Source organism: Leucopleurus acutus (assembly GCF_964270905.1).
Source record: "Leucopleurus acutus genome assembly, chromosome: 8".
In the NCBI taxonomy this organism is placed as follows: domain Eukaryota; kingdom Metazoa; phylum Chordata; class Mammalia; order Artiodactyla; family Delphinidae; genus Leucopleurus; species Leucopleurus acutus.
In genome coordinates, this window is record NC_139151.1 from 9876915 (window position 1) to 10021093 (window position 144179).

The 144179-nt window shown below is 42.1% G+C and overlaps 4 protein-coding genes and 1 pseudogene across 7 annotated transcripts; 2 read left to right on the forward strand and 3 right to left on the reverse strand.

The window, feature by feature from the left end:
- Positions 1 to 28413: 28413 nt before the first annotated feature.
- SPA17 (sperm autoantigenic protein 17) lies at positions 28414 to 39131 on the reverse strand. Its single transcript, XM_082844341.1, has 5 exons — positions 39065 to 39131; positions 37818 to 37998; positions 33920 to 33990; positions 32070 to 32144; positions 28414 to 28736 (listed from the first exon to the last, which is right to left on the reverse strand). Exons 2-5 carry the CDS (start codon positions 37969 to 37971, stop codon positions 28593 to 28595), a joined length of 444 nt encoding a protein of 147 aa, XP_082700467.1. The 5' UTR covers positions 37972 to 37998; positions 39065 to 39131; the 3' UTR covers positions 28414 to 28592.
- A 180-nt stretch (positions 39132 to 39311) lies between these two features.
- SIAE (sialic acid acetylesterase) lies at positions 39312 to 75008 on the forward strand. Of its 3 annotated transcripts, XM_082845616.1 has the most exons (10): positions 39312 to 39401; positions 42976 to 43137; positions 51214 to 51389; positions 60425 to 60563; positions 64446 to 64623; positions 66035 to 66144; positions 66723 to 66856; positions 70809 to 70966; positions 72196 to 72385; positions 73794 to 75008. In XM_082845616.1, the coding sequence occupies exons 1-10, from the start codon at positions 39335 to 39337 to the stop codon at positions 74043 to 74045; spliced, it is 1566 nt and encodes a 521-aa protein (XP_082701742.1). In that variant the 5' UTR covers positions 39312 to 39334; the 3' UTR covers positions 74046 to 75008. The 3 variants fall into 3 exon arrangements, with proteins under 3 accessions (XP_082701742.1, XP_082701743.1, XP_082701744.1); XM_082845617.1 differs by lacking the exon at positions 42976 to 43137; XM_082845618.1 differs by lacking the exons at positions 39312 to 39401; positions 42976 to 43137 and adding an exon at positions 45428 to 45493.
- A 961-nt stretch (positions 75009 to 75969) lies between these two features.
- TBRG1 (transforming growth factor beta regulator 1) lies at positions 75970 to 88136 on the reverse strand. Its single transcript, XM_082844281.1, has 9 exons — positions 87787 to 88136; positions 86028 to 86098; positions 85181 to 85413; positions 84461 to 84597; positions 84019 to 84165; positions 80908 to 81005; positions 80554 to 80664; positions 80001 to 80143; positions 75970 to 78035 (listed from the first exon to the last, which is right to left on the reverse strand). Exons 1-9 carry the CDS (start codon positions 87934 to 87936, stop codon positions 77890 to 77892), a joined length of 1236 nt encoding a protein of 411 aa, XP_082700407.1. The 5' UTR covers positions 87937 to 88136; the 3' UTR covers positions 75970 to 77889.
- Positions 88137 to 92686: 4550 nt separating this feature from the next.
- On the reverse strand, positions 92687 to 98516 carry PANX3 (pannexin 3; the record flags this gene model as incomplete). Its single annotated transcript, XM_082843903.1, has 4 exons — positions 92687 to 93326; positions 94841 to 95055; positions 97387 to 97529; positions 98336 to 98516. 4 exons carry the CDS (start codon positions 98514 to 98516, stop codon positions 92687 to 92689), a joined length of 1179 nt encoding a protein of 392 aa, XP_082700029.1.
- A 35533-nt stretch (positions 98517 to 134049) lies between these two features.
- LOC309965752 (olfactory receptor 8B8-like) lies at positions 134050 to 134991 on the forward strand (annotated as a pseudogene). Its single transcript has one exon. The product of its transcript is annotated as an olfactory receptor 8B8-like (transcript).
- The last annotated feature ends 9188 nt before the right edge of the window (positions 134992 to 144179 follow it).

Here is a 144179-nt window from a genome sequence, read left to right on the forward strand (position 1 = left end):
TTAGAGTGTGGGAAGAGCAGTTCCCCAAAAGAAAGGGGGTTGTTCCGGACCGGGCTGACTGAGTGATGCATGTGCGTTCTCAGTACACTATGTCCTATAATGCTCACAGTACTCCAATGACGCAAATACTATTATCCATGTTTTGCCAGCTAGGGACATGTGGGGAAAAAGAGAGGTTAGGTAACTTGAACAAAGTCACACAGCTGGTAGGCAGCAGAGTTGGGATTCCACTCAAGTCTGTTTAACCCCAAAGCTCCTCCGTTACCTTGCCACTTCTGCTGCCTAGACAAATTTCTCCTCAATCCATGTATCTTAGTAGAGACAAATTACACTAAATTTGCACGTTAGGTAGCCACCTTCTGCTCCACTCTAGGAAAAGGGTCTTGGTATTGAGGGCTCTTGTCAGGCTTCTGCTTCCTTCTGGAATTCCTAGTTTAAACAAAACCAAGAATTTCTTGGGCCACTTAACTGGGTTGGCATGGCTGGACCCAGGGGCTTAGAATCGTGTTGTCAGGTCTCTGTCTCCCTTGCCATTTTCAGCAGTGCTTCCCTCAGAGTCTCTCTGTATTAGATTTACCCTCGCATTGGTGAGAAGGCTGCAGCTAGGCCCAAACTGAAAAAAAAAAAAAAAAAAGACCATCTCTCTGTATGTATCCACATACCACATTTTTTTTTTTTTTTTTTTTTTTTTTTTGCGGTATGTGGGCCTCTCACTGCTGTGGCCTCTCCCGTGGCGGATCACAGGCTCCAGACGCACAGGCTCAACGGCCATGGCTCACGGGCCCAGCCGCTCCGCGGCATGTGGGATCTTCCCGGCCCGGGGCACGAACCCGTGTCCCCTGCATCCGCAGGTGGACTCTCAACCACTGCGCCACCAGGGAAGCCCCATACACCACATTTTTGAAAGTGTTCTGCCCTTCATGGGTATTTGTCCACATTACTGACAAACACTCCAGGATGACACAGACCGGTCCAAGCCTAGGACGGGATGCTGGCAGCCCTAAACGCATCCAACCAACCCCTACCAAGGCAGAATCATAGAGTGAAGAGCTGTGGTCAGCCTCCTCCTTCTCAATATTCTGCTAGCGCTTTATTAGCAGTTACAACCCTGCCTAGTAATTGTTGACATCTTATCTTCCTCACTAGGCTGTGTATGCCTGTGGAGCCAGGATCTGGTCTTTCATTTTGACATCTCAGCATCTAGCATAGTGCCTGACATATAGGAACTCAGTAAATATTGATCAAATGAATGAATATAATACAGGATAATGCTATGGTTTGCAATGCTATGGTTAAGAAAACAAACATTCTCCGGAGGTCTGGCGGGCACCACAATTATAAAAGCTACCACTTAGATGCCATTGTATAATTTACAGAGTAAATGATAACTACTTTGCTGAAAAATTTTATATCTGCATCTCATTTAAACCTAAACACAATGAAAATGCGTGTACCACTACTTAGAAGCCTTGCACTTAGCTTGTGTAGAGGAGGGTGAGGGAGGATGCACAGGGAGAGGATGTGATCTGTAAGGAGAGTTTGGTCCTGCAGAAGCAGGACAACTAAGACAATTAGAAAACCTCTCCAAGGCGGTGCGGGATAAGTTCCGCCATTCAGATGGGTGCTCAGGTGCTCCCTGGCGAAGGCCCAGCATCTGCTGAGGTTCCAAGGAGGAACTTGGGGATATATTCAGAGCAGAGTTAGAAGAGTGACAAGGAGATGAGCTAAAAAACATGACATGTGTGGAAAGGTTAAAAGAACCAGAATGACTCAGGTTGGAGAAGAGAAGGCCGAGAGGAAACTGAATCATCTTCTTCAAGACAAAGAAGGGCTCTCTTGCTGGGGGGTGGTGACCAGCTGTCCTCCTTTGCCTCTGCATGCGGAGCAAGGGGAAATGGGCTTAGACCGAAGGCAGGGCTAAGATTAGAGAGAGGGAAGAATTTGGCAGGAGCGATGTTGTATAACCTACTTTACAGACACTTGGGGGACGGAGGAGACTCCCACACTCCTGGTCCCCGCCCAGTGGACTGGATTTGGGGACGGTCTGGCAGGCTGGCGGGGAACGGAGGAGGGGGTCCTGCGGACCTTCTGTCCGTGGCCTGATCTTTCTCGGTGTCCTCAATTTCCCGTTGGAAAAAGTAAGTTCCCCAGTTTTGGAGCCGGCAAGGCAGCACCTCCCCCACCCATCACGCACTGCACCAGTGTTCTGGGCTGGGTAATAATGCCTGTCATTTCCTCTCCCGGGGGAGTGGGGCTGCATGCGCCCTGACAGCCCCGAGGGATTGAAGGCAACTAAAAATAGTGCATTAAATATAATCTGTGGAGGGGCACATTTGCATTGCTTTTCTTTCCCCCTCCTGTCTCTTTATCCTCTGGGCAGGCCAGGCCTGGGTCTAGGTCTGGGCCCTGGGGATTGGGTTCTGAGCTCTAGCTGCTCTCATCTCGTTGCAAAAGTGTTCTCTAGACAAGAGAGTTGAACGAGCAAAACCAAAAAGTACAACCGAGGGCCCTCAGGGGCTTCCTCTGCCACCCCTCCTCACTTCCCGTTGGGCCCTCTGCGCCCTTCAGGGCCTGAAGGTACAGGGAGAGAAGCTGGAAGTGGGAGAGGCAGTGTTGAAAAGGAGAGCCAGCTCCAACTTTGTTCTCCCATCAGCCACTTCCGTCTGCTGCACAATCTCTCTGAGGTTAAATATTAATTAAGAGCAGAATGACAGTGAGAGCTGAGCAGTGTCACTTTCCGTCCCAACACAAATGCTAATTTCCTTCCCGGTATAAAGTGACTTTGGAGTGGGATTGGCAGCCCAGGGAGAATAGCTGGGGAGAGGGAAGGAGAGGAGGTGAGGAGAGGAGAGATGGGCAGCCCAGCTTCAGAACTTTTGAGAGGAATGAGGCGAGGGAGCGGGGAGAAGAGGGCCGTCAGGTTACAGAGGATGTGGTCACAAGACAAGCCTAGACTCTCCCCACTTTAACATGGTGATTTAAGAAGCTGGGGTAGAGCTGGCTCTCCCCACATCTCTAAGGCAGGGTTCTTAACCTGGGGTCCATGCATTGGTTTCAGGGCTCAGGAAACTGGAAGTTGTCTGCAAAACGATGTGTGTGCACATAGACAGCTTTTGGGGGAGAGTCATGAATTTCCCTCAGAGCTGGTGTGGTGTGCCACAGGGTCATCCTCAGCTTGTGGTACCCAACTCATGGTTCAAGATGGCTGCTAGAGCCTTAGCTGAACATCTGTCTTCCAGGAAGGAAGCAGAACGGTGCGATGGGGAGGGGAGGGCAAAAAAGGCTCCACTCCAGTTTTCTGTCCCCCTATTAATGTCCCCAGAAATCCACTTCCATCTTCCTGTCCACACGCACCCTCAAGACAGGCTTGAGGGAAATACGGTCTCTGGGCTGAGCGTGTTGCAACTCCATATAAAATGCGTTTCTATTAATAAGAAAAAAGAGAGAATGACAGATAATCAAGAATTTCTGCTGCAGTCTCTGTCTCACCGAAGGCCAAGAATCTCAGATTCGAGGGAGGACACGTTACACCTCTCTGCGATTTCCATGCCCACTGCCCAGGCAGAGCTGACTCAAGGCAAAGGCCGAGCATCAAAGTGCCTACTTCGTCTTGGGAGCCCATCAGCCACTCCTGAGTTCACACTAGGTCTTCAGAGGCTGGTCCTCCCGAGTGAGGTTGGCAGGTTTAGCCTCTGACAAAGGTCGTTATTTGAAAGGAGGCTAAATAAATGGGTGCTTGTTCCATTGAGGAATGAGGGGACTTTGTGATGTGTGTCGAGGAGTGGCTTTGTTGTGTCTGTCTTCGTCGTCTTCTTCCTGGCAGCACAGCCTGGAATAGGTGACCAAGGAGAGAGGAGACATTTTTACTTCTTAAGAAAGACACAAATGGGGACAGGTTTGGGGTGTGGGTGTCAGAGAGGTGAACTGGACCAGAGTAAGATTTCACTTGTGAAGGACCTGGGTGGTAGATTCGATTCCATTTCTCTCAGGTCTTTGTGCCTTTGCACGGGCTCTTCCATCTGATCAGTGTGGTCATCCCATGGTGGACTTTCAATCCCTCTTCAAAAGTCAGTTCCATGACACCGTTCCTGGTGTCTCTGGCTCTACTTCACCACCACAGCTGTCTCAGGAAACTGGTTGCAATTTTGAGCGACCTTTTTTTTTTTGCTGTACGCGGGCCTCTCACTGTTGTGGCCTCTTCCGTTGCGGAGCACAGGCTCCGGACGCGCAGGCTCAGCGCCCATGGCTCACGGGCCCAATTTTAAAAGGTGTTAATGGGCCTCTATGGTGAGCAAAATATTCCAGAGGTAATAAGGGGATTAAAAAATAAAAATTGCATGGACACTGGCTTCTAGGAGTCCATAGTCTAGTGGGGGAGACGGAAGAACAGATTACCGATCAAAAGCAAAGGTAATGGCGATACTATGCAGGTATTTTTAGAACAGGGAGGGAGAGATTAGTAGAAGGGAGAGGGATCTGGGAAGGTAACACTGATTTGTGTGAAGCCTTAAGGAAAAATCAAGCCCCCATCTTTAGGGCAGTGGCTGGGAGAGAAGGGGCAAGAAAGAGGAGAAAACATAATCTTTGGAGATCGGGTGTCTTGGCAGGGTTGGAGAATTCCTTTGAGAATCTAGAAGTGTTTCTATTTGTTTGTTTGTTCTAACATGGGGAAACTATGCTCTCTGTATGTTAGGTTGAGTACAAGGCTCGAATTTTTTTCTGGAAGGAAACTGTGTTTTGTTCTTGTAGAGCTTGAAAGTGCTTGTGAAGGTGTTGGGACTGGGAGATGGTGCTGTTCAGGGAGAGGAGGCGAGGGGCCAGGGTGGGGCTGGGGGCTGGGATGGGTGTCATCTTGGTCTGAGTGTTTTGCAGGCCTTTGGGAAGGAGATCCCATGCTAGGTCCTTCCCTCGCCCTTCCTTTTTCTGTCTTTCTTAAAATACCTTGTGTTTCTGCAGCAGTGCGGCTGCTAATCTAAAATAAAAACAGCAGGAAATGCAAATGGTCAGGTTCTCCTAGCAACAGGAGCCAGCCCACGCAGGGCGTGTGGAGCAGAGAAAACTGTCCCGAGGCTGAGAGGCGTGTGGCTGGGGTGAGGAACAAATCTCCTCTTAAAGCCTCGCCCCTCTAACTGCAGAGAGGGGCTGTCTGGTGGGCAGCCACCCGCTGTGCAAAGAAACCCTCCATGAACTGGACTGAGGTAAAGGATCGTGTACTGGGGAGATGGTGCGAGGGTAGGGAGACAGCAGGAGCCGTGGTTTATTTAAGATATTGCCTGACGGCAGTGGCTGAAATGGCATCTCAGAACCTGGCTTTAGGGGGTCTAACTAGGTGCGTGATTGGGAAAGGTCTTGATCTGTGGGCATGTTTCCATGTGTCCATTTGAATCAACCCACAAGCCTTGCCATTCCTAAGGTTATGAAATAAAAGGAAGTAGAAGATGCCTCAGATGTGTAGGTAAGGGGACCAAAATCAGGAAACTGCAAAGACTCTTAGAGATACCTGGTTTAATCCCCTCCTGTCACAAATGCAGAGACTGAGGTCCAGAGAGGTAAATGACTTTCCTGGGACATGGATCTAATTAGTGGCAGAGGTAGAACTAGAAAACAGGTAACCAGGCCGAGACTCATTCTACTTTAAGTTGAAGCTGCTGTTGGTCCTCCTCTGCACACAGCTAGACAATTAGAAGCCATGATAACCTTGCTGGGCACTTGGATAAGAAATCCAGTCCTCTTAGGCACATCAAATAACTCTAGAGACATTTGAGAGACAAATGAGCACCACAACCCCCATGGAGTGCCACGGAAAAGTGAGCCCCTGAAGATGAGGGAGGCATCGGCTGGGTGCCACCCAGTGCCTGGTGGCCACCATGCACAGGCATTCCGTGGGGGTCTCACAGTGGGAAAGGGGAGGAAGAGCACCGCCTCAAGGTGACATGGGAGGAAACTGGAGAAGTTGGGGGTGACTTGCTCAAGGGGTCAGATCCAAGAGTGGTAGAACTTGGAACAGAACGCTGGACTCCTGGCTCCCGGGCTCCTGGAGAGGCCCATGTGTCCTAGACAGTGTAGCTTCCTTTTACATAGCAACTCCTTTATTACTCACGCCCTGGCTTCCTCCTGCAAGTCTCCTGTAGCCTCTCCCCCAGAAAACGCAGTGCAAGAAAAGTGTTCTTTGTTCTAGCCGAGTCTTGGCTACTTGAGTACATGGTCAGTCATGAGGGTTCCAGGATAGGTAACAGGGTGGACAAGAGCAACAAGCCCTGTGGGGGAAATGGCTGGTGTACTCAGAACTTGGATTCAGAACCATCATCTAGGAATGACCTATGCATCTGCATGCTTCACTTCTCCGTGACCCTGGGGCACCCCTTTCAAAAGCTCAGTCCTCACCTTTCCAAGCTGCCCCACTCTTCTGGGCCAAAGCCCAAACTGAGGCAGTCAGTTGATGAACAGAAGAAAGAATATGGGCTTTGGTGTCCGCATCCTGAGCTCAAATTCTAGCTTAGTCACTAACTGTATGACCTTAAGCAACTTACTTAGCGTCTGAGAATTGGATTCTTTATCTGTCAAATGAGAGCAACTGTGTCTGTCTCATAGGGTCATATCTCATAGAGGTATGGGAAGCACTAACACAGCCAGACATAACAGTAGGCACTCAACAGACATTGGTTTCTGCACCTCTTACTCGTGGTTGCAGTTGCTCAGGGACCAGGTGGGAGTTTCGACTGCTATTGCCAATGCAGGGAATGTTATTTTCCAGGTGGCCCGAGATGGAGCTCAGAACGGAATTCTCCCACACACACAAAGTAACTTGCCTTTGTTATTGATGAAATGGGTTTTTACCGATAGATCTGGGAACATAACATCTATGTCGGTTTTTCACCACTATTTCCCCGGCACCTGGTACTCAATAAACAATTGTTGACTGAATGAACCAATGTGTTGTTTATGTGAGAAAAGGCATTTTAAATTCAAGATAGACAGCTTACAAAAGCATATTTGAAGCATAAAGAGTTCATAGATTTGGTCTGCTTACAGAATCTCTTTGAGGCCAGGCCCAGAGAAGACAGGTCGGGGTCCAGGCGGGGGGACCTGATCTGCTAGTGGGTTTACCAAGCCATGACCTGTAGCCCAGTTCCGGACAATTTCCTGGCTCAGACAAGACAGCAAACTGCAGTGATTCATATAAATGGTTTATGAGGGGGCGGGTCTTCCCAGGAGATCTCTGATGGGCAGTTGGGGTCAGTAATGTGGATCGTCAGCCCTGGCCTTGGCAACTCCATCCTCCATCCTACTCTTCCAGCACATGAGGGGCATATGCAGCTGAGGTCTCCTCCAAGGAGGGGTTTGCTCTTCCCTCTTAGTTGTAAACATCTCTCACACCCCACACCACTGTCTCAGTCCCTCTGTGTCTCTCTCTCTTTGTTTTTTTCCTCTCTTTTCTCTCTCTGACTCTCTCTCTCTCTCTCTCTCTCTCTCTCTCTCTCTCTCTCTCTCTCTCTCTCTCTCTCTCTCTCTCACACACAAAGTTTGGATATTGATTCTACCATTTTAACTCCAACTTCTGTTTTTCAAATGTGGATAGTGCCAGCTTATTCATTATTCTCTTGTTGCTGGAGTTGTCATAAAAATCAATTTCCCATTGCTGAGATAGTAGCTCCCTGTGTCTCTTAGAGGATCAGCAGGAACAAAGACCCTCCCATTGGACCTCTGGGAAATCACAGAGGCTGTTATAGCTGTGGGCTCAGCATGTGAGGTCCTGAGGGGATTATCACCCACTCTTCCTGGGAAGTGTGGACCCGCTGAGCTTATCTGCAATCGCCTTGAACCGCAGACTCATAGGAGTGTTCAGATTCTCTTCTTTTTTGCTTCTTCTACTGAACACATTATAGACCTGCAAGAGGACAGAATCCCTAAGTGAGACACAAGTCTTTAGCCTCAGCTTTTTTCTTTCTAAAATAAGGGTCTTTGCTCCCTAGAACCAGGCCGCCTGATATCATTATCCATGAAACTGGTAGAAAGTAAGAAAATCGTCTTTCTCTTCATGAGTAGGAAATCAGGTCATCCTCTCCAAAGGTACAGAATACTCCCCCAGGCTGTTAAGAGCAGGTTCTGGTTTCTACCCAGAAAAGCTATAGACGAAAACTGTGGCTGCCTACTACTGAGTATCAGGGGAAAAGCAGAGATATTTTTAACATACGGAATATCAGTGAACAGAATGCTAAGGAACTAGAAAACTTATTCCAATAAATACGAAGCATATGCTGTGCCGAAAGCAAACCCAGCTTCTGCTATATACAAATTTCATGGAGGAAAAAAAAAAAGTTGGAAATTGCAGAAATGTCTGGCCCAGAGTGGGCTACAACCACTTGCTGCAGGAGACCTGGAAGGCTGCATAGGTGACCTGGGAACAGTGACTGGGCAGCTGGGGGTTCGTGGGGTCCTTGGCCATCTTGTCATGCGGGTTGGGGATTGTCCAGAGCCCCCTGGAGTCCCGGGAGCCCAGCTCCAGATGGACAGTCCTACACACACAACCTCAGTTTGTAATGTCAGGGTGTGCGTCACCAAAGATCGGAACATCAGCTCTGCTACCCTGAATCCTCAAACAAGGAAAATGCCTGTGTCGGTGGCAGAGATTCCTGAGATAAAAGGACCTTTTGGATTTTATGCGACCGGTTCTTCCTCTTGCAACCAGGAAAGGCAATCTGCATTCATCTCATTAGCGAGGTTCTGGTAACTGGGGATATTAATTTCATTGCTAAACCTGACAAATATTTTACTCTCTCCTTAGTAGGTAATTGCATCCCAACAGTCTCTTCTTTTGTGCTGCCAGATGGAAAGGACGTGTGTTTGCCATTCTCATTTATACAGCTAGTACCTTAGCATCGCTCCTGTCCCCTCCCTAGCCGCACACTTCCCGGGCTGGGGATGCGGAGGGGAGACCGAGCAGCAGGCCCGGGTCCTGGGTGGGCTGTGGAAGGGGATGGCGGGAGAGCCCTGGGCACGGTGGAGGGAGGCGAGGCGCTGCCGAGGGCTAAACCACGACAATAAAAACACCGCCGCTAAAACAGTGTGGTGGAGGAGAGACAAATCATTTTGCCGCCTGAAATTCCCCCTGCAGCCTCTCAGCCCCAGAACAGCTCCCCGCACCGAGGGCGCCGCTTCCCGCCCCCCGCGGCCCGACTGCTGACACGCTGCAGCCACTCTCGCCCCGGTCGTCCCCACGCCCGGCTCTTTGGCTCCTGCAGGGCGGCGGCCCCACTGCGAGATGCTGGGAGCGCCGTCAGGGAACGGGGAGAGATGACTCTCTGCAGGCAGGTAGCTGAAAGCCTGTTTCTTTTCCTCGGGAGGAAGAGCAAGAATCGTGCTCAGCTCGCCTGGGCCTTCATGTCACTCCCTCCATCCCCCCTTCCCAAGGTTGCTAACTTTGCCAAATCCTCACTACGCTCTCGGCCCCGCCTCCTCAGTCCCCGCTGGACCCTGACTGGCAGACGTTGGCTTCTGATATAATTTCTCTCATGGAGAGATGGGGGCCAGGGCAGGCGCGGTGGCGTGGGAGGTACTCCAGCCTGTAGCTCAGGATTCCTTTCTGCTGGTCTCACAAATGAGACCCATGACACACTGACCGTTCGCTGGTCTCCTCTGGCTCCTGCCTTTGCCCAGCTGTCGGGGAGATGGGTGCAGGGTGCCACTAATTTCCAACCTCGCCTAAGTCAAAGGGAAGGCAAAACTAGGCAGGGTACCCTTCCCACTCTCCCCCTCCCTCTGGCCTCTGAGTGTGGATTTGGGGACCCTTAGGCAAGAGTCCCAGAGGGACACCACCTCAAGGACAGCCATGCCCCTAAGAAGGAGCCTGTCCTTCAAGGGACTGTGTTTGTTATAGAATGAAAACAATTTAAAAAAAATCATCCTTGGATATAGCAGATAAGGGTGGCCATAGCACAACACCGTGCAGATTTGCCCGGGGGTACCACATTCTTTTACCCCATCTTGGATCACCTCCCAATATCATTTTAGCCAGCTGTGGCATCGGTGGCAAAGACTATTACATTGGGGTTTGGAGTTGAAGGACCTGGGTAGAAGCAAGCCCATGGTCCCTAATCCCGGTTGTGTCACCATAGGACCTGAAGCTCTGAGCTTCATGTGATCTCTCTAATAAGACTGATACTTCTTCCTGAGCCTGGGGTTTTTGAAACAAAGCTGAATGGAAACTCATGAGTCTTTTAGCGGCTTTCCCTGACTGGAAGGGACTCATCTTTCCTTTCCAACATATGATCCCATACCCCTTCTTCCAAGAAGCCTTCCTTGCCCTGTTATTTTCCTGTGTGAAGTAATTCTTATGGAGAATGCACTACCTGACCCACTCACCGTTGATCTGACAGCCTTATTATGAGTTTCCTGATGCACGGGTAGGAGCAACACAGTCATACGTGGTATATGTTGCCTCTAAAATCCAAAGAGTCTTGCCAAGCCTTGTGCCTCTTTTTTGTTGATAGATGGAACCAACAGTCTTTTACTTTAGAGAGTATATCCTGACCTGAACTAGACCACTAGATCCTTAGGAATGTCACTGATGTGGCAAGTCCTTGAGCTTTCTATCATGATACCAATGTAATGGACTAGTATGATGTTCTTAGGGTATCAAGACAATCAAGGTCTCTCCAGACCATGTTATGACAAAGAGCAGGAGATTTAACAGTGAAGGATACTGTTGTCCCTGCCACCTGAAGTCAAATTGCTTCTGATTATCTTTGGTGATAGGAATGGGGAGTGGGGGGAGAATTTGTTAGGCTAATATCCACATACCAGCTTCCAAGGGCTCTGTTGTTTTGCTCCAGCAAAGTTATCACATCCAGAATCAGCTGCAAATGGCATCACTGATTAAGTGTGTGACAATCTACAGCCATTCTCCAAGACCATCTGTTTTTTGAAAGAGCCAGAAAAGGAAGTTAAATGGGGATGTGTTTGGAATCACACCTCTGCCTCTTTCAAGTCTTTAATGGTGACACTAACTGTGATTCTTCTGGGATGGTTTCTAGCTTGCTTTTGGGTTACTAGCTCAGCAGGGGGGACTGGGCTGGGGTAGGGCAGTTCTAGGGCCTTCTACTTGGCCCTCCTTTCTGTCCATAATAGACCTCACTCTGTGGGTCAGGGAATCAATACAAAGATTTTTCCTGTTACTAACTGTATCTGTTCCAAATATATTTTTCTGAGACTGGGAACCATGAAATAGATCCATGGTCCCACTGAGTTTGTATGGAAGCTTCATCTGTTACCTGACTTTCATAAGCACACTCTGACTAGTGAACCAAGGTGGGATTTCAGGTTTTAGGATTAGGGTCAGTTCAATTCATTTCTTAATGCCCTGAAGAATGGAGCATATCCTCTGGGAACTCTTGAGGGAATATGCCTGCTGGGAGGTTGAGCAGGCTGCATATGATAGATCCTTTTTGGCATCTTCATGTTCTTTAGCATTTAGACAGATTCCTCTATATCCATAGAATGCCAGGGAGGTCCTGACACTTCAATCTTACTGGCTAGAGCCTACTGTCGAGATTGGCCAGCCTAGTTGACCCTTAATGCCTCTTCCCAAGTGCTCAAACCATGACATGAAATCCCAGTTCCCAGTTGCGCACCCATTTCAGAAGATTTTAGCTAATCAAGCCTTAGGTTATGTTCTCCTTTATCGAACAACCTTAGAATCTAGTTAAATACATGTTCCCCAGACTCCTGTTGGTGTAAGTTAATGAAGTCCTGCAATTGTTTTGGCAAACAGTCTATTTCCTCCAGGCCCAGGTCTTGTACTTTACAATCAGAACTATGCTGCCATTTAACCCTCCTTGAGGATCTGGAAGCAGTGAGCATAACGGATGTGGATCCTGGAGAAAATCAAATTTTCTTAGCGTGGTCCTTGAAATGTTTTAATTCAACCTTTGGGAAATGGGGTAGCAGGATACTCCTGGAGGTTTAGGAGGGTTTGAGCATTCAAGGTCTCAGTCTCATCTGTGTCTGCACAAATGTCTCCATCCCATATCTTAGGGTCTCACTTCTTTCCCATCAGTACCCTCAGCTTACTGTAAGACACTTAAACTGAAGGGTTTGAATATTTAATTGGGTTTGCAACTCTGCAACATTAAAATCATTTTCTAGGCTTATATCCTCATCCATATGGTCCAGAGACTACAGGAGGAGGAGTCTTTAGGACAATTCCCAATTTTCCACCTGGCTCTGAGTTGGATATTCAAGGCTCTCAATAGGTCCTTTTCCCTGTTAACTCTCTTTGGAGCCATCAGAAGCAGCCAGCTGACTCTACGGTCTTTATAATAACTATTGTCACCATGGTGACTAAGTACCACAGTCACTTTGTTTCTATTGCCCACCACCTGAACTTCATTCCTTGCAACCACTGATGATAAATTGTCACTGCGGTGCCACTGAATGCCATGCATTACTAGTATCCCATTTTCTCTTGGGCAGGAGGTTAGCTGTGTGCTTCTTAAATATGAAAGCAATAGAATATTAGAATCCCATTTTAGGGGACTGTTTTCTTGGGACCTTTCTGATAGCTATTCTTACTTTAGTCTAGAGCCTGGAAGCCAACACATAGCACACTCAAATAATGTAATAAAAGGGCTATTTATAAAACTGAAGATAGTGCTGGTAGATTGAATAACTGACTTCAGTTCTTCAACCCTGCCTTTATCCATATCCTTACATGTTCTTATTATGGGTGGAGTGTACTTCCTTGTTTCACTTCTTTGGGCTTAGTCATATGACTTTTTGGCCAATGGCATGTGGGTAGAAGTGAGACCACACCAGTTCCAAGCTTAGGCCTTAAGAGTAATCACATGTGTTTGTTTGCTCTTTTGAGGCTCTGCCACGACCATGAGAGAAACATACCTACTGGTCCAAAGAGGGTGAGAGGCATGTGGAACAGAGTTTCTCCTTCTACCCCATAGACCTCCAGTGAGAAGCATAGCTGCTCTAGCTACCAAAGCATGAAGTAAAGATGTCCAGCTGAGCCCAGCCTACGTCACCCAAGTTCTAGCTGACCTGCAGATCTATCAGAACAAATGGTTGCTTTCAGACATTGGACTTTGGAGTGGTGGAAATGCAGCACTGGTGTAGCAATAGCTAGCGGATACATGAGAAGAAATAAAAACAGTAAGAGATGGGGCAGAAGCCCAGAGATGCTGATGGTAGGCTTAAAGATCAAGGGGAGGAAGAAGTTACTAGAACCTAACGAGAGTAGCTGAAGGAGAAAATGTTTGACGAGAGCTGTGGCCCTTGATATAGGGATGAAGATAACCCATAGAAGCCAAGCAAGGGGAGTAAATTTTATCCCTTCACTTTCCTCCTGTCTTCTGACCTCCTGCTGGTATCTCTTATTACCAAAACTAGAAGGTAAGGGAGCCCACTGGTGCAGGCCATTAAAAATTTTTTCTTAGTGCATAAAGCAGGATGAAGGCCTGCAAGGGACAATGGAAAATATCCAACATACTTTGTATGCCTGAAAATGGCTTTGTTTACCCTCATACTCGTATGATAGTTTGGTGGGTGGAGTATAGGATTCTAGGTTTGAAATGATTTCCTCTAGAAGTTTGAAGAAATTTCCAATGTAGTGTAGCTATTGAGAGGTTTGAAATTCTTCTGATCTCTTATCCTATAAATGTGACCTGTTGCTTCTCTCTCTCTTGAAATGAGCAGAATCTTCTTGTTGTCCCAAATACTTGCAAATTGTCTCCATGTGCCTTGCAGTGGATTTACCTTCAGTCATTGTTCTAGACACCCATAGGGTCCTTTCAATCTGGAAACCTATGTCCGTCAGTTCTGGAAGTGTTTCTAGAATTATTTCACTGATAATTTGCCCTATTCTGTTTTCTTGCTCTCTCTACATTTCTAATTTTCTCTCTCCTATTTTCCATCTTTTTCTTTTTACTCTCCTTTCTGAGAGATATCCTCAACTTTTCCCTTCAATTCTATTGAGGTTTATTTTAATAACATTTTTAAATTGAGATATGCCTCATATAACATACAACTTTAAAGTGTACACTTTAGTGGTTTTGTTTATTCACTATGTTGTGTAACCATCATCACTATTAAATTCCAAAACATTTCTAACATCCCCATAAGAAGCTCTGTACCTATTAGCATTTAATCCCAATTCCCTCCACTCCCATCCCTAGAAAACACTAATCTATTTTCTGTCTCTATGGATTCACGTATTCTGGACATTTCATAAAAATGGAATCATACAATATGTGGACTTTTGTGTCTGGCTTCTTTCACTTGGCATAGTGTTGTGTTTTTTTAATTAATTAATTAATTAATTTTTGGCTGCGTTGGGTCTTCGTTGTTGCATGTGGGCTTTCTCTAGTTGTGGCGAGCGGGGGCTACTCTTTGTTGCGGTGTGCGGGCTTCTCATTGCCGTGGCTTCTCTTGTTGCGGAGCACGGGCTCTAGGAGCACGGGCTTCAGTAGTTGTGGCACGTGGGCTCAGCAGTTGTGGCTCACAGGCTTAGTTGCTCCGCGGCATGTGGGATCTTCCCGGACCAGGGATCGAACCCGTGTCCCCTGCATTGGCAGGCGGAGTCTTAACCACTGCACCAGCAGGGAAGTCCTGGCATAGTGTTTTAAAGGTTCACCATGTTCTAGCATTTAACAATATTTCATTCCTTTTTACGGCAGAATAATATTCTGTTGTACACTTGTCCCTCGCCATCTGTGGGGGATTGGTTCCAGAAGTCCCCGTGTACACCAAAATCCACAAATGTTCAAGTCCCGTATATAAAATGGTGTCGAATACAGTCGACCCTCCATATCTGAAGATGCAAACCCCACAAATACGAAGGGCTGACTGTATATTTATTGAAAAAGAATCCAGGTGTAAGTGAACCCCTGCAATTCAGTCCTCTGCTGTTCAAAGGTCAACTGTATAGATATACCACATCTTTTTTACCCATTCATCAGTTGATGAACATTTGGGTTATTTCCACATTTTGGCTATTATGAATAATGCTGCTATGAACATTCATGTACCAATTTTGTATGAACATATGTTTTCGATTCTCTTGGGTGTACACCTAGAAGTGGAATCGCTGGGTCATATGGCAATTCTATGTTTAACTTTTTGAGGAACTGCCAAACTCCATTGAGTTTTAAAATTCTGTTACCAATTTTGACATTTCTCAGAGCTCTTCTTTTCATTTCCTGAGTGTTTATCCTTTTAAAAAATTGAATGTAATATCTCTCCTCTCTGAGGATATCAATGAAATTTTTAAAAAAGATTTCTTCTCTCTGTATAGTCTGTCTCATGAAGCTAATTTAATTCACTCTTTAAAAATCTCTGTTGGGCTTCCCTGGTGGCGCAGTGGTTAAGAATCCACCTGCTAATGCAGGGGACATGGGTTTGAGCCCTGGTCCAGGAAGATCCCTCATGCTTCGAGCAACTAAGCTCGTGAGCCACAGCTGCTGAACCTGCGCTCTAGAGCCCGCGAGCCACAGCTACTGAGCCTGCATGCCACAACTACTGAAGCCCGTGTGCTTAGAGTCCCTGCTCTGCAACAAGAGAAGCCACTGCAATGAGAAGCCCGTGCACCACAACGAAGAGTGGCCCCCGATCACCGCAACTAGAGAAAGCCGCGCACAGCAACAAAGAAACAAAGCAGCCAAAAGTAAATAAATGAAATAAATAAATTTATTTTTAAGAAAAGCTGATAAAAATCTCATTTTCATGCAAACATTCATGACACTAAATAAATATCCAGTGTTTTAGATAGCTTCCTTTTGCCCTTACAACTTCATTCCTCTCCTGGCTCAGTGCTCCCAGAGGATGATGTGTATGGTCTCCATCATAGGTTTCCTTGCCTTCTGCCTTCCACTTGGGTTCTACCATTTGGCTAGAGATGAGAGATAGAACAAAGTCTGGGTGTTTATTCTCCCAGCAACCTCTCTGTGAATGTGACCTTATTTGGAAATAGGGTCTTAGCAGATGTAATCAAGCAAAGATGAGGTCATACTGGATGAGGGTGGACCCTTATCTAATGACTGGTGTCCTTATAAGAAGAGGGAGGTTTGGACACAGACACAGGGAAAAGGCCATGTGATGATGGAGTAATGTGTCTACAAGCCAAAGGATGCCAGGGATTGCCAGCAACCACCAGAAGGAGAGCCGTATGGAACAGATTCTCCCTCAGAGCCTCCAGAAGGAACCAACCCTGCCAACACCTTGATTTTGGACTTCTAGCCTCCAGAGCTGTGAGAGAAGAAATTTCTGTTGTTTTAAACTAAAAAAAAAAAAAAAAAAAATCTCTGTTTTCTATGTTAGAGGCTTTGCCCAAATGTTCATGTCTCAAAATCCTTGGCCTATCAAGAGCGATCTCATTCACGAGTAAAGAACCAGAGAACTGATTGGATCATGCTCACTCTCATGCGGGTAGTCTTGTTGACTTTGAGTTTCAAAGTGAGTTGATGGGCTGTTTGTTGAGCACCCCTAATGTCAGATATTTAGGTCAGATTCTTCAGAGAAGGGCCTTCCAGTCTGTCATCTGGAAGGTTAGGATCCTTCTACCTGTGCCCTGGGGGATGAATGGGAAAGAGGGCTGGATGTCTCTGGACTCACGATTCCATGGCACATGGTCACGCCACATTCTTCTTTGGGCATGGTGGTTCTGTCCTCAAGTGGGCCTGTATCTCTCAGTCTAGGGGCTATTCTATTCTCTCCGGAATGTAAACCTCCAGATTTCTGCTAGGGTGTGGGGCACAGGTTCCCAGTGGCATGGACTGGGAAAAGGAATCTAAGGATCTAACTGCTGTTCAAGCAGCTTTTACCCCATTTTCTTTTATGTCGCCTCCCCCTTTTCACTAACTGGTACTGCCTATTCCTGCCAATGCTGCGGTGCAAATTCTGTTGATTCTCAGCCTTCCTCGCATGGGCTTGGGATTTGGCTTTCTCGGTTCAGCTGAATCTAGTTTCCAGCTTCCAAAACTTGTTGATTTTGCATCATTTCATGTTTGCATGTTAAAAAAAATCCATTTGCTGTTGTTTTCATGGGGTTTCTGGAGGATACAGAATTAGATGCATGTGTTCAGTCTTCCCTCTTCATCCAGCAGTCTGCACTCCACCCTTCTAAGTGAAAAAAAAATCTGATATTTTGATTCCCATCTGAATTAGACACCATGTAATCAGACAACAAAACCCTCTATAGTTATCTTAATAGATAGAGTATAACATAAAGAATTGTTAGGTGTAAAAATTGTTAACACAGTGACTGAAAAAGCTAACAGGGGAATCTCAGCTGTTATGGAGATAGAAATTGCAGGAAGCAGCTACCCCCCCTAGGCCTGGAGGAACAAAGAGAAGAAATTGGAGTTATTAGAACTTGGAAACACAGTGAAAGGGCCTCACACAGCTGTAACTCAGACCTCGGAGGAGCAGCATCGCTTGGCTGGGGCTGGGGTCTCCAACGGTGGCTGAGGCCGGGTGTGGCTGCTGGAAAGCTGGACTCAGCTGCTTCTGGACTGGACACTGCTCTGGGGTGAGGAAGACGCAATGTGACACCGACAGGCAGAGGAAGCCAACAGGAAGTGGAGAGAAATGCGCACGTGCCATCCTCCTCCTCCAGCCTGGGAGTGTCTCCCTAATGGCCTATTGTCAATGCCTAACGGAGGTCCAGCTCGCAAAGGAGAGGTGTGGTGTGCGGCGCCCAATCCCAGCATCACGAAGCCAACCAGAAGGCTGGCTTGAAGCTGAGGGACCTTAGCTTGGTAACGAGTATGATCTATTCTTTCAGGTACTTGGGTATGTATGCATCCCACTAAGCCTACCTGAGCATGCCTAAAACAACGAAATCCACTCTGTGCTTCCACCTTCTCACAAAAGCATTCTCACTCTCTCACTAAATGAGGAGACACGAAGTCCAAATAGCAACTGTATCCATATGTGGGAGATGGTCTATCTATTCCTGAGCTGAATTAATTACTGATCAAATTCAGTCATAGTCCCATCCAAATATTCTGTTTCTAAACACTATCTTTTTTTAAAATTTTTATTGGCATATAATTGCTTTACAATGTTGTGTTAGTTTCAACTGTACTGCAAAGTGAATCAGCTATATGTATACATATATCCCCTCTTCTTTCGGATTGCCTTCCCAGTTAGGTCACCACAGAGCATTGAGTAGAGTTCCCTGTGCTATACAGTAGGTTCTCATTAGTTATCTATTTTATACATAGTATCAATAGTGTATGTATGTCAATCCCAATCTCCCAATACATCCCACCACCACCACTTTCCCCCTTGATATCCATACATTTGTTCTCTATATCTGTGTCTCTATTTCTGCTTTGTAAATAAGATCGTCTATACCATTTTTTTCCAGATTCCACATATGTGCATTAATGTACGATATTTGTTTTTCTCTTTCTGACTTACCTCACTCTGTATAAACAAGACGAAAAGACAACCCACAGAACGGGAGAATATATTTGCAGATGAAGCAACGGAAAAAGGATTAATCTCCAAAATATACAAACAGCTCATGCAGCTCAATACTGAAAAAACAAACAACCCAATCAAAAACTGGGCGGAAGATCTAAATAGACATTTCTCCAAAGAAGACATACAGATGGCCAACAAACACATGAAAAGATGCTCAACATCTCTAATTATTAGAGAAATGCAAATCAAAACTACAATGAGGTATCACCTCACACCAGTCAGAATAACCATCATCAAAAAATAAACACTATCTGGGCTTCCCTGGTGGCGCAGTGGTTGAGAGTCCGCCTGCCGATGCAGGGGACACGGGTTCGTGCCTCGGTCCGGGAAGATCCCACGTGCCGCGGAGCGAGTGAGCTATGGCCGCTGAGCCTGCGGTCCGGAGCCTGTGCTCCGCAAGGGGAGAGGCCACAACAGTGAGAGGCCCGTGTACCGCAAAAAAAATAATAAACACTATCTTTTGATCCCAGTTTTCCTCCTTATTTTCCCTCAGTTGGTTCAGAATTTGGGGTGGGGAGAGAGAGGTATTATATACTGACCTTCTTAAACACTAACGGGTATGCTTATTGTCAACAAGGCTATCAGGTACTGTGGCAATTTACATTCATTCCCAAGAGCAGTATAAGTGAGTTCCGGCTGTTCCATATCATCCACTTAGTATTGTCAGACTTAAATTTTGCCAATTTATGAATGAGAACTTGTATCTCATTATTGTTTAATTTACATTTTCCTTACTGGGGAGGCTGAACATGTTTTTGCAGTTTGCTTATTCGACTTGGGTTTCCTCTTCTGCTCTTATTTTTTGTCTATTTGTCTAATTTTTTCCTCTTAATGATTTGCAGGCATTCATAAAACTTTTTTGGTAAAACATATTTGAAACATACAAATAAGAATAAAGTATAATATTTAAAAATTCATGTTTCCATTACCCAGCTTCATTAAATTGTCTTATTTGTTTTTATTCTTTGCCTTATTTGCTTCAGATTAAAAAAAACAGAGAAACATCCACAATGGGCACTCTGTATCCATGGGGGAGTCCTGTAACCAAGCCCCAAGGATCCCGAGGGACAACTGTATACACCTGAGATCCTTTTGGTTCCCTTCTCCAATCCTACTCCCCTCCATTCCCCCCACAGTAATCACTATCATGAATTCAGTGTTTACCATATTCTCATGCATAGTTTTTATACCGAGTAGGAGTTATATTCAGGATACTAATCTTTGTTAATTTTATGCATTTTGAACTACAAATATCTCCTCTCGTTCTGTGCTGTGTTCTTCACTTTGCTTATGTGTTTTTTGATATTTGAAAGTTTTAAATTTTAATGTGATCATGTTTATCAGATGTTTCCTTTATGGTTTGTGCTTTTTGTGTTATGCTTTAAAAATTCTTTCTCCATCTTTCCTGTATTCTTTTTGTGGATGTATGTTTTATCTCCTTGATGAATATCTATGGTCCCTTGAGGAAAGAAAGACTCATGATTTATGTACTTCTTTCATCCTCTATGTTGTTAATTCCAGTAACTCCCAACTGGTAGGTCAGAAACACCTGATTGGTGGACAGTAGCTTGTTGTCTTTCTCTGCAGATCAGGCTGTAGTTGCTGCCCTCTTTAGTCACTATCTTGGGTCCTTTCCTTTCTTTTCCTTTTTTGTTTCATATCTACATTTCTCCTTCTCATTCTTTTACACAGGACTCACAAATTTAGAAGAATATCAGTTGCAGCTGAAAACTATTAAAAATAAAGGGGATTAATTGGCTCATACAAGTGGAAAGTCCTCGGACTTCAGCTTTGATTCAGCAGGTCCTTGACATGATCACTAAAGGAACAGATACGATGTCTTTCTTTCTGCCCTACTTCCTACCGGGTCAGCTTTATTCTAAAGCTTGTTCTCCCTCGCAGCCACATGACATTTTTATGCCTAATTTTGGAGGTGGGGTCTGTCCTGAGCATTGAGGATGGTAAGATGCATCCCTGGGCTCTACCCATTAGATACAAATAGCATTCCTGCTCCCCACCCTGAGTGTGACAAGCAAATGGCTCCAGGCATTGTCAGATGTCTCCTGGGGGTGAAATCACCCCTGGTTGAGAGCTTCTATCCTAATTAGATAAGCTTAAATCGCATGTCTGGTCTTGGAATAATGAGAGCCGGCTGAGGGATGAAGGCGCTAATTGGCTTAAGCCGATCTGGATTTATTTCTAGAGCTGGCTCAACTTTTGGTCTGTGTTGATGAAGGGCAGAAATTAAAGGGAAAATCTAGGTACTAGTAGAAAGGGGGACGGTGGAAGTGATACTGGATAGTCAAGAAATGGCCACCCCAGAAAAATCTGATATGAAGTCCAAAGTGATAGCTAAGTGACCCTTGCTACTCTTTCCCATTTTAATATTCGATAGTCAATCAAAGATAAGCTCTCACCATTAGCTCTTCCATTATTATAGAAAGAGAGGGAAGGAGGGAGGGAGGGAGAGAGACAGAGAGAGAGAGAGAGACAGAGAGAGAGAGATCTGGTGTTTTTTTCCACAAGAGCACTTAATTTCATCATAAGTAACCCCCCACCATTACCTCATCTAAACATAATTATCTCCCAAAGGCCCCAAATAAATCACAGTGGGGGTTAGGGCCTCAACATATGAATTTTGGAGGGGATGCAATTCAGTACATAGTATTACTATTTGGAATTTTGGTAATTAGAATTCATTTAGAGAATAAATAGAAATGTATATTCTTCTGTTATAGATTAGCCCCTGATCGGCAGGTATGCCCATCATTGAATTTTTATGCAGATGACATTAGATGAAGAAAAGACTTTTTAGGGACTTCCCTGGCAGTCCAGTGGTTAAGACTTTGCCTTCCAATGCAGGGGGCACAGGTTCGATCCCTGGTGGGAGACCTAAGATCCCACAAGCCTCGCGGCCAAAAAACCAAAACATAAAACAGAAGCAATATTGTAGCAAATTCAGCAAAGACTTTATAAATGGTCCACATCAAAAAGAAAAAAAACCTTTAAAAACAATTAGTGTTAAAAAAATTTTTTTAAATAGAAAAAAAAAGACTTTTTAAATGTGCAGATATGTCAGAGATTTTCACCTTACCTATCATAGGTTGGGTCCCCTGGGAATGGTTTTTTGGACCAACAGTTTAGCGAGTTTGAGTAGAAGTGATTGATAGGAGAGTATATTCAGGACCAACGCCTGTAGGGATGGTAGGGAAGCAGGACTGGATAGGGAACCAAGTTGAAATGTGATAAAGTTGCAACACAGCCTCAGCCAGTCCTATGGGCTGGGCTGGCCCTTCAGGGTTGCTTCAGTTTGAGGCAAAGGGCCCAGTCCTTGTACCACTGCAGTGGCTAGTCATTAGATGCAAGCTGTCTCCAGTGAGGGTGCAATCCAGGCTGAGGCGGCTCCCAAACGCTGAAGGCAATTCTTAGAAAGGAAGTGGTCTTCAGTCCTGAAAAAGTGGGGTGGGGTGGAGGCAGGTCTGGCCAGCACACCATAGGCTCACGTTAGGCAAGCAATCTGAAAGCAAGTGACTCTAAACTCATCGTCAGGATTGCACTGTAGTGATCATGTTTCTCTACCAAGCATGTTAGGTCTCCAGCCAAGCATGCTTTCTACTGTTTCAAAAACAGGTTTTTCTGATAGCTTCCAAAATCGGTTTAATGCCTGGTTTATCAAACTGAGCCCTTCTTCGTAGTAATATAATTTCACTGGAATAAAATGCCTTGGTTCTTGGTCAGAAGCCTCTGAGACAGGTGTCTTCAGGGAGAGAATGATGGCCAATGTTCACACCTTCTCCATTATATCTGACCCCCTTGGGGTAGTGTGTTTATATAGTTCCTCTGGTGATTTCTTGGTATTGGAGTGTTAACCATCCTCTGCCATGGTGTTTGGTAATGAGTGTGGTGGCTCTTGAGATTTTAGTCACAGTGACATCATCACCTGGCAGGGGTTTGCTTTTTGCTCTACACAACAGAGACTGGTTACTCCCAAGCACATTCCATTCACGAAAATAGTTTCACATTGTGAAATATTGTATTTTGCATGTTCAGTCTCTTCTGAGAGCCTCACAGGCATAAATAACTGTCGATCCCAGTAGCTCTATGTGTCTAAAGCACTTCAGATTGGAAATGAGTTTATTAACATCATAAATTGATACAAAATGGGTCGTCATTATACGCTCCTTAGAGATAGATGGGAGAGGGAAAAGAGGACTAAAAATGAAGAGCTGAAGTGCTAGTCCTATGTTTGCAACCTGCACTTTAGAAATATCCTCAGGCCGAGAGAGCTGCATGTGGGAAATTAGTACCTGGCTCCTGTATAATCTCCCCTCCTTCCCATGAAATAAGATCATGGGAAGAATTTCATAGGAGAAAACCCGCAGTTGAAGAAAATATGGTACCTGCTGAAATGTTTTCAAATGTTAGGAAACTCAAACTCAAGTTGTTTTGAGGTACAGAGAGGAACTACTGGGTTAATTTTATTGAGAAATTAGGGAAGTCAGTGTTTCGTTTGCTTTAGAACAACAACAAAAGTGAATGATATTATTAAGTATGGAAAATTATTAAACATTGAAATAAATGTTTGCTTAATTAGAAAATTTTGACATTGACCCATGTTCTAAAATATTTTTTTAAATGCAGTACTTTAAGATGAAGATTATTTTAAAATAAAGTGTTATGGGGACTTCCTTGATGGTCCAGTGGTTAAGATTCCGTGCTTCCACCGCAGGGGTCATGGGTTCGATCCCTGGTCAGGGAACTAAGATCCGACCTGCCGCATGGCAGGGCCAAAAAAAATAATAATAATAATATTTTTTTAAATTAAAATAAAGTGTTCTGGACTAGAATAAATGTATGAAAAGGTAAACATATTTTGTTAAAGTAAATCTACTCTGATTTAAAAAAGAAGTGAATGATATATGTTTAGAGGCGGAATGACAGCAACAATCAGATTCTTATCTGGGCCTCACCTCTCACTCACAGAGACACGGATCGAGCTCCGTACACAGTGCAACAGAGAGCACGTCCCTCCAGATTATACTGGACTTATATTTATTAAAGAGGACTGATTGATGATCTTGATAGAAGGTTGCTATCCTCTAGGTACAGTGTTCATACGAACGTTTTATGAAAAATTCACGTTCACGAACTCTCACACGTGGCTGCTCACAGAGCAACATTTTGCATGTATTTTGAAAACGGTTTCCGTGTTTTCTCTCTCACACGATTTTCAGATTCTCCTAGACTCCAAAGCTCTTTCTTTTGGGAGATTCCCCTGTTTGCATTGCACAGCTCCAAGGAACACCGTTCACATTGCAATTTCTATGGCAGGCGACTTAAATCTCCACATGCCTGTGTTTGTTAACCCCTCCTTCACTGCTTTAACTATTTCCTTTTTTCTCGGTGCTTCCCTAGCCTTTGGTTTTGACAAAAAATTTAATAAATGGCGAGTGTAGTGAGAAGCCATGTGGATTAAAGTACTGTGATGGATATTTGTTGTTTGCTGCCTGGCATCCATTACCCCTTCCTCCTGACATTACTCTGTTTCCCTCAAGGAACTTCAAATTGCCTTGACTTTCACCCAGGTGACCCCTTACCCCAGGGGCGGGATCTGACGGTGATCGGTGTACTCCAATTAGCATATTCTTTTCCCCAGACCTCAATGATCCATTCAGGGATGGATGTATAACCCAATCAGAGATAGCTTGACAGAAGGGATATTTGTTAGGACTTCTCCCACTTCTGTTTAAGCCACCAGAAATAACTCACCCTTTCTGGCTGCATGTTAAAAAGGCTGTGAACAAAGTAGCAAATCCCTATCCTCCAAGAGCATACGTTCCAGCAGCAGGAAACAGGCAGTAAACAGGTTGGATGGAATGGTGTTCAGAAACAAGGAGAAAGATTAAAAAGGTAAGGAAAAGTGGTTAGAGAGGTAATGGGAGGCAAGATCTGCATAGAACTCTGTAGACCGTTATCAAGACTTTAGCTTTGACTCGGAGTGAGATGAGAAACCACTGGGGGTTTTAGGAAGAGCAGTCACATGATATGACATAAATTATAACAGGACATTCTGGCCTCTGTGTTGAAAGGGGAAAAGAATGGAGGCGGGGAGATCAGTTATGACAGCTACGAGGCTGTAGTTTATTGAAATATTGGTTCCAATTCTTCACTCCTCAATAGAATTAAATCTAGAGAGAGAGGGAAGCATATCTATAAAGAAATTGTGAGTGCAGCTTTTGACACATGGAGCTGACTGGAGTCAAACACACAGAAAACCCACAAAGTTTCTTGGAAAAGTTTATTGGCAAAGCATTGCCAACAACTAAAAGAGGCTGAGGGTGTGCAAGATGTAAACATCTTTGTACTCTCGGTTTTCTACAGACAGGAATCAGGTTGAGACACATCCACCCAAAAGGGTAATTTTCCAATGCCCTTTCCAAGGAAAGATGTATGGAAGATGACGGAAAAAGAATGATTGCCTAGATTGTAGAAATAAGAGCTATGGAGACTAGACTGGACAGTCATTCTTAGGGAGCAGAACCAGCGCTTAATCATGAAACATTATCTCCCCTCCCCAAATAGAGGAACCTGAGGACCTTTGCTCAGTGGGATTTTATAATTGGTTTGGACCAGTGACTGCTATTTGCTTCCATTATTCTCCTTTATAAATGAGAGTACTTTTTAGTGGTTATGTTATCCCTGTCCATTAGTTGTGGTATGTTGGGCGTACGAGAAGACACTTGCTTTTTTTTCTTTTTCTGGCCACGCCACACAGCTTGTAGGATCTTCGTTTCCTGACCAGGGATCGAACCCATGCCCTCGGCAGTGAAACCAGTGGACTGCCAGAGAATTCCCAACACACTTGCTCTTTTAATTCACAGGTCTCTACATCAAGAAGAGCCATATCAGCACCTGATGTGGATCCTGGACTTCAAGGATTTGATGGGTCTTTTAGGGGCCATGGGATAGGAATGAATGTATTGTGCATGTCAAAAGGACGCGAATATTTATAACCAAGAGTGCAGACTGTGGTAGATTGAGTTATTGGTTCCTCACAACTCTTCACTACCTCTTCATAGTAGTACTATGCATACACGAGGCCTTTGCCACAGTTGCATGGTAAGCAGTGTATTTCCTCACCTCTTGACTTTGGGCTCGGTCACATGACTTTGTTTGGTCAATGGGATGTTAGTGGAAGTGTTAGGAGCAAAAGCTTGAAATATTCTCCTATGTTGGCTTTTCCTGCTTGTGCTTCTGTGACCACCATGAAAAGAGCATGCCCCGGGTAGCATTTTCAGCGTGGGCTCTGAATAGGACACATGAAGCAAAGGGACTGCAATTGACTCTTGGGCTCACAGCTTGAAGCAGACCTTCCCCAGCGAACCCACAAACCCTTAGCTTAGAGCAGACCTGAATCTACTCTCAAGCTTGAAGTCCAGCGCAGCTCAGCTAAAGTCTACATGGATCTACAGGTCCATGAGAAAAAATAATTGTTTTAGATCACTGAATTTGGAATGGGTTGTGCAGCATTAGTGTGGCAATGACCAATATAGAGGTAACTGCAGTAATTCATGAGAGAGCTGATGGGAACAAGGACCAGGGTGGTAACAACAGAAGTGGTCAGATTCTGGGTATATTTTAGCGACTGAGTCCACAGGTTTTGCTGATAGATTGTAAACGGGGTGTGAGAGAAGGAGATGAGTTGGGGATGAATTCTAGGTTTTTGGCTTGAGCAAGCAGAAGACTGGAATGGCCATTTTTCAGAGATGGGAAAAACTGAGAGAACTGAAGATTTGAGGGGTATTATCAGGAGCACAAACATGCTACTGGACATGTTGTTTGAGTTGCATATAAACATCCAAATAGGGATGTGCGGTAGGCAGTTGATTATACAAGTTTGGAGCTGGAGTGGAGAAAGGTCCAATATATGCAGGTGCACATCTGGGAGTGATCGGTATGCAGGTGGCTTTTAAAGCCGAGACTGGATGAGATTCACAGGTAAGTATGATCACTTGAAAACGGGTCCAAGGACTGAGCCTCGGGGCATTTTAGTATTTGGTGGTTGAGGAGTTGAAGGATTAGCAGCAAAGGAGATTGAGAAGAAGCAGCCAGAGAGATAAGAGGAAAATCAGACACATGCAAATAAAGTATTAATTCATATGTATGGTCCTAACACACCACACCCATTCCTCTTCTACCTTCTCCTCTTTCTTTTCCTCCTCCACCAAAAATATCACCATCCCTAGATTTGTGTGTGTGTGTGTGTGTGTGTGTGTGTGTGTGTATACTGACTATATGGAAGGCACAGTTTTAATCACTTCACATGTATATTAGAATTATTGAAAAAGTTAACTGGTACCTTTTTTTGCCCCGCTATATATTCACTGGGAAAAAACTTTTTCTCTTCTGGTCTTCTCTCCAGGACAGGGAAGTCAAGTCTTTGCCTAATTTGGAGTCCCCTTGATAATCTCCCAAGCAGGATGAATTTGTTTGGGGTGGAAAGTGGTTGGATTGGAATAGGTGCTTTGAATGGAATGAGGGAATGAAGAGCTGGAATCCTGGAAGACAGTTAAATTTTTTCTCTCTAAGCCTGGGAGAAGGGGGTTAAGGATGGGTGGAAGGGGTCCATTGGGTATTAGAGACTTGTGTTTAGCTAGCACATAGCTCTCTACTGGCAGTAAGACCTTGGAAGAGGGATGGCTGCCTGGAGGTGAGTGGAGATCAGAGGATGAATGTCACAACCTGGAAATCATTGGCATAAGTCGTCTGTATTTGGGTGGAGAAGATCACTTGGGTGAACTTCTGTTGTAGAGCCTAATAAAGGCTCTGATAGGAAAGGGCAATCGGGTAACTCAAATGGGGTACCTTTCTGCTTTGCAAAAAGATAATGTCTGAGCTTAAGACAAGGATCTCAGTGTATGCAGTTGATGTGCATAACATACGGCTGGTTTTAGAAGCTCTTCAAGTCTGAGCCGCCCAAGCATGTTATTGAGCTTTGGGGAATAATGGCTGTGTGACTATGAACTAAGAGAGGTCTCACCCTAGAACCAAAGCCTGGGACATCCATTGTGGTGCAGACAGGAATATTAACCAGCCAGGACATTACCTCAGTCTGCTGCTCGTAGACAGCAACAACATTAATTACATGTTAAGACTCCACTTTCTCTCCATTTTGTTTTGGGAAGGGAACTGCATCTTTTGGTCTAAGACATGAACCCCGCAGTTTCTTGGATATTCTAGGGTGGGGAAGCCTCAAAAAGGGAAAACTGAACTTTCTAAAAATAAGGCACCAGTAGCTTGAATGGTTCATTGAAAAAAAAAAAAAGGCATAGGCTCCTGAGTTTGTGAAATAGGTATTATCTTTTACACATTAAAGAAACTTGGGAAGTTTTAGCTAAAGAAGAGAGCATTTATGATGTTATGATAACTTTTGTTTTTTGCATTAGTCTTATTCTGTGTGGTTCTGGAGAGCAAGACAATAAAAAAAAAAAGAAAACTGTCAACAGCTGCATGAGTGTAAAAGCAGATATTTACTACTAAATCCCAGCACATGAATTGTGCGCAATACATTTTTTTTCAATAAAAGATTGCATACATGACAAATGAAAACCAATGGGTGAAACTTACAGGGAGACAGATTTTTGACTCAACTTATCTTCTAATAATTTGAGTTATTCAAAAACTAAATGGACTATCTTTGAAAAGCAGTGGAATTCTCTACTACTGGGAGTGAAAGAGGAGCCAAAGGACTATTTTTCAGGGATGTGATAGAGAGGAGTTATTCATTAGATAATGGTTGAATCACACAGCCTCTGAGATCTCTGAAAACTCAGATACTCCAGCTTTGTAACTCTAAATCCAAGGGTCTCTAGACATAGACCTGGGAGAAGTATAAATAAGACTCATGATCTCAGAGAAGTCTTCAAGAGGCATGGGTTCAATGGCATGTTTATTAAACACATGCTCGCGACAGATTTCACAACAGCAACAAATGTTATTTCACTACCTCAAATCTCACTTATTAAGAAAAATAAGACAGTCACAACAAGGTTGATGGATTTGGATTTTTTCGTGTTTTCTGGGGTGTAAAGCCAGCCTCCTCACTCGTTTTCCTCTGTTTTTTCTTGAAGATCACTCGATTTCATTTTCTTTACCTTCTCTCTGGCTAAGTGTCCCCGGAAGGCTGCTTGGATTTTGATAGCAGCATTTTCCTCCATGTCCTTGTCTTTTTCAGAAGATTCATTCTCAGAGAGGAGAAAAAGTAAGAGACTTCTTAAGCATCTCATATTTTGATGCTATAAAAATAAGTGTATAAACTTAATCAACTTAGGGATGTAACAATTGAGATGGGTTGCTTCCTGAAGGAATTTTATATATCATCACGTTGTATATGTACCAAATGGTGAATGCCAAAATATCAGACATCTTGTTTTGTCACTCTTTGATATGTCTCTGCAATAAAAGATCATTGCCAACTTCTTCCCTGCAAAACAGCTCCTATTCAACATTTTTTGGGGGAAAATAAGTGAGAATCCTTGAAGCAGGGTAAAAATGCCAAGAAGGGGCTTCCCTGGTGGCGCAGTGGTTGAGAGTCCGCCTGCCGATGCAGGGGACACGGGTTCGTGCCCCGGTCCGGGCAGATCCCACATACCGCGGAGCGGCTGGGCCCATGAGCCATGGCCGCTGAGCCTGAGCGTCCGGAGCCTGTGCTCCGCAACGGGAGAGGCCACAACAGTGAGAGGCCCGCGTACCGCAAAAAAAAAAAAAAAAAAAAAAAAAAAAAAAAAAAGCCAAGAAGAATAGTAAATGTGCTGTTTCAAAATAATCATGATTACACAAAATGGATTATTTTTAATTTCTCAATGATTAGCCAAATAAAATCATACATTTAAAGTGAAATGCCAAAGAGGAATCCATTTAGTCCAATAAAATCAGTTTTAACATGGTTGGTTGAATTTTTGTACACAGCTTCCTTTTTAAAAAAAAATTATGTATAATTTACAGAGAGTGAAATGCACAGATCTTAAGTGTACAGGTCAATAGACATATAGCTTTTAATATATTTTTTAAATTAAAAAAGTGATACATATACATTTAAAAACTTAAATACCACTGGTAGTGAAAATTTCTCCAACTTCCCAAATCCTATACCTAAAAGGTAACCCATCATTATGGATTGAGTATATATATCCTTCTAAAATTTCTCTATATACAAATGTATTCATATGGGTATATATTTGCCTTTTTATTAAAAAAATGAGATCATGCTAATCACAATGTTCTGCAGCTACTTTTCCCATGTAACAATGTATCTTGGTTCCCTTTTTCCCTTTTTTTATGTTATTCAGTGTATAATTCTGCCCATTCCTATTTTTTTTTTATGATACCATTGTAGTCCATTGTACTGATATACTTTGATTTATTTACTCATTCTCCTACTAATGGACCTTTGGGTTGTTCAATCACCCCCTCCCCCCATGGCAAAGAGGCAAATCTATCTCTTAAACTTTATTTTTATTTATTTATTTATTTATTTTTTGCGGTACGCGGGCCTCTCACTGTTGGGGCCTCTCCCGTTGCAGAGCATAGGCTCCGGACGCGCAGGCTCAGCGGCCATGGCTCACGGGCCCAGCCACTCCGCGGCAATGTGGGATCTGCCCGGACCGGGGCATGAACCCGCGTCCCCTGCATCGGCAGGTGGACTCTCAACCACTGTGCCACCAGGGAAGCCCCTAGCTCTTAAACTTTAATATGCAAACAGATTGGTATAAAATCCTCTGAGATGATGCCCTAATGTGGGCAAATGAATTATGCTGAAGTTGGAAATCAATGGGCTCTCAATTCAAAGTCATAAAAACCTGTGTAAGGGCACCTATTAAAGATGTAAGGAAATGACACTACCTTCCTTCTTTCCTGACCTCCCACTGCATCTTATGCTAATGTCAGGCTGACTGAGTTGCACTGATATAATTCTGAGATGACTTACAAAGGTTACAAGGTAAACTTATGACCCACTGGGTAGGAAGTAAGGTATTCCTGGAGGGGGATTGCCCATTTTGGGTGTCAATTATTGGGTAACTAACTGGGACATTAATACATGAAAAGAAACTCAGAAGTTTGGCCTTCAACACTGTAGACTGTGAGTTCTTCTTTCTCACTAGGCTTGGTCCTCTTGAATCTGGACTATGAAGCATATAGGCAGTAACATGCTGGTAAACGTTTAACAACTAGCTCTCCAGAAAAAAAAATTGGTCCTGATTTGTAGTATTTATCATGATCTTAATACTCCCACTGTGGCTGATTTCAAGCTATCAAAGTGATATTATTGAACACGGGGCTGTGTACATATGTGCATGACTGTCTCTTAAGAGCTGGCTTTAGCACACCACTGAATACAGGCATCTTTGAGAGTGGACCGAGCCTAACCCATTGTTGCTTGAATGTAGGCTGTCAGGCAGGAAGTCATTTTTGTAGAGCGAAATGCATGGAAGATGAGTAGGACTCATTGTGTAAAGCCATTTTATTTGGCTGTATGCAATTCCCCATGAGCTTCCTTTTGTTATGTCTGAACCTTTACCACTGTGTGGTGATGACAGCATCAGTTAGTGAAAAGTTCCTGAAGTGGAAGGTGAATCTGAAGGATGAAGACTGAGGCTGTATACCCTGAGAAAACCATAATTCAAAAAGACACATGCACCCCCAATGTTCACTGCAGCACTATTTACGATAGCCAGGTCATGGAAGCAACCTAAATGTCCATCAACAGATGAATGGATAAAGAAGATGTGGTACATATATACAATGGAATATTGCTCAGTCATAAAAAGGAACAAAATTGGGTCATTTGTAGAGACGTGGACGTACCTAGAGACTGTCATACAGAGTGAAGTAAGACAGAAAGAGAAAAACCAATATTGTATATTAACACATATGTGTGGAATCAAGAAAAATGGTACAGATGAACCTATTTGCAAAGCAGAAATAGAGACACAGACGTGGAGAACAAATGTATGGACACCAGTGGGGGGAAGGGGTGGGATGAATTCGGAGATTGGGATTGACATATATATACCACTGTGTATAAAATAGATAACTAATGAGAACCTGCTGTATAGCACAGGGAACTCTACTCAGTGCTCTGTGGTGACCTAAATGGGATGGAAATCCAAAAAAGAGGGGATATATGTATACGCATAGCTGATTCACTTCGCTGTACAGCAGAAACTAACACAACATTGTAAAGCAACTATGCCTCAATAAAAAATTAAAAAAAAAAAGACTGAGGCTGTGATTTTTGTCTGTTCTTCCCCTTGGGGAGATTTTCCCATCCATAATCTCTTCCATAATCTTGGAAAATAAGATTTTATTTTTAAGGGGAACAATGAGTTTTCCTTTATAAGAGGCACGGCTAAAATTGATCCACCAGTTAGTATATCACTGGTGCTAGTTATCTAAAAAGCAAAATCATGATTTTAGCAATATGGATAACAGACTGGATTCATATTTGGAGGATAATTTTAAATTGAGGGATGTCATTCTTTGTAGGAATCCAATAGTACATGGAAAATATGACTTACTAAGGCTGTCACCTCTTCCATAGATGTCTGAGACTTTTCCTTTTCAGGCTCGCATTTCTCCAGTGGTTCTTCCTCCTAGAGGGGAGAGGGCCAAATAGACAATATTTCCAAAACAGTAAAGTCTTGGATCAAACTGCTTAAAGGTAATTAAATATTACTTTAAGTTATTGATAAGTGGTGGGAATTAAACACATATTTTTTAACAAGGAAAGTAGGTTGGGAAAAGGGATAAAAGAAAACTCTCAAGGGAATATGCATAAACAAATATTAAAGACCAAGGAATTGGTTAAAAAAAGTTTGATCTTTTGTTTTTGGAATGTGTATAATATTGTTTTATATTAAAAACAAACCATTGTCTTAAACTAAAAGTTGATATGATGCTGTAATGAACCCTGAGCAAGGAATAAAAAAGAGGCGCCAACAGTTTCTCAAACAGGAATGAAATAAATGCTATTGTATTCCATAGTATGAGGTCAAGTTGACTTTTTAATGATGTTTGTAGATTAAAAACTGAGTCAAAGAAGTAAGTTTTGCTGTAGGGAAGGATTTAAATAGAAAAAAATGGAAACCAGCTCCATTTATTTTGACATGGTTACTGAAATATTACTCCAGAATAGAAGCATGGTTAATTCAAAACCTTATGGGAAGAGCTTCTTTAATTCATAAAACATAAATTTAAGCACATATAAGCTAATCAAATAAAGCCTTTAGAATTCAAAAGAAGAAAAACCACTCTAAAATTGCTATGTGAATAAGATTTAACATTTTTCAACATTATTCCTTTGATTTCAATAAAACATGAACACAGAGAATCTACTTAAATGGAAATAAACAGAACACCCTCATATCTGGCAGGCACAGATGGATGGAACTTCACTTTTGAATTCATGGAATAAGTGACAGGGGGATTTCCTCAGGAAATCCCCCAAATCTACTGTGCAACACCATCAAAATTTGACCTTTGTTAACTCCTTTTAATTCTAATATCTGCTGCTGCTTCACGGCTAATTATTATCATACTTGCCTAGAGTACTGCTTCTCAGATTTTAATGTACCTACAAGTTACTGTGTGGATCTTGTTAAAATTTAACCTCTAGCTGGGGTAGAGCCAGAGATTGAATTTCCACCAAGTTGCCAGTTGGAGGCAATGACGCTGGATCATACACAGCCTTTCTCAACCTTCCTCATTGGGATCATAGAACACAGAATCTTGAAGTGATTATTTTTCTCAATTTCCCAAAGGATGGTACATAAATAGAATCATTCTAGATACAAAGAAGAGACATTGATTCCTTACGTGCAATGGATGCCTTTGGCTTAGGGCTTAATTATTTTGAGGCGTCTTGGTTGAGAAAGACTGGTTCTGAGAATGCTGCTAAAGAGAAGATAGACTCTCTGAACAGATTGGCTTAATACAGAAGACTCTATACCATTACCATCTTTAATTCTAATCAGTCTTTTGTAAGACGTCAATGATAATGAAATAATTGGACAAAGTGTTTTATTTTATGAAATATCATTCATTAATTCAACCAATATTTATTGGGTATCTGCTATTGATAAGCACTGTGATACTCAATAACATTGGAACAACAAATGAAAGTAATTATTCTTTCACTTTCAAGTATGTGCTTCCTGTTGATCATCTTTAAATTTAACCTAAGTACTGTACACGATGCAGAAACCTTAGAAAAGAATTTTTTGCCAGAAAGAACAGCACAATCAAAAAGGTTTCATAAGATATTTGTGATGCCTCTCACAATATTCATGATTTTGGGAGATCCCAATAATCTCTGTATCAGAGACAGGAAGAAGAATTAACCAAATCCAATAGCTTCACGGGACCATACCTTGAATGCATGGTTGTTATAGAAGCGGTCATCTACCTTAGTCGCCCATTCTGCTGGATCAAAGTTGGTTTCTAAATAACAAAAATATAATAATTTCAGACTTACTTTGAGTTCATTAAAGTAAATGTAGACTAGTAACATAAAATGTTTTCTTTTTCAAATTATAGGTCCTTTACTGCCAGTTGAAAATTTTATTGACGCTGTACACAGCCTACTGCTGTAGATATAACCAGTGATTATCAAATATATGATGATGAATTAAACATTAGATGAACGCTTGAGGATATTTAGAAAGGCAGTTAAAAAACCTAATTGCTGCTTTCAGAGTTTACAGTAAAATGGGAGAGACAGAGAACAAATGCTAATACTTAAATATAAGTATAGAAATTTATCGTTATATAACTATGGAAACATTATGTATTAGCAAACATGGGGGAAAATGTAACAAAAATAAATGTTAAATAGTAAGGAAGTTTGGAAAAGTGAAGGATGGGAGAAGTTTTTTAAAAATTAGGCATATTATGTAGTCAGTTGACATAGAAGTATTTAAACAGAATTTTTCTTTAACTTTTCATTATGAAGAATTTCAGATTTAGAAAGTAGAGAGGATAATAACAAATTTCCATGAGCACATTACTCAGATTCAACAATTATAATCTCATGATTGATCTTATTTTATTTGTAACTTCACTCACTTTCCTGCCCTTTCTTCTGATTATTTTCAAGCCAATCCCAGGCATCCTACTATCTTATCTACAAATACTTGCTTCAGTATGCATCTCTAAGATGTAAAGCCACAATACCATTATCACACCTAAAACTACTAACAATAATTCCTTAATATCATCAACTATCCAAATTTCTCCCATTGTCTAATATATTTTTGTTTATTTATTTATTTATTTATTTATTTATTTATTTTTTTCCGGTACGCGGGCCTCTCACCGCCGTGGCCTCTCCCGTTGCGGAGCGCAGGCTCCGGACGCGCAGGCTCAGCGGCCATGGCTCACGGGCCGAGCCGCTCCGCGGCATGTGGGATCCTCCCGGACCGGGGCACGAACTCGCGTCCCCCGCATCGGCAAGCGGACTCCCAACCACTGCGCCACCAGGGAAGCCCTGTTTATTTATTTTTTTACTGCTGATTTGTTCAAATCAGGACCCAAACAATGGGCACACAGAGCCTTTTGTTATGTCTTTTAAATCTCTTATAATTGAAACCTCCCTACCTCCCACCCCACATTTTTTTCCTTGCAATTTATTTGTTGAGGAAATTGAGTCATTTTTCCTTTGGAGTTTTCCACAGTTTAGATATCTGATTTCATTCCCGTTATGATTTTTTACCAAGTTCCTCTGCCTTTGAATTTCCTGTAGATTGCTAATTAGATCTATAGGTCTTATCTGATTCAGGTTTGAGTTTTTTTTTTCAAGAATACTTCATAAGTAGCGCGGTATAATTCTGACAGGAGATATATAATATCTGGTTGTTTCTCTTTATACAATTTTTATGGGCCCATTGATGATGACTGCTTAGATCATTTCTTTAGGGTTGCAAAATGGCAATATTCTAATTTGATCATTACTTCTTTATTTCTGGAGTACTCAATAAAAAATACTTTCCCTGTTTGGTTACCCTGAAATACAGTTCTTACATAAAAGGTAGGTTAAAGGTTTGATTCTTTTCCTTTATTTACCAGTTTTCAGATTAATCAGTTGGTTCCTTAGGATCCTCTCAACGAGTTTTCTTGATTTTCTTTTTTAGTAAATAATTATGAATTAATGAATATTTAACAAATTGAACGAATTTCAATCCACTGCATTTATTAATCTTATTGATGCTCTAATTGTCCAAAATTGGCCAGTAGGGGCTTATTCAGGTGCTCAGATGTTCCTGAGTCCTTTGGAAACAACTCATAATCTTTGATAGTTTTCTTATTTTCTGGAATGGCAAGGTGTTGAGGCTCATCTTGCATATTTCCTGCCCAGTTTATGGGATTGGTTAGTTCTCCAAGAAGCTCTGGTTCCTGGAAGATGGTAGTTGGAGGCCAAAGTCTAGGGACTAGGTGCTCACTGGGACTGGGTTGGTCATTGTTTTGAGGCCTTTAAAAAATATAGAGAGCTAGAAAATAATACTTTCACTTTTCAAAGAGAAAATATATCATGAAGTCTGATGATATTTTTCAATTCAAATTTAGAATTATGGGATTTTATCAACTTCTTTCATTTTTATATTTGTATGTCATTTTTCTTACACTAAAAATCCTATTCCTAATAACAGTAGGACAGTTACTTATTTGCTATGTTCTACAATATATAAAAATTACAGAATAACTGCACTATAATATTATTAAATATTATTATTTTCAGTGATAACTGAAAACAATTTAAGATTTTTTTTAAAAACTTCATTTTATTTTTAGGCTGTATCCACCAGGAATGCACAAAGTACTGTGTTATAAAGTCTCTTGAAATAATTCTTTTTTGTGTGGTTATGTTACCCATTTAATACTAGTTAGGTTCATTTGTTTCACTTTGCTTCTAAATTTAGAAATTGCTTAACAATTAAAAAATTTAATTCTATTTTATAACTATGTGAAACATATATGATTTTGAATTTAAGATGTATTCAGACAAGTCTAGCTTCTGTCCTGTTCCCTCTGCTCTCTGTTCCTTCTCCTGCTAGAGGTAAATGTTTTTTTGCTTTTTTTTTTTTTTAGAGGTAAATGTTAATTTTTTAAAGATTTATTCTTCCATTTAAAAAATATAAATGAATGGTTATGTATTCATATCAACACCTCTTTGTTAGATAATTGGTAGCATACTAAATACATTTTTTTCCACCTTACTTTTATCACTTAATATATCCTGAGGGTCACTGCATAACATCATAGAGCTCTTCCTCGTTCCATTTTTGTTTGTTTGTTTACAGCTATACATTAATCAGTAGTGTAGATGTACTCAAGTTTATTCAAAAAATCCTCTATGATGAATATTTGGGTTCTTTCCTCAAGTAACAATAAATTGTAAAATGATTAAAAATGGAATGTTTATTTGCTTGTGACTATTTCTAGTCATCTTTACTACTCTGTTGGAATACTGTAATCAAAAGTAATGATGACAGCTTAAACAAAATGGTTGTTCTAGTCAGGGTTTTTAATAGAAACTTATAGCTGTAATAATTCTCATTTTGACCAGTGGGTCAGGTCTTGATTGTCATGAACCGTCAAAGCTGGGAATTTGGAAATTTTATTTATGGAAGTGAAGAAACTCTGCTTTAGCTCTCAACCAAAGAGTCACAGTTGGCAGGAATCTTAGTCTCTGGACAGGATGGAACCTTGGAAATATAGAAAAAGAATATAAATTACCTTCCCAAGCTGGAAGTTCACTTTTCAAAGCAGTTTTTCTCTGTGCCTTTATTGAGGAACAGTTTCATATACCCCTGTGAATACCAACTTATTGAATCTAAGGAGTACAGAATTATTTTTTTACAACACTTAATAATACTTTCAAGTAAAAAGAGTCAAAATGTAAAGAAAACCATAAACTCTCCTCCCAAGAAGAATAGACAGTCAACTGCCTGGGAGGCATAGGAACAGCATGTTGGAAAACAGACAGCTAGAGTGGGTGCTCTCCTGAGCTCCTCTTCCACCCCACGTGTCCATGAGAAATACAAAGAAGAGGGTCTGAGTGATAAACAGTAATCTTCAATAATGTGAAATAATGTGATTTAAGAGAGCCTGTCAAAAAGGCACATGCTGTTTCAAATAGCAAGAACTGTTAGTTGAAGATACCTGCCCCATAAAGGCTTTCTGTGGAATAGGAATGGTCTTAAGCAGGTCTCACCATAATCAAATGCTTAGTCTCTTATTTTTTAAAAAATGCCGATTTTAAAAAAGCTTACTCTCTCTTTTCTCTAGAAGATTCTCAAAATATGCTGCTGCAAAAGCTGGTATATTGTCCGGTTGCTCCCTCAGAATCTCGCGTGTGAGCCCTTCAAGAAGATTCCCAAATCCTTGTGGAATTCGGTAGTGGGTGTTGGAGAATGGAATCGACATCTCCTTGGGAGGAACTGCCTATTGTACCTAGAGATTCATTAAAGAGTACTGTCTTTAAATTTGTCTGATTTTACTTATATAATCACAACTATGACAACAAATTACTTCTGAGACTCCAAATTTCTGGACTTCAGTCCTTTTTTTCCCCAACACAGCCCAAGTCCATCCATTTCTTCCAAAGAGTTTTGAATTTTTCCATTATTAGAATATTAAAAATATTTAATAGGTGAAATTATTTTTTAAAAATAATTTCCTCCCTCTTTGTCTTTAAAATGGTAATTTTTCCTATCCCACAGGAATTTAGAGAGAATGATTGTTAAAAATTCATCTTAAATTGCCGAAAAGACCCTGTTTAAGGTCTAAAATTATAAAAACAGAGGAAAAAAAACCTAGTCCTTGTTACAGAAATTAATTTGTCGAGTGAATTAAGTTTCACACTTAGTCGTTCCCTTAGCTTCCACTTCTGAAGCATGACGTACAATGCCTCGTTGAAGCATCTATATACTCTGGAAGGGGCAGTGGGGACAGAGCGGCTGGGGGCAAAGTCATGATTTTGCAGTTCCAGCCTGCAAAGTTTGGGGATGCTTACATTTTCTGGTTTTGTCTCGACCCGGTCTTCTCTTCCTGTCTTGGAATACAAGGGTCAGATAAGGATAGCTGCTAAGCAGCGGGATGGGCTACTGAGTCTGCAAACAACACTCAGGGACCTGGCCTGTTTGTGAGAGTATCAATGCCGAATAAGACCGGAAGCCGTGGTAGGGGTCTAGGTGGGGGACTAGTCGGTTTAATGAGGCCGAATCTATAGAGTTTTTCCTTCTTATTTTGAGGGAACAGGAAATGAGGCATTGAGTCATTCTAGGGTTGTGAAAAGGAAAAGACTCTGAACTAACGTGGGGAGTGGAGGGCGGTCGGAGGGGGAACACTGGTCTAGTCGGGGGCGGCACGGCGAGGATCTGGGATTTCGGACTCGCTGCTTGGCTCCCAGTCTGCCCTAGGCTTCCCAGAATGCGGCGGGGATCCTGAGAGAATACGAGAGGCGAAGGGAAAAGGCGAGGTCTCGATTTCGGAAAGGAAACGGGGTAAACCGCCTCACCTCTCAGGTCTCTCAGAGCTGGAGCTGATGGTTCAGGTTGTGTTTTCTCGTTGCCGGGAAACCGTGTTTTGTTTTGTTTTTTCCATTCAACTACGGCGGCCGAGGAGAGGCACGGGCCCTCCCGGAAGCCGCGGACAGCTTCGCGGACTGAACGGCCTGGGAAGGGCGGAGTCAGGCCTTTTCCGCCCTGATCAGGCCCCGCCCCACGGCCCCGCCCCCGATGGCGTCCCCGCCCTGAGACCTGCGCTGTGGTGAGGGCTTCTCACAAACATGGTCGCGCCGGGATTTGTGTTTGGGCTCGTGCTGCCGTTACTCCTGCGGGCCGACGCAAGTGCAGGTGAGGCGGCCGGGCTCGGCCCGACCCCTGCCCGTCCGTCAGCCTGCGCGGGCTCCGAGATAACCGCGTCCTCCGCAGGACCGCCCCCCGCGCCCTTCTCTCTAGCTCCGGGAAGGAACTCCGGGTAGGAGCCGGGTTCCACCACCCGGGCCTCGGTTGCGGGTGTCCGCTGGGCAGGAGCCCCGGCCTGTCCGCTTCCTCCACTCCCTTCCACCGCCCCTATGTTGCAGCATGTGGGGCAGCGGGAGAGTTGGGTTATCTAAGGAGGGGAGGCCCAAATGTGCCCAGACCGAGGCCCTCAGTGTCTGAATAATTGCAGGGGAACTCGAAGGGGAGGGGGCGAAGCTAGTTAGATAATATTTGGAAACTGGTGACTGAGTCATCCAAAACATTTCAGTGCAGCCCCCTCAGTGGTGCCCCTGGGGAGGGTTTGCTTCAGGCTGGGTTGCTTGGGGGAATTAAATTTTCCTAGTTTAAGTGGTGATTAGGGCTAAGGCATACAACCCCCTCACTAGCTCAGAGTATGTAAGACTCAGCTTTGATTCCTGCTGCAGCTCGCAGACACTGCTGGTGGGATAATATGCATGGCATTGGGGAGGAGGATGACTCACTTTGACCATTGTCCAGGTCATATCGTGTCATTTGAATACCCCAGACTGGATGCTGGGTCACAGAAAAGAAATGAAAGTTGAGGTGGGAGAACAGAGTGCAGAAAAATGACTGCACTACCTAAGAACCTGCAAAGTACCCAGATGCAGACAAACCGCAGCCCTTAAGTGGTTTTTCAGGGTTTAACAAAAGTGAAAACTAGCAGCAGTTTATATCATTTCCTGACTCATCCCCACTCAGTGACCTTTGAGTCCAGTATATGAGGTGGGGAGAAGGGAAAGAGGAGAATAGGGCCCTTATTCTATTAATTTTTCTGTTAAAGGCTGTTAACTTTAACATCACTATTTTACCTTTGCCTTTGGGTCATATTGTTACATCACCTTCATTAACAATGACTTTATTTTCTAATTTATTAATGCTCTAAATTTTCTTCCCTAATTTGGTTGCATATCCTGACTTCTTTCCTTCAAATCATTCCCCCTGTGCTCATGTTTATCACGTAGTAGTTGAAATGTGCAAACATGTATGTAGCAATGATAAAATGAACACCCCGAGGCGCTTCACCCAGCTTAAGAACTAGAACGTTCCCAGTTTTATTGAGACTCCATGGATATTCCTCCCTAGTGCATCCACCAGTTCCTCACCAGAGGTAACCACTGTCCTCATTTTGTCAGTCTACTTTTAACTTCCCAGAACACTAATTCCTGTTTTTCTACTCCAACACCCAAAGGAAACACTGAAGACCTAAAAAAAAAAAATCAAATGTTGTGTCTTTTATTTGACAAAAACAATTACCAGTCCCACCTCCTTTCTTGTTCTCCTGTTTTGTCCATTGCTCAATTCCTTGGTAATATTCCACTGTCTATTCTTATCAGCTTGGAATGTGAGCTTTATAAGAACAGGGAATATGACTTGTCTGTGATTTACCACCAGTATCTAACTGTGGCAGAGTGGAAATTGCAGTGACTTTGGAATCAGGTGGCTTGATTTCTTGTCCTGTCTTAAACTACCTATGTGATTTGAGGCCAAAGAAGTTACTCTTTGTTACACAGTTACTCTTCCCAGTAGAATGTAAGCTCCCTGCTGGCAAGGATTTTTGCCTGCTTTTTTTTTCTTTCTTTCACTGTTACATCCTCAATGCTTAAAATCGTGCCTGGCACACAGTAGGCATCTTTAAGTGTTTGTTGAATGAATTAATGCGCAAGCTATTTTAAAAAATTACCTAATCTACTTGGGTCTCAGTCTGTTGATCAGTAAATAACGTGATTATACCCCAGGGTGTAAAAAATTCTTTCCACCTCTAAAATTCTTTAACTCAGAATAGAGCCATGCACAAAGAGGTTCGGTGGATGTGTGTTGTCGAAAACAGACTGACTGGGAAAAGTATTTTCCCCAACATTTGAGAAGGTGGCTGCACACCTCCAGAGCCCCTTATTCGCCTGGGTTCATGCCTGCGGCAGCCAGTTTTCTTCAATCCCTTCCCCACCCCATCCTCTTTCTGCTCAGCTCTTAGGCCTTTGGTTTTCAGGTTTTGTTCCATATAAAACACTTACCCAAGACAAGGCCTTCCCACACATGCGCCTCTTCCCTTCCCTCCAACGTGCTTATGCAATTCTGGGCTGTTGTAGTCTCTTCTTAGAGCGTTTTGCTCCTGCTAGCTGTGCATCTCCAGCCCAGTGGGTCTTCCGGATGATCTTTGATTGTCATGTAGGTTTTATGATGGAACAAACTCCTAAGAGAGAGCTGAGGATGTCTAGGGACTGGGTTGTTATTCGAAGTGCAGGAAAAATAGGCCACCAAGTCTGTGTAGGAGACCCCATTAGCTGTGCTGCCCTGTTAAGTATAGCCTGAGGGGCTGTCATCATTGTAGCTTCCAGGGGGGAAAATGTCAACTTTGTTAGTTCTGATTCTCTTTCCTGCCAATCATTTTTGTTTAAAACCCTTTAAAAAAATCTTAATTTTGTTAATTATTTTCTTCTAGGGAGTTTTGTCCGTTTTGTTCAGACAAATTGGGATGTAACTTAAAAAAGTTTTTTTTCCCCCTTATGAAGTTTTGATGAGGAACCCACTGAGATAATTTGGATAGATGCTTGTTATTAATAAAATACTTCGATATAGGCTGGATGTTAAAAATAGGAATGATATCGTTAAAGTGAATTCTTATTCAGTCTTGTTAGTGACTGTCTAGAATAGAATCCACAGTTTAAAGTGCTCATTCTCTTTTTGTATAATTTAGCTTGTGAAATGGGTGAATTGCAACAAAAGACCTTTTGTTCACTTTGACCTTCTGTCTCTCACTGACCTTATTTTTTGCATCTTAATTTATCTGAATTTACCTTAGAAGGAAGCAGACTTGTTGCAGATATTCATAAATGTTTATTTAGAATTTTCAGTGGGTTGTCAAAAAACACGATAAGGAGAATTATTGAGGGAAATTGACACTGAGAGGATGGAAAGGGGGAGATAAAGAGGGAGGAAAAGTTTAGAAAAGGCTGTGTTGAAGAGAGGCAGCCTTCTTTATTCCCAGCTATGAGGAGTGGGAGTGGTAATGGGAAGTAGGGAAAGGAAATGGTTTATTTTTCTCATAAATACCGTCTGTGAGGTGCATAAAAAGAGCATTTTGGTGATTTTGGGGGGAGAGAGTCAAGTGTTTGGGCCAAGCCTGAGAGCAAAGGAAGATGAAGAGCTTTGAAGGGGAGGAGGCTTGTGGTAAATGGGTTGCCCTAGGCTTTTTGAGTTTTCCTTATTGGTCATCTTGTACTGTGATGCATATTGCTGGAAACTGTTCTTGTTATGTTGCTTAGCTAATTAGGAGGAATAAGCTCTCACTTTAGAAAATTAAAAGGACTGGTTATCTTCAAATTCTCATGTATTAAGACTGTATATTCCTTGCCATTTAACCAGATTCAATCTGGTGATGAATCTCTCCAACGATGCTCTCCTAAGTGTTTGCTAAATTTTTTAGATGTTGGTTTTCGCTTTGCTTCCTACATCGATAATTACATGGTGCTGCAAAAGGAGCCTGCAGGGGCAGTGATTTGGGGCTATGGAGTATCCGGAGCCACAGTGACAGTGACTCTGTGCCAAGATCAGGAAACCATCATGAAGAAAGTGACCAGTGTGAAAGGTAAGACAGGCCATCCTCCGCTCAGCTTTTGTCTTCTTCTGCCACCTGCTGGATGATCTGAAAATGAATCCTAATAGTCCAGCTCAGATTATCCATCCATCTGTCGATCCATCCATCGATCCATCCATAAAAGTTCTTTGAGTATTTACCATGTGCACTGAGGATACAAAGAAAAATAAGACCAAGTCAAAGTCCCTGTCCTCAAGGAGCTCATGGAATAATGGGAATAGACACCAAGCCATGTAGTGCAGTGTGATAGGTGCTCTGGTGGAGGTGGATATGGGGTATCACGGGATACAGAAGAGAAACATCTAACTCAGATTGGATGGTAAGGGAAGGTTTCCACTGAAGGTGACATGTGAACTGAATCATATATAAAAGAGAGGTAGTATTGAGGAGGGGTTAAGAACCTAGGCTCTGGAATTCACCATCCCCATTCAGACCCTGACTCTGTCGCTTAATGGCTATATAACCTTGAACATGTAATTTAACATCTCTGTGTCATAATTTCTTTATTTGTATAGCAGTGATAATAATAATATTTAGGATTATTGTGAGGGTTAAATGAATTAACATATCTAATGTACTTAGAACAGTGCCTGGCACACAATAAGTACCAAAGAAGTGTTAGCTATTGTTATTTTTGTTACTATTATTATTATAATATTTAGTCAGTCACTCAAATATTTACTGAGTGCCTACTAAGTGCCAGATACCATGCCAGGCACTGGTTATGCAGTGATGAGCAAAACAGATGTGGTCTCTCCCCTAATGAAGCTTATGGATTTGAGGAGAGACAGAAAAATAAGAAGCAATTACAGTTACGTGTAGTAAGTGCCGCAATTGGGAAGTATAGAGTGCTATGGGAGTGCTTAAGAGGGAAAATTAACTTAGTCTAAGGCTTATTTTGAAAGGTGAGCAGGGCGAGCCAGGTAGAGGGAATAGCCTGGGCAAAGGCATGGAGGCGTGAGTGAGCCTGGGTCACTGGAGGAATGACAGGCAGGTTGGTTTTTCTGGACCACTGGGGTGTGTGACCGGTGGTGGATGGCAGGAGATAAGGTTGGAAACGTAGGGAGGCTAGTTTGTCGTTGCTATGGAGCGTACACCGTACTTTGGATAGATGGATTTTAAGCAGCAAAATAACACAGTCCAATCTGTATTTTAGAAAGATTACTCTGGCACCACTGTGGAAGAAGGACTGGAGATGCATGAGACTAGAGGTGGTGGGACCTGTTAGCAGGCTGTTATGATATTTAGGCAATAGACATTGAAGGCTTGACCCCAAATAGTGGCTAATTCTCAAATAGGTGAGAATTAGCAGTTAGCAGGCTTCACGAGCAGAGAGAGCAGAGACGTCCTAAAAGGAGTCTGTGTCTAGAAGAGATAAAGATGTAAAAAAAAAAAAAAAGAGAGAGAGAGAGAGAGAGAAAGATGTATAAGATAACGTGGGGAGGAGCTCAGAGTTACTGGATGCAGGAAGGTGTGTTCAGGGCTGGGTGAAGTGGAGACCTGGTTGTATCTTAGTTAGAGGTAACTAGGGAGCTATGGGATGTTGAGGTGAGAGGTGAGGAGGCTTCTCTGGGGGGGGGGGTGGAGTTAAGGTGGAGGCTGGTGGTTTGATAGGGACTTGAATATATATGTGACAGCGAAGCTTGTGGAAATTTTATTGGCCCCTGAAAACAAGGATTACCTGATTCGTTTTGTCAATATACGGGACTGATATCCAATCCAGAGCGATCCAGATGCTGGTGCAGACTTTTAATAATTCATTTCCATTCAGCAAGCATTAAGAAATACTAAGTACCAGGCATAGATGCAAGGTAAGTGCTTCTAGTTCTTGGGTTTTAAGTCTTTTTAAGGTAAGAAGCTTATTGGGTGAAATTCAGAGACCTGAAGGGGAAGCTTAAGCTGATTGAGAAGTTGTTCTCTGTTAGATTTAAATGCTATTGGTGACTTGTAGGATACACCGAAAATGAAGAATTCAGGAGACTAGCAGTGCTTTCTTTTTGTGTTGTGTCCATCTCAGAAATGAGCAGTACGGAGTACGGATAGTGATACTCTCAGTAAAAAGACATTGATTTAGAGATCTAAAGAATTGATGTAATTGTTTAAAAACAATAAATAGTATTTCTTTTCCTTAGTGCTAAAAAATAGCATTACCAGTAAATATTTAGGAGACAGAGACTGTACAGCGTCGTAGAAATAGAGAAAACACATAATACATAGCATTTCAGTTTTTAAAAATATTCTTATGCATTATTTTTAGTTTTTTCCCCTTCATGGCTGTTGCAGGGCCAATATTTGGAGTGTCCAGAGACGAGACAAGAGGGTAGGTGGTGACGAGAAGGAATAAAAGGTAATAATTAGGGGATGAGCCCCTCTTCTCCTTTACGGTGATAGTGAACCTGCTCACTTATTTTGAGTTCAATTCTATAAACATCAACCGAAGGCTTATTATGTATTAAACACTGAGCTAGCAACCCTAGAAAATACAAAGAAGAATGTGCCCACCCTCCAAGAGCTCACTGTCTCATGCTGTCCTTTCACATTTAGCAATTTAGGTTCAAGTAATGCTTCAGTTGCTTCACTGCAAAGTGATGCTTCGTTTGGAGTTAAAATAATCCAGCAGCAACTTAAGGGAGCCAAGTGATTCGTGGACTCTTGAGTAATTTTACAGGAAAAGAGATTGTTATTGGTGGGGTGGCGGGTAGATCTATTTGTTAGGCTCTCCACACTGGCTTGGGAGAGAAGAAAGGTACTGTGGTTTATACAGATCCACAAACCTACTTCAGTGGACAGCGTGCTCTGTCTTGCCTATGAAGAAAAATGGATAAAATGTTATTTGGAATAAAAGAGATAGACATGTAAGAAATTTCACAGGGCAGTGAAGAAAATGTTTCTCAAAGGAGATACTATAGGGCATATTGAAGGGTTGACTTCTATTTAAATTTTGATGATGACTCTGGGATTTTCAGCCAGACTCTCTATCTCTGTTAATATTTAACTTATTACCTATAATCCCCTAGGTGCCCACAGCAAAGTGGAATTTAACAACATAAAGGTTTTTGTCCAGCAGACTGACACTTAAGCATTGGGAAAATTAAAACCTGAGGGATGACTTGGAATATGGTCAGGTTCTGGGCCTGTTCAAGCCATGTTGTCAAGTGATGCATGATGATTCTCTCAGACACAAGGAGTAAAATTGGGGCAAATAGTCTATATCCTCTCACTTTGACACACATGGGGATGCATATGTAGGTGATAAACTGAAGGCGTTTCTGCCTGAATTTGTCATGATTGAGGTAAATAGAAAATACAAAAGGCCTAAACCTCTTAGAAAATTTAAAATCTCCTGGTTGCAGTGTTAGCGTGCGTGCTAGTTTTCTGCGCCACATAATAAGTTACCACAAACATAGGCGCTTAAAACAAACACACGTTTACTACCTCACAATTTCTGTAGATCTGAAGCCTGACCATCATTTATCTGCGTTCTCTACTCAGAGTTTCAGAAGGCTGAAATCAAGGTGTTGGCTGGGCTACATTCTCATCCAGAGGCTCGACTAGGGAATGATTCGCTTCCAAGCACCCTTAGGTTGCTGGCAGATTCATTTCCTTGTGCCTGTAGAATTCATGGCAGCATTTCTGCTTCTTCAAATCTCTGACCGCTAGACCCTATTTAAAGGGCTCACCTTATTTAGGTCAGGCCCGCCCAGGATAATCTCCCTTTGGATTAATTTAAAGTCAACTGATTAGGGATTTTAATTATATCTGCAAGACCCCTTCATCTTTTCCATGTAATGTAACTTAATCATGAGAATGGCATCTTATCCCGTTTGCCATTTTCTGTTGATTGGAAGCAAATCATATATTCTGCCTGCACTTGAGCGGAGGGACTATACAAGAGTGTGACTCACTGGGGGTCCCCTTAGAGTGTGTCTGCCATAGCAAGCTACAGTTTAAGTAACTTGCATCAACAGTTTTATTGATAGAAAAATAGTTAAGCTTTTTTTTTTTACATTCCTATTTGGTGGTGGTGGAGATGAACTTTATACAGAATAATACAGGTCAGGCAGGGGCGGTTTGGGCAGTAAGGCCTTCTTTAGCTCCAGGTCACTTCCACAAACGAGTGGACCCGTTTGCAGCTGGTGAAGTACCAGGCTTCTGTGGGGGAAGAGGTGATCAGGGCTGCTTCCAGCTCTAGGTTTTCTCTCTGGGGAAGGGAAAGGTTGTGGGATAATTTTCCTTTTTCTCTTCTTGGTTTCTGAGATTTGGCACAATAACCTGAAAAACAATTAACATCTGATGTGAATAGCAGAGAAAATATAGCAAGATGTACTTCATGACTAATCATGTCTCTAGACAAATTCTTTTAATTTTTTGTCTTTGATTGTTTATTCCATTTTGAGGTGGGGTTGGTCAGGGAGACGGAGAGAACATGGAGAGAGTTCTTTACTTATGCTCTTGGCTGGAAGAGGAAGAGAAGAAGGACAGTGAGAAATAGGCCACCAGATACACTAACCATTGGGTAGGAAAACACAAAGCCCCAGTCAGTTTGCGTGGCTTTCTTGTCAGTATAACCCAGGAGGACTGGGGTTTACTCTCTGCCATTTACTTGATGGAGTGCCCGGCACCTGGTAAACGCTCTCAGTGGCTGTACAATGAAGGAAGGGCGTGAATCTTCCTAGATAGAAGAAGAAAGAACGGGAGGAAGCAGAGGTTTGAATGCAACAAAAATGAGCATTTACAGAAACCTGAGCCCGGATCGGTAAGAGATGTCACAAGATAGCAAGTGATTGGGGCCCAGAGGAAGGAACCAGAGCAAGTGTTGCTCAGAAAGCCCATCCAGCTCAGCAGAAGCCAGCTGGATGGTGAACTTTAACTCTGTGGTTTGTCACTCAATTTTTTAAAAATATTTATCTATTTATTTATCTATGTTTGGCTGCATCGGGTCTTTGTTGCTGCTCGCAGGCTTTCTCTAGTTGTGGTGAGCGGGGGCTACTCTTTGTTGCGGTACACAGGCTTCTCATTACGGTGGCTTCTCTTGTTGTGGAGCATGGGCTGTAGGCGCACGTGCTTCAGTAGTTGTAGCACGCAGGCTCAGTAGTTGTGGCTCGCGGGCTCTAGAGCGCAGGCTCAGAAGTTGTGGCGCATGGGCTTAGTTGCTCCGCGGCATGTGGGATCTTCCTGGACCAGGGCTCAAACCCATGTCCCCTGCATGGGCAGGCGGATGCTTAACCACTGTGCCACCAGGGAAGTCCCATCACTCAATTTTATTGCTTGGACTCAACCTAATGGACTTGGTGGGTGGACACAGTTTCTGAAATCTATAACTGGACGTCACTGGCCTGTGGTCAGCTCCACTTTCACCAGCCGGTCCTTACCGGACAGGCCAAGGCCTAAATAATTCTCCTTGTGAAACGTCCCACCCTTGCCCTGAGTCTAAGAAACAGTCTTCACAAGGGCTGCTCTCCTTTGTATATATTGATACTTACATGGCAGTAAATCCACATTGTTTTAAACAAATTATTTCTGAGTTACTTTGACCATTAATAACCCCTCTGTAGTGGAGCTGGTTTCCCCTGCCTTGCATGGCAGTTAACTTTACTTAACACTCATTCTCGTGTCAGAGTTTTTCTCTTATGAAGTGGGAGAGGAAAAGAGCTAGAAACTAAAGGAACTCGAGGACTAGAACAGAAGGAAGTCTTGGTGGAAGTGGAGCAGTTTCCTGCGGGGGAGCAGTCCTGGGGAACAAGGCTCAGATCTCCATGCCTAGGTCTCCTCAGACGCTTTAGGCTCTAGAGGGAGCTCATCCTCCGGGTGTAGGATGGTGTTGCCCTGTTTTGCCCCAACATCCCCCCCTTTCCTTCTTTGTCTTTTTCTTGCTGGGCAGCAAAGCTTTTCGGAAGCTCTGGTGAAGGCGCTTTTCCACACCAGCCATATTGCCTGGATGGAGACTAAATGTAAATACCTAATTAACAGCAGTGATTAGGAACAGCTTGCACAGTAGTAGAAGGCTCAAAAATAGTCCTGTCCTGGGTTTTCTAGGGATTGACCTCATCATCACAAATGAGTAATGTTGGTGGCAGGAGGACAGAGCTCCAGTAAACAACGTCAGTGCAAGAAGTCTGGAAAGACATTGGCAAGGCTGTGGTTGGGACAGATTGGAGAGTCTGCCTGCTCAGACGAGAGAGCCATACGGAGCACATCACACCTGTGCGACACAATCTGTACTAGCTGCCCACTGTTTCCAAAACAGTGATTTTTCTGCTTTAGGTGAATTCTGCATTTAATATGTTGATGTCTGTGACTATGGGTGGTGTTAAAAGCAATAGCGAACATTTAGTCCTGGGCTTAATTGACCTCGCAGGGGTGGGAGTAGCAGGCTCAGTCAGCTGTGCTTCTGAGAGGAGCGACCTGTGCCCTTTCACTGATGCGTGAGGGTTTTGGATGTTTCCCACAGGACTCTGAGCAATCCTTTATGGTTTGAGCCTTTACCAATCTCCTGCCGTGAGGCTGGACTTCTCTTCTTAGCTCTTACTGATTAAGAGGAACTTAGCACAGTGTCTGGCACAAGTAGGCACTTGGCTAGTTTTTTTATAATTAATTTTTTCTGGTTGGTGTAATAACCTTAGGATGCCTTGTTTCCAGCTCTTGCGATTCTTTCCCTTTGAATTTACATTGATCCGATGGACACAAATTATAAATCAGTCCATATTCTTCAGCATTATGCCAAGAATATTTATTTTTTTAATAAATTTCTTTTCTTAAAAATTTATTTATTTTATTTATTTATTTTTGGCTGCGTTGGGTCTTCGTTGCTGCACGTGGGCTTTCTCTAGTTGTGGCAAGCGGAGGCTACTCTTCGTTGTGGTGTGCGGGCTTCTCATTGTGGTGGCTTCTTGTTGTGGAGCACAGCCTCTAGGCACGTGGGCTTCAGTAGTTGTGGCTCATGGGCTCAGCAGTTGTGGCTCACAGGCTCTAGAGCGCAGGCTTAGTAGTTGTGGCGCACGGGCTTAGTTGCTCCGTGGCATGTGGTATCTTCCCAGACCATGGCTCGAACCTGTGTTTCCTGCATTGGCAGGCAGATTCTTAACCACTGTACCACCAGGGAAGTCCAAGAATATTTATTTTAAAACAATCATCTCTCTATTTTGTCTATTTTCTCCCTCTCGTTTCTTCAACTTTGTTCCTGTTGTTTGGTTCTCCTAGGCATAATTTTGCCACTTGGAAGATATTTTTCTTAAGTTTCCGAGTATGATGTTGGCAGCGGTGGTGGTGTGCGTGGGTGAGAGGTGGGAAGGTGGTAGGGGGGTGGTTCCTAAGGAATATGCTATGAATTTCTGAAATAGGGTCTTGGATAGCTTTTCATCTCCCAAACTGCATTCAAAAACCTTAAGTCTGGTGGATAACTCTGTGAAAATAATTAATTGGGCAAGTCTCAATATCTTCTTCAAAGAGAGATTAACCTATGCGCCTCCTACTACTTCTTTATGTGTCACCTGTTTAACTGTTGATAGGAGAGCCCAGAACCACTGGTGGTATTAATCCCTGAGAGCAACAGGGGGAGGAGTTGGGGGGTTGATGACAAGGATGATACCATCAAGTCAGTTTCAGATGATAAGTGATTTTCTCTAACCTGTGCTCACATTTGATTAGATACTTACAAGTTAGTTTGGGGCACTGGGTAAATCTGTTAGATTAGGATTAGGTTAATATTGATAGTTGGATGGTATAGGAAGAATTTCTATTTTATATTTTTGTATTAAACTCCCTTGAATTTTAATCTCTGTATTTTTGTCTGTCCTCGTTTAGGATTATAACTGGGTGATTTATTTTTCTTGTAAATGCTTTGATTAAAAGTAAGGAGGGATTGGTACAGATTAAAGATAGCTACGCTGCTGCTTTTGTTATTTCTGTTGACCTGTCTGAAATTTGGCCAATCTTCATAGCTTTGAATCCAGTTCATCACAGAAGCTGGGAATCGCCACAAATGAGTCTGATGCATGATAGGATTGGGTTTTAATTTCACTTTAGTTGACTGATTGATTAATTCTTGGAGCCTTGTTATTGTTTCAGCACACTCTAATAGCTGGATGGTGGTACTGGACCCTGTGAAGCCTGGTGGACCTTATGAAGTGACGGCACAGCAGATCCTTGGGAGGAAGAACTTCACCCTGAGAATTCATGATGTCTTATTTGGAGATGTCTGGCTTTGCAGTGGGCAAAGTAACATGCAAATGACTGTTTCACAGGTAATTTGCAGAGTCTCAGTGTTAATAATGTTGATACAAGAAGAGAAAGGAGGAAGAGGAAAGGGGCAAGGAGGAGAAGGAGGTAGAAGCCTTCTTTTTCTACCATGTGCCAAGATCTGTTCTAAGTGCTTTCTTTGCATGTGTTAATTAATTTGATTAACAACTTTATGCGATAAGTACTTATATGATATTCCCATCTCACAGATGAGGAAACTGGCCCGTCTGAGGTTAAGTTCCCTGCCTAAGGTCAGAGTGTAATTGTGGAGCCAGGATATGAATGCGACCCCAGAGCCTGCTTTCTTAGTCACGGCTAGTGTGTCAGTGTGTGGGGCACTATTTTCTCACCTTTCTGGGCTAAAGGCAGAAGCGAGAGAGTATCTGATGGTAATGGAGATTTCATATCAAATTGAAGGCAAAGTAGATTACTCTTCTTTTTGATTGGTCTTAGAAGATGAGCTTCTGGAGAGAGCCTAGGGAATCAAAACAATTAGATTTTGTTTGAATGCTGGGCAGCTAACATACTCTGTCTTTTGTTGTTATGGAGATTTAAAAATTGAGAGTGAATGTTGGCTTTGCCTCTTACTAGTTGTATGGCTTGGAGCAAATCACTTGGTGTTTATGAAACTTTGTAAAACATGCTTTTAAAAAATTGTGGTTTAAATGAATATAACATAATGTGTATCGTTTTTGGTAAGTGTACAATTCAGTGGCATTAAATATATTCACAGTGCTGTGTGTACCCATCACCACTATCTATCCTCAAAACTTTTTCATCATCCCCAATGTATACTCTGTACCCATTAAGCAATAAATCCCCCCTTCCCCTTCCTCCTGCCTCCTGGTAACCTCTGTTCTGCTTTCTCTCTATGAATTTGTCTCTTCTAGGTACTTCATATAAGTGGAACCATACAATACTTGTTCTTCTGTGTCTGACTTATCTTGCTAAGGATCATGCTTTCAAGGTCCATCCATGTAGCAGATATCAAACTTCTATCCCTTTTTATGGTTGAATTGTATTCCATTGTATATGCCACATTTCGCTTATCCATTCATTTATTGATGAACACCTGGGTTGTTTCCACCTTTTGGCTATTGTGAGTAATGCTGCTATGAACATTGATGTACAGATATCTGTTCCAGTTCCTGCTTTCAATTCTTTTGGATATATGCCTATGAGTGGAATTGCTGGGTTAGTTCTATATTTAACTTTTGAGGAACCACCAGACCATTTCCACAGTGGCTATACCGTTTTACATTCCTACCAGCAATATACAAAGGTTCTAATTTCACTGCATTCTAACACGTGTTACTTTCCGTTTTCTTGATTATAGCCACACTAGTAGGTGTGCAGTGGTATCTTAATGTGGTTTTTTTTTTATTAATTTTTTATTGCAATTCAGATTTAACTGAGCATCCTACTTATTGTTTTTTAAAGAACCATTTTGGTTTTTTGGTGTTGTTTTGGGTTTTTATAATTAATTAATTAATTAATTTATTTTTGACTGTGGTGGGTCTTCGTTTCTGTGCGAGGGCTTTCTCTGGTTGCGGCGAGCAGGGGCCACTCTTCATCGCGGTGCGCGGGCCTCTCACTATCGCGGCCTCTCTTGCTGCGGAGCACAGGCTCCAGATGCGCAGGCTCAGCAGTTGTGGCTCACGGGATGCTCTGCGGCATGCGAGATTCTCCCAGACCAGGGCTCGAACCTGTGTCCCCTGCATTGGCAGGCAGATTCTCAACCACTGCGCCACCAGGGAAGCCCCGTTAATGTGGTTTTGATTTGCATTCTCTAATGACTAGTGATGTTGAGTATTATCTCATGTATTTATTGGCCATTTGTATGTCTTATTTGGAAAATTGCTTACTTAGGTCATTTGCCCATTTTTGAATTGGGTTGCTTGTTGTTAAATTGTAGGACTTATTTGTATCTTCTAGGTATTAATCACTTGTCAGATACACGATCTGTAAATATTTTGTCTCATTCTTAGTTTGTCATTTCACTTTTTTGAGAGTGTCCCTTGATACATAAAAGTTTTTAATTTTTATGAAGTTCAATTTATCTATTTTTTCTTTTGTTGTCTATGCTTTTAGTATCATCTTCTTGAAATTGTTGCCAAGTCCAATGACATGAAGATTTTCCCAATGTTTCTTCTAAGATTTTTTTGGTTTTATCTCTTAAGTTTAGGTCTTTGATCTGTTTTAATCACTTTTTTGTATATAGTGTAAGGTGAGAGTCTAACTTCATTCTTTTGCAAGTGGATATCCAGTTCTCCCAGCATCAATTGTTGAAAACACTGTCCTTCTTCTATTGAATGGTCTTGGCACTTTTTTCAAAAATCCATTGGCCATATATATGAGGGTTTATTTCTCGGGTTTCTAGTCTATTCCATTGGTCTATATGTCTCTTCTTATGGCAGTACCGTACTGTTTTAATTACTGTAGCTTTGTAGTAAGTTTCAAAGTTGAGACATGTGAGTGCTCCAACTTTATTCTTCTTTTTCAAGATTGTTTTGGCTATTCAAGATCCCTTGTAATTCCATATAAATGTGAGGATATGATTTTCCAGTTCTGCAAAAAAGGTTGTTGGAATTTTGATAGGTATTGTGTTGAATTTGTAGATTGCTTTGGGTAGTACTGACATTTTAACAATGTTAAGTCTTCCTATCCATGAACATAGAACGTTTTTCCATTAATTTATATCTTCCTTATTTTTTTTTTCAGTAATATTTTATAGTTTTTCAGTGTACAAGTCTTTTACCTACTTGGGTAGATTTATTCTGAAGTATTTTTCTTTTACATACTATTATAAATAGAACTTCTTTCTTAATTTCCTTTGAGGATTGTTCATTGCTCATTTATAGAAACGAATGATTTTTGCATTTTGATGTTGTACCCTGAAACTTTGCTGAATTTGTTTATTAGCTCTAGTAGCTTTCTTGTAGGTTCTTTGGGATTTTCTATGTATAGGAGCATATTATCTGCAGTTAGAAATAGTTTTACCTTCTTTTTTTCTGCAATTTGGATGCCTTTTATTTTTTTATCTTATCTAACAGCTCTGGCTAGAACTTCCAGTACAATGTTGAACAGCAGTGGTGAAAACAGACATCCTTGTCTTGTTCTTGGTCTTAGGGAGAAAGCTTTTAGTCTTTCTATGATGTGACCTGTGGGTTTTTCATAAATGCCTTTTATCATATTGAGAAAATTTCCCTCTATTCCTACTTGTCTTAGAGCTTTTTTCATGAAAGTTTGTTGTATTTTGTTAAATGTCTGAGGCTTAGTTTTAATAACTATACTGCAACTATATCTGACCTAACTAACAGGGCCATTATGAAGATAAAACTATTTTGTTTGTCTCTAAAAGGCCCTTATAAATTGAAAAGTGATGTCTAAATATAAGATGTAATTATTTAAAAAAGCTTTTTATTGTAAAAACATCAAACACACACAAAAGTTAAGAGACTTATAAAGACCTATATTTCCATCACCTAGATTGACAGTTGTGAGTGTTTTGCCATATTTGATTTATCTGTTTGTTGTTGTCATTGTTGAACCATCCCAAGGTAAGCCGCACGCAGACACCTTGATACTTCAGTTAGGGGTCATGTGTCAAATTGATATATATATTCATATATCAAATTTATATATATATATATATATATATATATATATATTTTACACAGAAATAAGAGCTGTTGATGACTCTTTTTTTTTTTTTTTTTGCGGTACGCGGGCCTCTCACTGTTGTGGCCTCTCCCATTGCGGAGCACAGGCTCCGGACGCGCAGGCTCAGCGGCCATGGCTCATGGGCCCAGCCGCTCCGCGGCATGTGGGATCTTCCCAGACCGGGGCATGAACCCACGTCCCCTGCATCGGCAGGTGGACTCTGAACGACTGCGCCACCAGGGAAGCCCTGATGACTGTTTTTGCTTAACTTTTTCATAGCCTAGGATTTCTTTTGTTAGTGTCAGTTTTTTTCTCTGTTTCGGTCATGGCCTTTGAAGATTAATTTTTCTTAAATTTTGAGAACTAGCGTATTTTCTCCCTTATTGTAGCTATAGAGAGACTTCACTGGGCTCTTGTTTACCCTGATAGAATGTCGGGAGGAAGAGCACTACGTGAGTTCCCAGATAGGGGATGGGGCATATACAGTACCCAGAGAATCAAATGGGACAGAACAAGGGAATGCCAACCTGCCAGTACATTGTCAGTGATGAAACTCATCTTGAGGTGTTCCTGTCCCCATTGCTATTAGAGGATAGGGCCCCTCTGACACACGATGAGTGAGGTCTCTTAAGTAAAGCTGGATAAAAAGGACATTGAGAGAGTTATCAAGGGAGAAAGTTTCTTAGTTGTTAATTGGTATCCTAGCAAGACAACGGTGGTAGAACAAAAGCCTTGGTGCTAAATGTCTTTAGCACTGAGATTTCTTTTTAAAAACAACTCCACTTTCTAACTGAACACAAACACAGTCTAGAATAAAGAGAGTGGATTTCTAGGTACCGTGTGATGGGGTTATTGCTTTGTTTGTTTAGTGGAAGCTATCTGATTTAAAAATAAAAGTAAGTGAGACCATTGCTGTTTCATTTATATTAGGATCAGGGCTGGACAGTAGCAAGTTCATAGACATATTTAAAGATTATCAGCTTAAAATATTGCTGAAAGATGAGTAAATATTTTTACTCAGTATCAGACATCCAGAGAGGTTAGTGTGAGTTAAATTCTTTGGCACGTTTGAAATTGGGATTAGTTTTCTTTGCTTGTCTGTATTTTTTGATTTTTCTATAATGAGCATGAAATAACTATAATTTTTAAGAGCAAGTTAAAAAATCAAGAAATTGATATTCACCTAACTGATATCTTAAATATCTGTCAGAGGCTCAGTTTACAGTAAAGAGGTACATTATCTAAATAAGAATCTTAGGAATAAATGATTTAATTTGCATTATTCATCAGAACTAATACATTTATATACTTTGATGTGTACTTTCATTTGTTTCCTTTAATAGGTTAAGATCTTGAAAAGATTATCATCTTCCCTAGCTCCTTCTCTAAAACTCAGTTCCTCCTCAAGTTGATTTTTATTTCCTTGCCCTTTTTCCATTATCTACTTCTCCATCTTTGAGAAATATTTAAATTTGAGATTTAAAAATCTCTACAGCTGGACCATGATCTCAATTAATCTTTTTTAAAAAATTTATAAAATTGAGTCCTTGCACATACTTATGATTTCTTATTTTGCTTCTATAGCTTCTACCCCTTATGGTTTCTTCCTTTTTTTAACCAATTAATAAATAATGCTCCTAAAAAGATTCTACTCTGGACATAGCTACTTCCTTTCATTATTAGTTTTCTAATTTAAAAATCTAAATTCTTGCATTTATGTCTTCCTAACCAATATTTTACTTAGTCTTGCTTCCTGCCCTACTTAAGTATATGGAAAGCTTTTGAATTTAAATGTTTATTAAACTGGACTTCAACTGGGCTCCCTTTAAACATAAGTGAATAGAAGCAAAATTGAAGTTTTATCTCTTGATAGAAAGCATGGTTTTATATAGAAGTGGGATTGCTGTTAACTCATTAAGGAAAACAGTATTTTCCTTAATGCTTTAATTACAGTTCTCTGTTTGCACAGAAAGGCACGGACCAGATCTATTTGTATCTGTACAGTCAGGTTTTCAGCCGCAGTCTGTGCCAGGGGATCTCATCCCATTTTCTGTCAAGCTTAATCAGATTTTGATTGTTAAGACAGAACACATTCTTTCTGCCTGGAATCTACTCTTAAGCATATTCTGTATTAAACTAGGGCTACAAGCTCTGAGATACAGGGAAATAGAAAAAAGATTCCATCTGAAAAAGACAAGTGTTAATTTTTTTTATTTGTTTGTTTTAAATCACACACTTAGTCTGCAAGACTGAATTTTAGGTGCTGACAGTACCAAAAGCCAAGTTTTCTAGTCTCTAAACACTCGGCGGAACTTTGTTTTTTGATCAAAAGGATGCTTCACATGACTCCTCCTTGATTCCACTTGCTCCTTTCCCCCTGAAGACTCCCACCACACACGCGCGTATACACACATAGAGTCTCTGTCTTTCTCCTTCTCTCCCTCCGTGTGACTTTTCTGAGGAGATAAGATTTCCACTATAACCAACCACTCTTCACAGTCAAATGAGGGAAATGGCAGATTGTATGCCCATCTTGTTGTTAGGGTAAAGTGGAATTTTAAAATCAAGTGTTATTTATAACACTGAGTGAGATGTTTATAAATGGAGGAAAGTCTAAATGTTCATCTGTCACCTCCTAAGTCAGGGTATGTCTTAAGACTTGGATATTTCTAGTTAGCTCAGAAGAAGATGGCCAACATTAGATAGAAAGCCCATTTTTCAATATCTCAGCAATCCCCACATTCCTGCTTTACAAATAGGGGAATTAAAATCCAGAAGAGAAGGGCTGGTGCCACGTTACAATACCAGATTCATAGGAGCTGTGATGACTGGCTTATTTGTAGTTATTTTCTCAACTAAATCTGCTATATTGTACTGTGGTAGAAGGTAAAGTAACATACAGGATCCAAATTCTTTTAAGTAAAGTTTCCCTGTGTCCTTCAGTGCGTGCACTTGTGTGCACATACACACACACATTCACACACATGCCTTGCTCCCCTGTGCAGACCTCATGCCAAGATTCTCTGAGGAAATAGATTCTTGACGTTTCTTCATTAATTCAAGAATGTAGTATAAAGGTTACAAAATGAACACCAGTGAGCAGCTGCTTTGATGGTGAACTGCGGGTCCCCAGAGAGGTGGTAGGGCTCTCCCAGTCGCTGCAGCCTTAATGACTTCAAATACCTTGGTATTCATTTACATCCTCATTTCAATACTTGGTAGAAAAATAATTACACTGAGGTGTTTGATGAGATGAAATTTGATCTCAGCAGATGGAGTAAGGCTTCCCCTCTCATCAGCAGGGAAACCAAGTGTCATTTAAATGAAAATCTTCCTGAAATCTCTTTATTCCTAAGTTTGCTGCCAATATCCCCAAGGAAATCCTTCCATCAAAAAGGCTCGGTGATATTGGGACAGGGTACCAATTTCAGAAGTAATTGTCATCAGATGCAGCAAGAATTTCCCCCCACCCCCATTTTTGCTAACACTTTCTGTGGCTTTCGAGCTTTGGCTTGAAATAATACACAAATGTGAGTTTGAAAATGGAAGTTTTCCAGCCAGTGCTTTGGATCCAGTTCTTTGTGCTGGTAACAATAGAGGAGGATGCCGACCCCCCCGCCCTGCTCCCCCCAATTCTGTTGGCCTTGCAGTACTCTACAGTGTTACCAACGGGTCGAAAAGAAAAGACGCATGTTCCCTGCGCTGCCCCCCGAAACTAGCGTCTCATTGCGATGAGGCACTGGAGTTCCCAGTCGGTGCAGAAGCTGGTGTGGGTGGAGAGAAGCAGTTTCATCCTCTGTTTCCATGGAAGCAACATACGATCCTTACTGCTTGGTGCAGAACTGAATTTCAAGGGAGGCGACTTTTTACAGGTACTTGCTGCTGAAAAATAACTTCCCTGCCAAAATATACTGTGAGTGCATTAGTCTCTTCTTAGTCTTTAATGTTTATTTTACATGAAACTTGCCAGGGAAGATCCTGAACAAGCAGGTCTGGATTTCCTATGGAATTTTCCTGAGACCATGTGTGGAAGACCAGTAACCCTGACAGCCTAGAGCTGCCATTACCCAGGGAGCATTTCAGGCTGCGGCTCCCACTGGGACCAAAAGAGCCATTTCTTTTGCATCTGGCCATCTTATTGGCCACAGCAGGCTCAGCGGCAAGTCAAAAGGCGATTCAAGGGGCCGCGCATGTCAATGAAGTGCTCTGTGGAGGCACTCTGGCTGCTCCTACACTGCAGCGGCCAGGCCAGCTGTATTCTCTGTGGCGGGTGGGAGGGAAAGCCAGCCAGCTGCACACTCTGTGGCCAGCAGCCAATGGAAAGCGGCCCAGCCTCCTGTGCCTCTGGCTGTGGCAGTCCTGGCTCAGCTGGAGCTCTTGTTCCCCGAGGCCAGTGATAACTGGCCTTCTGGAGGCTCCTGTTAGGCCTTTGTTTTGGGAAGACCAGACTGTCCAGGGGGATGGAGAGAAGACCAGGAAAAACAAACACTAATTAAAAAGCAAAACAATATATTTATGACACATTCTTTTTAAAATAAAGAGAAACATAACTACTGAAAAATCAGGATTGAAGGAGATAGCACTTACATGTAAGCCCAGAGAGGAATGATGCTTCATAGGACCAACAATGAAACCAGTCGGTGTAGCACACATTCGTGTCCAGAGGAACCCTAAGCCAGTCCTGTCACACTCTTGGCAACTGGTGAGGTTTCATAAAGTGCTTTGGGAAAAAGTGCTGTGTCTTTGGACGGACCCTTTTCTTTGTCTGTTTTCTTGGGACTGTTGTCAGCAATCACTCTGAACACCACCTTTCACACTGCCAGGCCTCCCGTGCTATTCTTGGGTGATTTTCCAGGACTGAGATGAGAAGATAAGCATCTTGAGGCTGATTTCAGGATGTTTCAGGAGTTCAAAAATCGTTTCTCAGGTGTGTTTCTTTTGAATATACATCTCTCGTGGGCTATGGATTACATAAACTTACCTCCCCACGGCCTTTCTGGCTCCATTAAAAAAAAAAACTTAATGCCATGGCTTTATGTTAACAGATACTTTTTCTGAATAGAAGTATTTTCGTTTCAAGATATGGGTCTTCTTTAGCCTAAACCCATCCACAGCTCCTCTCATCTAACACAGACTTGTCCTTGAGATCTCAGATTTCATTGTGTTCCCACCTTCTTTGGGGACATGATTTATCGTGGTCTCTGTGGATCAAGGCGATCCGGACCAGCCCATCATTGGTTTTGATTATTCATTTGGTTTTGGTATCCTAAAGGCTCAGAAGGAGCTCGGAGGGTTGGCAGTGTTTACCAGGAGGCAGTAGCATCATTGACCATCCACTAGGTTGGTGTAAGAAATGACGTTCCTGCTTCTTTTCCAGATATTTAATGCCACAAGCGAGCTGTCGAACACAGCTGCCTATCAGTCTGTCCACATCCTCTCCGTGTCTCTCACCCAGGCTCAGCAGGAGCTGGAGGACCTTGCCAAGGTTGATTTGCAATGGTCCAAGCCCACCTTGGGTAAGTGATTGCTGGAACGTGTGCCATCTCTTCTGTGAGGGGCTGGTGCCCTGCTTGCAATCTGTGATCCTGAATTTGGTTCTGATCTATTTCATCCTTTTGTTCATTCTTACTGACCCCTCCCCCATTCCTGACGGTACCTGTTTCATACATTTCTTCCCAAGACTCCACAGTGAATCTTGCCCCCTTGCTCTGAGGAGATGGCTCTTCCTCCAACTTCGTTGGTCCCATTGAGGCCACTCAGCACGAGCTCCGCCCGCATCTCTTCAGCGCCTGACGCTCTCTTCTCCTCTTCTCTTTCTTCCTTTGTTTCTGTGTCTGAACACAGCTGACTCTTTCCTTTCAGGCCTGCCTCTGATGCGGGCTCTGACCTTCTCCAGGGCCTCCTCTCATCCCTCAGGCTCTGTCCTTTTACCCCACTGTCCAGTCTGCACGAAATCTTTAGTTCAGGCTGCTCTGCGTCAGGCTCTGATCTAGACCCCGAGGGTGCAGCTGTGATTGGGGCAGACACAGTCCCCGCCCTCAGAGCTCTGCTTTTCTTTTATTCTAACAAAACCAAGGGAAACAAAGCATAACGCACACCCTTCTCCTGGTACCTCACCTCTCTCCTTTGCTCTGTTAAACCTTTTTAGAACACCTTTTCATTCTTTTCATTGCCTTCCAACGTGTTCACTCTTTAACCCTTTATAATCTGGCTTCTGCGTCCAGGTCAACAACCGGTTCCCCCAAGGTTACTGCTGTTCTTCTACAATGCACTCTGGACACCCCGTAGCATCGGCACTGCTGACTGCTGTTTTTAGAAGCTGCGCCTTCCTCTGAGCTTGCTTGGTACTTCCTTTCCTTCGTTCTCCCTCTCTGTCCTCTCCCTGCCTGTTTCTTTGCTTTCTTCAGTCCCTTCCTCCAGACGTGGTCCCTTGTGCTCTTTCTGGTCCGTTTTCTCTTTCACCTGTATGTGCTTTACCTTGGTAACCTCAGTTGCTCCTACATTTTCAAGTATTAATTCATTCAGCCAATATTCGGATGCCCACTATGAGCTAGGCGCTATTCTAAGTGCTGGGGGTATAGCAGAGAATAAAGCAGGCAGGCACGCCTGGTCTCCTGGATGGAGCTCACAGTCTAGTGAGGGAATACAGAAAATGAATAATACAATTTGTAAATTATATACAAAGTATTGATACTATTCCGTATCACACTGTCAGAACTTTCCCTTTAAGAACTCAGGAACTGAATAGATTTGGGTGAATTTTTTAGTGAATCCTTTGGTCCGTGAACTCTTAATGCATGTCATCCAAAACTCAGGAATCAATTAGATTTGGATAAGGTATTATACCTTGCTGTCGGCTCCATTGCACTCTCTGAACTCAGAGACTCAAATTTTTGAGCATCAAGGGATAGGTTAGATGGTAGTGCTTGCTGAGACAGAAATAAGTACATAAAATACATCAGGGAAGGGGGGCAGTACTGCTGGGGCTGGGATGGGGTAATGGTTTCCCACTTAGAGTGGCCACGGAGGTCCCAGCTGAGAAAGGCAGCGTTTTCGTAATAACCTGACAGAGGTGAGGCCACGCAGGTGTGTGGGGAAGAGCCTAGCAGGTCAAGCCCCTCTCACATTTCCAGTCTCTGCAGCCTCTTCTACTGCCTTCATATCTCTGACTGCAGCTGGGAAGGGTCTCTGATTTTAAAGACTCCTGTAATTAGCTTGGCCCTATCTGGATAATTCAGGACAATCGCCCCCTCTCTAGTCCTTACTCTTGAAAACACCTGCGATGTCCCTTTAGCCACATAAGGTTCATTCACAGGTTCCAGGCATTGGACTCTGGAGACCTCTGGGGGCTGTGCTGCCCACCACACATTCTCATTCTCACGCATTTTCAAGTGGCTTTCCATTTCCTTTACTCCAAGATGTGCCTCTAGCCTCCCCTCCAGTTTTTTTTTTTTTTTTTTTTGCGGTACGCGGGCCTCTCACTGCTGTGGCCTCTCCCGTTGCAGAGCACAGGCTCCGAACGCGCAGGCTCAGCGGCCACGGCTCACGGGCCCAGCCGCTCCGTGGCATGTGGGATCCTCCCGGACCGGGGCACGAACCCGCGTCCCCTGCATCGGGAGGCAGACTCCCAACCACTGCGCCACCAGGGAAGCCCTCCCCTCCAGTTTTATCTTATACCATTCTCCTTTTGTAATCTATGCTCTAGGCAAATACTTTAAAAACTGTCCAGTTTTACGTGCCTTTGTACATACTGTTTCTTCTGCCTAGAATGCTAGCTCTACTTCCTGGACTCCTGTCTTTCAAGGCCGCCCGACCTCCCTCCCCTTCCCACTTAATTACCTCTTCCCTCTACCTGCCCATCAGTGAGTCACCTTTATTCCAGCTGCCCACAGCTACCCAGCACCAGCCAACGAACATTCACTGACTCTGCACTGGGTGCCAGACATGGAGAATATAGAAGTCCTAATGGTTTAGTGGGGTGAGGGAAACACCGGGCACAGAGTATGCCCGGAGCACAGGGAAGGAAGTCCGCCCTCACCTGTCATTTAATGATCTGCCTTTCATTTCATATTCTTTCTTTTGCTGTTAAAACCCCTTAACACTTGTTTATACCTCTTAAAGCACTAAACCATATTTTGCCATCTGTTTTACTCAGCTGAATATTTGTCTTATTCTGTAGAATATAAGACCTCTGAGGAGAGGTTCCATGTCTCTCCATGTCCCTTTAATTATAATACCCCTATCATCTAGAAGCGCGCGTGGCACCTGGCAGGCGCTCAATCCATTTTAACTGATTTGAAACTGATTTCAATTCCTACTGTTACGCTATCCGCATTTTGAGAGCCGAACTGTATTGAGTTTTGATCTTTCACGTGCCAGGCCAGTGGTTTACACATAGTGGTTCTTTAACAGCTGTTGGATTGGATTGATCCCAGCAGCTGCGTGTGTTCACGTTCCCCTCTTCACCAGCCTTCTTCTAACATGGAAATTGCCTCTTCTGGTCTGTGTTGGTTACAGGGCTGTATGGACGAATGAGCTAGATGATGCTGAACATTTATTTATTTTTAAAAGATTTATTTATTTGTTGGGTCTTAGTTGTGGCATGCGGGATCTTTCATTGTTCCATGCGGGCTTCTCTCTAGTTGTGGCGTGTGGGTTTTCTCTCTCTAGTTGTGGCACGCAGGCTCCAGGGCACGTGGGCTCCGTAGTTTGTGGCACACAGCCTCTCTAGTTGAGGCACGCGAGCTCAGTAGTTGTGGCACGTGGGCTTAGTTGCCCCGCTGCATGTGGGATCTTAGTTCCCTGACCAGGGATCAAACTTCCGTCCCCTGCATTGGAAGGCGGATTCTTTACCACTGGACCACCGGGGAAGTCCCGATGCTGAACATACACTGGTTTTGGTTTCTGTTACTTTCCCTTTTGGCCAAACTCCCCATCACTTGTTTGTTCTTGTTTTCATTACCATAGCTATAAAATTGGGTATAAAACTACCCAGAAAAAATATACCTTTCTTCTCGACATTGCCCCATGCTTGCTTGTTCCCTTCCACAGAGCTAAGTGGGGATGGATGCTGGGAAAGAGGAACACGTAGGTGAGGGTGGAATGGGGGCCAGCAGCCTTTCTGCCCCTCACCTATTGCAGAGGAGTATTAATCTTCCTAGATTCTCAGGGCCCTGCACATGGTGGGGAAGCGGGGGGATGCCTGCTTGCCTGGCCAGAGAGCCTTTGGCTTTCTGCTAGTGAGACAGCTGCCTCTCAATCTTATCCCACTCTTGGAAAGTCTCAGAAAGAAATGCAAAGCCTGAGCCACACCCATTCCTCTCGCCTAGACCCGCCTAGGAGCTGCGATCCCTATCCATCTACACTTTCCGTGACTGTTTAACTGTTTCTCCGAACAGAGAACTTGGGCCACGGCAATTTCACGTGCATGTCAGCAGTGTGCTGGCTCTTTGGGCGTTACCTGCATGACACTCTGCGGTATCCCGTGGGGCTGATCTCCTCCTCGTGGGCCGGGACGCCCATTGAAGCCTGGTCATCTGAAAGGTCACTGAAAGCCTGTGGGGTCCCAAGGCAAGGGTAAGAAAGCATCCTCTGGTCTGGGAGAAAGCCAGCCAGGAAATTTTGTAAGAGAGAAAGATCATGGTCTCCTTTGGGGAGTCAAGAATGTGTTGAATGTACGAATATGTATTAAATGTATGTAACTTATTCAGGTATTATTTTCACTGTCATCAGCACCACAATCATCTGAGAATCCGTCAGGAAGTAATTATGACCCTTTTCCTTAATGATAGTGATAGCTAATACTTAACAGAGGCTTTCTAAATGCTGGATACTGTTGTAAGCACTTTATATATATTAATTCACTTAATACAACACTGTCTTGAAGTGGATACTATTAACATATGATGGAAAAAGGTACTAAGTCTGAGAGAGGTTTAGTGACTTGCTTGTGGACACGACTAGTAAATGATAAAGTCTGGTGTCAATGTCTGTGCTCTTAACCACTGTGCTGTGTTGCCTGTGAGAATAAACACAGTCTAACAGTTTGGAAGAACAAGTACCCATGTAATCAGAGAAGTGTATTAGAAGACTGATGGTGAAAGCACGCTCAGGAAGAGCTGGATCAGGAAGAATATTTGGGGGTGGGGGAAGGGAGAGAAAAGGCTGGTTAATAACATCTTGACACTAATGTTAAAACAGAGATGAACAATACGTGAACTGCTTTCACAGACCTTGTCCCGTCAGTTCTGGGAAGAGCATGGACTTGAGCTCTTGGTATATCTTGGGTAAAGGCCTGCCTGTTGTGGAGTGAAGTTATCCAGTTTTGGAACAGAAAGACTTGCCTTCGGTAGAGTTGGAGGAATCTAAAGCCAGGCTTCCCAGGTCTCTGGGGACGTGGCAGGGACAATAGCAAGGGGAAGTGGCCATTCTCATATGCAGCTGTTGCAAGTGTAAATTCATACAAGTATTGCACAGAGACAATTTAGGGACATGTTCAAAGTCTTAAGAAAATGTCCCCTTTGGACCTGGCAATCTCATTTCTGGGAATTTATCTTAAGGAAATAATGAAGACTATATGCAGTGATTTAGCTCTAAGGAAGATAATCATGGCATTGCTTATAAAAGCAAAGAGCTTAACGCAATCTCAGTGTCCACCCACTGAGTACTAGTTAAATAAACTTATTGCCTGTGCAATAGACTCATTAAAACGCTCCTCCTCCCTGGTCTTAATCACTAGATGGAAACCGGGGTGGCCCCGTCTGAACTCACAGAAAGCTGACTGACGACAGTGATTCTGGGAAGAACCTGGAGTGAAATTTGGAGACTGTCCTCATGTTTTCATGGAAACAGAGTGGTTGAATTGAACTCTGTGTTGCTTTCATCAGTAGCTTGCCCCGAGTGAAGCTGGATAGATGCCCAGCTCAGGGATCGTCATGTGATCAGTCATTGGCTCTCTCTTGACACTTGTGTGTCTTACTGATTTCAGGTTCATGCCATCTGATCTTGAAACTGGTCCCAGTGAATACTCTGTTCTCTGGAATGCCATGATCCATCCGCTCCGTAATATGACTCTGAAAGGGGTGATATGGTACCAGGGTGAGTGTTCAGTTTGCTGGTTTTCCATTGTATCAGTTAGCTGTTGCTGCACAAGAAACCACCCCAGAACGTAGTGGCTTCCGACAGTAATAATGTTAGCGAGCTCACTATTCTCTGGGTTAGCAGGGTAGTTTTTCTGTCTGGGCTGCCTTGGCTGATTTCTGCCGGGATCTCTTACGTGCCTTTGGCCACCTGGCAGGTTGTCTGGTGGCTGGATGACCTAGCCTGGCCCCTCCCTCATGCCTGTTGACTGGGGCTGTCTGTCTGCCAGGGCCTCCTGGTTCTCACGTGGCCTCTCATCCTTCAGCAAAGCTAGTTCAGACTTAATTTATCATTTACATGGCAGTGTCAGGGTTCCAAGTGTATCAGGAGAGAACAAACCACAGAGCTGAATTGCTTTTCAAGCCTCTGCTTGCATCGTGTTTGCTGATGCCCCATTGGCCAGAGCAAGCACAAGGCCAGTCCAGGGAGACCACAGGAAGGCCCGCTACCTAAGGGCATGCATGGAGGTTGGGGAGCAGTGTGTGGCTGCCTTTGCATCTACCCCAAACTCTTCTCACAATTTGGACTCTTTTTAGGGGAGTCCAATGCAAACTTTAACAGGGACCTGTACAATTGTACGTTCCCTGCACTCATTGAAGACTGGCGCCAAACCTTCCACGATGGCTCCCAGGGGCAGACAGAGCGCTTCTTCCCATTTGGATTTGTCCAGGTACGTGCTGAGAGGAAGAGGGTTCATGGGCTTTGGTGTGGGGAGGTGCTGTTGAGATCTCTTCCCTGGAATCCGTCTTCCTTTTTTTGCCCTCCTAGCTTGCCTGCTGGTCAAGAACTGAATGTAACTTAATTCATCTCAGTTTATTGATGGGACAATTACATCTTAAAAAAAGTTAATAAGTAACCAATATTTCTTCTTATTAAAAAGCATTACATGTTCATTAAAGAAATATTAAAGAGAAAGGCAAAAAAAAAAAAAGAAGCTAAAAACACTTATAATTCCACAATCCAGAAATAAGCAGACCTTTTCTGCTCATATATTTTTGAAATAGGATCCATACCATAATACTGTATCATATCTCGCTTTTTCTCTTAAGGTCATATTGTGAACATTTTTCATGCCAATAAATTTTAATCTTCAGCACAATTTATAATGATTGGAGGGTGTTCAGAAATATGGTTGTATTGTAATTACTAGTCTTCCATAGATAGGCTCTTAGGTTGCTTTAAACGTTTTGCCTTTATAAGCAGTGGCGTGTTTATTTTCCTTGTAGCTAAATCCTTGCACACATGCTTAATTATTTCCATCAGATAAATTCCCAGAAATGAAAATACTAGGTTAAATTGCACACTTTTTAAGGCTTTGAACATGTCCTTAAATTTTTCTGTGGAAATGTATCAATTTGTATATTTATACTCTTAGCAACCATGTATGACAGTGTCCACCTCCCCACACCTTCCCGAACTTGCTGTTATCCCTCCCACCTCTGAGAATGAACCGCGCTCTTTCACTCACTCCCAGCCCACTGCACATGCTCTCTGCCTGGAATAATCTTTTTTTCCCACACTTTCCTAACTTTTATCATCCGTTAGCCTGGATATCAGTTAGGAAGCCTTCTGCGACTACCCAGAGTCTGTCCCCATATGGGTGACTGCTTAGTACCCTTCACTTCCCCTTTTTACTTGTATGTACTTTGTGCACATGACCACATTTTCCTGGATCACATTTATAGCCCCAGTACGACCTAATTGGTCGGCACTCATTAAATATATCCCGACACACAAATGAAAAAGTATATCAAGAGAAACCATACTTTCAGTTAGTGGTACCTCGTCAGAAAGATTCTGCTCTCAGCCTTGTCTAAAAGGAATAAACATATTTAACCAAGTTCATAATTGCCTTGCCTCACCTGTTCACGTGACCCCTCCGAGACCTAGACGTCTTAGCAGGGTAGTAGTTCTGACTTGTCTAGGACATAGGAATTAAACAAGTAAGGTGTTATAAAAATGAGGCCCAGGTTCATGCCCTGGTCCGGGAAGATCCCACATGCCGCGGAGCGGCTGGGCCCGTGAGCCATGGCTGCTGAGCCTGTGCGTCCAGAGCCTGTGCTCCACAATGGGAGAGGCCACAACAGTGAGAGGCCCGTGTGCTGCAAACCAAACACCAAAAACAAAAACAAACCAAAAAAACGAGGCCCACCTCACAGCATAAACACAAAATAGGCTTTAATGTTTGAGTTGGACGCACCTACTTCCAGGCGTCCGCCTCTGAGTGTCCCCCAGATGCTCTCCTCTCACCATCCTCCTGTTCCTCTACCTCATCCCATTTCATGTACCTTTTTTTGGATAAAGATTTTTATAGACCTTCTTTCCACTTATAATTACTTTACAATCATTTCTTTCTTCTTTCTAACATTTGTTTTGACTTTGAATGAGAATATTCTGCTCATTATTTTCAAAATAGCAACTCCTGTCACCAGTTCTGTATTACTGTTGGTGGAAACTATTTTTTTGTCTCTCAGCCTGTGCACATGGTGATTTGAATGTGACTTCAACCGATTCAAGCCAAAAATACGTTTAAATGCTTATTACATGCCATGAACTGTGTGAGGTACTAGAAATATACCATGAAGCAGAGAGACCTGGTCCTTGCACTTGTGCGTGCGGTTTAGTGGAAGTCCCTTAGCCTTGGGTGTCAACTTTATCATCATCAACAACAGTATGTTGGTTGGTTGTTTGTGGAAAACTGGGAATATAAATATAAATGTTTAACTTCAAAGGGAAATGGTAAATTCGTCAACATAATGGCTCAGAGCATGGTCTGGGGATTCGAATCCCAGCTCTGGCTTCTTTAGCTATGTGATTTTGAACAAGATCTTGAACCTTTTTGTTATTTTAAGTATTAAATGAGTTAGTCCATGTAAAGCCTGGCACAAGCTAGAAAATGTCAGTGTTTATTATTATTAATGAGAGAAGTCAGAAAATCTGGAGGGACAGTTGTTGTGTAAAGGAAGATGAATTGACTTAATGGAAGGGCCGAGTGTGAAACGGTGGTGGCAGTAACTAGAGCACAGTTAGAGGCAGGACACGAACTCCGTGGAGAGAGCAGGGCTAGACACCTGTGTCTGAGTAGAGAGGTGAGCGGAGGCCCGGGGAGAGAGAAAAAGGAGCCGGAGTTGAGGGACTGGAGTCCCTAGGAGTGTGCTTTTTAAAAAGGGTTTTGGAGGAACAGTGGAACACACTGCAGACTGCAGATGCTATTGTAAAGTCCTCCAAATGTGCCCAGTTTTATATTCTTTGGCTATTATATGCCTTCTTTAGCAGTGATTAGTATTGCTACTAATCACTGCAGGAGACTGAGCAAGTGCCCTGCTTTATCTCAGGAATTTCATGCGCGTGTGGAGTCTGCTGGTGCCCCCATGAGGCCAGTGTGTAGTAGTGCAGCCGATGAAATAGTGGAGAATTACTGCAGCCATTCTCAGCAAACTGCCATTTTGAGACAACTTCCTAGGCTTGAGTGGCTGTTGGTAGCATTTCTCCCGCAGCGCTTCAGGTTAGTAACTCACCCTAGACTTTGTTGCCATGATCCTCCTCATGGCGCTGGTTGGTGAACATGGCTCCACTTTCACTCTTCTTATGGCTGTTGTGTGGGAAGAAGTAGGGTCACTTACTGGATCTTTTTATTGCCATTTTCTAGTTTGCATGACGTTTCATTGTGCAGCTTCAGCGCCTTTTATCATTTCATATGTTAAAGCTAATTTGCATAAGAGATTTTAATAAGAATCAAGTGGGGAAATGTACTCCTTCTCTTAGTGGGAGAAACCACAGAGCCATATGGCAGGAGGGTGTGGCTCTTGGAAGGTGTGAAGAACTGGGGTCCTTGATGCAATCTGCCACGCACTCAAGGGCAGATTCCTCCCTGCTTCCCTACAGTGCTTTGCCCTGTGTTGTACACAGAGTTGTCAGTGACGGACCTACTGCTTTGTAACAAGCTACCTCAGAAGTTCGGGGCTTACCACATCAGCCACGTGTTTGCTCCTGATTCCGTGGGTTGGCCAGGCAGGCAGGGCTCAGCTGGGGTGGCTCATCTCTGCTCTGTAACTTCAGCCAGGCTTGCTCATGTGGCTGCAGTTTGAACTGAAGGATCTAGAATTCACATGATTGGCCCCTCAGCTGGGACGGCTGGGATATTAACACCTCTCTCCTCATGACCTTCCAGTTTCCAAGGCTGCTTTCTCCACATTTCTCCAGCAGGGTAGCTGGACTTTTGTTACATGGCCATCTCAGGGTTCCAAGAAAATGAAATCTGAAGGCAAGGGCCCTTGAGGCAAAGCCTCAGAAGCTGCACACCATCACCTCTGCTAAACTGTTTGTCAGCAAATCACAGGCTTAGCCCAGGTTCAGCGAGAGGAGAGAGAGACTCCACCTCTTGCTGAGAGGGGTGGCAGAGTTTCATTGTGGCGAGGGGGATGAGAGGTTCAGCCACAAGGGTGAGAGGCTCCGTAAGTACGTGTTGGATGAGCACGGGGGTCAGTGAAGCAGAAGCAGGGTCTTCTTGTGGAAGACTCCAGTGTAGCTTTCTTTTTAAAAATGTTTAATGTTTTTCCAGCTTTATTGCAGTATAGGTTTCTGGTGAAATAAAATGCTGATGCACAATGTCTACTTTCTAGTTATCTTCATATTTGTCTGGTGCAACCCCAAATGATGGGCTTCCCGAGATCCGTTGGCATCAAACGGCAGACTTTGGCTATGTCCCTAACCTAAGGATGCCCAACACTTTCATGGCTGTAGCTGTGGATCTCTGTGATAGGAATTCGCCTTTTGGCAGGTGGGTGCTTCTTGGGCTTTGTTTGAACAATAATATACGTTCTTTGTCTGTGGCCTTCACTCTGATGTTCACTTGTGAGGGGGCCTGAGGATTGGACATTGGAAGCATGATTTATCAATCATTCACATGGGATGTGCTGCAGTAACCAAAACCCCTCACCATCCCAGTGCCTTGATGCCACGGAACCTTATTTCGTGTTCACACTCCATGTCCAAATAAGGTCAACAGAGAGGCTTTGCTCTCATCGTCATTCACAGATCCAGAGCGACAGAGGCTCCAGGGTGATCTGTGCTTCCACATGCACCTACGGTTTCACGTTGGCAATTAAATGCTTCCACCCAAAGCAACGTAAGTCACTTCTGCTCACATTGCACTGGCCAAAGCAAATCCCATGGCCATGCCTGTCTTCAGCGAGAGCAGGAAATGGAATTCTACCGTGGACTCAGAGGGGGACTATCTGGATGACTACCCCGATGTTAACAGCCCCTATGATTACCACCCGCTAGCTGTAGGATACCAGGGGATTTCAGTGTGAAATGGAGCCCAACACAGAGTGTCTGGATTATAGTAGGAGCCTGAATGAACATTTCTTTCTTATTTATTTCAGCTGCGCTGGGTCTTTGTTGCGGCACGGGGGCTTCTCTAGTTGTGGTGCATGGGCTCTAGAGCATGCGTGGGCCTGGTAGTTGCAGCATGCGGGCTTAGCTGTAGTATGTGGGATCTTAGTTCCCTGACCAGGGATCAAACCCGGGCCCCCTGCATTGGGAGTGCAGTCTTAACCACTGGACCACTAGGGATATTTATTTAGTTTTGAATGAATGAATGTTTATTGAATGAACAAATAAACCTAGAGGGGACCAAGTAATGAACAGCTGATTCAGATGAAACACAGGACTTTTCAGTGGTTGCAGCAGTCTTACGAGAGCTCTCCTAGGTTAGTTCCAATACCTGCCCTACCTCCCTCCCTCCCTCCTTCTCTCCCTTTATTCTTTCCTTCCAAGTCCTCGGTTATTTCAAGGTTTCCGACCCATAGAAGGCCCAGAGCCCCATCTGTGGTTACAACTCACCATTTCTCTTAGGCTGACTCGCCACAGATCACTGGCTATTAGATTCAGTCAACTTTATTCTCACCTTCTTAAGGGGTGCTTTGTATAAGATTTCCTTTTTTAAAAAATGTGATTATTGTTGAGCCCAAACCCAAAGTTGTCTACCTCTTCTTTATCCTGTAGCACACACCCTCGAGATAAGCAGACGGTGGCCTACAGGCTGCACCTGGGGGCCCGTGCCGTGGCTTATGGGGCAAAGTTGACCTTTCAAGGACCACTGCCTCAGAAGATAGAACTCCTGGGCGACATGGGGCTGCTGAACCTCACATATTCCCAGCCAATCCAGGTGCAGAGGCACAACAAGATATTTGAGGTGAGAACTGCAGAAACAGTAGGGGTTCATCCTGTGGGGGTGGGGGGGCGGGATATCCTCCACGCCGAGGCCCACCTCTAATTATCACATGACTGCGAGGCAGGTTTTGGTTGGTCAGGGGCTGGGTTTATCTCAGAGCAACAAAAAAGCAGCTACTGATTCATTCACTTAGAGGCAATTTTGATGGGACCACCAAGGAAGGGAAGACGTGCCCACATTGAAATGATACTCCTTTTGCGTTTTCCCTCCCAGAGCAGCCATCTTTGCGTGGGAGAGGGCCCGTGGCTTTATCTGTGGACATCTATTGAAAGGACCCTCGCTCCAGAATGTTTCCCTCACCCGTAGACATCTTTTCTTTGTCACACTATCCTAAATTCTGATTTTCTTTTGAGTCTCTCCTTTAAGAGGTTGAAGCTTGGTGATTTGCAACTTAGTACGAATTACTGTAACGGAACTCTGTACTCGCTTCTAATACCTGGTGAGGATCATTCCTCTGTGGAACTGGGGCTATTGATTAAACAGCTTCTTTAGAAGTCTTCTAAGGTCGGGGTTGGCGGTGGAGGCATTCCCAGGTGGAGCATTTATATGAGTGTCTTTGGGAGCCCCGAAGTCGTTAGGCTGTGGCGGGCGGTGAGTGAAAAGAGGGCATTGGAGGGGGGATGAAAGAATGTAGAAGACAAACTGTACACAGGCGTTCATCTAGGACTGTTCCTCCTCTGGAATCCTAACCAGAGCATCCACCTGCCTCAGGTGCTTCCTCAGCACCTACTCCACCTAGCTTCTTTGCATGCTGGGTTTTAGGTGAATCCTAGCTCCAAGGAGCCTCTGTGTTCTGAGTTCTCCTCTCTAGTCAACAGCTGGCAGCCTGCCCATCGTCTGGACCTGGAATCTTAGCTGGGACCAGGACAGAATTGAACCTTGGGAACTGGGTATTTTATGCTCCCTTCACCAGATAGATTGTTTTCTGACTTGAGAACAGCTTACCATCCAAAGTTCCTTTGTGCCCCTTCTTCATTCCCCAGCTCCTTTGGGAGCCAGAGAGCAGCACAGCGGTGGCTCGCTTCACCCAAATTCCTGCCTGCTTTGCTGTTTGGCCGGAGGATCACAGGAAGGTTGTTCAGGGGAGCCTTCCCTGAATGTTTCATGACTACGCTGCCTTGTCTCCCTCAGTCATTTAATGTTTTACTCATGGATTTAAGCTATTTATTTTAGCACGTGAACTTTTACTATGGATCTGTGGCTGTGCTGACCAGACCCAGCCTGGACTCAGGTTTGTTCTGGTCACTGTAGGAAATGTGTCTGTGGCTGCGAGTGGCCGCTTCTCCTCTTTCTGTCTGTCTGAAGAGCAGTCCCGCCTCTTGGCATATCCTCCTGACCTCACCGTTCCTGTTTATGACTCTCCTGTTAGATCTCCTGTTGCAGTGACCATCAGTGCAAGTGGCTTCCGGCTCCCATGGACACTTTCTCCGCCCAGACGCTGGCCCTGAATGTCAAGTCTTGTCACAACAGCCTGGTTGCTGTTCGCTATGCGTGGACCACATGGCCTTGTGAATATAAGCGGTGTCCCCTGTACCACCCCACCAGCGCCCTGCCAGCTCCTCCCTTCACTGCTTTCATTACAAACCGGATTCCCGGGTATCGCAGCAAGGTTGCTAAATGATTCCGTTGCAGTATGATCACATCTTAGACGTAAGTGTGGATCCTTTAGATTTGGGCATTTAGGAGTTTAAATGACAGCTGTTGCTTTTTAATGGAAATGAATAGAACTGCCTCATTGACAGCGCCCGGCTAGCACATGGCTGTTTCCATATTCTGAGATGCCAGAGCTGGTAGGCAAATGAAACGCTTGTCTTTTGTCCTGCAGTTGGGCCAGGTATCTGTATTAGAATAATTCCAAACTACAAACAACTTGAATCCCAATGTCGCTCGCTTCCCTTATTACTGGGAGTGAAATGTCTTTAACACTTTTGTCCCCTTACCTCCAGGCTGGCAACTCGGGGTCGGAAGAGATTTTAAGGCCATGCAGGCCGGCTAGCATTTATGTTTTTTTCCATAAAATATGAGAGGTGGTTATCAAATTTCTGTCTAAAGTTTCCCTTCTAAACTTCCCAACAGTTTTTCCTCATGTGGAACTGAAATGTTTCTTCCACTACACAACAATCTTTCAGAGAACTGATTTCAGCCCTATTTTGTTCCAAGCTGAAAACAATTCTATTCCTTTAGTCTAAATAATGATAATGTGAATATTTAACAGAAAGAAACCAGAATCACGTGCAGGCATTTTGGGAGGCGCTAAGGGACGGCCTCAAGGAGGGAAGAGAAAGGCGAGCTGGAGCAGCCCATGGGGAGGCCATGTGACCGCAGAGGTCATTGAGAAGCAAACAGAGATATCAGGCTCTTTAAAGGTAAGAGGTTTAACTATGAAAAGGACAATCCAGATGGAGGAACAACGTGAGGCTGAAAGTAAAGCTACAGGATAAGCATTTAGAAAAATAATCTAGATGGGGCAAATGTGAAAGAGGGCTTTTGTGTATACTATTAAGAATCATAATGCTGTTTATTGGTTGATTAAGAACAGTTAAAGGCACTTGACAATTGTCTGTAATCTCTAAGAAGCTGGAAATAAAAGTATAATCATTAGTCACGTGTACACATTCCTCTCTAGTCAAAACTGGGTTATGAACGGGCTTGCAAATTGTCCCCTGAACCTGAGAAAGGAGTGAGACTTATCTGTGGGTAGTTTCCATTCCCTTAATGTGAAAAATGAGAACGAAAGCATAAGCATCACTCTCTCCATACCTGTCCCCCAAGGGGTCCTGGTGTAACTGAAGAGCAGGAATGCATCGTCAGTGCCAGGATCTTAGTAAAAAGCGAAACAGCTACGCAGCTTGCAAGGAACTCTGCTCCTTCAAGGACTTCCCAGCGCACAGCTGGCTCCTAACACCCAAACCTTGGCCTCTTACTCATCTGGCCTAACAGGAACCACGGACCCAGTAACAGACTCCTGCGGAAAAGCGAATGTACTGTCCACTCCTCCTCACCGCAGCACTCAGGCGCGTCGCGTGGCGGCCGTTCTAACTTGGAAGAAGCTATAAACAGTTAAGCGCTCCAGGCCCAGGTTCCCTTCACCCCCAGTAAGCTAGGGCACACAGTGTAAAACGTTAGGTTTAGGTGGTGGATATCTTAATGAAAAGTCATATGAAAGTTTATTTTTAATGGTTGAATAATTTAAAACATTCTGTGGGAATTCAGTTTCTTTCCCAAATGAAAATAACTTTTTACTATTTGAAAAAATCGAATTCATAATCACTAAGAAGACTTGGATGCTAAAGAAAAGTATACATAAGTAAAAATCACCACAAAATTCATCATTTGGAGACACTTAATATCTTGGTGAACATCACCTGATTTGTTTAGGTCACGTTTTACATACTACTACACAGTATATTATTTTGTAATCTGCGTTTCTGACTTATTCTAGAGAAATAATTTTCCTATGTAAAGTGAAAACAGATTTAGTTTGTTTCAGTTTGTGGGAGCTCCATATTTTCTTTAACCAATTTGCCATCAGTGGACATAGAGGGTTTTAAACAAATACTGTGATAACTGTTACGTGCAAACACCATCCCGCACTTAATTCCTTAGGGTCCTGAATATGGAATAATGGGTTTAAGGATAAATATGTTTAACATTTTGACACCTATAGCTTAACCCTCCCAAAGGGTTCAACAGTTTACATTTCCACCAAGGCACAGTCCCATTTTCTCCCTCATTTTCACTGACATTGGATGTGTCAAACTATCTTCAACAATCCAACAGATGAAAAGACTTTTTAAGTATGCCAGCTAGGGCAGTGTTTTTCAAGCTACTTAAAATGATGATCCATAGTAAAAACACTTTACATCATTCCATGTGTCCCCATATGTATTGTGTGAATGGTGTATAAACGCCTATATACACACTATAGTTGAAACCAGTTTCAACCTTTGACGTGCGATGCATTCCAATATGTTCTAATTGTCTTCTAATTTAATTTTAAAAGATGTGGGTCTTGATTGCCTAAGTTTAAGAACAACTAGTGTGTTGAGATTTGTAGTTTGAAAAACACTGTTCTAGGAAAGCTACAAAATGAATACTTTAATTAAAGGAAAACCGTGCACTAACTTACATAAATTTTTTTTAATGTCCTTCTTAGAATGACGCTCACTTTGAACCTGTGATTAACTCAGGCTGTAACAGAATGGAAAGATATTGGTTATGTGATAAAAGCAGCATATACCATTTCTGTGTAAGTGCAAATGGCTTCAGGCACCTTATGTAGAGAAAAAAAGAAAAAAGAAAAACATTAACAGTTTTGAGTAATCTCCTTTCTATCCCTGATTTGCTATTATCCAAATTTTACTATTGTTTTTGCACTGTAAAAGCTATACAAACTTGTAAGACTATAAATAAGAATCATAAAATTAGTGTTAGTTACTTTAGTTTCTGATACTTTGCAGTGGCCAGTGTGATGTGCTCTAAATGCTGCATCAGATCCCTCCCTCTGCCATCCAGATATAGTCCTGTAAGATGCTAGGCCCATTTGTTTCCTCCCCCGTTAGCAGCTATGGACGGTAGCACAGTGACAATCCAGTTCTCACCGCCTTCCCCATTCTTCTACTTCCGGGGTCCTTTTGTTCCTTCCCATTCCAGGCCGGGCTGGGTGGGCAGCGAAGCATCCCACAAGGCACCGTGGAGTTGTCCTGGCTGGGATTAGGTGTTGTGGTATGCCTCTACCTTAATGCTGTAAGCAGAGTCCAAAAAATTCAGTTATACAGAATGCGGAATTACATCATTACACGACTAACGAACTGTTGGGGTGAGTCTGTTACGGAGGATGGGAACCAATCACGTTCTATCTAAATGTGTGTTATCATGTGGCTTAGCTAAAAGCACATTCTCCAATAAGGAGCCACAAAGGGAATGCAGGAAGGGTTAGAGAGGATTTTTTGATCCCCTTGTGAAATGTGAAAAAGATGAACAGTGGGCCTGGGACTGGGCCTTGCAGCTTGGGGATAAGCAGGATTTCACTGTGGTGACGCTGACATGAAAACAAAGCAGCAGCTGGTTGTAGGGGCTGCGACTTAGTATTCACTGACCTAGATCAGAATCAAGGGTGCAAGGTTGTCAGAATCTTACTACCGTCCTCATGAGTCAGCAGCCATCTCTCCCTCTGGTTTACAAAGGACTTAAGTTTACCTCAGGCAGAGCTAAGCCAAAAGATTATATCCTGATTACAACAAGATGAAAATAAGCAGAACTGTCAAGAAAAATTTATTACTAAAAATAAAGCAGCTGAAGTTTTTCCCAGGAAAGCTGTCACCATGGGAACCTCCGCGACAAAATGTGTTAATTTACTATCTTCTTCACTTGAGTCGCTGCCTTCTTCCATATAGTCTTAAGTTTTAGTTTAAGATAAAAAATCCATCCTGATGAAAATGATGTGGTCATTGATCCCTTCCTGTTCAATCTGAAGACTGAGTTGGGCTACACTGCGACGGAGACTTCAAGTGCTGTAGGTGAGTATCTACCAAGGGTTCATGTGTCAGGAACATGCGTTGATAAGAAGACACAAAGGCTGTAGGCTGAAGCTCTGGGAGGTCCAAGGATCCTGGAGAAAAAAAAATTCCTCAAGTTCCACTGCTGCCTGGGAATCTCAGGAGACTGGCTTGACCAGACACATACGTGTCCTTTTAATTCTTTCAACTCTTTTGCATGTGTCAGCCCAGTTCTGCCCTTGTTTGGTAAGACAGGACAGATACTTACTTTTACAATGAAGAAAACTGTGGCTGAAATACAGCAAGTGGTACTGGAAAAATTGGACAGCCATATGTAAATCAGTGAAGTTACAACACACCCTCACACCACATACAAAAATAAACTCAAAATGGCTTTAAGACTTATTATAAGACATGACACCATAAAACTCCTAGAAGAGAACATAGGCAAAACATTCTCGGACATAAATCGTACCAATGTTTTCTTAGGTCAGTCTCCCAAGACAATAGAAATGAAAGCAAAAATAAACAAATGGGACCTAATCAAACATAAGTTTTTACACAGCAAAGGAAACCATAAACAAAATGAAAAGACAACCTACGGACTGGGAGAACATATTTGCAAATGATGCGACTGACAAGGGCTTAGGTTCCAAAATATACAAACAGCTCATACAACTCAAAAACAAAAAAAAAAACCCAATCAAAAAATGGGCCAAAGACCTAAATAGACATTTCTCCAAAGAAGACATACAGATGGCCAAGAGGCACATGAAAAGATGCTCAACATCACTAATCATTAAATTCAAATCGAAACTACAATGAGGTATCACTTCACACCAGTCAGAATGGATCATCAAAAAATATACAAACAATAAATAATGGAGAGGATATGGAAAAAAGGGAACCCTCTTGCACTGTTGGGGGAATGTAAATTGATATAGCCACCATAGAGAACAGTATGGAGGTTCCTTAAAAAACTAAAAATAGAATTATCATATGACCCAGCAATCCCACTCCTGGGCATTTACCCAGACAAAACTATAACCCGAAAAGATACATGCACCCCTATGTTCACAGCAGCACTATTTGCAAAAGCCAAGCCATGGACAGATGAATTAATAAAGAAGATGTGGCATATACACATACACACACACACAGGAATATTAGCCATAAAAAAGAATGAAATAATGCCATTTGCAGCAACATGGATGGACAGAGATTATCACACTAAGCGAAGTAAGAAAGAGACAAATACCATGTGATATCACTTATATGTGGAATATAAAATATGACACAAATGAACCTATCTGAAACAAAGACTCACGGACATAGAGAATAGACCTGTGGTTGCCAAGGGGGAGGGAAGGATTGGGAGTTTGGGACTAGCAGATGCAAACTAGTATATACAGGATGGATGAACAACAAGGTCCTACTGTATAGCACGGAACTATATTCAATATCCTGTGATAAAACATAATGGAAAAGAATATGAAAAAATACATATGTGTATAACTGAATCGCTGCTGTACAGCAGAAATTAACACAACATTGTTAATCAGCTATACTTCAATAAAATATTAAAAAAGAAGAAAAAAACTGGCTGAAATAGATCAAGTGACTTGCCTAGGGTTACACAGCATAGTAGGCAGAGACAGAGAAGTTAATACTATCTTCTTATTTCTAGTCCAGAGCTCTCCCTATATGACTCCTATGCCGGATCCCCTGATCACTCCACTCATTTGTGGAAGGGAATCCATGGAACATAGGCAGGACCAAGGCCATGACCTGATCCCCTTTACTACATCTGAAATTTCAGTCCCACAGTAAACTTTCCCTTGTATTCTGCTTAGGTCTTATTTAGGTTAGAAAATGAGATGCCCTAGTTTCTCGGTGAGCCCTGCCTCACCATGATCTCAGCCACTCCTTGTGACTTCTGCGAGGGCTGCCCATGGCCAGAGCAGGGAAAGCTTCTATCACTCACTGCCCAGATATGGGATACTCAGCGATGGATGAAGAGGGGAGGGTTGCCTAAAAATGGTCAATTTTCGAAGCAGAAGGGAAAAAATAAAAGATACCTTGTAGAATGGGATCATTATGATCTTTATGGAAGGTCTGTCTCTGAAAGGCTTCAAAGCTTGTAGCTGCATCATTCTCTAGCTGTCCTTGGGGCGGCAGACTGTCTCCAGGTTTGCACACGTCGAACTTCACCCACTGGTAACTGCAGGACCAAAGGGATCATTACTGAGTTGTCTGTTGGCCATACAACCCATTCTTCCCTTCAAAGGGATGAGGTATTTTTTTCTTTAGGTCTCTGCCATATATATCTGAAAAACATATGAACTAACCAAAAATGAAAAGCACACAGACAGGCTTCTTTAGTGACACTTACTCTGCAGGACTTCCCAATCCATTTGCTGTCATGGTGCACACAGACGATAAGAACTTCAGTACAGTGGGGTACTGGCTCCTGCTCGCCGTCCAGGGGCCGCAGAGGACCAATACTGTGCCTTGTGCACAGAAGCAGCTCATTAAATAGATGAATGAGCAGAGCAGTGACCGCCAGCTTAGGTCCCTGGCCCACCTGGTCCCTGGGGCTTCTTTCAAGGGAATGGATTTGACCCCACTTACTTGACGCATTTTCGAGCTCCTGGACAACTCTGGATCAGGTTGTGGATGGCTGGATGAGAAAACCCAAAAAAGTCAGCTCCAGATGGATGCACGTTGGGCATTAGTTTCCCCCTAAACAGGAGAGGGAGAATTTTAGCTTGAGAGCTGAGAGGGAGATGAGAATGTGGGTATGAACACATGGAATAAGCTTTCCTCACTTGGATACTCTGGAGACGGTAGCTGCTAAGACATTCAAAGGACACAGGATAGCTTTCTATAAAATAAGGGATCTCTACTCATTAAAAGCAAGAGAGAAGGCCTCAGTGTACCCAAAGTGATCTTTTTAGCCTGTCTCCAAGCTGTTGGTCAACTTACATAGCAGCACTTATGGTCTCGAGCAGTTCTGCATGACAGGCGTCTGCAGAAGAGCTGGCAATGGCATTCTGGGGGTCATCTTCAGGAACAATTTCAAACTGAGAAATACAAAGGGGCAACGAGGTCAGTCTTGAAGGAGAAGCGGGGAGAGAGAGTCACACTACTGCTATTACTCTTTCTTCACTCTGGAACCTGAAGCTGAGTATACCAGGTAGGAGGTGGGTACCCTTCCTGGAGGGCTGTTAGAAATTCCAAGCCAAGAAAACAGAGCAAGTCTTTTGACTGTTTAATTGTGTACTCTTTGCTTGACTCCTCTCCAGAGGCCAACACTTAATTTCTTATATACCTTTCCAGATGCTTTCTTATCCACTTACTTACATTTATAAGTATAAACACAAATGGCATTTTAAAAACAAATGAAATAATTCTCCACATAATCTTAGATTTACTTTATAACGCCTAGGAAGAGTATAGGCCGTTTTGACTGCAAATCGCCATTTCACTTTACTTTTTGAGTTGTAAAATATCCTATTTATAAAAAGAAACTGTTAAATCAAAATTATACTGATACTGAGGAATTTCTGCCAAGAAAGCATTATTGTAACAAGTGCTATCTACCCAACTTAATTCCTTGACCAATTTTCTATAAAGTTCACGACTTTTTGCAAAAAAAAAAAAAAAATTTCTGTAACAGCTTCTCTTTAGTCATTTAAATTCCTTAACCAGTTTTCTATAAAGTTCAGTTAAGCAGTTTCCAGTTTTTCAATGTTTAATAAAATTATTCCACACAGAATTCATTTATTTTCTATATATATATATTTTTTCTTTTTCCCCCCAGTGATGTGCATTATTGATCATTTTTTTAGAATCCAAAAGCAAACCTTACTGAGTACAGTTTCTACTGCTGTTAGTTTTCTTCTGTGGTTATTTCATTTGATTCAATTTTCCTGTGTCAATTTTAGAGCTCTTTCAATTTTGTCAGTAATAAATTATCTTGAGAGTAGTTTTAGTCAATGGTTTTGTTACTTCAGTGACATGTTGCAAGTTTAACATTGTGATGGTTTATACTGATTTCTCAGCTAATTCATGAAAAAACCGTAAACAATTATCTTTAAATATTTCAGGATTGCTCTTCTATTTGGTATTGATCATGCCAATTCCAATTTTTTATATTGTGTGTAAACTATATATTCTATTTGAGCAAAGAGCAATTAAAAGGCCAAAATGTAGTATTTTGGTTTGGGGATCTTTCCCTACTTCATTCTTTTAACTGCCGTATAATATTACACAAGGTGGATATATCTTAATTTTTAACCATTTTCCTATTGGTGGGTATTTAGGCTACTTTTAACTTCTTGCTATTGCAAACAATGCCACAATTACATTGTTGTACGTAATTCTTTTGTTCACATTCGCACATTTCTCTAAGACATACTAGAATATCTAGAAGTATTCTGGATCAAAGGAGTCACACATTAAAATTGTTGATACTGCCCAGCCGCCTTCCAAAAAAAGGAACTTTACAAATTTTCCCTCCTTCTAATGCCATTTGTACTTATTTTCCTACATGCTGGCCAACATCTGCTATTATCTATCTTATATTTGCCTATGAGAAAAAATAAGATCTTTCTGTTTTATTTGCGTCTCCCTAACTACTAGTAAGGTCTGCTCTCATCGACCATCTGCACTGTTTCTGTGAAATGCCTGTTTTATCTGACTGCTTTTTTATCTTAGACCACAAGAGCACTTTATCTGGATATTAATCCACTGTGTCATATTTTCTTCTTGTTTGTCGCTTTTAACTTTGATTATGGTGGTTTTGGTCATTCAGAAGTGTTTAAATTTTTAATAGTCAAATCTGTTACTACTTTCCATTATGGCTCCTACTTTTCACATCTTGCTAAGGAAAACCATTTCACCTCACCCTAGGATTATAAATATATTGTTCAATATTTTTTAAACATATTTATAGTATAAAACATTTTATAAAGCTAAAGCAATTAAAAGTCATACTGGCATTTATAGACAAATAGATGAAACAGAATCGTCTGGAAACATACTCAAGTATTATATGTATTTAGTATATACTAAATGTGTCACTTGATGTTAGGGGAAAAAAATTAAAGCTTTGTACCTGAAAATAATGTACCTGAAAATAATGTCTGGATGGGTTAGTGGCTCAATAAAGGAAACAAAAAAAACCCCAAAGACTTTTTTTTAAAAAAATATTTTAGCAATTTGTCTTTCAGAGGAAATTAAGGACCAGCTTGTCAATTACCATTTACATTCTATTAGGATTTTGATTAGATCTTCCTTGAACATATAGATTTGTTATAATGATTGCTACAATATCGAGACTGTCTGTTAGAGCACTTTCTAAAGAGAAATGCTGCATGGCCAAGGTCATCCGAACTCTCAGCTGCATCCGACAGCGTTCTAACCAGGATAGGAGTGACGCAATACTGTCCACAAGTGTCAGGCAGGCCCTCAGCTTCTGCTCAAAGGTTCCTTCCCTTGCTTCTATCTCCTTCCACCCCATTTTCTAGCGATCTGTAACATCATCAGACAGTGAAGCCTGAAACTCTGAAAATGGTCTATTTTCCCCCAATGATCAGAGGAGACTGGGAAAGTGAATTGTCTTGAACCACAGCACCGAGAAGGATGAACAAAGATACTTAATATGACTAGGATTCAGGTCTCCCAGGTCCTCAAGAGTACGTGCAGTCAGAAACTAATATGCAGTTTCTCTGCTACCTCCATCTTGGTCCCACCTGAGTTGGCAGAGTGTCAAACTAATCTTCCCTGAATGTAGGGCTGCACTTTACAAATTAGCAGCTTGATCAGGCCTCATGCGGTCACCATATTGACATTAACACCAGCACGGTTCAAGGGAATGGGTGTCAGTAGGACAATCACACAAATGCAGATTCACATCCCAGCTCAAATCACTTATTAGCAGAGGTGTGACTCAGGGCCAATCACTTTCTGCATCTTACACACTATCTACCTTGTAAAGTGTCTCAATAGATAATATATATTAAGTGCGTGTCACAGAGAAGGTTCTCAAAAAAAAAAAAGAAGAAAACCAGCAGTTATTCTTAGAGTGGGTACCTGAGGCTGTGTGCCACCGTCCTTGATCTGACAGGTGTACAGACACTGCTGGTCTGGGCTCTTCATGCTGGCGTACACCCGAGTGCTGCAGTAGCCCACAGGGTAGATGGCGCCCTCGTCATGGAAGCCAGGTCGGTCGGTGATGATCTATAAAAAAAGATACCCCCAACCCGCCACTGAGGTCACCAGAGAATGTAGAAGTCCAGGGTACTGTGGTAGCCTTTAGAACCACCTTGGGGCTGCAAAGAGTGACTCAAATCAGAGAGAGAAAGAGCATAGGATGTGTAGCAGACAAAACTGACCTGGTTTCCTAGGGACTGGAGATTTTCTGGGGTTAGTCTGGATCAGCAAGGGGCTGCTGCTAACGGGAACAGGGAGGGAAGGCTCAACCCCACTCCCGTATTTCTGATTCTCCTCTCTCTTTATCGCTGGTCTCACTCACCTCCCCCAGGCTATATACTGTTAGACCCCCCAGTCCGATGGGGAACACAGGCCGTCCTGAGGGATCCAGGGCAATGGGCTGAACCAGCTTGCGAGCACCTGTCTCCATTTTCTTTTTCTTGGATGTTTTCTTCAGAACTGAAACGCAAATCTAGGGTCACCCACTTTAGGCCCTTCCCAGTGTTGAGGGGAAGGGAAAACTCTGCACGATGCTAAGAGCAATAAGCCAATCCTGGTTATACACACTCCCTGAATGGGCACATGGGACTTTTCCCCAAAGCCCCGAGTATTCTTCTAACCCACCCACCTGGCAGTAACCAAGTTTGGTATCAGTGCTTAGTATCTAAAAGCCTTACACTTTTTAAGGCCTCTGACTTCATTTATAAGGTCAGCAATTTCCCAAGTCATCTGTGTGCTCAAAAGGCCACCAAGCCCATTTCCCTGCCTCTAGGAAAGAATGAACTGAAGGCACCCAGAGAGTCGGGTGTGTAGGAGAAGGGGGAGGCCTTGGCCTGCTCCCATCACGTTTAACCAGGTCTAACTGCAATTCCTCCACCTGGAGTGGCTTTAAGACACTTGGTTTTCAAGGGCTACCAGGGCTGCTTAAGGACCAGGTGAGAGTTTAAGTCATCTCTGTGGCCGAGTGTCTACCAGTTAGTACCAGGTCTTCGTCATTAGTCGTTGAGCCACTGGGGCAACTGATATCCTCTCCCCAAGGTACCTTCCAGTTTGTTGTTCTCTTTGCCTTTTTCTTTTTTCTCCTTCTTGGATTTCTTTCCAAATGGTTCCTCAGCTCCAGTGCTAGGCCCAGAAAGCGGCCCAGCTCCCTGGATAGTTCCCACAGAGCTGGCCACACCGTAAGTCAGGGGCAAACTGGAGCTGTGGGAAGGAGCTGCAACCTGTGCTTCCCCTTCAGTTAGAGCCTGGAGCTGAAGGAGCTTCTTTAGCAAGTACCTGAGGTCGGGAAGAAAAGGGAGCAGAAGTATGAGCTTCTGTTTTATCACAATTCCATATTTTATTCAAGTACTGGGAAAAGCCAGAACTATATACAAAGATTATTGCATTCACAAAAATAAGGTTCTTATTGGACCCCGGGAAAAACGAAGCTCCAGAGAATACTACTTCAAGAAGCTGAGGATAAAGGATTATAGCGTATCTCTTTTGCATCTGGAGAGCTCTTCTAACTGGATGTTGGAAGGTGTTAGGCTTCTGAAGGGCACATACCATGAACTGCACATGTACATGTACTCACGGAGTACTACATATGGAATAAATATATGTAGAATGAAATGCAGTTTCTTTTATTCCTTGGCTTTTATAACTGCAGAGTTATAATAAAATTACTGATAAGATGTGGCAAGAGAGATGAATAGAGCTGTTTCATCATCACGGTCCAACACGACCTGGGTAAACAGGAACCAATACCATAGGTTGTGACTTTGTACCAGATTAGTGGCCAGTGGGCTGTGCAAAGCACAAAAATCCCGATGGAGGAAAATTCATAGGAGCAGAAACAGCGTATCAATCACCAAAAAATGTAATTCTGAACACAAAATGAACCAGCTCACCGTCTTTCTTCTTTAGCTTTAAGAAATTTTTCCTCAAGACGAGCAATTTCATCACAAATAGCAGCATTTTCCTTGAAGAAAATTTTGAATATAGTCACACAAAATGAATAAAAGATCAAAGTATTATGCTGAGAAGAGGAGCTATATTCCAAACCAAAGAAGTCTGTGTTGCTGGGTGAGAAGGAAGTGCTAGTCTACCTTGCAGAGAAACTGTAGACAAACCTATAAGTAAAGGTAGGGTCAAGTTCTAATGTGGGCAGAGTAATTAGATAATTTATAGAAACTGGTGCACCTTTGTGTGAAAAGGGGGAGCTATTAATGATTTTGCCAGAACAATATGGCAAAGTAGTAGGGCTGTCCTAGGCAAACCAGGACATATGGTCACCTTAATTAGGGTAGCCTTTAGCAAAGAAAAGGGTATACTGCTCAAATCATAGATGCTTAAACTCAACCCTTGTAAATATGCGGAAGGTCCATTCCCAAGTGCCTTGACTCTTGGGGAGCTTACAAAGCGAACCTAACCCAAAGCATCCCATGTAGTATGAACCTTAAAGAGAAAATATAGATGGAACAAAATCTAGTCTAGTCTATAAAATTCTTAAATTTCATAACCTATTTATGTGTATTCAAGCATCAGCTTTCTTTACTGACGATTCAATCTAGTTCCCAAGCATGAGTCCTGAGGGGACTGCTCTAATCTGGATGCTCCATAGTTGGGACCTCAAACTTTGAATGATCAAAACAATATCCTTTTCCTTCACAAAACCTTCTGCATAGACTTGGTGGAACCAGTATCCTAACAACATAGGTGCCAAGCTTTAGGTACCTTTGACATTTAGGGAATAAAAGAAAGGTAACATAATTAGATACTAAATCCTCTTACTTCTGCTTTTCTTACTTCTCTCCAGTGTACATGGCAAGTGCCAAATAAATGTTTTCGGAATGAATGCTCTGATTTCCAAATCTTTCCTTATGCTTCCAAAAAAGCTGAGGGATGTTCTAGCTTTTGGTAGAAGAAGAGGTAAGGTAGTGGTGATTCAGATGTGGGGAGATATTTGAGACACCTGCTATTTCCAAGCATTGAGGTGAGCTTGAGCAAGCCAGAATATTATAACACTTGGTTGTGGCTGGAAAACCATTTCATTCATTCAGTAAATCCAGTGCCTCTACAATAAAGGATCGGGAAGACTCAAAAGAGGTTAGAAGGGGGGATTACTGAAAGCTTCATGTGCCTGTTCGTGAAAGGGGTCAGTTATGGGTAAGCAGGGTGCTTGGGAAACAGGCTGCGTAATGGAAGTACTAAAGAAACTAGAATCAGGTGTTTGAGTTGGAGCCACGGCGCTGACATAGTGCCCTCGAGCAAATCATCTCTCGGGGCTTAAGTGCTGCTACTTTAAAAATAGCGCCTCATTCTCAGGTTTCTCTGGAGGCTCAAAGGCATTTCCAAGAGTTCGGCGGTAATAACGATAATGACTAAAACTTATTAGCACAGCTTCTAGGTACCGAGCGCTTTACTTTCCTCATTTAATCTTCATTAAGTCTGCAAGGCAGTTATTAGCTCTCATTTGCAGATGAGGAAACACGATTACAGGAATTACGTAATCTGTCCAAGGCATGAGGCTAACAAGAAGTAATGTACAATGTAAAACCTAACACTATATTAATACTGTCACTCTGGGAAGGGGAACAGCTCGGGGAAAGATTTCGCGAGTTAGGAGAGGCTCGAGGCTGAGAAGGGCTGAGCGCCGGTCACACTCACAAACACCGTGGCTTTGGCCGCTTTGCGCAGCCGCAGGTACTTGAGCCGGTACTTCTCGTTCTGGCTCTTCTTCGGGAGCTTTTTCATCCTGGCCTTGCTGGACTGCAGCGGGGCCCGCGGCGAGGAGGCCAGGCCGCCCAGCAGGCTCATGGTCCGGCCCCGCTACGGGGGCTCCAGGGAGCGGCCGGCATCAGCTCCTCGGCCGAGGAGTGGCCCCTAGCGCCGGCTACGTCTGGTCTGGGCTGGTGGAAGCCGGCCGCTAGGAATCGACCTCTCTAGAACATTCACGAGGCGCAGGGCTCGGCCGCAAATCCTGCAACCAAACCCGGCTCCCGGTGCCTCCCTGCACTTCCGCGTCTGCCTCGGAAGTTAGCCGTGACCGGAACTTACATCACGACGCCGGCCGCGCGTAACTCCCGGGGCTGGGAGTTGGGTCGTCTCGGTTCGGCCGATCCTCGGCTCCGGAAGAGGGGAGGAGAAGGGGAAAGGGAAGGGGAGGGGAAGGGGAGGGAAGGGGAAGGGGAAGGGGCGGGAAGGGGAGGGGAGGGAAGGGGAGGAGAAAGAGAAGAGGAGGGGAAAGGGGAGGAAGGGGAGGGGAAAGGGAATGGGAGGGGAGGGGAAAGGGAATGGGAGGGGAGGGGAAGGGGAAGGGGCGGGAAAGGGAGGGGAGGGAAGGGGAGGAGAAAGAGAAGAGGAGGGGAAAGGGGGGAGGGGAAAGGGGAGGGGAGGAAGGGGAAAGGGAGGGGAGGGGGAAATGGGAGGGGAGAGTAAGGGGAATGGGAGGGGAGGGTAAGGGGGAGGAGGGAAGGGGAGGAGGGAAGGGGAGGGGAGGGGAAAGGGAAGGGGAGGAAAGGGAAGGGGAGGAAGGGAGGGGAGGAGAGGGGAAAGGGTAGGGGAGGGGAAAGAGAAGGGGAGGGGAAGGGGAGGGAAAGGGAATGGGAGGGGAGGGGAAAGAGAAGGGGAGGGGAAGGGGAGGGAATGGGAGGGGAGGGGAAAGAGAAGGGGAGGGAAGGGGAGGGAATGGGGAGGGGGAAAGGAAGGGGAGGGGAAGGGGAGAACCTGGGGAGGAGGAGGGCGGCTGGAAAGAGGTCTGAGACTCGCGTGTGTGTGTTTAGCTGAGGCGTGTTATTGTTGAGCTAAAGTCGCACAAAAATCTTCCCGAAGCCAATCTCATACACGCTTCCGAACCCCACCCACTGCGTTTCAGCACCACTTTTCCACACTTGATACAGACTGGCCTTCTGGACTGTAGGATGCACTCCAACGCATTGCTGGGACTGCTGCTTTCCCTACTTCCTTTCTTTACACAGCTCGCATAGATGTTTCTTGAGGGCCTGTTACGCTGTCCTTTTACTGGGAGCTGGGATTACAGTGGTGAATAGAAAAAAGTCCTCTGCTCTCAGATTAGGATTTAGTAGGGAAGATGGAAGATTTAACCGGCACTTTTAATAACATGTTTGCACTAAGTAGGCACTGAGTAAATATTTGCCTAATGAAACCAAAAATATGTTTCTGTACCTAAACTTATATGTATATATAGCTCTAACTTTATAACCAAGTTCTGTCTAATCATCAAATAAATAGACAGTTCTTTAGAATGCAGTATTGGTAAATGAGCTGGGCTGGAAGGCAGAAGCCTTGTAGTATTCATTTTTCTCCCAGCAATGCCACTAACTAGTTGAGTGAGCCTCTGGGTCACAGGTTTTTCCTCTCAAAACTGAATATAGTCTTTAGAATAATGAGATGGATAGTTAAACTGAAAGGTACTCTACTGATACATAATTACCGTTGTATATACTCAAAATTTAGACTTCTAGAATTGTATACGGAAATGAAGGAAAATATGTACAGAGTTAAAACACTAAGTTCAGTAAGTTACTGGAGAAAAAACTAACGCTAAAATAAGTAACTTACAATCAGTTCAAAAAAGGTTTAGAATCGATAACCCAGGTACTTCATTTCTGGAATTGTAAGAACAGTGACAAGAGTCTTGACAAAATGGTTTTAACACAGAGAGAAAGATTACGAGAGTCCTTTTTGTCCATTCGTATTGAAAGCTGTCCTTTTGGAACTCACGGTTCCAGTATGCTTTTACAAACATACTCAAGGCAACCATATAGATTCATTTTTGGAAATTGCCAGGAATACTTTCAGTTTACAAAATATCCATAATCCTGCCTTTCATACTATAGACTGGCACTTTTCCTCGGAACCTGAATATAGGTAGTTCTGATTGACAGATTTTCTTTTTTTCTTCTTCTTCTTTTTTTAGCCCTTATTTGCTAACTGCCTGATTTATTTGCTGTTCAGCTGTATTTTGTCCTTGCAGGCTTTATTTCATTTGAAACATTTCCTTACAATTTCTAAAACATTTCATGCAAAATTTAGAAAATACAGTGCAAAGAAGATTTTTTTTAACTTCATAATGCTGCCATACGAAGTGAATCACTTTTTTTAAATTTTATTTATTTATTTATTTTGCGGTACGTGGGCCTCTCACTGCTGTGGCCTCTCCTGCTGTGGAGCACAGGCTCTGGACGCGCAGGCTCAGTGGCCATGGCTCACGGGCCCAGCCGCTCCGCAACATGTGGGATCTTCCTGGACCGGGGCACGAACCCGTGTCTCCTGCATCGGCAGGCGGACTCCCAACCACTGCGCCACCAGGGAAGCCCAAGTGAATCACTTTTAACATGTATGTTTAATTTTTTATTGAAGTATGGTTGATTCACAATATTAGTTTCAGGTGTACAGCATAGTGATTCAGTATTTTTGCAGATTATACTCCATTGAAAGTTATTACAAGATAATGGCTGTGATTCCCTGTGCTAGACAATATATCCTTGTTGCTTATTTTATATGTAGTAGTTTGTATGTTTAATATTTTAATGCATTTTACATAGGTTAGATCATACCGAACATAATGTTTCCTCTTTTGTTCACTTACCATTATCATAGTCATTTTGTAGTGCTATTATAAGTTCTTTAGAAATGTTATTTAAATGACTGCTTAATGTTCCAGTTATGGCTTAATAATTTTACATAATTATTTACATCCATGTTTGACTTTTTGCTCATCGATTGCTGTGAAGGGCATGTTTGTGTACAAAGCTTTTTCAATACAGGGTATTTTAGTGGCTGGTTCTGTGTTCTCCAGACAATGTAATGTTCCTGAGCAACTATTCACTATGTATTCCGAAGAATATTTATTTATTAGTGCCTATGATGACACAGCCTTTAGGAAACTTATTTAAGAGGAAAAGACAAATACATGGGCTGTATTAATATTATTAAGTGTAATAAGTTTTATCTCAGAGGTAGGTATTGGATGACATAGCAGCACCTAGTTAGGGAAGGAAAGAGGAGATTGGGAAGGCTTCTTGAAGGAAATATGCCTGGGCAGATTTTGAAGGGGAGCTAGCAGTCGGCCCAGTGCAGAACAGAGGAGGGCATCCTGGGCAGTGGGGACAGCATATTCACAGGCGCAGCATCGTGAGAAGCGTGGGAACTGCAAGTTGTTGATCAGAGTGGAAGATGTATGTGGACAGAGGCAAGAGGAGAGACTGAGGAGCAGGCAGGATTTGGATCGTGAAGGTCTTGTGTACCAACTGAAGAGCGAGGCTTTTACCGAGCGACGACAGGAAGCCATTGATGAATGTCGGTATATCGACCCCTCTGCTTGTTTTAGGTAAACTTATCTGAATTTGTCTAACTTTTCTACTTATCTATATGAAGAGGGGTCGAAATGACTTATGCAAAAATTCTCTGAAGAAATACATAATGTGCAGCTCTACAAATAGCAAATGAGAGACAGCAAGGTATTGTGGTCTGAGCATGGCCTTTGGAGTCAGATCAAGGTTCCAAACATAGCAATGGGAGTTAGAAGCTAAGATGAGTAAGAGAGAGTTGGGGCCCAACAGCACTTTACTATTTATCCTGTTTAGTTCTAAATGGTTGCTATCAGTGATTGGCTGTAAGTGGAGGTAGAGCATCCCCTGGGGTATTAGAAGCATATCTGGGCCCATCAAGAATTACAGAGTCTGCAGCCCACAATCCCAGCCCTTGGTGAAGTGAGTCCCTGGTTTACACAATGAAAAAGCGTATCTGTACACCTCAAGACTCCACCCACAGCTGATGCATGGCCCTGGCCTTGTTCTATGCTGTCCTTAAGCCCCAAGAGCAGATGGCAAATTCCTGCCATCAGCATCTCTTGGCCCATCTTGCAGGCCACAGGATACCTGGGCAAGGTTGGTGACTTCCACAAGACAAGCTGGGGTTTGAGGCCACACCACAGGGTTCCCAGGGATTTCATATCTTTATTCTCTTACCAGATTACCCCACTTGCTCTAAACTGAGTGTGTATCCTACAAAGGCGTAAACAGAGTGAGAAGAAACTACCTCCATTTAATAGCCTGTAGAAACCTCTCCCTTTGTACAATGTCTAGACTTTAATATTTTTTTGAATTTTTTAAAATAATGGTAACTTTTATTTTTAAATTTTTTATTTTTTGGTCATGCTGTGCAGCATGAGGGATCTTAGTTCCCCGACCAGGGATCAAACCCATGCCGCCTGCATTGGGAGCGCAGAGTCTTAACCACTGGACCACCAGGGAAGTCCCTAGATTTTAATTTTAGTCTTAGTTTTTCTTCTGTCTTCATATTAAGCTCTAGGTCTATTTTTTTTTTTAGCTTTTGGACTCATCAGCTCCAACTTTCAGATTTGTTTCCATGTATTGATTATATCTTCTCACCTTTGGGATAGCATAATACAGGATGTTCGATTCAGCTAAATGCAAGTTTAGCAATCCTAAAGTGGGTGTTTTTGTATATTAGTGCGTGAGACTTGTGAAGAAGGGGAGAGATTTTTACTTTCCATAAAATTTCTTGCTTCATGGTTTCTTAACTACGGATTTTCATCACACATCCCGTGGGTGAGATGTTTAGGTTTTGAGGGTTCTAAGCCAGCCAATAACGTCATGAAATCAACCACTGTGTCAATGTTGTGCTTCTGGGTGGTTGTGTCCTTCAGCGCACAAAGGACACTCAACCAGCTAAAAGAGATGAGCTCAGAGACGTTGGCTCGGAGGAAAAGAAGGATCACATTGAGATCATTGATGGGACATCCCAGCATCTTTCTGCTGAGGAGGTCAAAAGCCGGGAGCATCTCATAGATGGATAGGAGCCGTTTGTCCCACCGACACAGCCGCATGAGGTTGTATATTACCACTGGAACCAACAGGGTGTATATTGCTACGCTGGAGAGACTAACAATCTGGAAAACAGACAGAGAGGTCAGCCTGCACGTGATCAGATCGGGGATGTGGGTCTCATCATGTAGCAGCCCTGTCTTCATGGAACAGCTGAATTCCTCTTGGAAGAAGACATCCAGGTGGAAGTGGCCAAGGTATAGGTAGGTGGCTGAGGTGAAGAAGAGCAAGAGGGAGTTCCTCAGGAGGTAGGCGGCCACTAGTGAGTGTGAGCGCTGCTTACAGGCCAGGTACCGCTCTAGCAAGGGGAATTCAAAGTATCGTTCTTTCCGAGCCCTGGGCAGGGGAAGAAAGGAGGCAAGATTAGGAGGGACCATTTAGAACTGTATCCTGAGAGAGCCATGTGGGGAAGTAACAGCATCTGTGTATGCAACACGGCATTACTGGCTCACAGGAATATCTGCCTTCTTTGAGCATAACCCCTCCTTTCCCCAAAGAGAGGTGTGTGAGTGTATCTTAATTCTCCAAGACATGAGTGCAATGCAGTAAACCCAGTGAATGATCAGTGAATAATGAATGATCATTCTGGATTTCTGCCTGGCAAGGCAGACTAAATCTCTAAGCTGAAGTAGGATCCTTAAGAAGCATTAAGACTTATTAACTTAGCACTGGACTGGGATTCTAAATAACCACGTTCTGGTTCTTGGTCTGTTTCCTTTGTGTATGATTTTTTTTAGGCCAGTTCATTTTATAGAAATAAATCTGCTAACAAGTGTTTGTTGAGAGCTGTGGTGTTCAGGTAGATGTAATCCAGTCTCTGCCCTGAAGAAGCTTGCAGTCTGGCTTGTAGGGAAGGGGCAGATGAAACATGCAAATAGGAAATAAAAATAATGCTCGTTCTGTTGCTAAAATGATGGATACGAACCATGGTAGTTGTAAAAGTTAAGAGAGAGACAAAGAGTGTGAGCTGGAGTGTTCAGAAACCTCTGTGGAGAATATTGTCTTAGATTGGCCTTCCAAAGGTAGATAGGGTTCAGAAAGACAGAAAGAAGAAGAGCTTTTTTCAGAGGATGGAGATGTACACAAACCCGAGGCAGAATATGGTTTCTAACCTTAGCTCAGCTGTGCTCTGAGGGGGCCTGCACTGGCCACCCTATTTAACACTGCACCTCCCTCCACCTCCCAGCTTTCCTGAGCCCCTTCCCCTGTCTTAGTTTTCTTTATATCACTTATCCTCTACCATGTAACTTTCTTATGTGTTATGCTAATTCACTGTTTGTTTTCCCTCAATACAAGCTAAGCCCCCGCCCCCAGCACACACACACACCCGTATCCACCGCACCCAGAGCTGTGTCTGGTGCTCCTAAATGACAGGTGAATGCTTAAATGAATGAACGGCTTGTTCAGGAGGAAAGCAGGAGACTGCCTAGGTGGAGTGGAAGGCTTCTGTCATTTAGTTGTTCGACAGAAGTCTGAGGAAGTGGTTGATGACAGTGTGTGGAGGGCCTAGGAAAAGTATCTGGGAGAATTGGGCTGTTTTTCCTGTAGGCCTGGGAGGAGCTATTCAGGGTTCTGAAAAAGTGGTCTTTCAGAGGCTAACCCCTTTGTGACTCAGTGGAGTCACCTATAAACTGGAGGCAGAGTCCTTTCCCTCTCCCTGTACAGAGACGATAGAAAGTCAATGCGGTGACGTGTTAAGAACGTTGAATTCTCGAGAAGGATGGTGCAGAGGACAGTTTAAAGATTACTCTGCAAGATTACTGCAAGATTACAGTTTAAAGATTACTCTGCAAGATCCCATTTTAGAGCTCGACCGCGTCTTTCAGAAAGCAGTGGAGGAGACAACTCACTTCTCCAGCTCATCCCAGAACGCGTGCGGGTCCGAGCCCTCCTGCTGGATCTTCAGCATGTGCTGCACCAGGCGGATGGCGCGATTGTAGGATTTGTCCAGCTCGCTGATGATGAACAGCAGATCTGAGCTGAGGGCCGGCACGGCTGCATACTGCCACAGCAGAACCGGCAGGTACATGGCCACGGCCAGGGCCAGCAGGGAGTAGGGGAGGGCCTGCAGGGTGAGAGCGAGCTGAGGAGGGAGGCCCAGGGCGCCCAGACCTTGCAACCTTGCAGACAGGGTGCTGAGTGAGGGGCTCTCCTTCCCCAGTTCCTGCCTCAGAAGGGGAGGGCAGAGAGAGAGACAGACAGACAGACAGACAGAGACAGGAAGGAAGGAAGGAAGGAAGGAAGGAAGGAAGGAAGGAAGGAAGGAAAAGAAAGAGAGCAAGAGGGAGTGCTAGCTTCCTGTCCCCATTCTCCATGCATGTTAGCCTGGGTAGCTAACCAGAGATCATGGCCAATGGTGGTCATGGTATCCTAGGGGAAAGCATCTTCATTCTCAATCTTCCACTTTTCTTTCTCTGACTGCTCCAGACATCCAGAGTCCATAGCTTTCCAAGTCCTGCCAGGGGCCCCGGCATGGCTGACCTTTACTGCGACCCTCCAGAGAGGAGGTCAGGTCCCATTTCCTCCACGTAGCCTGCCCTGCCTTCTCTCATGGGCAATGGCCTTTTCTCATCTTTGGATTCTTGGTAAGACCAAACTACGCCATCAGGCACTGTCTTGGAATCCTTGGGGGCTGTTTCTGGTCTGTATTTGTAAACTGACAATGGGTATTCATAAAGCTGGTATCTTCCACTACACTATTTGCTACCTTAGATAAAGGACTTTTCCTTATGTTTCTTATCATACTCACCACACCCAACAGGTTGGACCCACTGTTTTGCCCACAGTAAAAACCCTACTCGTAGAGGCTCAGTTAAGCAACATTTTTGCTGGGTACTGAACATGCATTATTCATTCTTCGTCAGGTACTATCAGTAGCTCTATTTTATAGACCAAGAAACTGAAGCATGAAAATGGTAAGTGCCCGATACAGGGTTACATGTCTAGCAGGTGAATGAGCAGATTTGGAACCAGGCAGTCCAACTTTGGAGCTTATTCCCTTAAGAAATACTGGCCTATAGCTTCTCCTGAACCATAGATGCTTTTTATTTTAGAGGAGAGTTTGAAGAAAAAGAGAGAGGGAGGCTATTTGATTTGTGTGTGTGTGTGTGTGCGCGCGCGCATGTGTGTGTTTCTGAACTAAACAAGAGAGACAGGCTAGGAAAGGTATATTAGACCACGAGAGCAAATGAGAACCTTTTCACTCCTGTCTAAGAAATGACGTTTCTTGAAAATGAACTTTTCACCCTAGAGCTTCTGTTTCAGGAGGCTTAAGGTGCAGCCAGAGAATCTGGGCTTAACGAGCACTCAGGCCATCTGACGATCGACAATTTGACTCTTTTCTGACATATGAATCCCCTCTCTAGTGCTTTGAACTTGTTACCATCTAGATCCTGCTTGAACACTTCCAGGGACAGACACCTCATGAACTCTTTCCATTAAGTCTCTGGTTTTGTCTGGGTCCTAGAACTGTGGCATTTTGAGGCCCTGTAAACTGTCAGAACTAGAAAACGTTATGAATGACTTCTGATTAAAACTGTGCCTTGGACATACATATTACTTCTGCTCCCTCATGAAACCCCACTAGAATGACAATAAAGGGACCCAAAAGACATAATCCTATAAGGACAAAGAAAATAGAAGAGGAGACAAGAGTAACAAAGTATTGAAACCTGGGAAGCAGCTGCGTGAAAGAAGGTACCAGCCCGCGGAGAGGATGAGAAGTTGAGGTGGGTACAGCCAGGCTGTTTTCATCACAGAACCAGGAAGACTCAGGGATGGGAGATACCGGGTGTGTCTGAAAATGGGGGCGCAGGTGGGGCTGGAAACAGGAATATTGAGAAAACAGATCCGCAGATCCTTTCTGAAACATGGTGCACTCAGCCGACCGCCCTTGTGGTTTATTCTTTGGAAACGTTAAACCAGACGGATTCTGCACTTGGGTCCATTGAGGGCAGGGGAACATACTGAGAACGGGGGTGAGCTGAATGAGTAGTGAATGCCGACACCCACGGCTGAGTTCCCAGAGGGTTGGCAGACGAGTTTGATACCAACTGCACGCTGCCCCCTCCACCCAAATTAGGGATTGAATGATTCTTCTTGGGAAAACTGACCAGCCCAGAATATCAGATTGCAGATACTGATATCTGGGGTTTTCCCCAATGAAATGGCCCAAAGGGATTACTTTGAACTGACAGCCTCAGCCCTAGGCACAAAACTTCCAATCAGATAAAAGTGGGTGAGCAAATATGACCAGATATTTGAAGAATGCCTGAGACGCGAAAGTCAATGAGCAAACTACAAAAGCAGAGGCGGGCAGGAGAGAACCTATCGATGCAGTTCTGCTCCCCCGCCACCCAGCCGTGAGGCAGGCTTGACAGAGCCCCCGCCACTTTACCTTGTGAGGCCAGAGGGATTTCGTCCTGTGCTGGCCAGACTCATCCTGTTTGTGGTGAACCAGTGAGTCCCAACAGGAACTGTCCACGTAGGCAACCTGCCGGATGCTGAAGTTACTGGGACAGAAGCAGCTGATGGGAGACCCTGGAACAGAAACACAGCTTTGAGGCAGCCCTGAGTTGGGGTGGAGGAACGGGGATCCAGGGGACAATCAGCTAAGAGCTTTCTGGCCATTTCTGAATCTGGCAGGCACTGTCTTCTTCCCAGGCCCTAGGTTTCTGGGTCTGCACTGTGGGTGAATGAAGAGGCAGTGGGAGGCTGACACAGCTCCCTGGGCAAGGTGGTGAGCTCAGCACACAGCCAGAAAAGAAAGCCAGCAATCCCAGTTCTCGGGAAAGTCCACGTTGTCTTTAATAGAGGTGGCAGATTCGCTGTGTTAATCTAGCACCTAGAACACTGGGTGTTTGTTAGTGCTCGTGCATGGGGCTGGAGCTCTTGGAGAGGAAGGAGTGGATTTATTCAGCACTTGTGATGCGCCAGACTCTGTCAGGCACTTAATAGGTTCTCAAGTCAATAATCCTGGAGGTGGGGAGTAGCAAGAAGACTCCAAGAAGATAGGAGATTTATCTGAAGCTTGGCTACTTAAGACCTTTAGAGGTCATAAATCCTGGAGAGATTATAGGATCCTAATCTCTATCATCCACATGAAATTCAAAATAAAAGTTTAGTCACTACAATGACACAGAACATGCGAATACTGAAATTAAGACAAATATATTTTACTGGAAAATTTTAGAAATGACTTTCAAAGTTTTTTAACACCTCTGCTTTGCTGGTGCCCCAAACGGATGCATAGTCTGCCTTTTGGGTGATGCCCGGCCCGAGTCATGTGATCTAGACAGTGGGGGCTGACTCATTTCAGGGCCCACTGGGTCTTGGAAGCCACTTACCAGAGGAGAACTCCTGGGCAAATGCCAGTGACATCAGCAACAAGGGGAAGCCCACGGCTATGAACTTGACCATGCGGTCCAGGGGCAGTTCCAGGCGCAGTCCTTTGAGGTGGGGGCCCCTGCGGTCGGGTAGCAGGGCATCTGAGAGCATGTACTCTGCAGCTGTGTGTGCAAGCGACATGATGCCCCGAGCTTGGGCACGGGGGTGGCAGGAGGGGTCCCAGGAGAGTGGAGTCAGGAGGTAGCAGCTTCAGGCAGCAGGCTTTCAGCAGACGGTGCCTGCAGCCCTGGCCTTACGGATATCTGTGCGAGGCGTGGGCGCTGGTTCTCTAAATAACTGGCCAGGCCCTGAGCCAGGCACCTGGTAATTAGAGGGAGGCATAGCCTAGTGGGTCCTCGCTGGAGGAGGGTCGGGTGTCAGCTGGGGCTGGTGCCAGCCTGTCCTCTGGATTCTCCCCGAGCAGATGCAGTCCCGTGGCTTTATGCTGCCCTCTCATTAATAAAGTATTTTTGGTGGGGTGGTGGAGAGCAGGAGGGCTGTGGAGCAGGTCCCCCATGTAATTGGTGTGGAATTTGGGTGGAGACTGCTTAAATGTGTTGAAGGCCCTCATTTTGTGGTTTGGGGTGGGAACGGAGTCCCCAAGACTCAGATAGTTTTGCTGCTCCTACATAGCCTTCTTTGTCCCAGTGATGATTTTTGCTTTGGGCCCAGGCTCTCTCCCAGAAACTGATCTGTGTTTGGGGTTACATTCCCTTCCCCGCCTCTGGTCTTTTTCTAAAATGTTTCAACTGCGTATTTACAATTTCCATATATTTACTAAATTTCTTTTTTTTTTTAAGCTCCCGTCAGTTCTCTAGAAAGCTGAGGAATGGGTGGCAGTGTTGAGTAGTAGAAAGAACATGACTTTTGAAATCTGGAGGGAAAAGTCTCCCACTGGAGACCTGGCAGTACTTGTGTTTCATCGCGTGACTGCAGGGAGTCACTTTGGGCTCTGTATTCTCATCTGTCAAATGGTATTATATTGATTGTACAAAACTGTGAAGATTGATGAAGAGCATTGTATGGGAAGATACACTGTAAACTGGAGAGTGTAGGGTAAATGTCAGCTCTTACTTTAATTTGGTGGGCTTGGTCGGTGGAAAAGCAAACACTGGGGCATATGATAATCTTCTCTCTAGGACTGCCCTTAGACTTGGCAAGAGAGGCCCTGACCTTGGCTTTCACACTGGGCCCCTCTGCCTGTGGCCTTCCCACAAGGCAAGGAGTGCATGGGGCCAAGGGGATGTGCTCATTCAGAGTCCATGCGCCTAGACCGCTCTTCCAGCACCAGGGATGCTGTAATTCCCTGCCCAGATGGCCCCAGCCTGCTTCCAGGGCCTGTGCAGGCCTTTTCCTCAGGTACATTCTCCCATCGGCAGATCATGCTGCTGGTGTGCACCCTTGGGCCTTAGGGATGGCTCATTGTTGGGGTTTGGATGGAATTTAGAAGTCCTGGGTGTCCACACATGAAACTGTGAGACTTCTTGCAATGTGGGACTTAGCTGGGTTGGGAAGAAGGGATCTGGGCAGTTCGAATATTCTAAATTGGAGCCTGGCATTCCTGATCATTATGAAGGTGTGTGTGTGTCTGTGTGTGTGTGTGTGTGTGTCTATATGTGTCAAGGTAGGCAGATATAGAGCATATTTTATTTAACAGTTTGCTTCCTTGATTTATAACTTCTAATTTTTTAGATATATGGTATGTGGTCTGGCACTGCCTCTCTCCCCCTCCCCGGGCTAGAGGCCAACTCTGAATCAGAGTTGTCCTGTGTGCACTAATTGCAGTGATCCAGGCCTGGCAGCGGGAGAAGGGATCCTTTATTTCTATTCCCCATCAGCCTCTCCACACTCCCCTTTCTGTATCTTTTTATTATATGTGTTTTTGCCAAATGTATTTTGCCAAATATTATTGGTTCATATGCATGTATTTTCTTTTGCCTTTTAAAAATAATTTACATTTTAATGATGTATAATATACATACATTACTACACACGTGTTCCATAAATTTTCATCTGATCAAGAAACAGAAGTTTAGTTTACACCCCAGAAGCCACCTTCGTGCTCCTTTCTAATAACCATCATTTCCCAAAGGATAATCATTATCCTGACTTCTAACAGCCTAGATTAATTTCGCCTCCCTTATGCTTTATAGAAACGGAATCGTATGTATACACTCTTTTGTGTTTGCCTTCTATTGCCCTACATTATATCTCTGAGAATCCATTTTATTTCCTGTTTTTGTGCTCTATATAAGTGGAATCATATGTACATATTTTTTTGGGACTGGATTCTCTGCTCAACATATTTCTGAGATTCATCCATGTTGCTGTGTGTGTCAGATTTCCATTCCTTTTTATTGCACAGAAATACAACAACTTGTTTGTCCATTCACCAAACTGATGGACATTTGAGTTCTAGTTTCTGGCTATTATAAAATAATTCTACTGTGAACATTCTAACTTGTGTCTTATGGTGAAAATATGTATGCATTTCTGTTGGTTATATACCCATGAAAACTGGTGTACTGGAATTTCTGGGTCATAATGCTTTGCATATGTTCATCTTTATTCGTTTTCCAAGTGGTTATATTTATTTGCATTTTTATCAACAGTTTGTGAGAGTCCTATTTTCTCCACTTCCTTATGTTTTTGCAATTAAAACCAATCTGGCCATTTTGGAAGGTGTATAATGACATTGGATTGGGGTTTTCTCTGATCATGAATGCAGTTGGCCACTTTGACCATTTGGAAATCTTTTGTGAAGTGTATGTTTAAGTCTTTTGCCTGCTTTCCTCTTGGGTTGTATATCTTTTGAATAATGATTTGCAGAATTTATTTTTATATTCTGCATATGAGACCATCACCAGATATATGTTTTATTTATATCTTCTAGGAGTCTCAGTTCCTTGTTGGGTGTTGGCAGGAGGCCTCAGTTCCTCAGCAGGTGGGTCTCTCCCTACCTCCCCACCTCTCACCGGGTGATCCGAGCAAAGCGGGAGCCGCTGTGCTTTAATGACCTAACCTCTGAAGTTTCAACTGCTACTTCTATTTTTTTCCTATTCAATAGCAGGAAGTCACGAAATCCAGCCTATATTCAAGGGGATGGGAATTGGGCTCCACATTTTAAAGGGAGTGTCAAAGAATTTGTGGAATATTTTAAACCACAATTTTTGAGGAAATTGTCCATTTTCATCCAAATTGTCAAATTTATTTGCATACCATTATTCATAATATTCTCTCATCATATTGTATTACTATCTTATTATGAAAAAAACTTAAAAATACAGCAAAGTTGAAAGAATTTTACAGTGAACATCTGTAACAGTTAATTCTATGACATTCTACTTGGCTTGCTTTGTTATGTATCTATTTTTCTATCCACCCCTCTATCCACACATAAACCATCCAATTTTCTTTTGGATATACTTCATAGTACATTGTAAATATTGATATACTACTTCCTAAATACTTCAGCACGCACATCACTAACTATACTTCAATATTTGTTTACAGTTTGTTTTTTTTAAGGTAAAATTTATGTACAATGAAATGCACAAAGCTTCAGTATGCATACACAGATTTTGACAAATGCATACACCTGTGTAATACACACCTCATCAGGACTAGGATGTCTTCACTCCAGAAAATTCCATTTTATTCTTTTTAGAGATCCTAGTTTTCTGATGAAATCTCCATACTTTCATCTAATTTATCCGTCTTCTATTTTTTTCATCATATTAATCACGGTTATTTTTAAACCCTTATTGCTAACTCCAGGATTGGGGCAATCTGTAGATCTGCTCCTATTGTCTACTTTTTGCAAAAATTACTGTTTGGAACTTGCATTGTATGCTGAACACCGTGGATAAAGGACCATAGGAACCAGAGATGCTCTGGATGATCCTGTCTTTTACCAAAGACAGTTCCCCTTTCTTCTATTAGTCATGTAGGGTGAGGAACTGACCACTGAATCCAATCAGGGTCTGAGTTGACGTAGGTCTGCACTGGAGTTTTAGTAAGAGTCAGTGTACATTTAGTTTTTCCTATTGCTAGAGCCTGATCTTTCCAGGATTTTGAGTGAGTCTGTTGGGTCTTTGTCTCTTAAGCTCTGAAAGACTGTGAGAGGGTCTATTTTCCTCTTCAGAGGATTTCAGTGTAGCTCGTTAGCCTCCTGCTGCATTTAGCTTCTCAACCTGGCAAATGCTTTGAAGGAGAGACTGCCTCAGTGAGTCTGGTCAGTGACTTTAATGCAGGACCCTTCCCTTTGTAGTGTATTTGTTTCATAATTAGCACAGAGTGTAGATTTCACTTTGCATTTTAGAGGCTTTTAGTCTAGTCCACACAGCCCCAGTGCTCAGGAAATGTCCTGTGGGGAAGACTGGGCATGCATTTGAAGTCTCTCAAATTTCCTATTGTCACTCCACCTTGTAACTACCACTAAGAGCTTTGATGGTTCATTTTTCCCTGGCAAAAGCCCTCTGCGTGGACCGAGAACAAAGTGGGGTTGGCACCCAGAGGCAGGAACTTCCTCCAGGGGAAAACTTCCTGAAGATTGTCTTGTTACCTCAAAATGGTTCTATCTCCTGTGGAATTTTAATTCATCTTGTCTTCATTTCTTCCACAACTTCCTGATATCCACAAAACATAGTTTTTGTAATTAATACAGCCTTTTCTTCTATGGCTACAGGAACAGTTGCCTGTTATAACATACTGAACTTTGCCTGAAAGTCTGTGCGTTATAATTTTAATACACGTAAGTGATTTTATGTTTTATATTTTATGGTTTCTTACTTTAAAAAAAAACTTGTCGCTGTACCCCTAAAAGTCCATCAATGTGGCTATGTACACAGATAATATATTGTTTCCACTGCTGCAAAACATTGCATTTTATCTACTTGCTTGCCTGTTGACGAGTATTCATTTTGCCTGTACTCCTTATACCACAGTAATGCACATTTCCCCCTGTGGTTCTATGACAGAATTCAATTGGGATATACATCAAAGACTGGAATTTCTAGATCGTAGGGCAACATATACTTAACTTGTCTTAGGTGATATCATATTGCTCCTAGAACAGCTGTAATGCATAGTTTCCTATATTTCCACATCTTCACCAACAGTTAGAACCACCTAACTTAAAAATGTTTGTCACTCTGTTGGATGTTAAGCAGGGCTTCTCACGGTGCGGTCCAGGAACCCCTGAGAGTCCCTGAAGCCCTTTTAGGAGGCCTGCAAGGTCAAAACTCTTTTCACACGAATATTGGCAGTATTTGGTCTTTAACTCTTATTCTTGCATGAATGTAAACTTTTCTGGAGGCTACATGATATGTGATTTTTCAATGGGTTGAATGTAGAGGCAGATATGAGATTCCATCTGTTTTTTAGTAAGCCAGGTATTAAAGAGATTTGCAAAACTATAAAGCAGTATCACTCTTCTCACTAAATTTTTGTTTTATTTTGGAAAATATAGTTACTTTTCACAAAAATATTTATGTAATAGGTTTGTTATTCTTATTTTAAAATGAATCTTTAAAGATTTTCAGTTTTAATTTCTAACGTGGTAAATATAAGTTTATATATCTCACATTTATAAAAGCTCTTTAGTCCTTGATTTTTTTTTTTTTAAAGAAGATGTTGGGGGTAGGAGTTTATTAATTAATTAATTTATTTTTGTTGTGTTGGGTCTTCGTTTCCGTGCGAGGGTTTTCTCTAGTTGTGGCAAGCGGGGGCCACTCTTCATCGCGGTGCGCGGGCCTCTCACTGTCGCGGCCTCTCTTGTTGCGGAGCACAGGCTCCAGACGCGCAGGCTCAGTAGTTGTGGCTCACGGGCCTAGTTGCTCCGCGGCATGTGGGATCCTCCCAGACCAGCGCTCGAACCCGTGTCCCCTGCATTAGCAGGCGGTTTCTCAACCACTGCACCACCAGGGAAGCCCTGATATTTTTTAAGAGTGCAAAGGGGTCCTGAGATTAAATGTTTGAGAGCTGTTGGTACAAAGTGATATCATGTTATTTTAGTTTGCATTGCTCTTGATAATTCATGATTTGAATATCTCTTCATATGTGCATTAATTATTTCTGTGTAACATATTACTTCAAAGCTTAGCAGCTTAAAACAATAAACATTATCATCTCCCAGTTTCTGTAGGTCAGGAGTTTGGTAGCAGCTTAGCTGGGTTGCTCTGGCTCAGGGTCTCTCATCAGGTTAAAGTTAAGAGATTGGCTGGGGCTACAGTCATCTGAAGGCTTGGTTGGTGCTGGAGGACTCATGTCCCAGAGGCTCACTCACACGGCTCCTGGCAGAAGCCCTCCGTGTGGCAGGCAGCCTCATTTCCTCATCACGTGACCCTTTCCATAGGTCAACTACAAGAAGCACTCCATGTTCTCACTACATGGCAGCTGGCTTCTCCCAGAGCAAGCAATCTGAGAGAGAACCAGGAAGAAGCATGAATGCATCAAACCCAGAGAAAAATCCCATAGCTTCTGCTAAAGGCTTTGGACTTGCCCTCTATGAAGCTGATGTGGAGGATGCTGAAGAGAAAATGCATAGGAAACAAGGACTGTTAATCTAGTGACTCCAACGTTGAATCAAGTCAAAGAGAAAATTGTCATATCAATATTATACAAGGTAATGGATGAGAGAGGTAATGACTGATGAATAACTCACAAAGGACAATTTTAATACAAGGCACAATGTCTATGGTTGAACCAACTAACCCCATTACAAATACTGCAACTACCAGCAAGAGCTGATGAGATATGATGACACAGATGTCATGGGTCAGCATGTAACCCTCAGCCATGACAAATACAAGCAAGAAGTGGAGCTGTGACAAGCCGACCTCAAAGGAGATGACCTTCTTCTTTGATACAAAGTTCATCAGTATTTTAGGGGTAATAACAGAGCAGTTGCAGAGATCCACAAATGATGAATTTCTGATGAAAGTAGTATACGGGAGTGTGAAGTTGAGAATTAAGAAAAGTTAGAGCAATCAAGACTGGGAACCCCACTACGGTGCTCCCTGAAAGACAGGGAGCTGGAGCCCTGGCTGCCTTGTTGATTCCCTAAGAATGAACTCTGTCCCTGTAGCATGCTTTGCTGCAGCCATTCTCTTCCAAGTGGGAGTCCTGTGGTTAGGCCAGGTATGAGCATCTCCCCGCACCTAACTGTTTCTTGTGTTTTATTCAACTCACTACTGCTAATGTTTGTTAGGAGTCAGACCAGGTGGGCAGTGTTTCAGACACCAGCAGGGTTAGAGGAAATGGGCAAGGCCTGGAGTTTTTACTGCCTACAACTTCATACATTTAGAGTTAAAAATCTCCGTTTCTTGGACATGCATTTCGCTTCAGAAGTTTAATCTCTTTTTTCGTATAGTCAATTCCAAAATAGTCACCAGAACATGATAATGTAAAGCTGACATTATCCCAAATCCAGGGAGTATAGTGTGGTATGCTTATACTACTTACTGAATGACAAGTCATGTCCTTACCTATAAAATAAGAAATAAAAATATCAACTCCGAAGGTTCGTTGTAAGCACAAAATGGGATAATGCATATGCAAATAGTTTTCAAATGCTCAGTTGCTATAGAAATGTGAAGTGTCATTAGGCATCTGGAAATTGACCTTAGTTTTCCCCTGGACTTGAAGCTCTGTGATTTAACTCAACAGGTATCCTACTTTGGGGAGGTTAATTACCAGCTAAATTGGAGGGCAGTAGTTGGGGTGAGAGCATCACGTGGTGGTTCCTGAGAAACCATTCCAAAAAGGAGTATAATCTGCACCCCGATAGGCCATGCATATCAGTGTTAATGGAGCTTGACAAATTGAATTTTAATGCACCAGATGTAAAAGAAGACCATGAAGAAACTGTGTTTTAGGTGCCTGTACGTGGCCTGTGTGTGGCATGGCCCAAGGTAGCCAAAGAAGAAGGAAAAGAATAAATAACAAGGGATTATACACACCCACGAAACACATGCATGTTATCACAGTTATGTATTTGTGAAAAATTGTATATATGCTTGTGGGCATATGTATTGAAAATAAAAGATGAAGTAGGATATAGCACTTTATGTATTTATGCCAACAACTAGGTTTGCTTTGCATATGAAATTGAATCCAACAAATTGGTAATTGGGCTTAAGGCCTATGATTGCTGAAAAGCCAGCATCTCTGACTCTAGACTGAAGGCACTGTTCTACTAAAGACAGATTAAATTATAGCAACTGAGAGTTTTGTAGCTTGAAAAATTGGGGAATCAGAAAAATTTTGTAGTTTAACAAATTGGGCAAATTAGGCTTGGAATGTAGTTTATTCTGAATAAAATAAGGGAATTAAGAAAAAAAGATGAGATCTATTGCTCCTTTTGTGCTCAGAGGAGCTCAGGAAAATTCAGGTTAGGTCAGGTTAGAAGTAGGTGGAACTAGAAATAGAATATGACATTCACAGATCAAAAGAGAATGATTTAAGTGGGGAACCAGACTCCCCTATGCTCTGTGCCCTTTACATTGGGGTCCCAAGAAGTCTGTTTATCCTTGAATTCCTTTTCTCACGTCACATTCTATCCCTGAAATTGGAGTATGTGGAAATATTAAGAAGAGGCACATAGAAAACCATGGGGACAATATCTACTCTGGGAAAAAGTAAAATGGAGCAAGTAAGGAAACATAATCATAGTACAGTAAACATTAAATGTTGAGAAATGAAAATTGTGATGTACCCATATTGGGAGGAAAGGAGAGGAGAAGTGAGGATGGGGAATATGAGACCTAAATCCCAATCAAATTGAATTGGCAGTAATTCCCTAAGCAAATAATGGTAAAATAACTATTATGAGTTAGCTATTATTCTAGGCCATAAATCAATGAATTATGTTTAAATTAGATGAATCAACAAATAGCATTATAAGCATATTATTTAGAAACCCTGATTCTAATCTTTGCTGTGTAACCCTGAGCAAATTTTTTGACTATTTGAAGCCCAAACTTTTTCAGCTACAAGTTGGGAATTATTACACAGCTACTTCATAGGATTGTGAATTTTAAATTACTACAGTACCTGAAAAAATACCAAGTTTCAGTAAATTTAGACTGTTGTGTCATTATTATTATTTCATGTTTCTATAATGGTACTTAAGCAAGGCACTATTATCTCCATCTGCAGTGGCAACGGACTCAAATTTCAGACATGCTTGCTAGAAGCAGGGATCTTTACCACTGGGAATCTAAACTGACAGACATCTCTGTGTCTGAGATGTACTTCCCAAAATAAAAATAATTTAAATTCTAGCTACTTTGGTTGCCTAACTTACATAATTAATGCTATTTGCATAATTCAGTAGAGTTTATGCATTCTTTTCACAAGTTTAAATCTTTTAATCCTCATAAAAATCCTGGAGGCAGATTGTATTTATTAGCAAGAACTATAATATATATATTTTTTAATTGGTGAAGAAACTCATGTGTAGATAGATGAAGAGATTTGTTCAAAGTCACAGAACTAAAAGAGGTGACTTGGAACTTGAACCTGAAGAGTCTGTGCTTTTTTTCTTTGCCTCTAGTTAATGATTCTCAATGTGTGGTCCCCAGACCAGCATCATCAGCACTGCCCAGGAACTTACAAAGCCTTGGGCCCCACCCCAGACCTACTGGAAACTCTGGAGATGAGACCTGACAATCTGAGTCTTAACAGCTTTTCTAGGTGACTCTGATGTACATTAATATTTGAGAACCACTGCTCTAGTTTGTAGCCTTTTAAATCTGTACACCTGTGTCTCTCAGGCATGTGTTTTACTCTTGATGTCTTATTATCAGTATGGCATAGGGAAAAAGAGGAATGCTGCATTATTAAACAGAAACTCAAGAAGTTACTCAAGTTACCCAAGGTCACATAGCTAGCAAGAGGCAGACCCGGGCATGACCTAGAACCCAGGACTTCTGACACCAGCCCATCCTGTCCTCTCGGTCACATGCTGTTTTGCTATAACATACTTTTGTGTAGGACTTTATTTTTTCAAAGTAAAATAGGTTTACTGACTTTCTGGGGATAAATGGGATCTTACTGCTGTATTTCATAAGCATTTTTTAAGATTTCAAAAGCAATATATGTGCATGAAGAAATGAGAAAATATAAGTAAATAAGAAAAAATGAGAAATGAAAAACACTGTATTTCCTCTACATTCTTAATTACTTAATGTCTATCCTTCCCGATATTTTTGTATGGATACATATACCTTTCTTTTTCTGAAATGAGATCATATTACATATACTGTTCATAGCTTGCTTTATTGGGCTGCCTTTTAAAATACATGGTTTTATATGATTCCCCTCCCATCTCACACACGCACACACACACACACACACACACACACACACTCCGCTAGCAATACCTGTCCCAACCATGCTCCTGTAGGCTTCAGATTACAGTGGTAAAGACAGGGAAATCCACACTGCACCATAAGCTTTATACCTTAAATTGTGGTGCCCCATAGGCACCATTTATTCAAAACTACAGTTCTGAGTTGTGTTTCTTATCCACATTTTAAGACAAGGGATCTGAAGTTCAGTGAGAGGTTAAACAAATTTAATACAGCTAGGAAGTGGCAGAGCCAGGATTTGTACTGAGATCAGACTAATTCCAAAGTTTATTTTCTGAATACTGAGCAGGGCCATATAATTTGTAATTCAAGTGGGACGCATCAGATTTGAAAGGGGTTGAGTCTAAAGTGCTGTCAGCCAAAATGGCACAGCAGGGAACTTCCAAAGTCCTTTCATGGACAAAAGCAATAAATAAACTGGCAAAAACTTTCAAAATAAACTTTCTTGGAACTCTGGATACTAACCAGAAGCTTGTAGCAACCAGGAGAACACAATCAAGAAAAAAAGCTTAATCTTGGTAAGACAGTTTTGTGGCATTTTAACTCATCCTTGCTGCAGCTCAGCGTTGGCCTTGAAGACAGCAGCTTGCATTCCTGGTATAAGTGCCAGTACTGGAAGGAGCATAACAGACCTTATTCTCCAAGAACCGTGGTTGTTTGTTTTGACCTATCTGGTGGCTCTCTGAAGGATCATGAAAGGGCTTGCCTCTAGTTTGCCTAACCTGGACTCCTCCCACCAGCTGCTGGGGCTACAGGGGGAGGAGGCCACGTGTGGAAAACATTTAAAGGCAAATGTATTTGTCAGTGCGACCTGGGGCAAGGGATAACAGTTGGGGCAAACAACAGATTAACCAAAGATCTTGGGAGGAAAGACTAGGGAATGAGATGTTTTTGAAAATAAGGGCTTTGAAAAGAGCCCATGTATTCCTGGGAAACTGGAAGGCCACACACATGGCTAGGGCTGGGCACATGCTCAGAAAAGACCTGAGAAGACCCTAAGCTCTCACCTCTGGCCGACCTTCGTGCAGCATTATTCATAATAGCCCCCAAGTGGAAACAACCCAAATGTCCACCAACTGATGTATGGATAAATAAAATGTAGTATATCCATTTAATGGAATATTATTCAGCCCTAAAAAATGATGTTTACAACATGGACAAACCTTGAAAACATTAAGCTGAGTGAAAGAAGCCAGACATGAAAGGCTGCATATTATATGATTCTATTTATGTGAAATGACCAGAAGAGGCAAATCAACAGAGACAGAAAGCAGACTAGTGACTGCCAGGGACTGGGGGCAGAGGGAGGAGGAAGTGACCAGGTTTCTTTTTGAGCCAATAGGATGTTCTGGGATTAGATAGTGCTGACGGTTGCACATTATTGTGAATACACTAAAAACCACGGTATGTATACCTTAAAATGGTGTATTTTATGTTACATGAATTTTACCTCAAAAAAAGTGAAAATAAAGTAAAAAAAAAAACCCAAAGCACAAACACATAAAAAGTGGTTGCTCTAATAGCTTTGAAATGCATTTGAAACGATGCTTCTATGGCAACAGTTTCTGAAGTGACATCAGCTCAGAGGAACTTTCCCTGATGTTGCGTCATCCAGACAAGAGCCCTCAAAGGTTTGCAGAGAAAAGTCAACTTTTAATGAGCCCCTGAAGCCTTATTTGCTCCTGAGTCCCAGGGAGAGTCTGCCTTCTGGGGCTTATTTGAAGTTTGTGATAATAAATTGTTTTTCCTCTCTTTGTAGCATATGTGTCGCTGAAGCAAGCACTGTGTTTCTCTAATGTAAATTTTGTGCAGTGGGATTGAGGACAGGGATTGGGATTTATTAATGATATTGAAGGATGTAGCAAAATTCTAAGTGAAAATCTATAAATAAGGCACCATTACTTCTGAGTTTTTGTCGAATATTGGCCACAGAGAAATATAATCAATCATTGATAAGTACTCATAAACACAAACAGGCCTTGAAGAAGATGGGTTTGGGCCCTTATATTATGATTCCATAACTTCTCCAAGGGGACTCCAGCACTTAACTCTGACCAGAAATATATCTAACCCACCCAATAGCTGAGGCTTTAATTTCCCCAAATTGAGATTTATTGCTTTGGCTGAAAGGTCTGTCTTCATTAAAATAAAAGTGTCCTTAATAAGGAAAGTGGATCACAGGTGGTCAAATACCAGCTTTATTAGTCCTTGAAGAAATAAATTTATCATATCCCTTCCTGAAGTCAGTTATATAATGTATGGAATTTAGAGATGCCAGGGCTGGGTGTTTGGAGAACAGAATTAGGTGTACATAGATACCTTCATGAAATGACATATGATTTCTTAAAATGTTCAGAAAGAATTTTTGCTCCTCTAAACTCTCAATATATCTCAATTTTTCTTTGCTTTGGGTTAAGGTATGGTTACTGAAGTGCACAATAGAAGTGTATTGGCTAGGAGGGATGTTTCATTGAGCCATGTTTACCCAAACAGACATTGGAATAGCTGACATTACCAAGCACAACTCTGGCTGCATCTTTTCCAAGTATTTGTACAGATACTACCTTCACAATGAGGCCTAACCTCACTACTACCTAAATTTGCAGCCCATGCCCCTCCCCCCTTTTTTCCTTGAATTATTCATTCTGGAAGTTTTTGTTGAACACCTGCCCTATGCCACGGGCTATTTTAGGTACTAGCGATACAGTGCTAAGCAAAACAGACAAAATCCTTGCCCTCAAGGAGCTTACATTCTCTAGTGGACAGCAATATATTGAGAATCCATGATATCATGCCCCTCCCTTTCTACCATCTTTCCTTGCTTTATTTCTGAGCATATTAAAAATTGAGAAAAATGTCTTTTATATTTATCCACACATTTTACAATTTTAGGTGCTCTCCAAGTTTATATCTACATTGTATCTCCAAGGTTAATTTTTACACTTTTAGGGGCTCCCCAGTTTTCCATCTGGTATCTTTTGTCCTTCTGCCTAGAGAACTTCTCTTAATGTTTTTTGTAGTACAGTCAGTTGGCAGCAGATTCTCTAAGGTTTTGTTTATATGAAAACTTTATTTCACCTGCAATTCTTTTTTTCTTTTTTATCTTTATTGGAGTATAACTGCTTTACAACATTGTGTAAGTTTCTGCTGTACAACAAAGTAAATCGGCTATATGTATACATATATCCCCATATTCACCTTCAATTCTGAAAGATGTTTCCACTGAACACAGAATTCAAGATTGACAAATTTTTTTTCTTTCTGTACTTTCAAGATGCCATTCCATTATCTTTTTGCTTGCATCGTTTGCATTTCTGATGAGAAGTCTGTAGTCATTCTTATTTTGTTCCTCTGTACATAATGTGCTATTTTTCCTCTGGTTGCTTTTAAAATGTTCTCTTTATGACTGATATTCATCAATGTGACTATGATGTAGCTTTGTGTGGTTTTGTTTATTCTGCTTGTAGATGCATTGGGCTCCTCGGATGTGTGGGTATATAGTTTTCATCTAATTTGGAAAATTTTAGCCATTATACGTTTAAATATTTTTCTCTTTCCCTCCTTTCTCTTGCTAGGACTCAAATTACACCTACGTTAGACTGCTTGATATTGTTCCATAGGTTACTGAGGCTCTATTCATTTTTATACTAGTCTTTTTCCTGTGTTTCAGTTTAGATAGATTCTACTGCTATGTCTTCAAGTGCATTGATATTTTCTCCTGCAGTGTTGAATCTGATGTTAATACAATCAAGTGATTTTTTTCACTTCAGATATTATATATTTTTAAGCATCTAGATGTTCCATTTAAAAATATCTTCCATTTATTGGGCAGAAGACCTAAATAGACATTTCTCCAAAGAAGACATACAGATGGCCAAGAGGCACATGAAAAGATGCTCAACATCACTAATTATTAGAGAAATGCAAATCAAAACTACAATGAGGTATCACTTCACACCAGTCAGAATGGCCATCGTCAGAAAATCTACAAACAACAAATGCTGGAGAGGGTATGGAGAAAAGGGAACCCTCTTGCACTGTTGGTGGGAATGTAAATTGATACAGCCACTATGGAGAACAGTATGGAAGTTCCTTAAAAAACTAAAAATAGAATTACCATATGACCCAGCAATGCCACTATTGAGCATATACCCGGAGAAAACCATAATTCAAAAAGACACATGCACCCCAATGTTCATTGCAGCACTATTTACAATTGCCAGGTCATGGAAGCAACCTAAATGCCCATTGACAGATGAATGGATAAAGAAGATGTGGTACATATATACAACGGAATATTGCTCAACCATAAAAAGGAACAAAATTGGGTCATTTGTAGAGACGTGGATGGACCTAGAGACTGTCATATAGAGTGAAGTAAGTCAGAAAGAGAAAAACAAACACCGTATATTAACACATATATGTGGAATCTAGAAAAATGGTGCAGATGAACCAGTTTGCAAGGCAGAAATAGAGACACAGATGTAGAGAACAAACGTATGGACACCAAGGGGGGAAAGTGGCAGGGTGGTGGTGATGGTGGGATGAATTGGGAGATTGGGATTGACATATATACACTAATATGTGTAAAATAGATAACTAATAAGAACCTGCTGTATAAAAAATTAAATTAAATTTTAAAAACATTAAAAAAATAAATAAAATAAATAAGCTATAAGGATATATTGTACAGCACTGGGAATATAGCCTATATTTTATAATAACTATAAACAGAATATAATGTTTATAAATTGTGAGTTGCTATGTTGTACACCTGTAACATATAATGTTGTGAAACAACTATACCTCAATAAAAAATAAAATAAAAATTTAAAAGCTCTTCCATTTCTTTTAGCATGCCTATTCATTCCTTTAAATTATTGAGCATATTGAGTATATTTATCATAGCTAATTGTAAAGTTCTTATCTGCCAATTCCATCATCTCTGTCATTTCTGGGCTTTTTCTGTTGACTTATTTTCCTGCTGTTTACAGCCACATTTTTCTACTTCTTCCATATCTAGTAAGTTTTGACTGGATGTGGACATTATAGATTTTATGCTGTTGAATGCTGGATTTTATTGTATTCCTTTAAAGTGTGCTGGGCTTTCTTCTGGCAGGTTTTACTTATCTTTAGAATCAGTTCAACCCTTTGAAGTTTGTTGTCGAGCTTTTCTAGGGTACATCTAGAATAGCCTAGGGTATGCCCCATGCGTTTACGGAAATCTCTTCTCTCTGGCTGGTAGTAATTCGAATGGTGACAGGCTGTGTGAGCTGCTTATTGCTCTCTGGTAATTGCTTTTGTCCAAGAAGCTCTTTTTCTTTTTTAAAACCTGTCCGCATGGATTTTAACTCTACTCAGATTTGGTATTGAGCCAAAGTCTCATCTAGAAGGTTTGTGGAGTTCTTGTTTGCGTAGCTCCCTTGGCTTCACTATTCAGCTCTACGGATTCTAGCTGCTTGGGCTGGCTGAACTCCAGCATCTGTCTCCTCAGTTCAGTGAGACTACCGAGCTTGGTTTGCTTCCCTTTCCTGACACCCCTGTTTGAAAATTGCCTCTAGGAAGAAAATCAGAGTGATCACATTTGTTTTTCTTTTTTCCCCTGAATTAAATTCTTCTGCTGCCTTTTGTCAATGTCTGGAAACAGTTGTTTCATATATTCTATTTGTCTAGCTGTTTAAGGCATAAGGAGAGTCTGAACCTTGCTGCTCCATCATGGTTGGAAAAGGTAGTCTCAACCCCAGTTTTTCTTGAAGTATCTTTTCTGTAGTTTTAATGTGCATTTCTTGTTTGAGCATCTTTTCATATGTTTAAAAACCATTAATATTTCTATTTTCTCTGAAATCTCTTCATATCTTTTGCCCAATTTCTCTTGGGTTGTAGGTGTTTAGATTCTCAGTTTTTAGAAGCTCTTTATATTAAAGACATTAGCTTTTTGTCTGAGATACAAGTATATATGTTTGGGTACATTTGAAATTTATACTGCTTATGGTTGAAAATGAATCTAATTTTATTACTTTTCATATGGCTATCCAGTTGTATCATTGCTATTATAAAAATTGGGAACCCATTTTTTCCCTGACGATTTGAGATGCTACCATCATCATATATTACATTTCTATTCTCAGGTCTATATGTGAACTTTATGTTCTATTTCAACATTCTATCAATACCATTCTATTCATGTGCTAACTAACACCAACCTGTTTTAATTATAGAAACTTTATATTGTTTGCATACCTGTTAGGGTTAGCTTCTAAACAATGTGTGTGTTCAGGATTTTTCATGCTACTTTTGCTTGTTTATTCTTTCATATAAACTCTATAATCAGTGTGCATTCCTCCTGAAACAAAAACCTGATGCTATTTTTATTGAAATTGTATTATAAACAAACTTAGAATTGATATATTTTCGTTGAATATTTCAATCCAAGGACATGAAATGTCTTTCTATTTTTCTTTGTGTTTTTTAGGTGTGTTTATACCTTTAGTCATATAGGTTTTGTAAAATTCTTGTTAGATTTTTGCTTAGGAATTTATATTACTTTTCTACTGAAATGAGATCTATTTTTATACGTTCTAACAGGTTACTGTTTGTATGAAGTATATTGATTTCTAATTTTATTCCTGCAATTTTACTGGTATTATTTTTAGTGTATTTTCATTGATTCTTTTGGCATTTCCAGCTATATAATAATATCATCTGCACATAGAGGTAGTTTTACCATTTCCTTTCTGATTCTTCTGCCTCTAAATCCTTTCTCTTGTCTAATGGCATTTTCTTTTCCCTTCTATACAATATTAAGTAATAGAAGAGATGATGGGCATTCTGTTCTTGGTTCAGGTTTTAATAGGAATGCACCTGTATTAGTTTGCTAGGGCTGCCATAACAAAATGCTACAGACTGGGTGGCTTAAACAACAGAGATTTATTTTATTACAATGTTGGAGGCTAGAAGTCCGAGATCAAGGTGTCCATATGATGGTTTCTCCTGAGGACCCCCTGCCTGGTTTGCAGATGGCCGCCTTCTCCCTGTGTCTTCACATGGATTTCCCTCCTTGTGCACACACCCCTGGTGTCTCTCATTGTGTCCAAATGTCCTCCTTTTATAACGACAACAGTCAGCTTGGATTAGGCCACCCTAGTGGCCTCATTGTAACTTAATTACCTCTTTAAGGGCCTTATCTCCAAATACTGTCACATCCTGAGATACTGAGGGTTACGCCTTCAATATATAAATCTTGAAGGGGACACAATTCAGCTCATAAGGACAATGAATATTTTTACATTAAGAATGTTCTTGGGACTTCCCTGGTGGTGCACTGGTTAAGAATCCGCCTGCCAGTGCAGGGGGCGCGGGTTCGAGCCCTGGTCCGGGAAGATCCCACATGCCACGGAGCAACTACTAAGTAGTTGTGCGCCACAACTACTGAGCCTGCGCTCTAGAGCCCACAAGCCATAACTACTGAGCCTGCGTGCCACAACTACTGAAGCCCGCACGTCTAGAGCCCGTGCTCCACAACAAGAGAAGCAACCGCAATGAGAAGCCTGCACACTGCAACGAAGAGGAGCCCCCGCTCACCACAACTAGAGAAAGCCCACACGCAGCAACGAAGACCCAATGCAGCCAAAAATAAATTAATTAAATAAGTTTTAAAAAATGTTCTCAATTCATCTTACAAACTATCAATTTCTATTTCATTTAGTATTTATAATAATGAGTGAGTATTGAATTTGGTCAAATGCTCCTGGTCCCACTCCTTCCCCCATCCCCTCAGGTATTGCAAATCCTCAAAGTTCCATTTTCTTCCTTGTACCTTCAATATTCTTTTCTCTACTAATTCTTTTCTTCAGTGTACAGACATAAGCATACCTTTACTACCTTAAAAATATTCCTACCAATGCCCTTTCTCTCTCTTTTGCTTTAATTGTAAAAAATTTAAAAATAGTGATGCATGCCTTCCTGTCTACCTTGAAGGGCTGGTGTTCATTTCTAAATGTTATACCATTCCTTGCCCATCTCTCTCCTCATACCCACCGCAACTCCTATACAGATGTATGTATAAATCAAAATCTGGGCATTCTGTGTGTTTTAGAACTTGCTGTGTAATGACCAGGTGTTTCCTGAGCTAGAAGATGATCCTGAGCACCTTTTTGGATTCTTAATTTTAGGTATGTTGCCACCAGGTGGCAGTAGGAGTCATCCTCTGAACTGACATTGAAGATGTTTAGGCCTTTGCTGACTTTTAAACACTGCCTTCTACTTTTCAAAATGTAAATGTACATACATATATATACACTCATATATGCATATATATTAATATATGTATATATACACATATATAATGTATATATACATATTTATATACACACGTATATACACATATAATTTATTTAATGGAATATATATACATTCATACATAGCATTCAAATATTTATATATAATATATATGCATATTTATTTTCAAAAGTAAATTAAAAGCAAGCACTAGAATTTGTCATGTAGACACTATAAAAGCCCTAATTTCCAGTTTCACAAATTGTGTTACTGAATTTTGGTCATCTTTGTAGAGATCTAGTGTACAGATTCCCACTAGCAGCAACCCTGGGCCCCAGGGCCAAATGGGGGAGGGGGACAGAGTAGGCCCCTCCCTCCATTGTTCTGGGGTAAACAGTGCCAGGGTTGAAGTGAAGTTGTGCATGGTAGTGGTTAAAGTGTCCTTCATGTGTAAACTCGAAGGCCACAATTTCTTGTTTTCGCTGGGAAAAAGGGAGCTACCTCTTGATTACTACTTAGACCTCTGATACATTTACATGTGAAATAAAACTCTGTAAAAAATATCATCCTATGGCCACAGTGACATGGACGTATGATGCTTCCCTCCTTTATTTGGCAAGGAGCCTCGGGCACAGACTTAATCAGAAATCATGGTCTTTAGTTCAGAATTCCTGCCAGGATAATGTAGAAACAAAGGGACTAGGCTTTTCTTTTCCTAGCATAACACAGAAAAGAAGGATCTAGGTTCAGGACTTTCCCCCTCTCCCTTATCTGAGTCTTTTCTCTTCCAGGAGCCCGAGAGAAGGGACTACAGGACCCTCTATGATGACACCAGTGGGAGAGTGGCCTCATCCCTTGTCTCTTCAAGTCTGTCTTAACCTACAGGTGTGCACTGGAATGTTTTGGATTTGGATTTTGGTTTGGCTTTGTCCCCTCCCCTTGTTTGATCTGGGTGAGAGGAGAGATTGTGATGTCTCTAGGTCTCATCCTGGGTCTCAGTCTTTGGACCTGGTTCAAGACCAAGATCTGAGTAGCCTAGACAACTACTGAATCTCTCTGAGATGCTGTGTGGACTGGATTCTGGTGCACAGTCTAGGGCAGCCCAGCCTGGACTGGTGATATGCCCTGGGTGGGGTGGCAGGGGTTGAGGACCTATAGACACTTCACACCTGCAGATGAATTTATAGGGGAAGGGCACACTTAAGTGTGGAAGGGGGCAAGAAGAGACAGCCATTGCTACCTTGCTCCTCTTCCTTTGCATGAAGATTAGCCATTCTCTTGATATGGAGAAAGAAATTCTCATTCTGGAGGTAAGGAACTGGTACTACCTCTAATAAGGTTCTTCTTTTCTAAACCTAGAGATCACTACCCAGAAGAAGGTGGCTCAGCCGTGATTACAGATCCCTGCTGAGTTCACACACAGACCAGAGCTGCCGCCATTCACTTCTTCCTGACCTTAGGGATGCCAGGGCTTCACCACTCTGTCGAGTCACTCAACTCCCCACGTTCTTCTTTTTTCTTATCCTTTAGCTTCTCCTTCATAGATCTCTTCTATTCATCTTTCAGTTCACCCAAAATGATAACAGGGCTTAGGTGTTTTATTCATTTCTTTGTCATTGGTGGTCCCTGGGCTTTGATACTAGTGGCCTGGGGTCACTATTGAGGCTATGTTCTCGAAGGATTCCTTCCTGCTCATGCTTGGTTCCGATGTTGCCGTGTTTTCTAGAGCCATGACTTGACCAGGAGATGTGGACTGAACATGTCTGTGGTCACAAGAGCAACAGCTTTCAGAGGTGTGCCGTGCAGCTCCCTCCTCCAGCTTTCCTGAGTTAGCACCTATGTCACAGCTGGTGGATTTCCCGTCATGGGCATTAACTTCGTGGTTCCCAGTCTCAGCATCATTATCTCATGTTTTCATTCACTTCATCACCTTAGTCATCATTCTTTTTTTTTTTTTTTTTGGCATTATCTTTGATGAGGACTTGTCCAAAGTTTCAGTACCTGCAGACTCTACTCAATTCTGGTCACTTTCTCTTCTTCCTTCTTGTCTCCTATTCATCTGCCACCCCCGCCCTTCAGCATTCATGTACTTCAGAGATCTCTTGGCACTGTAGTCTAAGGTAAACCATCCAGTTTGAGTGCTGCCGTTTTCTACAGGACTCTGAGGGGTATTGTCTTGATTTTCTGGGCAAACGCTCAATTTCCTTGACCTGGACTCCAACCTTACCTCCTACTAGCCCCCTCCCTGGGAACTAAATCCGATTGTGGTCCTATTTTGTACGGAAGGAGCACCAGGAAGCAGGAGAATGATTCCTTCCTAAGTTCAAGTATTTCTTCTTGCCTTTACTCCTCTAGCTCCTCTGCCTCATTCACCCATGACTAGGACTCCTTATTCTCCCTGCCTCACCAGACACACAGATTTTCTCTTCTCCAAGGAGCCTGTGCACTAAACCCTCATCTGGTCAGGTCAGGTGTACTTGCCTGTCCCAGCGGCACAGGGCAGGGAAGGATAGGACACAGGGAAGCTAAGATTAAGATTGGCAGGGAGACGCCTCTCTGCTCCCCTCCCCCCACACTATATATCTGTAGAGAGGTTTGTTTTAAGCAATTGGCTCATGTAGTTGTGGGGGGACTGGCACGTCCGAAATGTGTCAGGCAAGCTGGCATCTTGGAAACTCAGGTAAGAGTTGATGCTTGTTTTGAATTTCAAACGCATCAGGCAGGCAGGCAGGCTGAAAACTCAGGCAGGATTCTATGTTACAGTCTTGGGGCAAAATTGCTTCCTTTCTGGGAAACTTCTTTGCTTTTAAGGCCTTCAGTTGTTTCAATCAGGCCTACTCACGTTATGGAGAATAAGCTGCTCTACTTAAAGTCAGCTGGTCATGATGTTAATTCCACCTCCAAAATCCATTCACAGCAACATCTAGGCTAGTGGCTGAACAAACAACTGGACCCCTAGCCTAGCCAAGCTGACACAGAAAATTAACCTTCACAGTCTACCCTTTGTCAACCAGGCATCCATACACACCTCCTTTAACCATACTGATATCCCTGTAAAGACAATAACCTGCACCCAGAACGTACGGCCAAGCTGGCACATAAAATCAGCGATCACACCACTCTTCCCCAAAGCTCTGCTATTTCACTCTTCAGGAGACTCGGTGATGTAGCCACCATGTCACCTACCTTTCCTTAAATACACTAGGGCTTTCTGTATCTCCATGTCTCTTTTCATTTTGTTTTCTCTGCCTGGATCCCTCCCCCATCCTCTGCTGGTCACCTACTTATCATTCAGGACTCAGAGCAATGAGTTCTCAGCACACCATAAACCTGATTGTGTATTTCCATAGCAATGATGTGAATGACTAGGACATGGTTTCTGAGTGAAGACTGAGTATAAAATAAAGGTATGGCCAAGTATCTGTCATACCATATATTATAAGCTATAATCAATTAAAAACAAAACCATAAAATAAATTTTATAAAAATGGGCCATGAGCTTCTCCTTGTATTGATTACATAAGGCACCTCAACAGACAACAAAGGGGGTGTGTGAGTATCTGTGTGTGCATGTGTGTGTCACATGAAACATAGGCCTCTACGACAACAGTGAGTGTTTAAAATATAAATGCTAACTATGCCACATGTTAAACATTTAAACAATAATGATGTCATTAGCTTTATGTGATTTTGGAAAGAATTTTGGCGATGTATTAAATTATTTTAAGATGCTTCCCAGTAAAATTTGAGCTGACATAGATATATATATACACTATATCTATACATATATATATACACTATATATATAGTATATATATATATATATATGCAAGCAAACATGTTTATAGTTGCTTTGCTGACTTTAGAGCATTAATGTTTGGTTTATCTTTTTAAAATGTAGCTCTTGTGAGACAAATGGCCTACAGATTTCCCCTTCCCTATTCTCCAAGGATGTTACTCTCTGGAAGAATAATAATCTGGAATCTGGTCCATTTGTACATTTCCACCCCTTAATGACACCAACAAAAAGAGCCTGGAAGGGGAAAACAAGTTTAAATACATGAGTGTTGTATGGAAGGAAGAGGGAAGGGCTGTTCCCACTTTGCTGGGAAGATGGTGCAGGGGCCCACGACCCACGTGGGGAATGAGAACACTGCTCCCCAGCCTGCGGTGCCTTCCTCCCACTCCCTCCCCACCGGTGCCCCATCTTGATGGCTTCTGTTATAGCCAGTGATGGTTCCTGGCTGAGAAGAACAATCTGCCTCATTAACTTCAGCAGGAAATAAATTTGTTGGAAAGATATGGGGTAATCTGCAGAATCACAGAGAAGCCTAGGGAAGCAGGTTTGGGAAATAATTAGGATCCAGGGGAAGCCACGTGGCTAGAATCACAGCTAAGGCCACAGGTAAGGAGCGTACTGCTCTAAGGAGCACTGGCCACTGGCCGTTACCACTGGCGCCACCTGATACACGACGTAACACAGCTGGTTGCAAGAGCGAGTCGGCTTTGTCTGTCCATAATGGACTCAAAATCCTCCTTGCTTCTTTGTAGTAAAGAAGTAGAGTCCTGAGTGGAGGCATCTGACTGTCTGAGGCTGAGCTACCCTCTGTACATTTTAGAGGCCTGGGGAACAAGGGTCTAGCCTTACTAGCCACCACGTAGGGAGATTTCAACTAAGACTCAAACAAGGGCGGATTTCCAGACGGAGAAGGGGCATCCTGGAAGCCAAACAGCACCTCCACCTCCTATGCTTCAGGTCTCTGGATTTCACTTCCTCAGAGAGGTTATCCCTGACCTTGGGAACTCAGTTCATTTCCTCCGTTTTGTGTTTTCCTCCAACTCCGTACTTCCCCTTGGAGCACTTATCACACTTCTAATTCATTATAATAACACCTCGGACCTCTTTATAATAAATCCAGTTCCATACACATGTGATTGCAGGTGTGGTTAAGGATTCTCAGGGGAGAGGGTTTTCCTTTTTGCCCCTGCTCTGTCCAGAGCCAAGGCTGAGACCAGCCTGCATTCTCACCATCTCTCTGGGTGGGGCATTTTTTTTTCTATTCATTCACTCAGCCCTCACTTTCTTTAAGCATGCATTTATAAGGGTGGTGGGGAGGTGACAGGCCTCAAACCCCACTTTCCCTCTGCTTGGGCCCGGGCTTCATCTCCTGCCCCTCACGTGTGAAAATCTAGGCTCTCAGCCTCTGAGGACTGGCACACACCCTCAGGTCAACACTGGCTCCAGCTTCATTTACGCTTTCTTAATTCTTCTTTTGCCTTCACAGCAACTTCTGATACTTTCCCACAAACCATACCATGTAGTAAAAGGTTGTTTTAATTTTGTTTATCCACTATTTTTATGTCTCTAGTGACAGAAGGTTTTCTTCTTCTGATTATATAACCAGAAAGGACTGTTTCAATAAATATTTTTCAATTTAATGGATACTTTAAGAATTATCTTTTTTTTTTTAAGGAACATTTATTCATTTATTTTGGCTGCGTTGGGTCTCCGTTGCTGCGCGCGGGCTTTCTTTAGTTGCGGTGAGCAGGGGCTACTCTTCGTTGTGGTGCGCAGGCTTCTCATTGCGGTGGCTTCTCTTGTTGTGGAGCACGGACTCTAGGCGCGCGGGCTTCAGTAGTTGTGGCGCATGGGCTTAGTTGCTCCGCGGCATGTGGGATCTTCCCGGGCCAGGGATCGAACCCTTGTCCCCCACATTGGCAGGTGGATTCTTAACCACTGCGCCACCAGGGAAGTCCCAAGAATTATCTTGATAAACAGAAATATTTGCTCTTTCGTGTGCTTCTTGGTCACTGCTGTGGACTTGGTGAATCTTCTGTAGGAGAAGGAAGAAAGGGAGAAAAGCCATTTTTCCAAAAATAAACCCAGAAGGTACAAATTTGGGAGTGAGCTTGATTCTCAGGGTGGGAGAGGTGATTGGACGCAGTGGCCCAGACTCTGTCCTGGAGACTTCCCTGTTCCTTTCCTTGGGTCCCAATTTGATGTCCACCCACCAGCCTGCAGCCCTCACAAGGCTTCTGCTTCCCCTCAACACTGAACAAATGACCGTGACCTTGCTGCCCTGTGATGCATCTGGAGACAAGGCCAGAGGGTTCCAGCATGACTGTCCTAAAGGCCAGGGGATGACAAAAGTGAAATAAGCGTGGAACACATCTACAGCAAACGTCTTATGAGATATCGTTTAATCATTGTCAGCTTTGGGGGTCCCACAGACGTTTCTGTACCCCAGCTCCTGTGGCACAGGCCTCTCATTATCCTTACCATATTTGGACTTGTCTACTTCTCAAAGTCCGAACTGAGAACACACATCCTTCATCTGCTTGTTTCATTTCTTTCAGGCCAGTCCCAATAATGAAACTTGGTCAGCATATGATTCACACTTGGAGCTGCCTTATTTTAGATCCCATGCAAAGAGAAGAATAAGGTGGTGGAGACCCTCTGCTGCACCTTGTAGTGAAAGTAACACAGTGGAGGGGAACCCTGGGCGAGGGGCACTAACGGCAGGGGGAAACCCACAGCTATGAATGTGACTCTGTGTCAGGCACCAGGGCTTCCAAGAGCATGTGCTCTGCAGCTGTGTGTACAACAAGATACTCCTGAGCACGGGGAGACCCCAGGATAGGCAGGGTGAGGACCCAATCACTTTAGGCAGATGGCTCTGAGCAGTTATCTATACTAGAAGCAGGAGATGCTTCTCTAAATACCTGACCAGGCCCCTGGTAATTAGAGGGAGGCTTGGCCTTGTTGGCTTTGAGCCCATCTTAGCTGGAGGAGGATCCAGCTTTAGCTGGGACTGGTGCCAGGCTGCCTACTCTGAGCTGTCCCTGAGCTGGTGGAGCCCCCTTTCTTTGTGCCAAAGTCTTGCAAATGAGAAGTTTTCAGTATGGTGATGGGGAGAGGGGTCCTATGGGGCAAGGGACCCTAAGTAATTGGTGTGGAAATTGCTTAACTGTTATCAGACGGAGGCCCTCATTTTGTGGTTTGGAATGAGAATGGAGCCCCAAGGCTCTCTCTGGGATTGTTACACCTTCATTTATTCTTTTTCCCAATGAAGGGCTGTGGTTCCCATGCCAAAACTGCTCTGCATTTACTGATGCCTAAGGCTATCCTTCCCCACCCACACCCTGGACTTTTTCCCAGTGGTTTAAACTACACTGGATTTCTGAAAAGCTCTGGAATGCAGGGCAGGGAACAGAAGTGGAAAGGGCATGAACTTTCAAAGCTGCAGTCAAAAGACCAGTGATGATAGTACCAGTTTTTCACTGTGTGACTTTTGAGAAACTGAATATACAAACACACGAAGGCTAGACCATGTGTAAAAATAGAACTCCTACTCAAAACCCCAGCAGCCACCAGCCCAGGAAGCCAAACCACAGTGTCTGCAATAATCAGCCCAGAATGAACAGGACTTGCTCACTGCCTGCCAGCTTCCCTATTTTTTTTTTTTTCTAACCCCTGCTTCCAACTTGGGGCCAATCAGGAAAAGCCAAATATGCTCCCAAACCAATCACAAAGGATGCCCTGCTTATAGTTAGCTCCCCTCCATCTTCCCCGTGCCAACAACCTCCAATCAGAGCACACGTGAAGCCTTCCCCTTTCTTCACTAGTAAGCTTTCCCACTCCCTTTCTGCTTATGTCTGCCAAAGGCAGTGATGGTGGCTGGACGCCTCGCTAGAGCAAGCTCTGGATAGATAGACTTTGCTTGTTCTCATTTGGTGTTCTTTGTTCATCCCACACTTTGGACAAGTGACTTAGCCCCATTTCTTTTATCTGTAAACGGTCTATAGATGATCTCACAAGATTGTGAGCATTGATAGATATTGAGTGTGAAGATGCCTTTAAAAAAAGGCCCCGGTACGCGGGCCTCTCGCTGCTGTGGCCTCTCCCGTTGCGGAGCACAGGCTCCGGACACGCAGGCTCAGCGGCCATGGCTCACGGGCCCAGCCGCTCCGCGGCATGTGGGATCTTCCCGGACCGGGGCACGAACCCGTGTCCCCTCCGTCGGCAGGAGGACTCTCAACCACTGCGCCACCAGGGAAGCCCGTGAATGCTATTTTTAACTTCTAAATATTTAGAAAGTCTTTCCTCAGGCCACACGATATTAAGGGTGGGCTGGCCTGTCCCCCTACCCAGCAGTTCAGTGGGAGCTCTGATCCAGGGCCTCTTGGGAGAGTTGACTGCTACGCAGCTGGGGGTGGGCCCAGGAGAAGGAATTTTTATTTCTGTTTTCCTTTTTCCCATTCCCTCTTTCCATGCATCTTATCTCTCTGGGTAACCAGTCTAACCTGCTTAATGTGTATTTTATGAATTATGTTTTCTCTCTGTGTTTTTTTTCTGGTTTGTGTGCATGTAAGTTAAACATACATAAGTAACATTAAGTTTTATGTCTCATTATCTTTCTTACTTTGCTCATATAGCACTATAGCTCTAGGCTATATGGCCTATAGTTAATCTTTTGCTTCGAACCGTTGCAAAGTCTCCACTTCAATTTACCTATTCCTTACCCAGTGGTGGACGTCAAGAGATACCTTGTTGTTTTATTTGCACTTCTCTGATTAGTCACTGGGTTGAGCATCTCTTCATCTGCTCAGAGGCACTTCAGGCTTTCTCTTCTGTCAATTGTTCTGTATACTTTGCCCATTCTTTCTGTTGATGTTGAAGTTTCTAATATATGCTAGTTAAATATCTTCTTCCAATTTGTTATATTGCTATTTACTCTTTCCGTGGAGTCCTCTGCTGAACAAAACTGCTAATTTTTGATAGACTCAAACTCACCAGTTTATTTGGCTTTATAGATTCTCACCTTTGGAAAACAAACATATTTTCCTGCATTTTCTTCTAATTAGAGGGGATCTGTAGTGGTAGAGATCTTATCTCTTGCTGGAAAAAGGTCAGGAAATAATAGGTAGACAGTTGAGAATGGTTCTTTCAATATCTATTCTACCCTCCTTCTGGTCAGGTTAAAAAGCTAAAAATTACATATCCCAGTTTCCCTTGTAGCCATGGATGTGAATTAGTTCCCACTAATTAAATGCTCCTGTGTGAGGTTTGAAGGGTGGGAGAGAGGTGGCTCTCATTCCTTACTGCACATCAGGATCCCCAGGAGGCCCGTTACAACAGACATTGCTGGGCCCACCTAGTAATTCTGTAGGTGTGGAGCAGGAGCCCTAAGTTTGCATCTCTAACAAGTTTCCAGGTGATGCTCAATCCCAGGGTTCAGTTATTGTTTACCAACTTTGTGAGTATGAGGGGCATTCTTTGTGGTGGCAATGGTCACAGTGGCAACTGGAGCTTCTTGAGCAGTAGGTCATATCTATTGTGAAGTCACTTCAGGGGCATCCTCACACCTTCTCTAGTCATTCAAAAAACTGTAAGCAGGCTTCCCTGCTGGCGCAGTGGTTGGGAGTCCGCCTGCCGATGCAGGGGACACGGGTTCGTGCCCTGGTCCGGGAAGACCCCACATGCCGCGGAGCGGCTGGGCCTGTGAGCCATGGCCGCTGAGCCTGCGCGTCCGGAGCCTGTGCTCCGCAACGGGAGAGGCCACAACAGTGAGAGGCCCGCGTACCGCAAAGAAAAAAAAAAATGAGGAATGCTGTATTATTTGCCTCTTCTCTAGAAAACTGAAGCTCTAAAAGTTAAATTACTCAAAGTCATAAAACTAGCAAGACACAGAATTGGGTCTAAAACCTAGGACTTCTGACCACCAGTCTGTTTTGTTTTCACAAAACTATGCTGCTCTGCTGTAGGTTTTTATGTGTAGCACTTTATTATTGCTCAGTAAACTTAATTTATTGAATTTTTGGACATAGAGGATAGATTTTATTGCCAATTTCGGTTGCATGCAAAAAATTTACCAAGGCAGTATAAGCGCACTATAGAAAATCAGAAATACAAATAAGCAAAAATAAAATACCATTTTCTTGCTCCTTGGAGACAGTCATCATGAGTGTCATTTTAGATTTTTTCAATGCATATATGTATTTACATGTGTATGAGCATATATGTATTTTTTTAAAAAACATTTTGTTACCTGCTTTTAATGTAAGTACTTTCAAATACACTGTCTCATTTGATTCCTATAATAGTAATAACAGTAGCTAAATTTGTCACCCTGCTCCTCTACCTGTAGACTGACAGTAAAGAATGGCAGGAGGTTGAGGGGCACAAGATAGTAGACTTATGAGAACACTTCACCCATATATTCTCATTCATAAGGGAAATATGTTTATAAGAATATGTACTTCTCAAGAATGCATTCAGTAATATATCATCTGTGAAAACGTTGCTAATGCAGATTTTAAATTAAACTTTTTCTTTTGAGTTAATTGTAGATTCACATGGAGGTACAAGAAATAATACAGAGAGATCCTGTGTACCCTTTATGCAGTTTCCCCAATGGTCACATTTTGCAAAATTATAGTACAATCACATGCGGGATACTGCATGTTGCCATAGATAATCCACTGATCTTACTCAGATTTCTCCAGTGTTATTTATACTCATTTGTGTGTGTGTCCATTTACTTCAATACAGTTTTATCACATGCATCGATTTGTGTGTCCACCAGCACAGTTCAGATAAAACCACATCAACTTCATTTTCTAATTTTCAAAATAATAATTTGGTTTCTTATTATCCTCCAAAGGTGATTAGTTATTTTTCTTTAGTATCTTTATACTCTCACTAATTTAATCATGTTTTATGTTTTCCAGTCCACTGCAATTATTATCCTTTTGTTGCTCAAATTTTTGTACCTTTGGCCTGTGGTACTCTCTTCAGTTTGTCTCTTTAGTCTTTTGGACACAGTGCTATTAGCCTCTAATATTAATTACTATCTGATAGGACAAGATGTTCTAAGCTCCTCTCATACATTTCTCTCTTCAGACCAGGAATTAACAATTTCTCCAAGAAACTTGGTTACTTTTAGTGCTGAAATGGCATTTGAAGGCCAAAGATTAGGTGCTGTAAGGGTTCATTGCTTCTGGGTTATTGTTTCTAGGTCTTTTGAAAAAGTACTCAAAAATTTGTATTACATGGTTCTTAATAATTTTACTAGGATATGTTTCCATATTCATTCTTCAACAATTTTCTTAGGTGTGCTGTTCCTTTTCAATATATCAAATATGTATATATATATGTATATTTAACTGGGAAAAATTTCTTGAATTATATTTTTTATTATTTGTTCTGTTCCCTTGCTTTGGTTTTCTCCATTGTGGCTCCTAATCACCACAGATAAGATCTTCTTTGCCTTCTTTGCCTAACAGACCTCTGCATCTGTTACTTCCCATTCATTCTCTTAGTTTATTTTTTCTTCTTCTTTTCATCCATTTTTCTCATCCTCTAATTTCTTGAAGTATTATGTGTTGTGTTTAGTTGCTCTTCTATTATTTCTAATTCAGTTTAATTTCCTAAATCATCTTTTATTTCTAGTAATTTCCTGAGTTATTGTGTAATTATTGACTTTTTCTAATTCTGAGTTTTGTTACTCTTTCATACCTTGTATCATTTAAAAATGTGTTTTAGCTCATTTTGATAGAATGTAATAGGATTCATTCATTGTGGGCATGTGCTATGGACTGAATTGTGTTCTTTCCATAAGCCATCCACTGTAAATATTTAAAAACTGGACAAAGTATATAAAATAATTGTTTTTAGACATTGGACAAGAGGTGATGCTGAATTATGATCTAAGACAGAAGAGGAACATATGAGGTGAGTCCTATATTCACCTGACTCTTTGTCAGGAGAGACTTTCCATATCATAGCCCAAAGAAGATATATGCCAACAGAGCACAGCATTTTTTTGTGAGTTGAGAAGAAGCAGACTAGAGTTTTGGGAGGCTGAAGTAGGTGGAATGGGTAGTAAAGTATATTGAAGCCACAGAGAAAGAACTCCAGGAATTTGTATATGGGTCCTTGTGTCTTTGTCTAAGCTTTGACAAATGCGTAAGCTATGCATTTCTAACATAAAACTCGACGAAGCTGGGCAAAGTCTAAATCTTTGGAAAGTTAAGTTAAATAATTATCAGATCTTATACAGGACTGTGTGATGTTTGTGTTCCATCCAGCCAGTGAGGAGATCTCCTTGAACACCTGTAGCATTCCCTAGAGAGCCAAGGTTTATGTCTTAACATTAGGGCTAAATTAGTTCTAGAATAAAAGCTATACTTCATATGTACTAACAAAACTTAAATAAACCTCAAAAACACCAAGACAATCTATGAGTAGTTTAACTGGCTGCCAAAACAAACTTTAAAATATTTTAAAGAAACAAAAAACAATTAAGAGAGCCAACAATGTACAGCATCCTATCAAAATTACTAGACATTCAGATAAGCAGGAAAGTGTGTAAGAAATGCAGGAGAAAATACATATAAATAGAAATATCACATCTGATGAAATTAAGACAAAAATTTTAAAACAGCTATTATTAAGTTATTCAAGGATTTAAATGAAAATGTGAATATAATGAAAAGAAAAATGGAAGATACAAAAAAGAATGAAATAGTACTTTTAGAGATAAAAAATATGAAATAGAGATTTACTGAATGAACTTAATAGCAGACTAGACATTGAAGCTAAAAGATCAATGATAGAGAAATAGAAACTATTAAAATAAACCTCACAGAGGAAAATGAACAAACTCAATAAACTGCAGAATATCCAGTGGTCTAACAATGGTGTAACTAGAGTCCCAGAAGGAAGGGAGGAAACAAAAAACATTTGATGATACAACGGCTAAAACATTTTATACTTGATTGGTGGAGATAGAGATGATAAATGAAGTAAGAAATGTTGAGGACTGTTGAGTTGGGTGATGGGTACATGGATGTTTAGCAAACTAGTCTCTTTACTTTGTATATGTTTAAAAATTTTTATATTAAAAGTTTTAACTTAAAATAGATAATAGATCTACGAGTAAAAGCGAAGACTTTAAAACTTCTAAAAGAGGGACTTCCCTGGTGGCGCAGTGGTTGAGAGTCCGCCTGCCGATGCAGGGGACACGGGTTTGTGCCCCGGTCCGGGAAGATCCCACATGCCACGGAGCGGCTGGGCCCGTGAGCCATGGCCACTGAGCCTGTGCGTCCGGAGCCTGTGCTCCGCAATGGGAGAGGCCACAACAGTGAGAGGCCCGCATACCGCAAAAACAAAAAACAAAAAACAAAAAAAACAACACTTTGAGTTGTGGTTATTTTACTAATTTTAAGATAAAACTTTGGAAACTCATAGAAAGGCTAAACAAATTTCTCAAGATCACATAGCTACTAGGTAGTAGAACCAGGGTTTGTGCTGAGGTCTACCAGATTCCAAAATTCATGCTCTGATTACTTCTCATTCAACTAGGATATATTTCAGAGTGGAAGAAAACTACTAATTTTTCTGGGACAATAAGCACAAATTGGGACTGTCCTAGAAAACCAGGACTTAGAATCTAGCCTTATGAATTCTACTTTCTACTTCCTAACCATTGGTGATACCCAGATAAATAATGGAGTGGTTGAAAAGACAGTTACTTTTGGAGAAAGGAAAATGTGTTCATCCTTGTTCTCAGTGAGTTCAGGGATGACCACAGGACGGCCTCTTGGAAATATCCAGAAAAAGTCTGGATACACAGGAAAGGAACTTAATAGAGAATTGGAAACTAAAGACACAAATTTGAGAGCCATTTACATGGAGGGACTGTTGAAGCCATGAAACAAATGAGCTCACAGAGAATTTAAGAAAACAAAACAGTATGAAAGGTTAAGAACTGAACCCTGGGAAATGTAAAATACCAAGGGACAGACATAGGAAGAAGAGTTTATAAGGGCGATGGCACTATTAGACTGTAAGCTTCTTTCTGGCATGCATCATGTTTTCTTGCATCCTTGAACCTCACATATTACGTTGTCAAATACATTTATTAAAAACAATTTAACATTAACTATTATACAGGCCCATATGACTACTGAAAGATGAATTTAATTCTATCTACTTTCTCAGGAGCTAATGGAGACTATTTCACATGAAGCCCTCTCAGATGCCATCTTTTCTCTCTGGTCAGGTTTGTGCTTCTTATCGAAGCTGGGAATCCTATGATAGGTAGGGATTGGTTTGGGGCCATACTTGTACAACTCCGATGGACTACCAGAAGTCTGACAGCTAATGCACATGCATGAGACGTATTCGCAAAGACATTTTATCATATGTAAATCTTCACATGCCCTGTAATGTTTTATGTATAATATATAATTTAAGTTAGAAATAAATAGAAGAAAGTCATTTCTCAGAGATTCAAGTTTTGGAAAGGTGACAGTACTATACAAACAGGAAAACAAAACAGGTTATTTTTTAAATTTTTTTGCTTTTGCTTCTGCTTTCTGCTTGTACTGGAGCAAGGCATCAGGTAACATGGCTTTAGAGAAACCCTGCTTAAGATGCATTTGGAAATGGGGTTGCCCTAGCAACTGTCTCTGAAGTAACAAAATCCCCTAAGAGCTTTCTGAGAGCCCCCGAAAGTCTTCTTTGTACTTGGAACTCAAGGAGAGCCTATTTTAACTTCATTTTAATGAATTATCTTTCTTAATTTTTAACTTTCGTGCAGTGGGACTGAGATTCATTAGGGTTACTTTGGGACATGGAAAATTCTAAATGTATATCAAAAAGATGAGGCACCATCACTGCAGAGTCTTAGCTGAGGGTAAGTAGGTAATCACTGATATATGTACACAAACTCATAAACATACACAGGCCTGAGTGCAGTGATTTTAGTTAGACTTGCTTGAAGGAGACAGACTTCTGCCTTTATATTTTTTTTTTCTGCCTTTATATTTTGATTTCATAACCTTTGTAGGAGGACTTCTGCCATTAACCCAGGACCAAAACCCTCTCTAATCCACCAGCACACCAAACCTCAAATTTCCCCACATCAAAATTTATTTCTTGGCTATGAAATCTGTCGTCCTTAATACATAAAAGCCCCTGGTAAGAGGTGCAGAGTACAAGTTGCCTCTTTAGTCCCTATTTGAATGAAGTTCCTTCCTGAGAACTATTTGAGAACGTGTGCAATTTACAGTAGCCAGGACTGATGTCTAGGGACAAACCGGGTGCCATCAGTAACACACATTAAGTATCTTTAAGAAGCCCAGGGCTTCCCTGGTGGCGCAGTGGTTGGGAGTCCGCCTGCCGATGCAGGGGACACGGGTTCGTGCCCCGGTCCGGGAAGATCCCACATGCCGCGGAGCAGCTGGGCCCGTGAGCCATGGCCGCTGAGCCTGCGCGTCCGGAGCCTGTGCTCTGCAACGGGAGAGGCCACAACAGTGAGAGGCCCGCGTACCGCAAAAAAAAAAAAAAAAAAAAGAAGCCCAGCAACGTCCCTGGCCCCTATGAAGTTTGGAGTTGGACAGACCAGAGTCTGACTTAAGATTCTGGAACCTACAAGCTGTGTGTGTGTCCCCTTTTAAAGTGAGGATTAACAGGTCTAGCCTATTAACAGGTTGTTGTGAGGAATTAATGACATGAAATTATTTGTGTATTGCTTTGGATCCTTCGTATGAGGGTCCTGGGTCAGATACAGTGTTTGGTACACAGTAAGTGCTCAAAACAAAGTAGCAAGAATTATTTTTCCCACACCGCTTTGCCCTTACATGTGCTTTAAAAATGTAAACTCTGTAAAGGACTAGGCCATTAAAAGCCGTGTCAAGCATTATCAAAGATGTAAATAAACATTTCTTCTTCCTTAGGGAAGGTGGTCTCTGAAGCAGTGATCCTGAGGGAGTCTCTTGTAACTAGGTCAACTGAGATCTCTAATCCGGAATAAAACTCTTTATCGTCTCCTGTGCATTAGGAAAGGATGCTGTTTCATCCCTGGAAGCTGGACAGAGGCTTGGGGCAAAGCCACAATCAGAGATCTTGTTCTTCTGCTCAGCAAGAGAATCAAGATAAACTAGAGGTTTTGATCCTTAAAGTAGAGAAGCAGAAGCAGAGGACTCTGAGCTCCAAGTTTTCACCTTCTTTCCACCAGGGCATTTGAGTCTCCATGAAGGAGTTGGAAGAGAGCCAGTAGAGCACAGCACTGTGACTCCAAACAGAAGGAGGGTGAGTGCCTGCCTGACCTGGTCTGTGCTGTGGCAGCGTGGTTACAAGCTCAAACTCTGAGCCAGACCACCTGAGTTCACCTTCTGCTGCAACTTAGAAGCACTGGGACTTGTGCAAGTCACTTAAACCCAGTGTCCTCATCTGTCACATGGGGATAATCACAATGACACACAGCATTTAGATCAATGCCTATCCCATAGTTAGTGCTCAGTTAGTGTTCCTTTTCTTTTTCTTAAAGTTAATTGATAACTTTACATTATGACTCCATTATTATTGTCACATAATAATTCCATGGCCATTCCAGCCAAAGACCCTGGGCACACAGCCTCATCTTCTTGCTCTGCTGAGTTCTGGCCCCAAGGTGGAAGGTCTAGGAACGGTTGAGTGGCTTCCACGTCTCAAGAGTCACCCTAGAGAAGGGCTTACATACTTGACCAAGGGCTGTAGCACGGAGGAAGTGCCCAGAAGGGACCCTTACTCTGGAGGTAAATTTCACCCACAGGTTACTAGGATGGTTCAAGGTACTTGGGGACCCTGAAAAGAGAGACACACGTATGATGAAATGCCATCTTCCTGAAGTTCAAAAATCTTTCTGTTCAAATGCCATTCTCAAGAAGAGTTGGTTTTTTTTTTGTTGTTTGGTTTTTTTTTTTTTTTGCGGTACGCGGGCCTCTCACTGCTGTGGCCTCTCCCGTTGTGGAGCACAGGCTCCGGACGCGCAGGCTCAGCGGCCATGGCTCACGGGCCCAGCCGTTCCGCGGCATGTGGGATCTTCCCAGACCGGGGCACGAACCCGTGTCCCCTGCATCGGCAGGTGGACTCTCAACCACTATGCCACCAGGGAAGCCCTCAAGAAGGGTTTTTTTTCTCCCTCTTTTTTTCTGAACAACTCTTCGTTTTCCCTCACAGATTCTCCTAGAGGAGAATGGCTGCAGATAACATCTTCTCTGTGACAGAGTTTATCCTCGCAGGCTTAACAAACCAGCCAAGACTCCAGATCCGCTCTTCTTCTTGTTTCTAGGTTTCTACATGGTCACCATAGTTAGTGGGGAACCTGGGATTGATAACTTTGATTGGACTGAATTCTCACCTTCATATTCCCATGTAATTTTTCCTCTTCAACTTGTCCTTCACAGATTTTAGTTTCTCTACTGCCATCATCCCCAAAATGCTGACAAGTTTTGTCCCAAAGAAGAACATCATTTCCTATGCAAGGTGTATGACTCAGCTCTTTTTCTTTTTCTTTTGTTTGTCTTTTCTGAATCCTTCATCCTGTCAGCAATGGCATATGACCGCTATGTTGCCATCTGTAAACCACTGGTGTACACGGTCACTATGTCTCCTCAGGTGTGTTTATTCCTTTTGCTGGCTGTCTATGGGATGGGGGTTTTTGGGGCTGTGGCTCATATAGGAAATATGGTATTTCTGACCTTTTGTGCTGACAACCTTGTCAATCACTGTATGTGTGACATCATTCCCTTCCTTGAGCTCTCCTGCAATAGCTCTTACATAAACATACTAGTTGTCTTTATTGCTGTGACTATTGGCATTGGGGTGCCTTTTGTTGCCATTTTTCTCTCTTATGGTTTTCATTCTTTCCAGCATTTTCCACATTAGCTCCACTGAGGGAAGGTCCAAAGCCTTCAGAACTTGCAGTTCCCACATAACTGCAGTTTCTCTTTTCTTTGGGTCAGGAGCTTTTACGTACCTCAAATCACCTTCTATTTCACCTCTTGACCAGGGGAAAGTGTCCTCCCTATTCTATACCATTGTTGTGCCCATGTTCAACCCATTAATCTATAGCCTGAGGAATAAGGATGTCAAATTTGCCCTGAAGAAAACCTTGGGCAGAATAACCTTCTCTTGAAGAAATATTAGAAATTGAGAAACAGGATCCAAGAATTTTTTACTGGAGTGTTTATTATTACTATTGTTGTTGTTATTATTTGGTGTGGACTCCAAGCTCCAGTGCTTCCTTTCTATGCTATATGTAGAGGAGATTTTAACTCTTTCCCAAGTAGATTTATCCTCCTTCACCCTCATTTCCCAACTCTTTCTTCTTTATTTTACAAAAATAGTTGGTACTATTGAATGGGACTTAGGAATCATTTAATCCAGTGCCTTTATATAATACGTCACACTTTGGAGACTGAGAAATGTTTGTATGTTGCCCAAGAACATAAGACTACCTGGTGCCAAAGCTGGGACTGAAATCCCAGCTTGAACCCCAATCCAGTTTGTTTTCCCTTATGCCATGTTTTCTTGCCTCATGTCTTTCTTGGAAGATTCTCTTTCACATGTTTGTTGACCTAGCACATTGAATTTATGAATATATTCACAGTAATTTCATGCTACTTTTTACAGGATAATTTTGATATATCACATTTTTTAAGAGAGTAGGTGAAAATTTTTGTTGAGCTGGTCTTGGCAAAATGACAAGATCAGTTCTGATGGATTTTGTAGTGTGTAAGTGGGAAGTATGTTAGGTTTCAGACAGATGCAAGTATGGTGACCTTTGGCCTGGTGGATGGAGCCCTAGGGACATAGTTTAGTGAATTAGAACTTCCAGGTGAGAGAAATATAATTTTATGGGCTATAAAGATATGGGGTGGAGGTATATATTATTCCAAGACTAATGAGTCAGAATTTGGAGTTTCATTTCAAGGGTTACCTTGGCTGTGGCCCAGGTAATTGGGAGCTGAACTATCCAATACAGTAGTCACTAGCCATACATGGTATCAAGCACTTGAAACGTGATCATCTGAATTGAAACATAGTGTAAGTGTGCAATGTAAGTGTAAAATACACACTGGATCTTTGAAGAATTAAGATGAAAACTAATGTAAATAAGCTCCTTGATAACTTTTTATAATGATTACATACTGAAATCACACTTTCGATCTATTATGTTAAATAAAATATATAATTAAGATGAATTTATCTGTTTAGTTTTTTAATGTATCTACCGGAAAGTTTCCAATCATATAGGTGGCTTGCATTCTATTTCTATTGGATGACACTGGTCTGGAGGATGTAACAGAGCAAACAGATGGTTGTGGGTTCACATTTAGTTATCAGGGCAGCACCAAGCTATTGCTTATTAGGAGGGGCAATTGCTATTGAATTTCCAGGCACTGCCCATTTCCAGGACATTCTAATAATGAGGCATATGGGAAAGGGATGTTGAACTCAGGATAAGTTTATAAATACACAGTATTATGTAATGGAAAATATAGCTGTATATCAAAAATCAAAAGAGAAAATCTTTGGTCTAAACTCACCATTAGTGGTAAAATTTCTTTGAGAACAATGACAAGTGAAGTGCTAGGGAAATATCTTTACTTATCAATTTTTCCTTAGGAAAGTTCTTCTATTAGGAAGTAAGGGAAGTTTGGATAAACGTTTAGTTTTGCCCTTTGATTCTGTTCAATGTTGCTTCAATGAAAAGAATAAGCATACAGAGAAGGACTGTACTTTAGATGAGACTGAATAGATCCTTGAATTCAGGGGACCTAGAATTTAGGAGTGGTTTGGTATATTGGGTAGTCAGTACAACGTAGGTAATGAAAGAAAACAGAAACCTTTAAAAAAATTTGTAGTCTAACTTTCATGTAGTAAAGTGCACAAATCTTAGTGTATAGATTATTGAACTTTTGCATATCTATATATAACCACAACCTAGATAAAGATGTAAAACATTTCCATCCACATTAGAAGGTGTCCTCTTTCTCTTTTCCAGTAAAAACGACCTGCCCTCAACAACTTCCCCCCACCCCAAGAGCTATCCACTATTCCTTTATTATCATAGATTAATATTTGAACTTCATCTAAACATGTGCTCTATTGTTTCTGGCTTCTTTTCCTCAGCATGAAGTCTGTGATATTCATCTACACTGTTGCATTGGATAGATCATTATTTTTTAAGGCTGTGTAGTATTCCATTATATGAATATACAATTATTTAGTCTGTTAATGAACAGATAGTCTCAAGTTTTTCCCTATTATTAATAACGTTTCTATAAACATTTTTGAACATGTATTTTGATTAAAGTAGGTAAATATTTCTTTTGGATGTGTACTTAGATGTGGATTTTCTGGATAATAGAGTAGGCATATATTTAGATTTTGTAAATACTCTCAAACTGTTTTCAAAAATATTTAGGTCAGTTTACACTGCTATCAACAATGTCCAAGAGTTTCAGTTTCTCTGCATCCTCATTAACACTTAATATTTTTATTTTATCCATTCTGGTGTTGTAGCAGAATGCCTTTTTGTTTTAATTTTCATTTTCCTGATGGGTAATGATGTTGAGCACCCTTTAATATGTTTATTGGCTATTTCGATATCTTCTTTTGTAATTATTCAAGTATTTTTCCCATTTGAAAAACAGGATTGTTAGTTGTCTTCTTATTCCTTTGGAGGAATTTTAAAAATTCTACATGCAAGTCCATATACATGCATGTGTGTATGTACATGTATGTATAACATATATGTATATACAGGTAATATATACATGTATACACACATATCTTTTTCTCTACCTCTACCTCTATCTCCATCTCTCTTTATTTTCTTCCAGACCATGTCTCACTTATTCTTAATGGTATCTTTTGACAGCAGATATTCCTCTCTTTCATTAAGTTTGATTTATCAACTTTGCCTTTTATGGTTAGTGCTGCGTTTTAAGAGATCTTTTACTATTCTTCCTGAAGCTAGAGGAAGAGGAATGTGAAGGGGTATGAGTGAGAAAGAAGACATAGCAAATCCATGGTGACTTTGGCTCTGTCAAAATTTTGGTCCCCTTATTCTGGCTTCACCCTACGCTTATATTATCTCTACCTCTATTTGGTTGATGCTTTGCAGGGGCAGAACACTTGAGGCATGAAGGTGCCAGGATTGCAAGTATTTTCAATTTAGTAAACATGCATTTGTTTATGTATTTTTTATGTTTTAAAAAGGGTTTTAAGGAGATATAATTAATATACAATTAACTAAAAATGTTTAAACTGTAATTTGGATAAATTTTGACATATGTATACACTCATGAAACCATCACAACAATCTTGTTCCCTTGAGAACTCTTCCATTCGCCCCACTCTTCCTAGGTAACCACTGCTTTCTTTCTTTTGTTTTCATTCTCAAGATTTTGTATAAACGAGACTGTACAGTATGTATTCATTTTTGTCTGGTTTCTATCACTTGGTTCAAGTATTTTGAGATTATTCCATGTTGTTACATCTATTAATAATTATTTCTTGTTGCTCAGTAGTGTATCCATTGAGTGAATGGATATACTATTACTACTACTACTACTACTACTACTACTGTTACTACTGTTACTACTACTAGTATATATGGATACACTAATACCATTTGTTTATCCTTTACCCTGTTGATGGCCACTTGGGTTGTTTCCAGTTTGGGGCTATTACAAAAAAAACTATTATGAACATTCATGTACAAGTCTTTGTATGAACATATTCTTTCATTTCTCTTGAGTAACACATAGGTGTGGAATGGTGAAATCATACGATAGGCATATGTTTAATTTTTTTAAAAAATGCCAAATTGTTTTCCAAAGTGACTGTGCCATCTTAACACTCCCACAAATAGTGTTTGAGATTTTCAGTTCCTCCACGTCTTCACCAATACTTGGTATGGTCCACTTTTTAATTGAACACATTTTAACAGGTGTGTAATGGTATCTCAGTGTGGTTTAATTTGCATTTCCCTAATGACTAATGATGATGAGCATCTTTCCATGTGGTCATTTGTTATCCATAAATTTTCTTTGGTGAAATGTCTATCCAACATTTTTGCCCATTTTTTAAAAAGTAGCTTGTTTATTTTTTATCATTGAGATTGCAAGGTTCTTTATATATTTTAAATTCAAGTCCTTTACCAAATATGAGATTTTCAAATAGTCCATGGCTTGTCTTTTCATTCTCTTCACAAAAGATCTTAATTTTAGTGAAGCCCAATTTATCACTTTTTTCTTTTATGAATTGTAGCTTTGTTCTTATATCCAAAAATGTTTTGCTGAAGACAGGATCATAGACATTTTCTTTTGTCTCCCTAGGTAGGTTTATTCCTAGGTATTTTATTCCTTTTGTTGCAATGGTAAATGGGAGTGTTTCCTCAATTTCTCTTTCAGATTTTTCACCATTAGTGTATAGGAATGCAAGAGATTTCTGTGCATTAATTTTGGATCCTGCCACTTTACCAAATTCATTGGTTAGCTCTAGTAGTTTTCTGGTGGCATCTTTAGGATTCTCTATGTATAGTATCATGTCATCTGCAAACAGTGACACTTTTACTTCTTATTTTCCTATTTGTATTCCTTTTATTTCTTTTTCTTCTCTGATTGCCATGGCTAGGACTTCCAAAGCTATGTTGAATAATAGTAGTGAGAGTGGACATCCTTGTCTTGTTCCTGATCTTAGAGGAAATGCTTTCAGCTTTTCACCATTGAGAATGATGTTTCCTGTGGGTTTCTCGTATATGGCCTTTATTATGTTGAGGTAGGTTCCCTCTATGCCCACTTTCTGGAGAGTTTTTATCATAAATGGGTGTTGAATTTTGTCAAGAGCTTTTTCTGCATCTATTGAGATGATCATATGGTTTTTATTCTTCAATTTGTTAATATGGTGAATCACATTGGTTGACTTGCGTATATTGAAGAATCCTTGCATCCCTGGGATAAATCCCACTTGATCATGGTGTATGACCCTTTTAATGTGTTGTTGGATTCTGTTTGCTAGTATATTGTTGAGGATTTTTCCGTCTATATTCATCCGTGATACTGGTCTGTAATTTTCTTTTTTTGTAGTATCTTTGTCTGGTTTTGGTATCTGGGTGATGGTGGCTTCAGAATGAGTTTGGGAGTGTTTCTTCCTCCAAAATTTTTTGGGAGAGTTTGAGAAGGATGGCTGTTAGCTCTTCTCTAAATGTTTGACAGAATTCATCTGTGAAGCCATCTAGTTCTGGACTTTTGTTTGCTGGAAGATTTTTAATCACAGTTTCAATTTCATTACTTGTGATATTCTGTTCATATTTTCTATTTCTCCCTGGTTCAGTCTTGGAAGGTATACCTTTCTGAGAATTTGTCCATTTCTTCCAGGTTGTCCATTTTATTGGCATACAGTTGCTTGTAGTAGTCTCTTAGGATGCTTTGTATTTCTGCGGTGTCTGTTGTAACCTGTCCTTTTCCATTTCTAATTTTATTGATTTGAGTCCTCTCCCTCTTTTTCTTGATGAGTCTGGCTAATGGCTTATCAATTTTGTTTATCTTCTCAAAGAACTAGCTTTTAGTTTTATTGATCTTTGCTATTGTTTTCTTTGTTTCTATTTCATTTATTTCTGCTCTGATCTTTATGATTTCTTTCCTTCTACTAACTTTGGGTTTTTCTTGTTCTTCTTTCTCCAGTTCCTTTAGGTGTAAGGTTAGATTGTTTATTGGAGATTTTTCTTGTTTCTTGAGGTAGGCTTGTAGGGCTATAAACTTCCCTCTTAGAACTGCTTTTGCTGAATCCCATAGGTTTTGGATCATCATGTTTTCATTGTCATTTGTCTCTAGGTATTTTTTGATTTCCTCTTTGATTTCTTCAGTGATCTCTTGGTTATTTAGTAACGTATTGTTTAGCCTCCATGTGTTTGTGTTTTTTATGTTTTTTTCCCCCGTACTTCATTTCTAATCTCATAGCGTTGCGGTCAGAAAAGAGGCTTGATATGATTTCATTTTTCTTAAATTTACTGAGGCTTGATTTGTGACCCAAGATGTGATCTATCCTGGAGAATGTTCCCTGTGCACTTGAGAAGAAAGTGTAATCTGCTGTTTTTGGATGGAATGTCCTATAAATATCAATTAAATCTATCTGGTCTATTGTGTCATTTAAAGCTTCTGTTTCCTTATTATTTTCATTTTGGATGATCTGTCCATTGGTGTAAGTGAGGTGTTAAAGTCCCCCACTATTATTGTGTTACTGTTGATTTCTTCTTTTAGAGCTGTTAGCAGTTGCCTTATATATTGAGGTGCTCCTATGTTGGGTGCATATATATTTATAATTGTTATATCTTCTTCTTGGATTGATCCCTTGATCATTATGTAGTGTCCGTCCTTGTCTCTTGTAACATTCTTTAAAGTCTATTTTATCTGATATGAGTATTGCTACTCCAGCTTTCTTTTTTTTTTATTTTGGCGGTACACGTGCCTCTTACTGCTGTGGCCTCTCCCGTTGCGGAGCACAGGCTCTGGACGCGCAGGCCCAGTGGCCATGGCTCATGGGCCCAGCCGCTCCACAGCATGTGGGATCCTCCCGGACCAGGGCACAAACCCGTATCCCCCACATCGGCAGGCGGACTCCCAACCACTGCGCCACCAGGGAAGCCCTTCAGCTTTCTTTTGATTTCCATTTGCATGGAATATTTTTTTCCATCCCCTCACTTCCAGTCTGAATGTGTCCCTAGGTCTGAAGTGGGTCTCTTGTAGACAGCATATATATGGGTTTTGTTTTTGTATCCATTCACCAAGCCTGTGTGTTTTCGTTGGAGCATTTAATCCATTCACATTTAAGGTAATTATCGATATGTATGTTCCTATGACCATTTTCTTAATTGTTTTGGGTTTGTTTTTGTAGGTCCTTTCCTTCACTTGTGCTTCCCACTTAGAGAAGTTCCTTTAGCATTTGTTGTAGAGCTGGTTTGGTGGTGCTGAATTCTCTTAGCTTTTGCTTGTCTGTAAAGCTTTTGATTTCTCCATCGAATCTGAATGAGATCCTTGCCAGTAGAGTAATCTTGGTTGTAGGTTCTTCCCTTTCATCACTTTAAGTATATCATGCCACTCCCTTCTGGCTTGTAGAGTCTCTACTGAGAAATCAGCTGTTAACCTTATGGGAGTTCCCTTGTATGTTGTCATTTTTCCCTTGCTTTCAATTTTTGCCAATTTGATTACTATGTGTCTCAGCGTGTTTCTCTTGGGTTTATCCTGTATGGGACTCTCTGCACTTCCTGGACTTGGGTGGCTATTTCCTTTCCCATGTTAGGGTAGTTTTCCACTATAATCTCTTCAAATATTTTCCCTGGTCCTTTCTCTCTCTCCCTTCTCCTCTGGGACCCCTATAATGTGAATGTTGTTGTTTTTAATGTTGTCCCAGAGGTCCCTTAGGCTGTCTTCATTTTCTTTTCATTCTTTATTCTGTTCCACAGCAGTGAATTCCCCACTCTGTCTTCCAGGTCACTTATCCATTCTTCTGCCTCAGTTATTCTGCTATTGATTCCTTCTAGTGTAGTTTTCATTTCAGTTATTGTATTGTTCACTTCTGTTTGTTTGTTCTTTAATTCTTCTAAATCTTTGTTAAACATTTCTTGCATCTTCTCGATCTTTGCCTCCATCCTTTTTCCAAGGTCCTGGATCATCTTCACTATCATTATTCTGAATTCTTTTTCTGGAAGGTTGCCTATCTCCACTTCATTTAGTTGTTTTTCTGGGGTTTTATCTTGTTCCTTCATCTGGTACATAGCCCTCTGCCTTTTCATCTTGTCTCTCTTTCTGTGAATGTGGTTTTTGTTCCACAGGCTGCAGGATTGTAGTTTTTGCTTCTGCTGTCTGCCCTCTGGTGGATGAGGCTATGTGTTTTGGCTATTTTAGGTTCTTTTCGTTTCCATATGAATTTCAGAATTGGCTCGTAAATTCCTACAAAAGAATCTGCTGAGATTTTGACTGGGATTGCATGAAATCTGCAGATTCCGGGGGGAGGACTGACAATTACTTTCCCCTAAAATATATGGAAGGTCCTACTTTCCTACACTCCCTCCAACATAGTATATGCTCAAAATTTTTCAATTTTTCCAAACTGATAAGTGAGAAATAATTTTTAAGTATTGTTATAATTTGCATTTCTCTAATAATTAGAAACATTAGAGATGTTTTCAGGTATTTAATGGCTGTTGGTATTAGTTCTTATATGGACTATCTTTTCACAACTTTACCCCACTTTTCTATTGCATTATTATCTTCCCAATTTTTAGGAGGACTGTATATTAACTATATTAGCTTTTTGTCTGAGGTATAAGTTGCATATATTTTTCCTTCCTATTTGTGACGTGTCTTTTGACTTTCCTTATGATACTAAAATTTTAAATTAAAGATTTTAATCTGTTATTGCTTCTGGTATTTTTATCATAGTTAGAAATATTTTCTCTCCTCTTAGGTTATAAAGAAATTCACTAATTTTTTCATAATGTTTGCATGATTTTATTTTTTTACATTTGAATGTCTGATCTTTTTAGAAATTGTACCAGTGTATGGTGTGAGGAATGGATCCAACTTTATCTTTTTCCATATGGCTATCCAGTTGTTCTATCACCATTTATAAAAAAAAGTCCTTCTTTTCCCTGATGACTTGAGCTGTTGCCTTCATTACATACAAAGTTTCATAGGCACTTGAGTTATTTCTGTGTTTTCCATTCTGTTCTATTGGTCTGTAAGTCTATTCATAAGCCAATACCACACTGCTTTAATTATAGAAGCTACATAATGTTTTCATATCTTGAAGGTAGCTTCCCACATATTGTTCTTATTTTTTTAGGGTTTTCCTGGCTATTCATTTTTAACCAAAACCTTTATAATTAATCTGTCTAGTTCCAGAAAAAACCTGATGGCATATTTATTTATTGCATCTTAAATTTATAAGTAAACTTAGGGAGAATTGACATTTTTGGATCTTCAGACTTCTCATCATGAAGTGTGGTATGTCTTTCCATTTTCTGCAGGTCTACTTCAGTAACTTTTAGGAGTATTTTGTAATTTTCCTCATTTCTGTTTTGCACATTTCTTATTAGATTTATCCTTGGGAATTTTATTTTATTTTATTACTGTAAAAAGTGTGCTAGCTTTCATTTTATATTCTGATTAGTATTTGTATATATGAATTCTATTGAATTACATGTTAATTTTATACTTTGTAATACAATTGTTATTTTTTTGTAGAAGTTTTCCCATGGATTTGCTCAGGTTTTCCAATTATGTTAATAAAATATTCTATAAATAGAGATAA

What these genes read in the sequence shown, in the direction of transcription:
- SIAE (XM_082845616.1), top strand. Translation starts at nt 39,335, where the DNA reads ATGGTCGCGCCGGGATTTGTGTTTGGGCTCGTGCTGCCGTTACTCCTG. An exon ending in AGGGGTGATATGGTACCAGG is followed by an intron (nt 66,145 to 66,722) that starts GTGAGTGTTCAG and finishes GACTCTTTTTAG; the next exon opens with GGGAGTCCAATGCAAACTTT. An exon ending in AGGAATTCGCCTTTTGGCAG is followed by an intron (nt 70,967 to 72,195) that starts GTGGGTGCTTCT and finishes TTTATCCTGTAG; the next exon opens with CACACACCCTCGAGATAAGC.
- TBRG1 (XM_082844281.1), bottom strand. Translation starts at nt 87,936, where the DNA reads ATGAGCCTGCTGGGCGGCCTGGCCTCCTCGCCGCGGGCCCCGCTGCAG. An exon ending in CAGTATATAGCCTGGGGGAG is followed by an intron (nt 84,166 to 84,460) that starts GTGAGTGAGACC and finishes CTTTTTTTATAG; the next exon opens with ATCATCACCGACCGACCTGG. An exon ending in TAATGATCCCATTCTACAAG is followed by an intron (nt 78,036 to 80,000) that starts GTATCTTTTATT and finishes TTTTTTCTCCAG; the next exon opens with GATCCTTGGACCTCCCAGAG.
- SPA17 (XM_082844341.1), bottom strand. Translation starts at nt 37,971, where the DNA reads ATGTCGATTCCATTCTCCAACACCCACTACCGAATTCCACAAGGATTT. An exon ending in ATAACAACCATGCATTCAAG is followed by an intron (nt 32,145 to 33,919) that starts GTATGGTCCCGT and finishes TCTCCCCTCTAG; the next exon opens with GAGGAAGAACCACTGGAGAA. An exon ending in TGGAAGAGGTGACAGCCTTA is followed by an intron (nt 28,737 to 32,069) that starts GTAAGTCATATT and finishes CTCCTCTCTGAG; the next exon opens with AATGAATCTTCTGAAAAAGA.